General features: G+C 35.9%; 12 protein-coding genes, 2 non-coding genes and 5 pseudogenes across 15 annotated transcripts; 8 read left to right on the top strand and 11 right to left on the bottom strand.

Moving 5' to 3' along the window:
- Positions 1–12,080: 12,080 nt before the first annotated feature.
- On the top strand, positions 12,081–12,980 carry LOC116108673 (annotated as a pseudogene).
- A 9,748-nt stretch (positions 12,981–22,728) lies between these two features.
- LOC116108693 (nicotianamine synthase 3-like) lies at positions 22,729–23,380 on the top strand. Its single transcript, XM_031394931.1, has one exon. The coding sequence runs from the start codon at positions 22,801–22,803 to the stop codon at positions 23,230–23,232; it is 432 nt and encodes a 143-aa protein (XP_031250791.1). The 5' UTR covers positions 22,729–22,800; the 3' UTR covers positions 23,233–23,380.
- Positions 23,381–44,074: 20,694 nt separating this feature from the next.
- LOC116108744 (nicotianamine synthase 3-like) lies at positions 44,075–44,997 on the top strand. The gene has a single exon (XM_031394986.1). The coding sequence runs from the start codon at positions 44,075–44,077 to the stop codon at positions 44,927–44,929; it is 855 nt and encodes a 284-aa protein (XP_031250846.1). The 3' UTR covers positions 44,930–44,997.
- A 4,358-nt stretch (positions 44,998–49,355) lies between these two features.
- Positions 49,356–49,425, bottom strand: LOC116110090. The gene has a single exon (XR_004124835.1). It is a non-coding gene; the product is annotated as a small nucleolar RNA Z105 (small nucleolar RNA).
- A 101-nt stretch (positions 49,426–49,526) lies between these two features.
- Positions 49,527–49,613, bottom strand: LOC116110104. The gene has a single exon (XR_004124838.1). It is a non-coding gene; the product is annotated as a small nucleolar RNA SNOR75 (small nucleolar RNA).
- A 16,569-nt stretch (positions 49,614–66,182) lies between these two features.
- On the bottom strand, positions 66,183–67,353 carry LOC116109206 (probable xyloglucan endotransglucosylase/hydrolase protein 12). Its single transcript, XM_031395440.1, has 3 exons — positions 67,276–67,353; positions 67,049–67,182; positions 66,183–66,642 (listed from the first exon to the last, which is right to left on the bottom strand). The coding sequence occupies exons 1-3, from the start codon at positions 67,327–67,329 to the stop codon at positions 66,204–66,206; spliced, it is 627 nt and encodes a 208-aa protein (XP_031251300.1). The 5' UTR covers positions 67,330–67,353; the 3' UTR covers positions 66,183–66,203.
- A 2,931-nt stretch (positions 67,354–70,284) lies between these two features.
- LOC116109096 lies at positions 70,285–76,039 on the bottom strand (annotated as a pseudogene).
- A 2,096-nt stretch (positions 76,040–78,135) lies between these two features.
- Positions 78,136–79,258, bottom strand: LOC116108774 (probable xyloglucan endotransglucosylase/hydrolase protein 23). Its single transcript, XM_031395011.1, has 3 exons — positions 78,931–79,258; positions 78,652–78,845; positions 78,136–78,562 (listed from the first exon to the last, which is right to left on the bottom strand). The coding sequence occupies exons 1-3, from the start codon at positions 79,186–79,188 to the stop codon at positions 78,157–78,159; spliced, it is 858 nt and encodes a 285-aa protein (XP_031250871.1). The 5' UTR covers positions 79,189–79,258; the 3' UTR covers positions 78,136–78,156.
- A 4,685-nt stretch (positions 79,259–83,943) lies between these two features.
- On the bottom strand, positions 83,944–84,982 carry LOC116108782 (annotated as a pseudogene).
- An 8,131-nt stretch (positions 84,983–93,113) lies between these two features.
- LOC116109304 (probable xyloglucan endotransglucosylase/hydrolase protein 23) lies at positions 93,114–94,799 on the bottom strand. The gene is made up of 3 exons (XM_031395546.1): positions 94,180–94,799; positions 93,794–93,987; positions 93,114–93,653 (listed from the first exon to the last, which is right to left on the bottom strand). Exons 1-3 carry the CDS (start codon positions 94,621–94,623, stop codon positions 93,263–93,265), a joined length of 1,029 nt encoding a protein of 342 aa, XP_031251406.1. The 5' UTR covers positions 94,624–94,799; the 3' UTR covers positions 93,114–93,262.
- An 11,872-nt stretch (positions 94,800–106,671) lies between these two features.
- On the bottom strand, positions 106,672–107,737 carry LOC116109090 (annotated as a pseudogene).
- Positions 107,738–109,764: 2,027 nt separating this feature from the next.
- LOC116108845 (xyloglucan endotransglucosylase/hydrolase protein 24-like) lies at positions 109,765–119,205 on the top strand. Of its 2 annotated transcripts, XM_031395091.1 has the most exons (4): positions 109,765–109,810; positions 117,971–118,173; positions 118,249–118,442; positions 118,741–119,205. In XM_031395091.1, the coding sequence occupies exons 1-4, from the start codon at positions 109,765–109,767 to the stop codon at positions 119,141–119,143; spliced, it is 846 nt and encodes a 281-aa protein (XP_031250951.1). In that variant the 3' UTR covers positions 119,144–119,205. The 2 variants fall into 2 exon arrangements, with proteins under 2 accessions (XP_031250951.1, XP_031250942.1); XM_031395082.1 differs by lacking the exon at positions 109,765–109,810 and having other exon boundaries at positions 117,898–118,173.
- Positions 111,338–112,696, bottom strand: LOC116108825 (probable xyloglucan endotransglucosylase/hydrolase protein 23). Its single transcript, XM_031395061.1, has 3 exons — positions 112,354–112,696; positions 112,070–112,263; positions 111,338–111,974 (listed from the first exon to the last, which is right to left on the bottom strand). The coding sequence occupies exons 1-3, from the start codon at positions 112,654–112,656 to the stop codon at positions 111,575–111,577; spliced, it is 897 nt and encodes a 298-aa protein (XP_031250921.1). The 5' UTR covers positions 112,657–112,696; the 3' UTR covers positions 111,338–111,574.
- On the bottom strand, positions 113,642–115,450 carry LOC116108860 (NAC domain-containing protein 2-like). Its single transcript, XM_031395099.1, has 3 exons — positions 115,126–115,450; positions 114,419–114,705; positions 113,642–114,328 (listed from the first exon to the last, which is right to left on the bottom strand). The coding sequence occupies exons 1-3, from the start codon at positions 115,448–115,450 to the stop codon at positions 113,678–113,680; spliced, it is 1,263 nt and encodes a 420-aa protein (XP_031250959.1). The 3' UTR covers positions 113,642–113,677.
- A 253-nt stretch (positions 119,206–119,458) lies between the features above and the next one.
- Positions 119,459–120,693, bottom strand: LOC116108835 (probable xyloglucan endotransglucosylase/hydrolase protein 23). The gene is made up of 3 exons (XM_031395071.1): positions 120,344–120,693; positions 120,065–120,258; positions 119,459–119,956 (listed from the first exon to the last, which is right to left on the bottom strand). The coding sequence occupies exons 1-3, from the start codon at positions 120,626–120,628 to the stop codon at positions 119,551–119,553; spliced, it is 885 nt and encodes a 294-aa protein (XP_031250931.1). The 5' UTR covers positions 120,629–120,693; the 3' UTR covers positions 119,459–119,550.
- Positions 120,694–122,665: 1,972 nt separating this feature from the next.
- LOC116109216 (probable xyloglucan endotransglucosylase/hydrolase protein 23) lies at positions 122,666–124,036 on the top strand. Its single transcript, XM_031395448.1, has 3 exons — positions 122,666–123,000; positions 123,086–123,279; positions 123,388–124,036. The coding sequence occupies exons 1-3, from the start codon at positions 122,743–122,745 to the stop codon at positions 123,788–123,790; spliced, it is 855 nt and encodes a 284-aa protein (XP_031251308.1). The 5' UTR covers positions 122,666–122,742; the 3' UTR covers positions 123,791–124,036.
- A 1,160-nt stretch (positions 124,037–125,196) lies between these two features.
- On the top strand, positions 125,197–131,298 carry LOC116109077 (annotated as a pseudogene).
- Positions 131,299–135,863: 4,565 nt separating this feature from the next.
- LOC116109637 (probable xyloglucan endotransglucosylase/hydrolase protein 23) lies at positions 135,864–137,078 on the top strand. Its single transcript, XM_031395865.1, has 3 exons — positions 135,864–136,157; positions 136,241–136,434; positions 136,523–137,078. Exons 1-3 carry the CDS (start codon positions 135,900–135,902, stop codon positions 136,926–136,928), a joined length of 858 nt encoding a protein of 285 aa, XP_031251725.1. The 5' UTR covers positions 135,864–135,899; the 3' UTR covers positions 136,929–137,078.
- A 1,494-nt stretch (positions 137,079–138,572) lies between these two features.
- LOC116109065 (xyloglucan endotransglucosylase/hydrolase protein 22-like) lies at positions 138,573–139,106 on the top strand. Its single transcript, XM_031395327.1, has 2 exons — positions 138,573–138,640; positions 138,836–139,106. Exons 1-2 carry the CDS (start codon positions 138,573–138,575, stop codon positions 139,104–139,106), a joined length of 339 nt encoding a protein of 112 aa, XP_031251187.1.
- The last annotated feature ends 5,073 nt before the right edge of the window (positions 139,107–144,179 follow it).

Below are 144,179 nucleotides of genomic sequence, written 5' to 3'. Positions count from 1 at the left end.
AAAATGTTAAGCATTGCTTCAAGTTTATGTTGGTTGACTGAATTTAGCTTAAGGTTTGTTGAGTGGTTCAACCACCGTTTTCATTATTTTGGCATGCTTAGAAACATTTTATGTGATTAGGTAAAGTCTTGATAATGTTGGTGGACTCTAGAACCTAGTTGAGAAGTGCTTGAGGCGAAATTCTAGGAATAGACATTATTGAGGAAGTGATTTAGGCAGTTTTTCGAAACGTTTGAGCATTTCCAGCCGACCATAGATTTTATCCCTGGTTACCCATTTGAGCCTTATGAAATCATCATTGTCATATCTTTCTTGTGCAACCAATAATGCCCAAACCTTTTACCCTAAACACGTCTACAACCTTTAAGAGAATTCTAAGCCTAATGCAAACACAAAGAGCTTGGAGAGTTGTGTGAATGAACTAAAAGAGTAGTTTGGGGGTTGTGAAAAGGGCAAGAAGAATAAGAAGTGTAATTAACCTCAAATTGGTTATTGTTGTTTATAAAAACAAAAAAACAAAAAAAAAAAGTTTGAGAATTGCATGGTAGTAGCAAAAATGAGAAGTGCACATGCTTGTGGGTTATTAAATGTTGATATCTTAAGTGGTGGTTGAGGAAGCAAGTGGAAGTTGATTTAAGTCTTGGTGTTTGCTTAAAGGAAACCGAGTTCTCTTGCTTAGTTTATCCTTTCCTTTTCTTTGAAGCCCACTAACCGAGCCTAACGTTACAAGCCTGTAAAGACTTTTTGATCTTTAGTGATGTCTAATCCTCATTAGTAAAGAGTAGTTCGATACTTAGGCTTATGGAGTCTGTCGCCATGTGATAAACTTTGCATTTCTACATAAAAAAATCTAAGAAGTCGGAATGTGGACTGAAGTGGGGATCACCTACTTTGGGGACCAATAGAGAAAGATAGTCGATGCAGCTTATAACTTCTTGGAGTGTTCAGCATTTTTCAGTAATAATTTTTCAACAATTATTGAGATTTGTATAAATTCTAGGCAGTTCTTATGTTGAGTTTGAGTCTAATTTTTGTCTTATCATTTTTAGTTTTGTTGTTTTGTGTTTTGTGTTTTTGGTTGTTTGTTATTTTCTTTCTTTGTGTTTTGTATCTAATGCTTGAGGACGAGCATGTCTTTAGTTTGGGGGTATTTGATAATCCGAGGATTGTACTATTTTATTTAGGCTTTTTGGCCGGATTTTAGATACTTCGTAGTTCGTTTATGCCTGAATTGCTACTTAATTCTATATATTTCATGTTTCAGTCCGAAACATGCATTTTTAGCAAATAATGAGTGAATTGGAGTTTCTGAACCTAGAAGCAAGCGAATCTCAGAATTTGGGAAAGTTCTGAAGCAGAGTTGAAGCACTATGAAGTTTTTTTCCCATCGGAAAGCATTGAAGATCGAAGATTCAAGCAAGGAAGCAAGCAGAGGGCAATTTTGTAAATTCAGAATTTTCCAGAAAGGTTTGCCATGGCGAAAGAAGCTAGGCACGAGATTCACTTTAGTTCGTCGCCGTGGCGAAGTCTCCGAAATTTTGTTTTCTCCAAAACGTACAGTTTTATTTTATGAAAGGTTTTAGGTTTTTGGGGGAACTATATAAGAAAAACCTTGCCATTTTTGTTGGGGTTCGTCTAGTTTTCGTTTGGTTTAAAGTAGCTTTTACATTTGGAGAGAAGATTTGAGCTTTAATCTTGTGGATTCTTCAACTAGGGGAGATCTCTACTCTTTTCTCTTTATTTCAATATGTTGACTACTGTGTTTACTGTTTGTGTTAATTTAGTTATGAACTAACGCATTTTGGGTTAGGCTTTTGATGTAATTCGGATTTCTATGGATTAATCAATTGATTATTGTTGCTTTTATATTCTATTGCATAGATTGTGTGATTATTCAATTTTTATTGATTTTACTTGTTGAACATGATGACATTGAGAAATGAATCATGTTGAACTTCTTGGATAATCACCATTGTTATTTTGAATGCTAGAGATAGACTTGAGAAACAATGAAATCAATCTAGGATTCCATTAGCCTAATGAATTTGGATTTGTTAATCTTCAATTTGTTGGATGCAGAAGATTAATAGGGAAAAGTAGGAATTCATAGCCTGAGAAGGTATGTTTTACAACTTAGGGAATTCGGTTTACAATCCGTGCATGTGAGTGTAAAAGTAGCATAATCCACAGAATTACTCCATAGAGTCCGAATGAAGTCAAACCGTAACCGTTTGCTTATATTGATATTACTCTTGTGTTAAATCTTGCTTTCATAATTTAATTGTTTTTACACTTAGTAAATTTTGCTTTCAGTTAAGTTTAATCTCTCCCATAAATCCAAACAATTTTCGGTTTCTCCAACTTGAAAACAAATAGGAAATTCAGTGCTTAGCAACCAATCCTCGTTGGAATGATACTCACTCATCACTTTATTACTTTGTGCGACTAGTGCACTTGCTATATTTGCATGTTGTAGTTACAACGCTTCAGTATGATCTATGGGGGACCCGACATTGTATAGAGCTCCAAGCGCTCTCACGAGCAATATGTGTGGGAGGGCAGGACAGACTTGGTTCCCTGAGTAATGAACTATGAGCAAAAGCCACTGAAGAGGCCCAGGCAAGAAAGCGAGGTGATAGGATTCACCAAGGAAGAGTGTGAATAATCTCCTCGCCACAACCATGATGCGATTGTAATCACAACAAGGATCGACAATGCCTGAGTGCTTAGGATAATCGTCAACAATGGCAACACAGTGAACATCGTTTTCTTGCAAGCCTTTCGAAAAATGAGGTTCGTAAAACAAGACCTGAGGGCATGTTCGTTGCCGATATACGGATTCACCGAGGATAGCTTAGTCCCCAAGGGAAGAATCAACTTGCCCATAAATCTTGAGGAAGAGCCTCAGATAAGGACGGTGATGACAAAGTTCTTAGTGGTTAACTACCCGACCACCTATAATATCATTATTGGGAGGCCGATCCTGGATGACCTAAGCACAATCACCTCAGTGCGTTGCCAAGCAATGAGATTCTCAACTCCAGACGGGGTTACAACAATCAAAAGTTATAGGAAAGATTCTTGGGAGTGTTATAATCGAGCTATTCATGCTGCACAAAAATTATAGTTCCTGAGAACCATAGTCATTGTTAAGTCTGAGCCAAAGCCTGGACCTCTGGAAAACACCATAGATCATTGCATCCACAAAGAAGAGCCTGTAGCAGGGCCAACAGAAGAGCTGCAAGAAGTACTTGTCAGCGAGAAAGACCTAACTCGCGTGCTAAAAATTGAGAGCAATCTAAGCGACGAGTTGACAAATAGTCTAGTGGGGTTTCAGCCCCTAGGTAATGTGCCACAGATTGAACGTTGACTCATGGGCTCGACCAATAAGACAGAAGAGAAGATCTATGTATGTTGAGTGATCCAGAGCGCTTAAGGATGAAGTTGATAAGCTCTTATACATCAATTTCATTCGAGAAATAAAGTACCCAAACTAGCTCGCTAACCCGGTCTTGATGAAGAAGTCGAATGGCAAGTGACGGACTTATGTTGACTTCACTGACCTAAACAAGGTTAGTCCTAAAGACAGCTTTCCACAACCCTAGATCGATCAGTTAGTAGATACAACAGTAGGGAACATACTATTAAGCTTCATGGATGCATACTCAAGATACAACCAAATCCCGATTTACCAGCCCGATGAAGAACACACCTCTTTTATTACTGACCAGAATATCTATTGTTACAAAGTTATACTGTTCAGCCAAAAGAACTTTGGAGTGACCTATCAATGTTTGGCGAATCAAATGTTCACCGAATAATTGGAAAAATAATGGAGGTGCATATTGACGACATGCTCATCAAGTCAAAGGTCGTCGAAAGCCACCTCGAGCACCTGGAGGAAATGTTCGGTATCCTTAGAAAGTATCGAATAAGATTAAACTCTCTGAAGTATGCTTTCGAGGTAAGCTCAGGAAAGTTTCTAGGCTTTCTTGTAAATCAACGAGGTGTTGAAGCTAACCTAGACAAGATTGAAGCTCTCTTGAACATGAAGAGCCCAGCTAATATAAAGCAGCTTCAAAGTTTGATAGGGTGTGTGGCCGCACTAAGTATGTTTTGTTTCCGAAGCTACAGATAGATGCCTCCCTTTCTTTGAAACCCAGAATAGCAACAAGGGTTTCAAGTGGATGGAAGAGTGCGAGAAAGCTCCAGGAGTTGAAGAGGAACTTGGGGCAACCTCTTTTGCTGTCAAAGCCCATCTTAGGCAAGCCTCTATTGCTATATTTATTAGTATCTAAGTTCGCGATCAGTGCGGTTTTGGTATGTGAAGAAGGAGGAGTGTAATAACCAATCTATTATGTGAGCAAGTGGTTGCTTGACGCTAAGACAAAGTATCCAAAGATGGAAAAGCTCGCTTATGCACTCATCATAGCCACTCGAAAGTTGTAGCCCTATTTTCAGGCCCACACCATACATGTGCTAATAAAATTTTTCACTAAAAAAGATAATGCAGAAGCCTGAGGCATCGAGTAAGTTAATCTAGTGGACTATGGAAATGAGTCAGCACGACATCAAATATATCCCAAAGACCGCGATCAAGGAACAGGCTTTGGCTGATTTCATCTTAGAATTCTCATACTAGCCCGAGGGAGAGATAAGCCCGCTAGAAGCAAACACCTCAATAGAAAACAAGCCAGTAGAGCCAAAGCTTGACAGTCTATGGCAGTGGACCTTGTACGTGGATGGGTCCTTGAATAAGAAGGGTGCGAGAGCCGAGCTCTTGCTCGAAAGTCTTGAAGGAAACCCAATTCGAGCTACAATCAGATTTGGGTTCGTCACCTCGAACAATGAGGTAAAGTATGAAGCCATGCTTACGGGGATTTGCCTCACCAAAGAAATTGGTGCAGAGTCAATTAAAATATATAGTGACTTTCAACTTGTGGTCCACCAAATCTCTGGAAAGTATCAAGCAAAAGAGGACAAAATGGCGTCCTATCTCCAAAAGATAAAATCTGAACTTGAGCAATTTAAGACTTATGTAGTTCTACAGATCCTCAAGGAGAAGAATTTAGTGGCCGATGCTTTAGCTCTCTTGGCTTCAGCAATGAGCAAACAAGTGACTGATTTCATTCCTGTTAAATTTCTTCCAAGTCCAAGCATCCTCGCATTGTAAGAATCAGTTTTGGTGACAGGGCAAAGGTACAGTTGGATGGATTTAATAACCACGTACTTGTGAGACGAAACAGTGCCTGAGGGAAGAAACGAAGCCAAAATCCTTCGAGCAAAATTAGCTCCGTATACGCTTATCAACAATAGGTTGTATAAGCAAGGTTATAATTCCCCACTCTTACAATGTGTTGATCACGAAGTGCGGAGTATATCTTGAAGGAAATCCATGAGGGTATCTATGGAAATCACGCCGGGGGTAAATCCTTGGCGTATAAAGTACTTCGTTGGGGATACTATTGTTCAACAGTCATCGACAATACAGCCAATTTTGTACAAAAGTGTGACAAATGTTAGAGGTTGGTAGATATTCCACAAGCTCCACCCTAATAGTTAATCACTTTGACAAGTCTGTGGCCATTCGCGATTTGGGGGATTGATCTGATAGGCCTATTGCCTCAAGGAAAAAGGGGCGTCAAGTTCGCAGTGGTCACAGTTGATTACTTCACCAAGTGGATAGAAGTTGAGCCTTTAGCCACCATCACTTTGAACAAGCTGAAGGATTTCGTCTACAAGAACATTATTTGTAGATTCGGAATCCCCCACACTATCATAACTGACAATGGAAAAACAGTTCGATTGCGAAGACTTCCAATCGTTCTGTGAAAGGCTCTACATCAAGAAAAGCTTCTCCGTTGTCTACCGGCCGCAAGCCAACGGTCAAGTAGAAGTTGTTAATAAAGTAATCAAGTACACCATCAAGAAGAAGCTCGACTCTCTCAAAGGAAGATGGGCAAACAAACTACCTAAGGCCTTATGGTCATATAAAACGACTACCAGAAGCTCAATAAGAGAGAACCCGTTCTCGCTTTCTTATGTATGCGAGGCAATGACCCTGATAGAAGTGGGGATTAGTTCATTTCGAAGAGAGATCTTTGATGAAGAAACAAACAAAGATCTTTTTTGTCCAAGCCTGGATCTAATCGAAGTACACTGGGCTAAGTCTCAACTAAGGGTTGTTTCATATCAATAGCGAGCCAAAAGGTACTTCAACTCCAAGATCAAGAGTCGAGACTTCAAGGTGGGTGACTTAGTTCTCAGAAAGTTGTCTCAAGCACACAAAACCCAAACTTAAGGGCACTTGGGCCCAATGGGAAGGTCTTTTTAGGATCTCTGAAAAGTTCACACTAGGAACTTTCCACCTAAAACACCTCAATGGTGAAGCTATACTACGAGCATAAAATGCCAAGCATTTGCAAAGGTACTACCAATAAGCAGCTTAGATTTTAATTCTGTTTTATCTATTTTCTCCTAACCAATGTAAGGTCTCTTATGGCCAAATTTCATTTAACAATAAAGAAGTATTATTTATAACTTCTGTCTTTATTTATTATTATTTATTTGTTGTTTCAAAATCACGACCTAAGCGATCACATCCAAAAAAACTCAAAGTCAAGAGTTCGAAAAAAGGCAACTTAGCTTTGTAAGCCATGCCTATATTCAACTCATCAAGGGAGAAATTCCTCGAATCAATGAAGTTAAAACTCAAGTAACACATGTCAAAAGAAAATCAATCATAAATCGGTGACCAAAACTCAAGACGGACAACTGGTCCAAACTTGACGTTGTCACACGAAATATTTTCTTATTTATTTGAAAAGTTCCTAAAGAAGCAAGCTTCACATAACTTGGAGCGAATCTGAATACTTTATGCTAAGTTTGATCAAAACAATTAAAGTGACTCTACAGAAATAAAAGTATTGCTTGACAAAATTGGGAAAAACCAAATTTCCATTAAGTAAAAAGTTTAGTTACAAGCTAAACTAATAATAAAAATAAATAAATAAAAAGAGCCAAAAAGAGAGTCTAAACAGCAGGGGCAGGAGCATTGTTGGCGGCAAGAGTTTGAGTAGCATCCTTAGGAGTAGGAGTCGGGACGCCTTTGGGAGGCTCGGCCAAGGGAAGGTGATCGACATTAGTTGGGAGCGAGGCTAAGGGGTCAAGTCTTCAACCTCTTGTTTGACCTCAGCCTCCTCCTCTTATTCGTTGCCTTCTTTCTTTTCCCCACTCGCGGACTCGAAGCTGTCTAAATAAACGAACTCCAAGCCCTGTGCTTCAGCTTTCATCCTCTCGATCTCCTTTTGATAAACCGCATGAAGAAATGAGAAGTCAAACGAAGGATGAGCTTCCCACAACTGTTGGACAAGGTAGACCGAGGTGTCCCAGGCATGGCTTTTGACTTACCTCAGCTCCTATACATCGACTTTAAGCCTGGCGGCCACTGACTTAGCCTCTTTGTGATCTTCCCTCTCTTGGAAGACTTGGCCCGAAGCCTTCACATACTTGGCCTCCTAATTCGAGATAGTCTTTTGAGTCATGGCAAGCTTGGAATTCAGCTTATTGTTGGCACCCCACTACTATGCCAGACTTTCTCGGCATTAGACAAGTCCACCTCAACCTTTGTTCAAGTGGCCTCGCTCACCATGAGTTTGTCAATAAACTCTCTCTCATTGACTTCAAAGGCCTTAGAGTGCTCTCTCAACTGCTCAAGCTCGACTTGCTATGACTCTCTCTCCTTCTCTGCCATGTCGGCCCTTACCAAGGCATTCCTCCTTCAGCTTCTTCGCTTCTTACCACCCCACATGATTACCCTCCAAGGTGAGATAGCTCTCATCAAGGAGGAGTTTGGTCACCAGCAAGCCTAAAAAGGAAGAAGCAATTAGATAAAAGTAAAGGAGAAAACTTTTGAATGAAGTGAGAAAGGCAAACTACTAATTAATAGCTTGGTGACATAGCTGTAGGCGCGAGCAAGTTGCTCGTGATGAGGGGTGGTCCTGAGCATCTCGTAGGTCCGCGGCAAAGTGACCTCCCTAGCCACCAAGGCTCTAATGCCAATGTGCTGTGGGAGCCCATCAATCAATGCATCAAGTGCGACCTACCTGAGTTGCCTTGTCTGTCTTCCCCTTGCCACGCCATAGAGGTGAGCTTGAACTACTTCCAATAGGGATGACAACCTCACCCGTTGGAATGGATTTCTTATTGGTCATGCTCTTGGACTAGGTATCCTTCGGGCCACTAGCTTGCCCGACAGCCTTTTTACCTGAGCCACCCTGCTGCTCAATAACCTTTTGTTTTCCCGAGCCTTCTTGTAGCTTGGTCAAATTCTCCTTGCCCAAGCCCTCTTGCTGTTGGGACATCTTTTTCTTCCCCAAACCTCTAGCTTGTTCGTGGGTTTTCTTCACCGAGCCCTTGGGGGATTAGGGGCATTCTTCTAGTCAATTGCCTTGGAGGGCGTCATGGGCTTCTTTGCACTTGGGCCCTCCCCAAGTTAACCGCCACTTCACTTAAGGCCCAGTCGCAAGCTGCCTTGCCCAGCCCCCTCGACAGTATCCACAAGCTGCTTCTTCATTGGGATAATCGATGGCTTTTTGGTAGCCCCGCAGGCTGGTGCGTTCTTCTTTAAGCCTTTTGGTTTTTCGACCCACATGTCTACAAAGAAAAAACAAGTTGTTAGTGACCTAACAAGACAAGATTATAAATAGCTAGCCATCAAACACTTACTTTTCTAAAAAAAATGGTGCAAAACTTCACTGAGTCGGTGTAGAAGCGATACACTTTCAACTCGGAGAGTGTGATGAGCTCGGTAACGTCACGCTCACTTCTGAGGAAATCGCTAAAACGTTGAAGCCTCTTCAAGAAGGAAGTTCTGCTCGACGTTTACTACAAAACAAAAAGAATGTAGGGTTAGTTCGCTTGACAGACTAGGAAACCCTCTTTATTCACACAAGGATCGGAGTCTTACGAGCTTCTGAGGCAAAATTGCTGGTCTCCCCGGCCTCATAGAAAAAATATTGGGGGTCCCAATTCGAAATCTTCTTTGGGACTTTAGCCAAATTGTTAAAGTGTACTTTCCTCGCCTTTGAGAGGTAGTACGTTTGGTCTTGACTCTTCTTTACCCTATACAAGTGGACGACCTCTTTTATAGATAGCTCGCCCAAATCAACTATCATGTATGCTATGTACATGCCTACAATAATTATGTACAAGTTCCCCATCAATTAAAGGGGAGTAATGCCAAACCGATTCAAAACATTGGCAATGAATAAATGAAGGGGAACAGACATCCCACACCTCAAGAGGGTATCTGAAATCGCCGCCTAACCTATAGGGGAATTTTTCTAAGAGAAGTCTCCCGAAGCCCTCAATGGAAGTTAAGTCGCATAAACGTTTTTTATGCTCTCAATATCCTTGGCCCCAATCGAGGAACTTGGTTCCTTCCTAGGCATGTGAACTAGAGACTTCCTTGGTGGAGGAGTCTCCATAGAAGCATGGTCCAAAGAGCCCGCAACATCACTATCCGAGCTCCTTACTGTGAGGTCCTCAGAAACCTCTGGGAAAACTTCCCCACGAACAGACGACATCACCGAGGAGTCAAAAAGTCAGTATATGCTTTGGCTGCTAGACGAAGACATGATGGAAGCTTGCCTCTAGGTACTTGAAACATAAGTGACCAAGTGTCAGGGCTCGAAATTTCAATGACCTATCCACACTTTGCTTTCAGTTCAAGCACCCAAGGTAACTTGCATCAATCAATAGATATAAGCGAGCTACCAAGATTCCCGCGACCACATCCTTAAACCCTCCCAAAACCCAAACCAATGGGTATACTCAAAAAAGCCTAAAAAGCTAATGTGGCCATGACAATGGCCACCCTCAATAGCAAAGAATGTTTAAAATGAGTAAAAGAGAAGAAAAGAGTCTTACCGAAGTGTAAAAGTGGTGGGAATTCATCGCAAAATCGCCATGAAGTTGAGAAAGCAACGACAAAGCAAATGCAAAGAAATTCTGAATATTTTTGCAAGTATGTGAGTTTCTAATGAAGGATGTCTACTTTTATAATGGTGCGCATGAGAGACGAGGAGGCGGGATTCGACTATAACCATCGATCTACAGCAAATCTCAGCCCTCCATACATCAAGCAATCCTAGCCACTCAACGTGGCCACGTGTCGATCATCCATGAAGGTGATCAACCATCAAAATTCTACAATCATAACCTTCATCGCACATCTCCTCGACTTCACGCATGGACAACTGTAATCGCCCACGCGCGATGAGAAGTAATTGAAAAAGTCGGCTGCATTTAACGTAACACGACTACGTGAAAATTACTTGCATGCCTTTCATTTCAAATTCCCAATTTATTGCGAATGTCACAACCAAAAAAAAAAAAGGCTAGGTCTTGTTCACATCGACTGAAATTAAGTCCAGCTCATGAAGCTCGGCCAAGCCTACATTTAACATACAACTTGTGAAGCTCAAGCTTAATATCAAATCGGGCAATTAGTCTTCAAAACTCGAAACGAGCATCGAATACTAGGGAGCAGATGTTGTGTGTGATTTTTCCATTAAGCTCGGAGAAGTCAAAATTTTGCGAGGTTGTAGTTCAACCCAGAATTAGTTCAACTCAACACTTATCTGACCTAACATAAGGTCATCGAGATATAGCTCGACCCACATAAGTTAGTTATGACCAATCTCAACAGCTATTCAAGCAAATCACAGATAACCTCAGATTCTAAATATTTCAGAAGATATCAGATTAACAGCAATAATGGAGCGATCTTAGAGCTCAATCGCAAGAATATCAGAGTTGCATTTCAATATTAATTGTAATTCCTTTAATTTCGCTATTTCTTTTGTAAAAACTTGTATATAAACCCTTTCTAACGATGGAAGAAGGGTTAGCAAATTATTCTAGACTTTAAATTATTTTCTTATAAGCTCTCTAAGCAAATAAGAAAAACAATGGATGTAGGCTGAAGATCTAAACTTGCCGAACCACTTTAAAAACCTTTCGTGTTCTTTACTTGCTTTACATTTACTTTATTCTGCATATTTTTGTATCACATTGCCGATTATCTTTAATCATACACACATTCGTTTCAGTTCCACTAAGGTCAATCGGATCGCTCTAGTTGGTGTAATTCTTGCATCAACATTAAGTAACATAAATAAAAATATCATATGTCAAACTTAAGCGAAAACGAAGGAAACCTAATTTAATGCAATGAAATAATATGGGTAAAAGAATTGCTTAGATGTTCTCTCACAAACTCGAAGTCCAAATTAATTAAGAACATTGTGGACAGAATTCTTGTTATATACATCAAGAAATCAGTCAGCATGCACAACCAAAAAAAAATTCTTTTCATTTTTCTAGTTTGTATATAAAAAGACTCTATACATAATTTATTCGTCTAACATTTTTTTTCTTGTAAGGTTATTGTCCAAGAATATTCATAAGACACAATGGATTCACATGGAAAATTTTCAGGCATGCACCATGCCTTAAAGACCTTGACTCCAAAACTTCATTTGTTTTTCAGCTTTAACTAGTGTGAACATAAAAAATTTCTGGGATCTATTAGCTTACTAATATCAATAGAACACGTGATTGTGAAAAGAAAACGTGAAGTGTCCAAACTGGCTGCTTTTGTCGGCTTACCAAATTTGGCTTAAACAAATATTAACTCTTGGGTTTCCTCACATATTTGTAACAAATATTCTTCTTGGTCGTATAAACTAATATAAAATTTCAAGATTCATTAATTTTATTTCACTCAAAATCGACTGGCATGGAACATGCCTGATCTATTGACCATAAACACATTTTCAGGTGATTTAACATCGTTGTCATGCGTTAATTGAGAGTTGAAATATCACGAAATTTCAAGATTTTAGCCTCTATAAAAAGTTGTACATGGCAAAGGCTTTCCACCAGACAAACAAAAAACTTAAAAGTAACTCACTCTCCAAAATCAGATACAGCATAATGGCGGCTTCCCTCCAAAACCCTAACGCTGAAAGCCAAATTCCAGCTGATCTCCTTACAGCTCGCACTATTGAAATCCATGCCAGCATTTTGAAACTCGAATCTCTGAAGCCTTCAAAGCAAGTTAATAGTCTCTTCACTAATCTTGTGAAACTATGTACCCTCCCATAATCCATAGACATTAAATCCTTATCCCCAGAAGTTCAAAAAATGCGCCAAAGTCTCATAATTCTATATGGCCGGGCTGAAGGCTTATTGGAGCTAGAGTTTGTAACATTTATAACCAAACTCCCCCAACCTCTAAACAATCTCAATCTCTTTCCTTATTATGGAAATTATGTAAAGTTAGCCAGTCTAGAATACACAATACTCTCTGAGAATGGATTGATGCAACCAAAGAAGGTACCGTTGTGGGTTCAGGTCCAATGCCTGTAATGTCTCTAATAATGGCTTCACATCACATGAAATCCACACACTTTGATAACTTTGACATTGATGGGAAGGTCAATCATATGGCTCGTAAAATTGTTTCAGATACCGAGTTTGAAAAGAGGATGAAATTTCATACTTTTGACATACTGGAAGTGAAGGAGAAGCTAGGAGAATATGATTGCATATTCTTGGCAGCTCTTGTTGGAATGAGTAAAGAAGAGAAAATGAAGATTCTTGGGCATATTAGGAAGTACATGAGGATGGAGGAGTTTTGCTAGTGAGAAGTGCAAATGGAGCAAGAGCATTTTTGTACCCAGTTGTTAAGGAGAATGAATTGATGGAGTTTGAAGTTCTCTCCATATTCCATCCAACAAATGATGTGATCAACTCAGTTGTTCTCGATCGCAAGCCAATCTTTTAAACAAGAGAAGCATAATGTGCTTTTCTTAAGATTGATCACCAGCTTGAATGGTTGTGTATGTTTTTATTTTTCCTTCCATTAAAATAAAGTGTTCTCTGATCGAAGTTGTAATATTACTGTGTTTCCATATAAGGTATTTTCTGTGCCTCTTTCTTTTTTATTCTGAGATCTATATAATATGATGCCACTTAAATAATGCAAGCTAATTATTTTATCACTAAAGATTTGGTCACCTCCAAAAGATTTTGTTTCCACTTTTCATTCCTTCGCCAGTATTAGAAATTCTTGCCTATAATTTAACATATGGGATTAAAGGTAAAGATAGCAAATTCTAGATAAATACAAAATAAAAATCGAAGTGCCGTGTAAAAATCCTTACTAGAATAAATGTTAATATCAGAGTCGACCATTTTTTACTATGGGTTATAAGAAAGACCATTTTTACATAAAATTCCGTTTAGCCCAGTCTTCGGTTATAAAAACCACAACTTTTACCAAAAGTCCAAGAGAAACAGGAAGAATATGAGTTCAATTTGAGGGGAAAGATACTTGGCTACAAAAAAGCATATAAAATGACAAACCAAATGATTGCTTGGCAAAATATAACATAATTTCATGTTAAGAAAATATTAAATAGTTCCGTTACTTTACCTTAAATATTTATTATAACAAAAAAATAACAAGACATGTGATAAATGTTGTTGGACTGAAGAACAAAACTGCACCGTTTAAGAATAAGTGATACGGCAGTGTTTTTTGTATGTTAGAATGTTGCTTTAGGCAGCTCAGCTAAGACACTTATCGTGTCTTTCTTCTTTATAACAAATATGGGTATAAAGTGTACAGTATCTGTAAAACTTTACTAATTAAAAAAAAAAAAATCAGATACAAAATTTTCTTCGTTCTTTCTCCTCTGTTTTTCTTCTACTCTCTACTGTTGATTCATATAGTTTCACATGGTATCAGAGCCTTGATTAACGTCAATGGCTGATAACTTTGATCCTTCTATGTTCTTCAACTCTGGAAAAGTTTTGAACAGCTCCAGCTCAACTAATTCTGTTCCTTCAGCTTTTTCGTCTGGTTTACAAGTCGTGAACCCTAAACTTACCCGCGACAACTATCGATTCTAGAGGTCGTAGATTCTTTTCGCTGTTGGAGCTCACGAGTTGGAAGACTACTTAATTGGTAATATACATTGTCCTTCTCCAATAATTGTTACTAAACAGACTGTTACTGAGTCAATTCATGGTTCTAAAGATAAAGAAAGTGAAATTAAGGAAGAAATAAATCCAGCCTATGTGAGTTGGAAACGTATAGACAAGTTCTTAGTGACCTGGTTATTAGCTTCAATTTCTGAGAGCATGTTCGATTATGTATCAAAATGTCGCTATTCACATGAAATTTGGTCTGCTCTTGAGCATGAATTTGAGATTGACTCTAGAGCTAGAGCACTTCACTTAAAAAATTTGTTGCAAACAACTCAGAAGAAAGACCTTAGTATTGATAGTTATGTTAAGAAAATGAAAGAAATAGCCTCAAGTCTGTCTGCAAGTGGACAGATTGTATCGGATGAAGATCTTCTTCAGTATGTTCTTGATGGACTTGGTCCAGAATATGATGCAGCAGTTGTTAATCTCACTTCAAGAATTGAGTCTAAATCAGACTCTATGAGTTTACAAGAAGCAAAGTTTCTGTTGCAAAAGTATGAGGTTAGGCTAGAAAAGTTCAACACGTTGGAATTCTCTAACAGTTCAGCGAATATAGCAACTACTAGTCAGCAGACTAACCTCTCTAGAAAACATGAAAATACTGGTCCCTCACTCAATCTGATGCAACATCAACATCAGACTCATCACTCTGCTTATCCAGTACCTATGAGTTTATCAACTCAGTCTGGATCTTCTAGCACCTATAATCAGATGCCTATATTTCCATATGAAGGTTCTTGGAACAATTATAGACCTGCTGTGCATACTAATTTTGGCAGAGGCAGAGGTAAGTTCAATAATAGAGGGAGACCAATTTGCCAAGTCTGTGGCAAACCGGGACATACTGCTATTCAGTGTTACCACCGATATGATTCATCCTACAGTGGGGGTTTTCATCTGGAAACCAGTTTCAGTCCAGTGGACCTGGTGTTGGAGGTTTTCAATCTTGAAGCCAGTTTCAGTCTGGTGGACCTAGTGTTGGAGGTTTTCAATCTAGAAACCAGTTTCAGTCTGGTGTTGGCGGTTTTCAAAATAGTTTTCGACCTAGTGAATCTGGTGAAGTTGCTGGTTTTCAGTCTAGAAACAATTATCAGTCTAGCATCTTTCATCCACCATCACAGGTTGCTAATGTCATGAATGGTTCTCAGTATAATCCCTCTGTCTCAGCTAGTGGTGTTAATCAAGTTGCAAGGACTTTCTCAGTTGATCAACCTGTTTATACCGGCTTACCAAGTCAACAGTCATCTGCTGGTTTTCAATTTGGCCCGCAAGCACATATAGCTATGCATCCACAACAGTGTTCAGATCTTTCCTTTGTAAATGCAAACACTCCTACTTATCCAGTCTGGTACATGGATTCAGGGGCTATTGATCACATTGCATCTGATCCAGCACACTTGAATGTTAGCAAGCCATATGAAGGGACAGATCAGTTGCAAGTGGGCAATGGTGAGTTGTTGCACATCTCTCACACTGGTACCTCTTCTTTACCCAACAAATTACATTCCAAATGTCTATATCTCAAGAATATTTTGTGTGTTCCAAAAATTACAAAAAAAATCTACTTAGTATTTCTAAATTTACAAAGGATAACAATGTAGTTGTGGAGTTTAATTCTCATTGCTGTGTTGTAAAGGACAAAGTTACCAGGGCAACACTGCTGCAAAGGGATCTTAAGGCAGGGCTTTATCAGCTGGTGATACCTCCAAATCTATCAGTTCAACCCTCTGTTCCCTTAGAAAACTCTTCCTTAAGGTCACCCTCTGGAAACCTAGTATTGTCTCACATTCATGATGCTAGTTCCTTAAGTTCATCATTAGATCCTGTTTTTAGGAATAAAGTTGGCAGTGACAAACTTAATAACAGTCAACCTGTCTGCTCTAGTGCTACTGAATCAGAGCAACAACAACATGTTCTTTCTTGTATTTCAGATTTTAGTAAACAACATATCTCTTCTTGTACTTCAGATTTTAGCAATAAAAACAGTGATATTACTGACTCTGATGTTTCCTTTATTAGTGATAATCAAAATGTCAATAGAGTTGATTGTGATGTTGACTGTTGTGCTTATAATGAATCTTCTATTTGTGTGGTTAATGATAATCAAGAATGTGCAAATTCTATCCATAAATGCATCAATCATGAAAAATCTATCTCTCATTGTGCATATCATACTGAACCAATGTCAACATGTGCTTTAACTGTGAATAATTGTTCAGATTCTATGATTTGGCATAAAAAGTTAGGACATCCACACATCAAAGCATATCAACATATAATGAGCTCTTTACTAAAGAAATCACATCTGAATTCTGTTGAGTTTTGTGATGCTTGTCAAATAGGAAAAATGCATCACACCACTTTTCCTAGATCAGTATTTCGAGTAGGTTCACCCCTTGAACTCATTCATAGTGATGTGTGGGGACCTGCCCCTATTCCTTCAACTGAAGGATTTAGATATTATGTTTCTTTCTTGGATCACTATAGTAGATTTACATGGCTCTTTCCACTTAGAACCAAGGCTGAAGTAAGATCTGTTTTCATTAAGTTTCATCACTTAGCCGAAAGACAATTTGACCATAAACTTAAATGCATTCAATCTAATCAAGGAGGTGAATATAAAAGCTTAATTCCTTACTTAACTAGTGAAGGTATTCAATTTAGACATTCATGTTCTTATGTGCATCAACAAAATGATCGAAGTGAGAGGAAACATCGACATATAGTAGAAACCGGCTTAACCTTATTAGCTCATGCATTTATGCCATTGCATTTTTGGTGGTTAGCCTTTGAAACTGCAGTGTATTTGATCAACAGAATGCCAATTGAAATTTTATAGTGGGTTTCACCCTATCAAGTGTTGTTTAAGTTTGTACTGTTGTATGATACTTTAAAAGTTTTTGGATGTGCTTGTTTCCCTTTTTTAAGAGTCTTCAACCAACATAAGTTTAGCTATCACTCTAAAAAATGTGTCTTTGTAGGATATAGTCTGGTTCACAAAGGGTACAAATGTCTCAATTCAGATGGCAAAATCTTTGTCACTCCAAGTGTTAAGTTCAATGAAAAAGAGTTCCCTTTTTCTTCTGGTTTTTCAAATATTAGTTCAACTACTTTACCATCAGTAGAGCCTTCTAATCCTACACCACAATTTTTTCCTTTTGTGTCAACAAATCACTCAAAAGTCCCATATCAATCAACTGAATCTGGTTCTACTAAATTTGCCCCTATAATGGCTAGCTCTTCTAACGATTCTCCTTCAGCTAGTATATGGAACAAAAACTGCATGCTTGTTGATAATCCTACACACCCCCACTCATCCAAATCCATTTCTTCACCTCACCAACAAATACATCCATCAAAATCATCACATCTGCCTGGAACTATTAAGATTGATTTTACAGCCTATTCAAGACCATTGTTGTCCTCTACATTAGCTTCTTTCACAACCAAATCCAATCAATTACCTTCACAAACCAGCACAACAATCTCTACCACTCCATCACCATATCCTACAATCAAATCCAGCCAGTTACCTACACAGACCAACACAATTTTTTTTAAAAATTCAGTACCAGATTTTGCAACCAGAACAGCACCCTTACCTACACCAACTACCATGATTACATCCTCTTCATAATCAATACCACAATTGCCAACAATCAGGCCTATACCAATTGCAACAACTGCACCATCATGCTCTCTTGAAGTTGATCTGACTCCTTCACAGTTTGTTAGCATTCCATCAGTCTTAAATACTTCCACCAATGTTCATCCAATGATTACAAGGTCTAAACTGGCCGAGATACACTCTTTCCCTGAAAAGTCATCAATTCAACCCTCCATCTAGCCTACACATCAAATTACAGGTTTAACTCAACCTAAAAATCACCATACAGCTCTTATACTTACTAGATCAGTTATACCAGAACCAAATTCAGTTCAAGAAGCCTTGAAGAATACTGAATGGAAAACTGCAATGCAGTGTGAATATGATGCTCTAATTTCAAATAACACATGGACACTTGTACCTTTTTCATCATAAATGAATGTTGTTGGAAACAAGTGGGTTTTTAGAGTAAAGTATAATGCTGATGGCTCTCTTCAAAAGTATAAAGCTCGGTTGGTAGCCAAGGGGTTTCAACAAACCCCGGGATTGGACTATTTTGATACCTTTAGTCCAGTTATTAAACCTTCAACAATTAGAATTATCCTCACTTTGGCTGTCACCTACAATTGGGATGTTCAAACAATTGATGTGAATAATGCTTTTCTCAATGGAACTCTAAATAAAGTTGTTTACATGGTGCAACCTCCTGGTTTTGAAGATACTATGAAACCATAGCATGTGTGCCGATTAAACAAAGCTTTATATGGGCTCAAACAGGCCCCTAGAGCCTGGTTTGATAGACTGAAACAAGCACTTCAGAACAAGGGATTCAGAAATTCTGTATCAGATTCAAGTTTATTCATTCTCAACCAAGATGCACACATCACTTATGTTTTGGTTTATGTTGATGATATCTTACTAACTGGATCTCATATGGCATATGTGAGTACCCTTGTGCAGGAACTTAATGATCAGTTTACATTGAAAACACTTGGCTCTTTAAAGTATTTTTTTTAGGCCTTGAAGTTACCAGGACAACCACTGAAATTCATCTAAGACAGACCAAGTATGCCAATGATTTGCTGCAAAAAACAAAGATGATGGAAGCCAATTCATGTGTCACTCCTATGACCACAGGATCAAAGCTGTTTCTAATGGATAGTGAACTATTTTTGGATCCCAATTTGTATAGGAGTACCGTGGGTGCTCTTCAATATCTCACTTTAACAAGACCTGATGTCAGCTTCATAGTGAACAAGTTAAGTCAATTTTGGTATCAGAGCCTTGATTAACGTCAATGGCTGATAGCTTCGATCCTTCTATGTTCTTCACTCTGGAAAAGTTTTGAACAGCTCACTCAACTAATTTGTTCCTTCAGCTTTTTCTCTGGTTTAAAGTCGTGAACCCTAAACTTACCCGCGACAACTATCGATTCTGAGGTCGTAGATTCTTTGCTGTTGGAGCTCACGAGTTGGAAGACTACTTAATTGGTAATTACTTGTCCTTCTCCAATAATTGTTACTAAAAGACTGTTACTGAGTCAATTCATGGTTCTAAAGAAAAGAAAGTGAAATAAGGAAGAAATAAATCCAGCCTATGTGAGTTGGAAACGTAAGACAAGTTCTTAGTGACCTGGTATTAGCTTCAATTTCTGAGAGCATGTTCGATTATGTATCAAAACCATTGTCGCTCCTTGCGACTCTAGAACTTCACTTAAAAAATTGTTGCAACAACTCAGAAGAAGACCTTAGTATTGATAGTTATGTTAAGAAATGAAGAAATAGCCTCAGTCTGTCTGCAAGTGGACAGATTGTATCGGATGAAGACTTCTTCAGTATGTTCTTGATGGACTTGGTCCAGAATTGATGCAGCATTGTAATCTCACTTCAAGAATGAGTCTAAATCAGACTCTGTGAGTTTACAAGAAGCAAAGTTTCTGTTGCAAAAGTATGAGGTTAGGCAGAAAAGTTCAACACGTTGGAATATTCTAACAGTTCAGCGAATATAGCAACTACTAGTCAGCAATAACCTCTCTGAAAACTGAAAATACTGGTCCCTCACTCAATCTGATGCACATCACATCAGACTCATCACTCTGCTTATCAGTACCTGTGAGTTACAACTCAGTCTGGATCTTCTAGCACCTATAATCAGATGCCTATATTTCCATATGAAGGTTCTTGGAACAATTATAGACCTCTGTGCATACTAATTTTGGCAGAGGCAGAGGTAAGTTCAATAATAGAGGGAACCAATTTGCCAAGTCTGGGCAAACCGGGACAACTGCTATTCAGTGTTACCACCGATATGATTCATCCTACAGTGGAGGTTTTCAATCTGGAGCTCAGTTTCAGTCTGGTGGACCTGGTGTTGGAGGTTTTCAATCGAAACCAGTTTCATCTGGTGTGGTGGTTTTTTAGAATAGTTTTCGACCTGGTGATTGGTGAAGTTGGGTTTTCAGTCTAGAAACAATTATCAGTCTGCTATTTCATCCACCATCACAGGTTGCTAATGTCATGAATGGTTCTCAGTATAATCCCTCTGTCTCACTGTGGTGTTAATCAAGTTGCAAGGACTTTCTCAGTTGATCAACCTGTTTATACCGGCTTACCAAGTCAACAGTCATCTGCTGGTTTTCAATTTGGCCCGCAAGCACATATAGTATGCATCCACAACAGTGTTCAGATCTTCCTTTGAAATGCAAACACTCCTACTATCCAGTCTGGTACATGGATTCGGGGCTATGATACATTGCATCTGATCCAGCACACTTGAATGTTAGCAAGCCTATGAAAGGACAGATAGTTGCAAGTGGGCAATGTGAGTTGTTGCACATCTCTCACACTGGTACCTCTTCTTTACCCAACAATTACATTCCAAATGTCTTATCTCAAATATTTTGTGTGTTCCAAAAATTACAAAAAATCTACTTAGTATTTCTAAATTTACAAAAGATAACAATGTAGTTGTGGAGTTTAATTCTCATTGCTGTGTTGTAAAGGACAAAGTTACCAGGGCAACACTCTGCAAAGGGATCTTAAGGCAGGGCTTTATCAGCTGGTGATACTCCAAATCTATCAGTTCAACCCTCTGCCTTAGAAAACTCTTCCTTAAGGTCACCCTCTAAACCTAGTATTGTCTCACATTCATGATGCTAGTTCTTAAGTTCATCATTAGATCCTGTTTTTAGGAATAAAGTTGGCAGTGACAAACTTAATAACAGTCCTGTCTGCTCTAGTGCTACTGAATCAGAGCAACACAACAATGTTCTTTCTTGTATTTAGATTTTATAAACAACATATCTCTTCTGTACTTAGATTTTAGCAATAAAAACAGTGATATTATGACTCTGATGTTTCCTTTATTAGTGATAATCAAATGTCAATAGAGTGATTGTGATGTGACTGTGTGCTATAATGAATCTTCTTTTGTGTGGTTAATGATAATCAAGAATGTGCAAATTCTATCCATAAATGCATCATCATGAAAAATCTATCTCTCATTGTGCATATCATACTGAACCATGTCAACATGTGCTTTAACTGTGAAAATTGTTTGATTCTATGATTTGGCATAAAAAGTTAGGACACACACATCAAAGCATATCAACATATATGAGCTCTTTACTAAAGAAATACATCTAATTCTATTGAGTTTTGTGACGCTTGTCAATAGGAAAAATGCATCACACCACTTTTCCTAGATCAGCATTTCGAGTAGGTTCACCCCCTTGAACCATTCAAATCAGATACAAAATTTTCTTCGTTCTTTCTCCTCTGTTTTTCTTCTACTCTCTACTGTTGTTCATATACTTCACAAATGTCATATACCCCAATTATTTTATTATGTGTTATAAATTAATTAATATAAGCTTCATGATATGTTATCTGTTTAATAATATTAACCTGTGAGATTCATAAGAATAATGTACTTTTTCGAATAAATGAAACAAACATTCGATATCGAATAAATTAATATTTCCGAGCTTATTTTAAAGATTGTGCGACTGCACTGTGCATCAACCGATATTGTTAGTACGTAATTGGGTAATCATGGCCATGGGGAACGAACGGGAGAAAAACATTTTTTAATTGTCAATGGGTTGAACTATTTTCCCACCCTAGGTTTTAGCTAAACTACAATATCATTATTTTGATTTGAAGTGTTAATCTCCAAATTAGGTTGTATACGAGCCGAGTCGAGCTGAACACCGTGGTGTTCGAAGCTCGGCTTGTGAAAATTTAGCGAGCTTGAGCTTGAGCTTGGGTTCATCGAGCTTTGAAAACTAGGCTTGAAGCTCAGCTCGAGATGATTTGCTAAGCTCGAGCTTGGCTCGTCTATTTCTTCCTCTTCCTCTTGAACTAAATTACAGTGTTAAAAATCAAAATCAAAAGTCGAGTTTTGTCTGTGCCATCAAAATTACAGTACACCCATCTACCAAAATACCCAACCAAATTTTCACATCAAAATTACATTTATAATTATAAATAAATCACACACAAACAGATCACATCCTCTCTCTTCCGTGATCAAAAGATGAACTCAAATCCACCATAAAATAATTTAACAAATCGAACCCATATTTGGACTTACTACTTTCAATTACTTCAACATGTGAAGCATTTTGTAGAAGAAAATGTGATAGAATTTGAGGTGGGTCTGACTCCTCACCCAATAAGGCCTTGTTGAATGGGAGGATTACCCCCTCTTATAACCCAATAGGCTTGAGCGTGCCTAGTCGATGTGGGACTCTAACACTCCCCCTCACTGTCAAGCCCATATGTTGGGTCATGCCTGTTATTGGAGGTAGTTGCTTGCTCTAACTCCTCACCCGCTGGTCAAGCGCTTAGCTCAACTGAACCTGGGCTCTGATACTATGTTAGAATTTGAGGTGGGTCTAACTTCTCAACCAATAAGGCCTTGTTGAATGGGAGGATTACCCCCTTTTATAACCCAATAGGCTTGAGCGTGCCTAGTCGATGTGAGACTCCAATACTTCCCGTCACGGTCAAGCCCATATCTTGGGTCATGCCTGTTGATGGAGGTAGCTGNTGGCAAATCTAGAATACACAGTCCTCTCTCAGAATGGAGTGGTGAAACCAAAGAAGGTAGCCTTTGTGGGTTCGGGTCCAATGCCTCTAACATCTCTTATAATGGCTTCACATCACATGAAATCCACACACTTTGATAACTTCGATATCGATGAGGCGGCCAATCATGTGGCTCGGAAAATTGTTTCTTCTGATGCCGAGTTTGAAATGAGGATGAAATTTCATACTTGTGACATAATGGAAGTGAAGGAGAAGCTAGGCGAATATGATTGCATATTCTTGGCAGCTCTTGTTGGAATGAGTAAAGAAGAGAAAGTGAAGATTCTTGGACATATTAGGAAGTACATGAAGGATGGAGGAGTTTTGCTGGTGAGAAGTGCAAATGGAGCAAGAGCATTTTTCTACCCAATTGTTGAGGAGAATGAATTGATGGAGTTTGAAGTTCTCTCCATATTCCATCCAACAAATGATGTGATCAACTCAGTCGTTCTCGTTCGCAAGCCAATCTTTTAAACAAGAGAAGGATAATTTGCTTTCTTTAATAAGATTGCCAGCTACAATATTGGCTTCGTGTGTTTTTATTTTCCTCCGATTAAAATAAATTGTTATCTGGTTTGTTTTGCTCTAAATTGTAAGTGTGCTTCCATGTAAGGTATTTTCTATAAGTTAACACATTGAATCTCTTTTAACAATGGAAGACTAAAATAGTCATTTACATATCTCAAATTACTTACCCCCAATTCAATCCCAAAATTTGACATTCACATAAATCATCTCCCCTCTTCTGCCGCCAGTGATTTGGAGTTGATTTCGGTCAATTTTGGTTCCGATCGATTTTCTCACCAAAATCTATCGAAATCATCATTTTATCATTTTCCAACCTTGATAGCCCTCGATTTGACTAATTTTTGATGAATCTAGCAACCCAACTCCACCACACGACAGCCATTTCCAGCCTTTTTGGCATGTACCCGACATTGTTGGCCTTCCCCGACACCACCATCTTCCTCCCCTCAGCCCTCTCACCAAAACCCCTATCATACCTTATCTGTTTACTCTGCCAATCGCCGGCCATCGATATCTTTTGGGCCGTGACTTCTCAAGCCTTTTCTTATCAATCTTGGCATTGGAAATCACCCATTTCACCACCCATCACTTCTCCAACATCTACTCTCCAAAACCTCCCACCAACCTAACCTTGTTAGCCTGTCGATTGTTGTTCACCTCTCCTAGTGATTTTTCATTTCAAAAGGCAAAAAAAATATATATATATATGAAATAATTTTTTTAATATATGCTTATATTATTAGAGGGCCCCAAAGTAACTCCTGTCTAGGGTTACAAATGTTCTAGAGACGGCCCTGTAAACTAGACTATATAAAACTGGAGGTACAAACTTGCTATTTTGTTAAACTTTGGGTGGGAATATATATAAAAAGTTTATAATAAATTTGGGCTTTTATGGCTTTTTTGGGGCCCTTTGGCTTAGACAAGAAATTATAAACCATTTTCATTTTTGTAAGATATTCAAAAAAAAAAAAATTATAAAAAATTTGGGGCCCCATTTTTTTGGGGCCCTGGGCAGGTGCCTCACCTGCCTACCCCTTAAGTCAGCCCTGGTCAAGAGTACTGCCCTTTTATCAGTACTACATTTCCAGAAATGTGACTGGGGCAAGTAGTGAAAAGTGAAAACAACGGCTCCGTTTGGTTCAAAATTTGGGGGTTTTGGGAAAAGTTTTTTGAAAAAAGTTAAAAAAAAGTTGAATTGGGCGGGTATTATGATGTAGGATTTATAAATTAATAAAATACCCTATATATTTATCTTTTTTACAAAATACCCCCTATAATAAAACATTAAAAGTTAACAAAAATACCCCTAACCCACCCTCAAACACCCCCAGTAGGCCACCACCACCGGAGGTGGCCGGAGTCGCCTTATGGGCGCATGACCGGCTGGATCTTGCCGGTCATGCGCCGATATGGCCTTTTCCGGCCAGATCCACAGTGGATCTGGCCGGCAAAGGCCAAATCTGGCCGTCAACCGCCAGCATCTGGCCGTATTTGCTCTCAATGACGGCCAACAAATGGTCGTCGTTGACCTAGATAGCCCACTAACGGCCAGATCAGGGGTAGTGCGCCATCCTACCAGATTCGGCCATTTTCCGGCGGTGGTGCGGGAATCTGGTAAATGTGGATTGTTGGGGTGTTTTGTATTTTAAAAAAAAAATTTAGGGGTATTTAATTAAATTAACAAATTTAAAGGGTTTAAAAAAAATTGAATAATATTGAAAATAGTATTCCCAAAAATGAGAGTTTTTGGGTATTTTACTGTTAACTTTTTTGGGAATACTAAAAGTAGTATTCCCAATCTTAAACCAAACGAAGCCACGTCTTTTGAAAGTGCCCAAATCTTTATGCTAAATAATATTTGCTGCAATATGCGTACTTGTTTATTTTCTGGAAGCTCCCCAACAAAATTACACTTCATAAATCGGCGCCTCTAAATATTAATGTTAGAAGCTTCAATGGTTTTATGTGCTTCATTACCATGCAATATTTAAGTGGCATATATCTTACTATAAACACTTAGATCCTAACCGGGCCGCTCGGGAGGATTTCCTGAACTCGCGGATATGTTATCCTCCGCGGACCAGGCTGTGGCTCGGTCCGGCTGATCGCCATAGCATGGCGGGGTGCACACGCGAAATGCCCTTTCCTTGTCGGCCATCTGGACTGATTTTACATAGCATTCGCGAGACGCGCTTGTGATCCGACCCTCCCCTATCCCGTTGGAGTGGGGAACTTCATCTTGAGATGATAAATGGAAGTGACTGCCCTGAAAGTTCTCAGTAGAGGTCACCCCAGGATTCCATTGAAGGCCGATGGACAGTCACGACCAAGAATTCTGTAACCCTAGTCACCTCGTCGTAGTCGCCAGCGTGATGGTAGTTGGATCGTTCCATTGGGGATCAGGTGTCCCTGTAAAAACCGTACAAAGGATCGAGGCTGGCTTCAGGTCGCCTCGACCAGGTTCATTCTATCGAAAGCGGACTTGAACAGAATGTTCACAGTGCTTCCGTTGCCACAAGCATTCTGTGCATTATGACACCTATCAGGGGGGTGATTACCAGGCATCCTCGTGAGGATGGTGCAGCGAGCTGCCTCTTTTTACAAAAGGTGATCGGTCCTCTTTTCGGGCTTTTTGAGGTCGCTGCGAAGTGTTCATTACCCTAATAGGTCGTGGCGAGCTTCGCGAGCATATCTTTCTGCGCTCCTCGCGTGTTTTGCGAGGTGCGGACCTCCGAAGATTATATTAACACTGTCGTACCCGCTGCGATCACGGCGCTTTTTTTCGCTCCCCTTGGTTTTCTTTTGGGGAATCGTCAATGTACTCCTTGAAGTGCCCTTCTTGATGAGCTCTTCGATAGAGCCTGTTAGAGCTCGGCATCATCGGTGAGATGCCCATTTTCCGATGATAACGGTAGTACTTTTTGTTGTTTCTAGCGTTAGCGGGGGTTTTCATTGGTTCAGGCTCACCGAGCAGGTAGCTTCCTCGGATTTGTCGAGGATCGCTAGATGGACACATTCAACGGAGTGTATTGGGTCCCGTCGCGGTCGCGACGGGGGACAGGAGCATAGGACTTTTTTGCTCGTAGCGGGGTTTCTCCCTTTTCGCTGACGTCAATGTCTCCCTTGCGATCAGTCGCCTATTGTCTCCCAGACCTGACATACTACTGGAAGTGCCGTGAGCGCGACGGCGGAGTGCCGCCAGTGAATTCTCTATTCGGAGATACTTTTCTGCCAGGTTATAGAATCTGGTGAGGGAAATATCGTCCTAGCGCTGTTCTTTCCACAGTTCGGTTTGCGGGCGAACTCCAGCTATTATAAGAGTTCGGATGGACTCTTCTGGTGCGTGAGCCACTTTGTTGAGCTCCCTGTGGAAGCGATCAATGTAAGACAGGGATTCGTTCTTTCTTGCCTTATATTGCTAAGGTAGCTCAACGGCATTGAAATTTCGGTTGGCTTGGAAATGCCGCAGGAACGTCGTGCTCATTGAGGCCACGAACTGATCGATCCCGCTGGGAGCGACCTTAACCACCGTTTGGCATGAGAAGTTAGTGTCACGGCCAAACAACGTCTTTCGCAAGGTCCGAAACCTGTGGAGCTCCATCAAGTCGTTTAACTCATATAAATGATCCTGCGGATCATAGTTTCCATCAAACGGCCGCATATCCGGCATTCTGAACCCTGGTGGAGTGGAGCAGCTAGCACTTCAGGAGAAAATGGGGATGTAGAGGCGACCTGTGCCTGTTCGTTTCCCTGCTCCCTTAACCTGTCCAGAGCTCGCTGCACTCCTCAATTCGTGGTAACGGAGCCTACTGGGTTGTTTTCACCCATGCGAGCCCGGCCTTCCCGGTTGCGTTCAGGGAGTTCGGAGGTCGGATCCCTCTCGCTCGGCTGGTATTCCCAGCGCGCTCGACACACGCTGACTAGAGGCGTGTGAAGGCGATGTATTGTGCGGGGCATTTTCACGACCCTCGCGGGGTAGGAACCGCCCGCGAGGTATGGAGGCCACCCGCATGAGAACGATCGGTATCGTTCTGCTGGTGGTGATAGGAATCACGCGACCAGCATTTTCGGTCGGGTTTGCTTGCGACGTGGCATGGGACAGATCGGGATCCACTTTTTCAGAGTCTCAGCTTTGCCGACACCCTGCTCGGGGCGCCTTTTGTATCGCTGGCCTTTGGGAGCGTAGGCTTACTTTTTGCACATTGCTTACCCTTGCGTTTACGCGCTGCAGTGCTCGCGCACGGGCTATCGCCTGCCGCGCTTTCGCGCGACCTGCAGGCGTTTTTGGCGGTTGTACTGCTCCGGCTGTCGCGGACAACATGCCTTGGTCCAGACGGTCCAACCTCTGGTTGACGTCTGGAGAGTATTGTCGAACCTCTCCAGGTAGCTTGGATAGCAGGGTCTAGTTGCGGAGCTGCTGGGGTATTCCCAACAGCATTTTGCGAAACTGGAGGTATGTTGGAAGGGGTGTCTCTGGGCTGGGGGGACTCCTTCGGCATGTGGTTCCCCTGCTCAGGTTCAGATTGGCGGGCCATTGTAGCTGTAAGACCAGTAGGTAAAGATTCTCCTGATGAAGGGTAGACGCTAAATCAGCCCCTCCTTCTAGCGCCAAACTGTTGATGCTCGTTTTCGGCACCAACCAATTGTCACGGGGATTATTATTTGATGAATTAACACACGTGTAATGGAAATATGGAGTGAATAAATGCAAAGAAGACTTTTAAAGTGGTTCGGATGCTAAGGTAGCAAATCCTACGTCCACTGATTTGTATTGTATAGTGTGGGGTCGGTCGCGAAGCGGACTGACGTACATAAGAGTTATGAAAAGTAAGTGTCTTTACAAGAGAGAGAGAGTGATTCTATGTAAAAAATGGCCGAATCCCCTAATGGAGGGGTCTTCTTCATTTTATATCAAATTGAAGCGTGTAATCATCATTAAATCCATGGGTTGGTGTGATTGTCAGGATATAATCTGGCTTTAAGTCCCATTTTCCTTTTTCCAAGCTGACTTCGCACGACTTGCTGCAGAGGAATGGACGCGTGTGAGCTCCATATTATTTTGCAGGTCTGACGTGTGCGTGTGCCCTGACGGGAGCAGGTCACCCTTAACGTGACTTTCCACGTCAGCCCTTATTTTCCTGGGCATAAAGTGGTGATACTATATTGGGTTGTTCTGGTGGCGGCTCATTTTCAGTTTGGATCTAGGATTTGGACTTGACTGTTATATTACACAATTTTCTGTTAGTTTAAAGGGTAGGAATTTGAGATTTATGAACCAGGGCTGCCATTTCGCTTTACCTTGGGTGGGAGCAGCGTAAGTTTGCTTTATATAATTTAATTTGGGGGGAAACAGCTTTTTTTCACTTAATGACATTTTCTCACCTGTAAACTTTTAAAATATCATTTTAATATCTAAATCTATATTCCGTTTCTGATTTTGGTATCAATGCGACTCTATACCACTACATTCTCTTTTCCCATCATTATTTACTAAACCTCTCAAACCATACTCTCGCTAACTCCGTCAATCATCGAAAATTGAGTGACTAGGGTTTACACAGTCGCCCCTCCTAAGTTAAATTTTGGTCGATTCTAACCACCAAAATTTAACTTTCTACTATCAAAAAATTGATCAGGCTTCCCTCCTTGAAAGCCCCAATAATTTAGATCGAGTTTACTTTATTTTCATCGTCAAAATATAAATTTAGATAATAAAATGATATTTTAAAATTTTATGGGTAAAAATATATCATTAACCATTATTTGGGAACTCCTCTCCTCAATTTGGTTACCAATAAGTCCAATAGAAACTGAAAGAATATAAGTTCAGTCTGCGGGGAAAAATACTAGGCTATCAAAAAGAATATAAAACGACAAACCAAATGATTGCTTGCCAATGACATAATTTCATTTTAAGAAAACATCATACAAGCTTGATGATATGTTATTGGTCCAATTTTATATAAGAATAATTAACTCTTTGGAACAAATGAAGCGAACTTTCGAAGTATAATAATAATTTTAAAGATTGTGTAGTTGGGTAGTCCATGGCAATCAAAGGGGAAAAAACAATTTTTAATTGTGAAGTAGGTCAAATTATATTCCCACCGAAGGTTTCTCTAAACTATAATATCATACCCTTGGTTTGGAAAACCTTCAGAGGACGTTTGACTCAAAAAATGTTAGATTACCGAAAAGTTATATTACCTTAAAAATTACTAAGAATCTTTAGAAAAATGTGTTTGGTTAATTAGTGAGTATGTTATATTAATATGTTTGGTTGGAAGAAATAAATTGGTGAGTATGTTATTTAAATTACTGATTGTCCTCTAAGGGTATGTTATATTAATATGTTTGGTTGGGCGGAATAAATTGGTGGATATGTTATTTAAATTACTGAGTGTCCTCTAATTAAATATTATTATTATATTTTTTTTAATTTGATTATTATTTGGATTATTATAGCCCCCCCTGCATTTAAAAACTTAGCAAAAACAACCTCATAATAAAAGTTTGAAAAATCAACAAAGCACCCTCACAACCCAGCCACTGCCAGCAACCATTGTAGGCCACTGGCAACAGGCAACCTACGGCGCATGAAAGGCAGGAAATGGCCTCCGTGTGCCGTATGGCCATTCCCGACTAGAGATCTAGCCGAAAATGGCAAAACGTGATAGATCTAGCCGTCGACGGCCAGATCGATGATGGATCTGGTCGTCAACGGCCAGATCGATGGCCGTTGACAGCTAGATTAGATCTAGTATTCAACGGCCAGATCTGGCACGATCTGGCCGGAAATGGCCATATCGACACACGACAGCCATTTTTGGCCTTCTGTGCACTGTTCCTGCTGCAGCGTTGGTTGCCGGTAGCAGGCAACAGCAGGTGGGTGGGGGTGGCGGCTTGGGTAGACTGCAATTTGTTTTGAATTCAAAGGTAATTTTGTCCAAAAAGTTAATTCATTGTAAAAGCTATATTCATGTAAATAAATTTAAAAATAAGGGCATTATTGTCCTTAAATTTTATTAATAAGGGATAGAATTGTAACAAAAAAAGATTACCTTGGTAATCTTAGAATACCTAAGAAAATTGAGGTAATCTAATTACCTCTCATATTACCAACAGTAACTACTATTGGTATTTGAAGATTACCGGAATCTTATATTACTTGACAACCAAACATGGTAATCAATTAATATAAGATGACATAACTCCAATAATCCCACATTACCCCCAACCAAACGCCCCCTTAAAGTTATTAGTCTCCAATCCATTCATTCAAACTGGGGTTAGACAGACAATATCAATTTACTCTTTTATATCATTATTAAAATAAAAAATACAGTTTCATAATACTCTTTAATCTTCCATTCATCTTGAATCACCAAATTGAATGTAATATCCTCATAGTTTTGAATTTGAATTATGGGTTGACTTTTTATTTTTTTTGAGTAGTAGATAAAAAAATTAATTTTTTTGTAGAGTTTGAAATGTTTAAGTGGGTCATGGGAATATCTTCTAAATTTTAAATATCGTTTGTTAATAAGAAGGATATTAAATAACCACTACTAGGTAGTCTAATGGTCAACTAGGACTCTTCAGTGTATTACTCAATATGTCTTAAGTTCGATCCACATGAGTTGTTAATAAGGATAATCACTGAGGGGATTTACCCAAGTATCAACTTCAGGATCTTGAAAGATTAATTAAGATATACGCAAATTAACTCGGACATCAAAAAAAAAAAAAAAAAAAAATTAAGGTTTAGGGATGGCCACTAAGAGGATTTACCCGGTTGTCAACTTCAAGGCTGCGCCTATGTTTTTGGTCGATGGAAGCAGAGGAATTTTCAATTATAAAGTTTCCTTGTCGGGTAAATTTTAGTCTTGATGTTTTGTCGATGTTATTTCTATTCCAAGAAGTAGCATTTTAAGTGGAGGAAGGATTCCTGAGTGAGTTAGCATTATGCTAATAGTGGAACGGTGTTTTCATGGTCAAGTAGGAGAGTAAGTTTAGATTTCTTGAGGTAAATAATTCTCACATACCGTACCTATTAAATATATTTTAATGTATTATTAAATAAATTGTTTAATTTGTATTGGACTGAAACTCACCATATATATTTCTGTATTGAAGGTAAATGTTATTTCACTCAAGAGTTATTTTAAACATTGGGCCCGTTTGGATCGGGTTTAAATTTTTTAACAATGATAATATGTGTTTAATTTAGCAGATTGCCGTATTTGGCATTTTTGTAAAAAAAAATTACAGGAAAAAAAGATGACAAATAGTGCTCAAAGGGGGGTAAATTGCCCAGAATATTTGTACCTCATGGGGGGCTGTTATTAAAACGTTATCGGGTAATCATAATTTCTGTCCAATCTTGCCCCTAAACAGTATATTATGCAGACGAAAATATCTTTGGCTTGGCTAATAATTACAAAACACCCAATTTGTAAAATGACAAAAACACCCCCACCAGCACAGTGCCAGATTTCGGGCACCACCGCAGGAATTTGGTCAGAATCTTCCGTTATGACTCAGAGTGGTCAAATCTGGCCATTTATTCAACAATCTGGCCTTTTCCAGCCAGATCCACCATGGATCTGGCCGGAAAAGGCCAGATCTAGCCGTCGACGGCCGAAAAAGGCTAGATATAGCCAAAGAGTTGGCCGTCGTTGACCGTCAATGACCGCCAAGAGTTGGCCGTCGTTAACCGTCAACGACGGCCATTTCTTTGGTCGTCGCTGATGGCCAGATCCACCATAGATCTGGCAGGAAAAAGCCAGATCGGTGAATAAACGACCATTTTCGGTCGTTTTTAGGCCGTTGTGACAGATTCTGGCCACCACTGACGGTGGTTGCCAGAATCTAACAACTATGGGTGGATGGGCTTGTTTTTGTTAATTTTTAAACTTTTCTTTTCTAAGGGTGTTTAATTAAGTTAATAAACTTAAGGGGTCTAAAAGTAATTAGAAAAATAGAATAGTATTTCCCAAAATACTTAAACAAAAAAGCAATAATTAAATAAATAAGTATTTTGGGAATATGATAAAGAATAAGGTTTCAAATAATAAAACAAACAAGCCCTTAATTATTTATATCTAATAATCATCTAAAAGGCATTTTAGTAAAAGGTATTTCAGGACATCTGTTATTATTATCAACCAAACACATTAATTATTAATACATCTCAATTGAACCAAGCATAATAATAATTTAAATCCGGTAATTTATAAGGTAATCTTTCTTTCTGGTAATCTTATTACTAAGATAAAAAAATATTATATGATCCAAACGCCCCTATTATATTACTAAAGTTTCCTAAATAAAATAAAAGTATTTGTGTTACTGTTTTGCTAAAAAATTAAATGGTTTTTGGCTCACTGTCTATAGTTCTGTACAGTTACTGTTCGGCTTAATTACTGTTACCGTTACTGTTTTGTTCAACTGAATTACTTTTATGAATTGATCTGTCCACTGTTCTAGCTAGGTCACCGGGAATATAGGTCGTTCTATACTTCTATGTGACGTGAGTTGTGTGTTTAGTGAGTCATTTGGTTTGTGGGATAATGGAAGAATTTTTTATTCAAGTACTAATCTCTGGGTAATTAGATATATTTTATTTCATTTTGTACTACTGTTGAATTTTTAGGGTTGTTACATTTAATTTTCCAAATTAATTAAAAAATAAACCAACAAAATACTCCAAAAAATAAAAATTGCATCCATTATGGATCAAAAATTGCATCCATTATGGATCAAAAATTGCATTGAGGTTCTCTCTCGAATTCGAAGTATCAAGAAATCAGTTAGCAAGCATACCGTAATAATTTAACAGAGACACGTGCATAGTATTCGTCTAACATTTTTCTTTCTCGAAAGTTTAATTATCATAAAAGAGTATTTTTAAGATACACAATGGATTCACATGGAAAATGTTCAGCCATGCTCCATGCCCGGAAGACCTTGAATTTTTACTTCAAAACTTCATTTCTTTTCCAGCTTTCTAGTGTGAACATGAAAAGGATCTATTAACTTAATAATTTAACAGAGACACGTGCATGGGTGTGAAAAGAATTAATACAACTATGAAGTGTCCAAGCTAACTGCTTTTCTTGGCTTACCAAACTTGGCTTAAACAAATATTAACAAACTTTAGGTACAGTGTCATAAACTAATGCAATAACTCCTTCTTGGTTATATAAAATATTATGTATTATCAAGAATCTTCAATTATTTTTCTCCTTTTCAAGATCGAATGCCATGGAACATGCCTGATCTATTGACCTTTGTTATGCCTGGAAAAATAGGGCTGACACAGAGCCCTGTCAGCACAAGTGGTCAGAGCTTAGGTAAGTCCAGGTGCAGCCAAGTCGCGCGCTGACGCAATAGGCGTGCTCTTGCCAGTGCAATAGGTGCGCGTCAGGCTAGTGAAAGGCTGGAGATGATCCACGTGTCCAATCCCTGCGAGAATCGAGTAAATCACTCAGGCAGGTGAATAACGGGGCGGAAGGAAGGATTTGGACGGAAATCTGACTCACTTCCTGATTTAGTAATCATTACCTCAATCCATCCCACTATAAATAGAGGGCTCATCTCCCATTTGTGGGATTAGTAAAATTTCTCTCTGTAATAGCATACTTATTTTCTCCTTGTAATCACTTGTAAGTCAGCTCGTGGAACGCGACCTGACCTCAATATATTAATACAATATCAGTAGACATAGGAGTCGCTTGTTTAAGCATCTGAACCACTTTAGACATCGTTCTCTATCATTTATCCATTCTTATACCCCCATTCGCGTGTGTTCTCTGGTCAGCTCAGCATTTCACACGTGCGTTTAGTTGGTGTCAAAATCACGCATCAACAGTTTGGCGCTAGAAGGAGTGGCTTGATTTAGTATTCGTCCTTCATCAGGAGAATCTCTAAATAGTCGGTCCTACAACAGCAAATGGCTCGCGGATTCGAATCTGAGCGAACCAATCATGGTGAGGGAGAAATCCCCCAGGCGCAAGAGGACACTTCTTCTGAAGTGCCCCCAGTCCTGCAAGATCTCATGGGGGATATCCCTTCAAGCTCATGGCCTGACCCAGCCGTCATGAGCTACCTGGAGAGGTTCAACAATACTCTCCAAACGGTCAACCGAAGGTTAGACCGTTTGGATCGGGTTGCACCACCCAAATCAAATGAGGCGATACACTGCCTAAAATGCCTGCAGGTCGCATGACTACGCGGAAAACGACGATAGCCCATGCCACGTGCACTACAGTATGCCAAAGGAAGGGAAATCAGGTGGTGAACAGCGGGCCTAAAGGACCCGAGGGACTAGCGAACACTGACCGCACCCAAGGTAGAATACCCGTGGCGCAAAGACTCAGTGACAGGTCACATCCCGAGCTGTCCAATGCCACATCGCGCGAGCACTCCCACAAAAGTACGAGGCGGGGCTATTCTCATCACCATCAGAATGAAGACCCTAATCGTCGTCGCGCGGGAAGTTCCTACTGTCCACGGGTCAGTTTGTACCACCGCAGAGGTCGGGAAGGTTCCCCGGACCATTCATCGTCATCACACGACTCTAGCCAGTGTATGTCAAGAGCGGTCGGAACTGCCGGCCGAGGCGAGGAGGAATCTGACCTCTAGACTTTCCTCAACCGCAATCACGAGGGTCGAACCCATATGGGGGAAAGCAATCCCCAGATAGCTCTACTGCCTTAGATTGAGGAGCTACAGCCAGCTCTGGATCAGCTAAAAGCTCAACAAAATGAGCAAGGGCAGGTCGCAGAAGCGTCTCCCTTTTCTTCGACTGTGTTAGCCGCCCCTCTCCCATCTACATTCAGAATGCCCGATATGCAGGCGTTGGATGAAAATTCTGATCCGTAGGATCATCTATACGAATTCAACGACTTGATGGAACTTCATCAAGTTTTTTATTTGGCAAAATGTCGATGCTTGGCAGTAACTCTTACATCTCATGCCAAGCGGTGGTTCAGGTCACTCCCAGCGGGATTAATCAGCTCGTGGAATCAGATGAGCTCGACATTCTTGAGGCACTTCCAAGCGAACAGGAAGTTTTCAATGCCTTGAGCTACCTTAGCAACATAAGGTAAGAAATGAATGAATCCCTCCAATCTTACATCGATAGGTTCCACAGAGGGCTCCATAAAGTAGTTCACACTCCCGAAGAGTTTGTTCAGACCCTCATCATAGCGGGAGTTCGTCTACAGACATATCTGTGGAAGGAGCTGCAATCAGAGGACGATGTTTCCCTCACTCGCTTTTACAACCTTATAGAGAAATACCTCCGTATTGAGAGCTCCGTGGCGGCGCTCCACCGCCACAACCCCAGCACTTCTGGCAATGCACCAAGTCAGGGGGAAAATAGAAGAGTTGATCGCAGATGGGCTAATGACGATCAACAAAAAAGAAAAAAACCTCAGTTCAAGCCCAAGAAGTCTTATGCTCCAGTTCCTGGTCGCAATCACGACAAGGCTCAATATACCCCTTTGAATACATCTGTTTTGGCCACTCTTGATTAATCAGAAGAGGCCGGTTTGCTCGGAGAGCCTGAGCCCATGAAAGGTCCCTCCTCATCCAGAAATAGGGCGTTTTGACGTCTACAGAATGTTGGTGGACAACGAAAGCGTTTTGAACATCCTGTTCCAGCCAGCTTTCAAGAGAATCAAATTGGATGAGGCCGACCTGAAGCCCGCCTCGATCCCTCTATATGGTTTTACAGGGGATCATCTGATCCCCAAAGGAACGATCTCACTTCCAGTCACGTTGGGTGACTCTGACGAGCTGACCAAAATAACTGAATCCTTAGTAGTGGATTGCCCATCCGCTTTCAATGGCATTTTAGGGTGACCTCTATTGAGGAACTTCAAAGCAGTCACTTCAATCTACCATCTCAAGATGAAGTTCCCCACCTCGACGGGGATAGGTGAAGTAAGCAGATCTTAGTGCGCATCTCACGACTGCGATGTGAAGGCAATGCAGATGGCGTGCAAGGGGAAAGGCATCTCGCGTGGCATTCCCAAACAAGTAATGACGATTAGTCAGATCGAACCATAGCCTAGTCCAACCGAGGATAATATGGATCCTCGTGTCCAGGAATGCCTTGCCAGTAGGCCAGTTGAGGATCTAATGGAAGTGTCAGTCGACCAGAGCGAGCCGGGTAGAGTGTTGAGGATTGAAAGCAATCTCAACCCCCAGCTCGCTAATGACCTGATCAGCTTCCTCAGAGAAAGTATTGATATGTTCACAAGGATGCATGTCGATATGGTTGGGATCAGCCTGGACGTCATTTGTTATGCCTTGAACATCGATAGTGAAGCCAAACCGGTCCGCCAAAAATCGAGGTAGATAACCTCCTTCAGAATGGGTTCATTAGAGAAGCGCTCTACCCGAGCTGGGTTACCAACCTAGTTCTAGTAAAAAAATCCAATGGCAAGTGGTGGATCTGTGTGGACTTCACTGACCTCAACAAAGCCTGCCCTAAGGATAGTTTTACCCTACCAAGGATTGACCAGCTTATGGATGCCACCTTCAGGCACGAGCTACTGAGTTTTATGGATGCATACTCGAGATAAAATCAAGTGGACTTCACTAACCTCAACAAAGCCTGCCCCAAGGACAGTTTTCCCCTACCAAGGATCGACCAGCTTGTGGATGCCACCTTCAGGCACGAGCTACTGAGTTTTATGGATGCATACTCGAGATAAAATCAAATTCTAATGTATGCGTCAGACGAAGAGCATACCTCCTTTGTAACAGATCGGGGACTGTATTGCTACACAGTTATGCCCTTCAACCTAAAGAATGTTGGTGCAACTTACCAACGGTTGGTTAACCGAATGTTTTCTGAGCAGATCGGGAAGTCTATGGAAGTCTATGTTGATGACATGCTAGTCAAGTCGCATGTGGCTTCAGATCACATAGCACATCTCGCTGAGATGTTCGACATCCTCCAGGAATACAGAATGAAGCTCAATCCTTTCAAATGCTCATTCGGAGTATCCTTAGAAAAATTCCTAGGGTACATGGTTAACCAGCGGGGAATAGAGATCAATCCCAAGAAAATCCAAGCTTTCCTCGATATGAAGAGCCCAGCCAACAAAAAGCAAGTCCAGAGCCTCAATGGGCGAATAGCGACACTAAGTCGTTTCATATCGAGGGCAACAGATCGCAGCTTGTCATTCTTCAAAATTCTCAGGGCCAATAAGAAGTTTGAGTGGACTTCTGAGTGTGAACAGGCATTTCAGAGCATTAAAGAGCACCTCGAAAGACCACCTCTTCTGTCCAAGCCTCTCCCGCGAGAGATCCTCCTCCTGTATCTATCCGTCTCTCAATACGCAGTCAGTGCAGCCTTAGTTCAGGAGGAGAGTTAGGTTCAGTGGCCAATGTATTATGCGAGCAAGCGTCTGTTAGATGCCGAGATACAGTATCCAGAAATAAAGAGATTAGCTTATGCCCTACTGATCGCTTCTCGAAAGTTGCGACCTTACTTCCACACCCATACAATTCATGTAATGACAAGTTACCTGCTCAAGCAGGTCCTCCAAAAACCAGAGGCATCAGGTAAATTGCTCAAATGGGACATGAAACTAAGTCAGTTCGATTTGCAATAAAAACCGAAAGTAACTATCAAAGGGCAGGTTGTTGCTGATTTCATTTTGGAATTCTCATATCATCCGACCAAGGAATCCAAGCAACAAGCCAGCGAAGTCAGCCAGGAAACTATTCAAAATCTATCGACCTGGAGCCTATACGTCAACGGATCATCGAACAAGAAAAAGGTCAGGGCAGGTCTTCTCTTCTTAAGTCTTGAGGGAACTCGTATTCATGGCATCCTCCGATTTAGGTTCAAACCGACCAATAATGAGGCTGAGTATGAAACTCTGCTCGCTGGGTTACGGTTGGCCAGAGAAATGGGATCAACCGCAATCAGCATCCACAACAACTCTGTGCCGGTTGTCAACCAGATTTTAGGGGAATACCAGGCCAAAGAAGAAAATATGATCAGCTATCTAAAGAAAGCTAAGGCCGCACTCAAGCCATTCAAGCACTTCAAGATCACACAGATTCTTAGAGATAGCAATTCTGTGGCAGATGCCTTGCCAAAGATAGTCTCATCACTAGACTCAGATGCACTGGAAAGTATTCCTATTTTGTTCATAGAGGCTCCTAGTGTCAGCTCGACCAAGCAGGCCGTGAATACAGTAGAATCAGTTTCCTGGATGATCTCTATCATTCAGTATCTCCAAGATGGGGTCTTTCCCAATGACAAGGTCGAAGCAAGGACCCTTCGAACAAGAGTTGTTTGTTACATACTAATAGGAGACCAGTTGTATAGGCGAAGGTTTAGCGCCCCCCTTCTCCGATATGTAACTAGCGAGGAAACATACTACATCATGTGAGAGATACATGAAGGGATCTGTGGTAATCACACAGCCGCACGATCTCTCAACAAAGTTGTTCGTCAAGGATATTAATAGCCCCTGATCTAGAAAGACACCTACAACTTTGTGAAAAAGTGTGACAAGTGTCAGCGGTTCGCGAACATACCGCGAGCTCCTTCCCACTAGCTAATAACCATGACCAACCCCTGGCCATTCTCCATGTGGGGAATCGATCTCATTGGTCCCATGCCAATTGGTAAAGGGGGAGTCAAGTATGCGGTGGTCGCGGTAAACTACTTCACCAAGTGGGTCGAAGTAGAGCCATTAGCTGCGATCACCATCAAAAAGCTCAAGGACTTCGTCTTCAAATACATTGTGTGCCACTATGGGATTCCTCATACCCTCATATCTGATAATGGGAAGCAGTTCGATAACGAAGAATTCAAGTAGTTTTACGACGAGTTGGGTATACACAAAAAGTTTGCCTTAGTCGCAAGGCCGCAAGCAAATGGTCAAGTTGAAGCTGTCAACAAAACCATCAAGCACACTCTAAAGGCCAAACTCGACGCAGCCAAGGGAAATTGGTCCGACGACCTTCCTGAAGTCCTATGGGCATATAAGACAACTCTGAGAACTTCTACCTTAGAAACCCTTTTTTCGCTAGCATATGGCTGTGCAGCGATGATCCCTGTGAAGGTAGGAACTGGTTCACTTCGAAGGGACCTATTCAATGAAACCGATAATGAAGCGTTCATGCGCGCAAGTCTAGATCTAGTTGAAGAACATCGCAGCAAGGCTCAGCTAAGAATAGCAACCTATCAGCAACGCGCGAAAAGGTTCTTTGACTCTAAGGTCAGGAGAAGAGACTTCTGGGTCGGCGACCTCGTTTTAAAGGAAGTCTTTCTCGGTACTAGAGAACCAAGTGCGGGAGTTTTGGTACCGAACTGGGAGGGTCCATACCGCATCACCAAAGTGATAAGACCGGGGACTTATCATCTCAAAATGCTGAATGGTTCCGAAGTATTGTAAGCTTGGAATGCTGAGCATCTCCGACCATATTATCAGTAATTCCAAACTCAATTGTCTCCTTGTAAAGATTTTACTTTTCTCAATCTTTGTAAATAGAAAATGTACAATTCTGTTCTTTTGTAATCATTTTCCCATGTATACAATTCTGTAAACTTGTACCAATGTTATTATAAACAGTAAGAATACGAAAATTGTAAGTATTCATGAAAGATTGTAAAAAGCAACGTCTTTATTCATAATAAAAAAGGGAAAGTACATGGGCAAATAAGGAAAAAACTACAGAAGGAGATTACTAATCCTCGTCCCTAGGCTAGTTGTTGACTGCCTGTTCGGGTGTGGGCTCCTCTGGAACGAACTCTGGATGATCCGCTTCCAAGTCGGGTCCTTGAGCCGCTTCCTCAGCCTCGGCCCACGCCATGGAAGCAAGTTCGTTCTGATAGTCGTCAGGGAGGTTGGATAGGTCCATCTCAGGGTTTTTCAGCTAAAGGGCAAAGATGGACTGCATCGTCCATTCTGCAGCCCTACTCTCGATCTTTGCCTCCTATTGCTTTATCTCCGCAATCAGTAAAGTGATGCGACCTCGAGTAAAGTGGAGCTCGGCCTCAAGCGCTGATCGCTGCTTCTCAGTAGTCTCCCACAGATCGCCCATTTCCCTCTCTGCTCGTAAGGCCTACTCGGAGGCTGTTTATAGCGCCTGGTCTTTCTCGCCAACCTCCCTGATAAGTCTGACCACGGTCCTCTATAGCTACTTCACCTCCTCACTGTGCTTCTTTAGCTCGAACTTCTGAAATTCCACCGCGCAAAGTGCAGCATCCCTTTCGGACAGATGATGCCCTGCCTGAATGACAGACAAGTCTCTGTCTGCTCGCGTGGCCTCTAGTTCCTGCTTGGGCTGTGTATTCTTTGCCCTCATTCGACCAGTCCCTCAGCAGCCCCCAGCTAGACCTTCTGCAAGGAAAGGTGCATGGAGAGCAGGGCCTGCATAACGAAGAGAATAAAGTTAGTCCTTTATATTACAAAAACAATTGTCCTCGCTGAGGGCAGCTCGTTTACCTTGCTCAGGTGCTGGAAAGACGTGGTCATCAGGTCCATAGTGCCGGAGGCTACGAACTACTCAAAAGCCTCCGCAAACCTACATTCCAGCAAAGCAAAGACTACAGACTGTAGATAGTCTGGTAGCTGACCTGTTGACTCCAGCACGGGGCAAGTAAAGTTCCCCCTACCGACTCCTTTCCCGACCTCCTCCTGGGGACTGTGGTCGCCTGTTGTCTTGCCTGCGGACCTTCGGGAGTGATGGAGATGCTGGTCATGCCCCCAGGTGGCCCTCCCGAGCAGACAACTTGGAAAGGTTGCAACCTCTAGGGCTGAACTCCTAAACCCTCCGGTTCGGACTCCGACTCCTTAGTCCAAATTTGCCTCTTCTTTTTAGGCCTCTAGGCCATGGTTTTTTGCTTCGGGCAAGTAGTCGAAGGCTGGGAAGCGCCCACAAGTCAGGCCTGATTGGCTGTCGACATCCCTCCGACAGGCAAACCGCTGGGAGCTGCTCCAGCTGGTCCGGTGACACCCCTTCGGGGAAACGAAAATTGTCGTGGTTGCGGTGATTTGGGCGCTTTGGGAGGCATGATCACTGCACGTGAACATCGTTAGTAAACAGTTCCCTGTATGCAAAATCAAAAAGGCTAAAGTCAACAAGCTTACTCGGTATGGTCTCTGGGGTCGCTTCTGAGTTAAAGAAATCGTACTTCCACAAATTTGCGGTTGTCAAGAGCAATCTTGCATCATGACTCTCTTTGGGCAGAAAGCCGAAGGTAGTGATCCTATCCGGATCCTCGAGGAGCTCTAACCTGGTCGTTTTGTTAACTGCGAAGAAACAAAGAGTTCGTTAGCAAAGAACGAAAGAAAGCTCACGAACTCAAAAGAAATGAGAACCTACTTGGATCTTGAAAATGGCAAATGCCATCATGACCAAAGAAAAAGAATTTCGTCTCGTATGCCCTTACATTGCTCAGGTAACTGTGTATTCCCGCTTCAATGGTAGTTCGCCTGGAAAGGTAGTAGGAATCCATGTCCTTACTCTTTTTCAGGATGTACGAGCAACCGAGCTCTAGTGCGGTTAGCTTGCCCAGTTTGTTTTCACGGCACGCGATGTACATGGCCACGGCTATCATGTACGAGTTCGGTGTGAGCTGCAAAGGTACGACCCCGAAATGGTCGAGGAGCGACCTGACAAAGGGGTGGAAAGGGATCAACCCCACACCCTTAAAAATGTCCTCGAAGATCGCAGCCAGCCCTCGTGGCAGATTCTGAGCTGTGTGTGTCCTGTCTCGAAAGACCTTCACGCTGATAGCGTATTGGTCTACCACCCTTTGAAGTTCTTCGTCTGTAAGTATCGACAGGATCTCTCGAGAGGGACCCATAGGAGCATCCTTCACAGGCGAGCTGGTCCTTTCCTCGGCTTTGGTTGTTGGGGGGTCCATTCTACTGCAGTATGCAAAAGCGACATGTAAGGAATCACTCAGTCTTCGTACACAGTTTCGTACGATGATGTGGAGGAAAAAGAAAATACTTCCTTCCTTAAACCCTAGAAAAACCCTAACATAATACTTTTAGAGCCACCATTAATGGCTCAATCCTAAAGAGAATGTTTCATCTCCGATCAACTTTCGACAGACTGTCATTGCACGGCAACTATTGAAAACAAGAAAAAAATAGTAAAGGTGGCAGAAGGATCATCCTTACCTCTTGAAATGAGAAGATTAGTCTTCCTGCTCCAGATATCAAGTGTGCACCAATCTGGTAGACAAAGAATCAAAGCTCACGAGAATCTCTTGCTCTCTCTCTCTGAGAAGATGAATACTATGACATTGCCTGAAGTGAACTTGGGATTTTATAGGGAAGGAAATGACGTTTTGGTTTCCTGAAGTCAAACAACGTTTGGGCGGAAAATACATCTCACCATTGAGACCACGTGTCATAGATCAGCAGAGAAGAGTGACCGTCACGCTTCAAGAAACCAAATCGTCGTTCTCTTCCATTGAAACACTCAAGAGACGACACATTTTCCCTCCTCCATATTAAATGCACTCACATCTGCATTTAATGCTCTAATAGGGAATGTCATTTCAGCATGACTTGCATTTAATGTGCATGGCTGGCACTTATTGCGTACAGGACACGTCTGTCAGAACAAACGATATTTCATTAAACGCATCAGCTATGAAAGTGCAACGGATAACATTTGAAGAGGTCATTACGAACAATACTCTTTGGCTCATATCTCACCGCGAGGCAACGTGACTCTTCGGCTTGGATGTATATTGGTCGCGAGGCCTTACGATCTCTTACGCAAAAAATTTCGCAAAGTGCAATCAGGTCGTAAACCTCGTCAGAATATCAAAGTCCATCGTGGCACTGGATATGGTCTAATACAGGTCGCTGACCCTTAAAGTAAAAGCCATTTCAGGTCGCCTGCATGAAAAAGTTTCTTCGACCTCTTTGCATCCAGGTCGGGTCAACCAGTGTTCAAACGCATCAAATTAAGGCATAATATGTAGTTTCCAAGGTTCGATTCTCAAACCTTAAAAACTAGGGGACTTCTATTATGCCTGGAAAAGCAGGGCTAACGCAGAGCCCTATCAGCACAAGTGGTCAGAGCTTAGGTAAGTCCAGGTGTGGTTCAAGTGCAGCCATGTCGCGCGCTGACGCAAGAGGCATGCTCCTGCCAGTGCAGTAGGTGCACGTCAGGCTGGTGAAAGGCTGGAGGTGATCCACGTGTCCAATCCCTGTGAGAATTGAGTAAATCACTCGGGCAGGTGAATAACGGGGCGCAAGGAAGGATTTGGACAGAAATCTAACCCACTTCCTGATTTAGTAATCATTACCTCAATCCATCCCACTATAAATAGAGGGCTCCTCTCCCGTTTGTGGGATTAGTAAAATTTCTCTCTGTAATAGCATACTTATTTTCTTCTTGTAAGTCAACTCGTGAAACGCGACCTGACCTCAATATATTAATACAATATCAGTGGACGTAGGAGTCGCTTGTTTAAGCATCCAAACCACTTTAAACATCGTTCTCCATCATTTATTCATTCTCATACCCCCATTCACGTGTATTCTCTAGGTCAGCTCAGCATTTCACACGTACGTTTAGTTGGTGTCAAAATCACACATCAACAACCTTAAACATTTTCAGGATATTTAACATCATCGTCATGCGTTAACCAGAGTTAAAATATCAGGAACTTTCAGGATTTTAGCCTATATAAATAGTTGTATAAGGCCAGGGCTTTCCAAAAGACCAACACAAAACTCAAGTAATAAACTCACTGTCCAACCTCAGATACAGCACAATGGCTTCCCTCCAAAACCGCAACTCTGAAAGCCAAATTCCGGCTGAGCTCCTTACAGCCCGCATTATGCAAATCCATGCCAGCATTTCGAAACTTGAGTCTCTGAAGCCTTCAAAGCAAGTCAATAGCCTCTTCACTCAACTTGTGAAACTATGTACCCTCAATTCATCCATAGACGTTAAAGCCTTGTCCCCAGAAGTTCAAAAAATGCGCCAAAGTCTCACACTTCTATGTGGCCGAGCTGAAGGTTTATTGGAGCTAGAGTTTGCATCATTCATAACCAAAATCCCCCAACCTCTAAACAATCTCAATCTCTTTCCTTATTATGGAAATTATGTGAAGCTAGCACACCTAGAATGCACAATCCTCTCTCAGAATGGAGTGGTGCAACCAAAGAAGGTAGCCTTTGTGGCTTCGGGTCCAATGCCTCTAACATCTCTTATAATGGCTTCACATCACATGAAATCCACACACTTTGATAACTTTGATATGGATGAGGCGGCCAATCATGTGGCTCGGAAAATTGTGTCTTCTGATGCCGAGTTTGAAAAGAGGATGAAATTTCATACTTGTGACATAATGGAAGTGAAGGAGAAGCTAGGAGAATATGATTGCATATTCTTGGCAGCTCTTGTTGGAATGAGTAAAGAAGAGAAAGTGAAGATTCTTGGACATATTAGGAAGTACATGAAGGATGGAGGAGTTTTGCTAGTGAGAAGTGCAAATGGAGCAAGAGCATTTTTGTACCCAGTTGTTGAGGAGAATGAATTGATGGAGTTTGAAGTTCTCTCCATATTCCATCCAACAAATGATGTGATCAACTCAGTCGTTCTCGTTCGCAAGCCAATCTTTTAAACAAGAGAAGGATAATTTGCTTTCTTTAATAAGATTGCCAGCTACAATATTGGCTTCGTGTGTTTTTATTTTCCTCCTATTAAAATAAAGTGTTATCTGGTTTGTTTTGCTCTAGTTGTAATGTAAATGTGCTTCCATGTAAGATATTTTCTGTAACCCTTCTTCTTTAATTCCGAGTGTTTGTAATATGATATGATGCCACTTAAATATTGCATGGTAATGAAGCACATAAACCATTGAAGCTTCTAACATTAATATTTAAGAGGCGCCGATTTATGAACTGTAATTTTGGGGAGGTGTGAATTTGTATTAAAAACTAAGAGAAATCAAGAAAGAGGAATTCGATGAAAATTGCTTCTGGTATTGATTGAGAGTAACTAATTACAGAGCGGGAACAATTCTCCGTTTTATACACCTTTCTTTTAACAGCTAACTGTAACAAACTATTTAACAGTTTTTTTCTTATAAACAAAACGACATCATTTCTTATAAGCAAAACGACATCATTTTGTCTAATTATAGTCTGCTCCTATTACTTGACACTTTTACATTTTTATTTCTTTTTGAGTTGTCAACAGGCGGGAACTTCCAAGAAAATAAACAAGTACGAATATTGCAGCAAATATTATTTTAGCATTAAAGATTTGGACACTTTTAAAAGACTTTGTTTTTACTTTTCACTGCTTCCCAGTCACATTTCTGGAAAAGTAATACTGATAAAAGGGCAGGACTCTTGTCTTGACTAGACATGGCAAAACCGGGGATCGGGCGGGTGCGGGTTGGGTCTAAATGGGTGTGGGTCTTATGGGTACGAGCCCAAAACAGGTCAATTTAAACGAGTCCAATATTTTGAACCCGTACCCTACGTTATGCGGGTACGGGTGGACCTGCGGGTGCCTATACTGTTCACTCTAGTTTTAGATTTTTATAGTTACACCCCCAAATCTTCCTAAAATCTTGATTCTTGAGCAAAATTTGTCTTTCTCAAGTCCAAACAAAAATACTCTTACACCCAATATAGTTTTAGTTAAGAAAAAACATATTCAAATTTCTATAATCATTCAAATTATCATCAGAACGAATAAGGAGAATCGGATTAAACCAAATAAAAATCTCTAATCCCCAATTTTAGATGTAAATTGAATTATTTAACATGAAAGAAAATAACTGAAATTTTAAATAATTAATTTTGATGAACTCGGCTAACACAAGATTTAGATAAATCAATATGATCTCTTTTCTTTTTCCCCACAATTTAGAATCATTTTCCCTAGTTTTCTAAGCTGCCAATCACGAATCAAAACCATACACACAAACAAGCCCAATTTAAAAAAAAAAAGAAAAACAAAAAGTCCCTTACATTATTTTCTCCCTTAAGTTTTCTCACCAACCAAACAAAAACCCATAACCTAACAAGGATTGTGTGTGTGCACCACACGATATAAATAGTAGTTGGGTAGTCCATGGCAATCAAAGGGGAAAAACAACAATATTTAATTGTGAAGTAGGTCAAATTAACATTCCCACTGAAGGTTTCTCTAAACTACAATATCATACCCTTGGTTTGAAAAACCATCAAAGTTATTAGTCTCCAATCCATTCATTCAAACTGGGGTTCAACAGAGTTTGAACATCAAAATGTGAATTTACTCTTATATATCATTATTAAAATAACAAATACAACTTCAAAATAGCCTTTAATCTCCCATTCATCTTGAATCACCAAAATTAATGTAATATCCTCTAATTTAAATTAATTGTTTAACTTGTATTGGACTGAAACTCACAATATGTATTTCTGTATTGAAGGTAAATGTTATTTCACTCAAGAGTTATTTTCAACATTATATTACTGAAGTTACCTAAATAATATAAAATTATTTGTGTTACTGTTTTGTTCATAAATTAAATGTTTTTTTAATGGTTTTTGGCTCATTAATTGTCCATATTTATGTACAGTTACTGTTAGCTTAATTACTGTTACCGTTACTGTCATGTTCAACTGAATTATTTTTATGAATGAGTAATACTACACCTGTTAGTGTATGCCCTAGGAACCAATCGTGTCATCGGTTTCGAGACATTATGTTTTGTATATATATGTGAATGTATATAGTTTGTATTTACATTTTATCTTATCAATAAAAGAAAGTGTTCTTATTTCACATGTGGTTTATTGCTTCATTTATATATATGTATTACATGCGAAATGTCTGGATGATACAAATCTTTAGAAGATCAAAATCATCAAAGTATTCCCTACATAGGTAATATTACTTGGGCAATAATATTACATAGTAGGCACGTTGAATGCCTCCGTAGAATATCATGTGATGGTATTGGTGTGGGTGATTATAAAAGTTATATCACTAGGGCATTAGCATGGATACGCGGTTAGTGAACTGTTTATCGAATATGGCCATTTATGATGAATCACATGGACATTTAAAATGTAGTCAATGATTTATCATAAGATCGTACTAGGGTATTTTTAATCCTTAGACCTGAGATATCACGGTTGGATTCTGCATAAACGCATATGGTTCATATGGTGTATAAACATGAGGCTAATCATGCCATGTGTTAATAAGCCGATTTGGCCATGTGTTGTTTATGTGTGAGGACAAGTGATAGTCAAGATGGGATCCGTTGACTTGGTATAGATTGATATCAAGTTCCTAGACAAATGTCAAGATACATTGGAAAAGGGAAATCTCCGGCCGGGGTATATAAAATGTTACATGAAAGGTTGTTTCATGGTGACACGTTCCATATGTATTGTATTAAAATTAAGATAAGGATTTTGACATACCATGAATCCATTCTTAATTGGGATTAGACAACGGAAGGATTTGATTATACAACATGTATGATTGTAAAAGGTTCGTTGGAGTATATCTTCATTGTGACTTAGGGGTTATGGAGCATTGCTAGATGCCTACCATAATCAGTGGGAGTTTTGTTCATAAAGAGTTATGACAAAACATATCGAAATAGTCTGTGATATTGGGCCCACGGCTAGGCCACAGTGAACCTAAGAGGTCACACATAAAAACTAAGGAGAATGAAGAAATAGCCAAAGAGAGTTGATTATCCAAGGTTGGCTAGCACCTACCAAAGGTAATAAAGTTATTTATATTAATCATTTTCTTTATATTAAATTGGATTTTACAAGGGGTTGTAATTGTAAACAATTTAAGGGTTAAATTGTTATGTAAACAATTTAAGAGTTAAATTGTTAATTGTGATTAAATGTTAATCCAATGTTATAATTTAAAGAAGTTTAACAACTTCATAACAATTATGGAATTGTTTAAGGAAGTCCAAAACAATTATTGAATTGTTTACAAGGATTCCTATATAAAGAAAATGATATATGAATTTTTGTGTAGAGAAAAATCTCTAAGAACCCTAAATTTTCCTCTTGGTCAAATCTCTTCTTCCCTTGGTGTGGATACTCTTTTGCTTAGTTTCTCTTGAAATTAAGAGTCTCCAAGGTTGCTAAGGACTTAAGGTAACATGTTCTACCTTACTTATTTCAATTTGATTGAAATTTTTTTTTAAACTATGACTATACTTGTTATAGCATGATATGCTTGATTCTTCATGAATCCATCTTTCAACACCAACAACCTTTTATCACAAACTTTCTCTTACAATTCTGATGTGATAGCTCGCAATTAATTAGTGGGACCCATGTGAGACTCATTGTGAACTGACCAATTGTGAACTGTCACGCCAAGGTTATGAGAGAAAGTTTGTGAGAGAGTGTTATTAGTATAGTATTATTCTTTATGAATTGACCGATTGATCGGTCCGCTGTTCTAGCCAAGTCACCAGGAATATAGGTGGTAATAGGAGTGAAATTCAAGTCGAGCAACTTGCGAGCAACTCAGGGTTAGCTCGAAAATAGCTCAAGCTCGATCAGCTCAACTACAGTGTCGAGCCAAGTTTGAACACGTTACTACTCGGCTCGACAAGCTCGCGAGCTTAAGAGAGCTCAATGGTATATGTGATGCTTTTGACAGTAATAGGGGGCAACATGTAATTTTTTAGTTTTAAAATTGAAAATCCACCCATATTCAAAAGATATATAAAAATCAATTTGGGAATTTTGAAAATTGAAAAAAAAACCCTAAAACTAAAACCTCCCTGTCTATCTACTCTGCCAATTTGCCAGTATTCATTATCGATTGTATTATTAATTAGTTGGAAGATGCAGATTTGCTTATTATATCAATCATCTCAAAATTTTCTTTCAATAAAAGTTCTGTTCAATCACAATTTAGTTTATTTAAGTGTAATCTTCAGATACACCATTCACCATCAACCAGCACGATAGTTCACAATGTTAATACAACAAGGTTAAATTTTAGATTAAGCAAAACTAATTTTTTGGCTAGAAGTGTAACAATTTAGCAGGCATTCTGAATGAGTAGGAGGTAATTGTTTCAGCATATAAAAATAAGACAGTAAACAAATCATCATCATGCCCAAATAAATTGTGAACACCCAAATTAATAGATTTATTTATGTTTCGTAAAAAATAAAAATTAAAAAAACTTTTAAGAGGGAAAATAATGATGAGGGCATGAAGTTCTCTCAGACAAATGCCTCGATTTGTCGTCACGATTTAGAGAATGGAAAAAATCGGACTCGTCATCATTTTTGTTCATCACCGAGAAACCTTCCTCCTTCATCATTATATCATTATGTTGTCATCATCATTGATGAGCCAGAAAAAAAAAAAAATAAGGAAAATAAAAAATTAAGACTCTGCCAAAAGAAACCCATTAGGTACCTCATACCTGAAAGGTATTTGTAGGTGAGAGATGAACCAGTGCCGCTACTGATAAGGTTGTAAAGGCCGCTGAGCTTAGTTTTAGGTTTAGGGTTTTTGATCTTTATATTACCCACAATATGTCTTTAATTTACGACTATACCATCTAATATTCCCAAGTTTCAGTGGGCCTAGGCCTTTCTTTATATTACCTACAATATGGTTTCTAAAAAACAAAAGATTAATAAAAAATTTATAATTGGAAAAATTATGTAGAAGATGGATGAATATAACAACAATCTAAAGAGATTAGAGATTAAATTAACAATTATCAGCATAAATATTTTCTAAATTGATAAATACTATTTTTCAGAAATAATTATAAAAACAATTTTACAAGAGTTTAATTTCAGAAATAATTATAACATTTGCACAACTTCATGTATAGATATTATACACATGGCTTATTAGACAAAAGTGATGACCATTGACCATTAAGCTTGAAAGCTCGATTAACCGAGTTTGAATATCCCTTTAAGGTATCGAGTTCAAAATCGATACTGTAGCATTCAAGTTGAGCTCGAGTAGTCAGATACTCGACTCGATTTCATCCTTAGATGATGCCATGTGACATTATTTGTGTGTTTAATTGTTATAATGAAATATTCTCTAAATGAATTTGCAAAAGATTATTTAATTTTTAAATACTCATGAAATATTAATTTATTTGCAATGTATAATTAATTTGTATCTAATGTTCTTATAATAAAGATTCTAAAATATTTACTGATTATTCTAAATTATTTGTACTAATGTGTGGTATGTGTGGATTTATTTGTTGAGTGTCGTCTCTAACATTTTTGCAGAGTGAGTTTTTTGTTATGAGATTTTTGGATTTGGAGTATATCAATGGAGCTTCTTTTGGAGAATTCTTGGATTGATTACTTGGAATATGAGAATTTGCCAGGTTAATAGTAGTTTTTTTTTTGAAGAACTTTTTATTCAAGTACTAATCTCTGGGTAATTAGATATATTTTATTTCAGTTTGTTCTACTGTCGAATTTCTGGGGTTGTTGCATTTAATTTTCCAACAAACGACTCAAAAAAAGAGATTGAAAATTAACAAATTAATAAAATAAATAAATAAATTATTTAAGCCATCTTTAATACAACAGAGTTTTTACTTTTAGAAACAATTTCTTGAATAATATTATATGTATAAACTTTTTCATACAAAATGATGTAATACAAAAAGAATAAATGCATTTGTACAATAAATCAACTCAAATTTATATATGGAATGCTTCCCTACTTTCGTCCTATTTTACACTATTGATGCGTGATTTTGACACCAACTAAACGCACGTGTGAAATGCTAAGCTGATCCAGAGAACACACGCGAATGGGGGTATGAGAATGGATAAAAGATGGAGAACGATGTCTAAAGTGGTTCGAATGCTTGAACAAGCGACTCCTACGTCCACTGATGTTGTATTAATATATTGAGGTCAAGCACGTTCAGCGAGCTAACTTACAAGTGATTACAAAGAGAAAATAAGTATACTATTACAGAGAGAAATTAGCTAATCCCACAAACGGGAGAGGAGCCCTCTATTTATAGTGGGATGGATTAAGGTAATGATTACTAAATCAGGAAGTGGGTCAGATTTCCATCCAAATCCTTCCTTGCGCCCCGTTATTCACCTGCCTGAGTGATTTACTCGATTCTCGCAGGGATTGGACACGTGGATTACCTCCAGCCTGACGCACACCTACTACACTGGCAGGAGCATGCCTCTTGCGTCAGCGCGTGACATGGATGCACCTGAATGGCACCCGGACTTACCTAAGCTCTAACCACTTGCGCTGACAGGGCTCTGCGTCAGCCCTACTTTTCCAAGCATAACAGAAGTCCCCTAGTTTTTAAGGTTTGAGAATCGAACCTTGGAAACTACATGTCATGCCTTGATTTGATGCGTTTGAACACTGGTTGATCTAACCTGGATGCCAAGAGGTCGAAGAAACATTTTCATGCAGGCGACCTAAAATGGCCTTTACTTTAAGGGTCAGCGACCTATATTAGACCATATCCACTATCCAGTGCCACGACGATTGCTTCGATCTTTGCCCGAGGTTTACGACCTAATTGCACTGCGAAATTTTTTGCGAAAGGCAACAGATCGCTTCGTGACCGATATACGTCCAAGTCGATGAGTCACGTCGCTTCGCAGTTGACACGAGACAAGATCAAGGGGTCGCATCACTTCACAATGAGATATAAGTCAAAGAGTGTTGTACGTAACGACCTCTTCAGATGTTATCCGTTGCACTTTCATAGCTAATGCATTTAATGAAATATCTTTTGCTCTGACAGACGTGTCCTTTGTGCAATAAGTGTGAGCCATGCGCATTAAATGCGAGCCATGCTAAAATGACATTCCCTATTAGAGCATTAAATGAGGATGTGAGCACATTTAATGTGGAAGAGGGAAAACGTGCCATCGCTTGAGTGTTTCAACGGAAGAGAACGATGATTTGGTTTCTCAAAGCGTGTCGGTCACTCTTCTCCGCTAATCTATGAAACGTGGTCTCGATCAATGGTGAGATGCGTTTTCCGCCCAAACATCGTTTGACTTCGAGAAACCAAAGCGTCATTTCCTTCCCTATAAAATCCCAAGTTCACTCAGGCAATGTCACAGTATTCATCTTCTCAGAGAGAGAGCAAGAGATTTCTGTGAGTTTTGATTCTTTGTCTATCAGATTGGTGCACGCTTGATATCTGGAGCAGGAGGACTAATCTTCTCATTTCAAGAGGTAAGGATGATCCTTCTGCCACCTTTACTATTTTTTCTTGTTTTCAATAGTTGCCATGCGATGACAATCTATCGGAAGTTGATCGGAGATGAAATATTGTCTTTGGGGTTAAGCCATTGATGGTGGCTCTAAAAGTATTCTGTTAGGGTTTTTCTAGGGTTTAAGGGAGGAAGTATTTTCTTTTTCCTCCACGTCATCATACGAAACTGTGTACGAAGACTGAGTGATTCCCTGCATGTTGTTTTTCTTTTCAGACCGCAAAAGAATAGACTCCCCAACGACCAGGACTGGGGAGGGTCCCCCTCAAGAGATAATGTCGATAATTACTGCCGATGAGATCCAGAAGGTGGTAAACCAATACGCTTTTGACGTAGAGGTCTTCCGAGATAAGGTACACACAGCTCGGAGTCCGCCACGAGGGATGGTTGTGATCTCTGAGAACATATTCAATAATGGGGGGCTGATCCCCTTCCACCCTTTTGTTAGGTCAATCCTCGATCATTTCGAGATCGTACCATTGCAGCTCATGCCAAATGCGTACATGATAGTTGTGGCTATGTACATTGCGTGCGGTGAGAACGGACTGGGCGAGCTAACCGCGCTAGAGCTTGGTTGCTCGTACATTCTTAAAAAGAGTAAGGACAAGGATTCTTACTATCTTTCCAAGCGACCTACCATTGAAGCGGGAATACACAGTTACCTGAGCAACGTAAGGGGCATACGAGACGAAATTCTTTTTCTTTTGCCATGATGGCATTTGCCATTTTCAGGAGCCAAGTAGGTCCTCATTTCTTTTGAGTTTGCGAACTTTCTTTCGTTCTTTGCTAACGAACTCTTTGTTTCTTCGCAGTTAACAAAACGACCAGGTTAGAGCTCCTCGAGGATCCGGACAGGATCGCTACCTTTGGCATTCTACCCGAAGAGAGTCACGATGCAAGATTGCTCGTGACAACAGAAAACTTGGTGAAGTACAGTTTCTTCAACTCAGAAGCGACCCTAGAGACCACACCAAGTAAGCTTGTTGACCTTAGCCTTTTTTATTTCGCATGCAGCGAACTGTTTACTAATGATGTTCACGTGCAGCGACCATGCCTCCCAAGGCGCCCAAATCACCGTAACCACAGCAATTTTCCTTTCCCCGAAAAGGTGCCACAAGACCCGCTGGAGTGGCTCCCAACGGTCCCCCCGTCGGAGGGACCTCAGTAGCTGATTTGGCCCGACCTACAGGCACTCCCCAGCCTTCGACTGCTCGCCCAAAGTAGAAAACCACAACCCAAAGCCCTAAGAAAATGAGGCAAATTCAGATCGAGGAATCGAAGTCCGAATAGGAGGGTTTGGGCGTTCAGCCTAAGAGGTTACAGCTTTACCAAGCTGTCCGCTCGGGGAGGCCATCTAGGGGTGCGACCGGCAACTCCATTGCTCCCGAGGGTCTGCAGGCAAGATAACAGGCCATTGCAATCCCCAGGAAGAGGTCGGGAAAGGAGCCAGTAGATGGAACTATACCTGCTGTAGGCACAGACACCCCCGTGCTAAAGTCAACGAGTCAGCTACCAGACCATCTATAGCCGGTAGTCTTTGTTTTGCTAGAATACGGGCTTGCAGAGGCTTTTGAGCAGTTCGTGGCCTCCGGCACCATGGACCTGATGACCACATCCTTCCAACACCTAAGCAAGGTAAACGAGCTGCCCTCGGTGAGGACAATTGTTTTTGTAATATAAAGGACTAACTTTATTCTCTTCGTTATGTAGGCACTGCTCTCCATGCACCTTTCCCCGCAGAAGGTCCAACTGGGGCCTGTTGAGAGACTGGTCGAGATGAAGGCAGAGAATGCATAGCTTAAGCGGGAACTAGAGGCCGCGCCAGCAGACAGAGACTCGTCCATCATTCAGGCGGAGTAGCATCTGTCCGAAAGGGATGTCACACTTCGCGCGATGGACTTTCAGAAGTCCGAGCTAGAGAAGCGCAGCGAGGAGGTGAAAGAGCTCTAGAGGACCATGGCCAGACTTACCAGAGAGGCTGGCAAGAAAGACCAGGCACTGCAAACGCTCCGAGCGGGCCTTACAAGTAGAGAGGGAAATTGGCAATCTGTGGGAGACTACTGAGAAGTAGCGATCAGCGCTTGAGGCTGAGCTCCACTTTACTCGAGGTCGCGTCACTTCGCTGACTACAGAAATGCAGTAACATGAGGCAAAGATCGAGAGTAGGGCTGCAGAATGGACGATTGAGTCCATCTTTGCCCTCTGGCCGAAGAACCCTGAGATGAACTTGTCCAACCTCCTTGATGACTATCGGAATGAACTAGCTTCCATGGCGTGGGCCGAGGCTAAGGAAGTGACTCGGGGACCCGACCTGGAAGAGGATCATCTGGAGTTCATTCCAGAGGAGCCCGCACCTGAACAGGCGGTCGGCAACCAGCCTGGGGACGAGGATCAGTGATCTCCTTCTGTAGTCTTTTCCCTATTTGCCCATGTACTTTCCCTTTTTTATTATGAATAAAGACGTCGCTTTTCACAATCTTTCATAAGTACTTACAATTTTTGTATTCTTACATATGAGATCGCGTTCTAACTATTTACAATAACATTGGTACAAGTTTATGTGAACAGAATTGTATACATGGGAAAATGATTACAAAAGAATAGAATTGCACATTTGCTATTTACAAAGATTAAGAAAAGTAAAATCTTTACAAGGAAATAATTGAGTTCAGAATTACTGATAATATGGTCAGAGATGTTCAGCATTCCAAGCTCGCGGTACTTTAGATCCATTCAGCCTTTTAAGATGATAAATCCCCGATCTTATCACTTTGGCGATACGGTATGGGTCATCCTAGTTCGGCCCCAAAACTCCCGCACTTGGTTCTCTAGTACCGAGAAGGACTTCCTTTAAAACGAGGTCGCCGACCCGAAAGTCTCCTTCATGACTACCGAGAAGAACCTTTTCGTGCTTTGCTGATAGGCTATTATTCTTAGCTAAGCCTTGTTGCGATTTTCTTTAACTAGATCTAGACTTGTGCACATAAGCGCTTCATTGTCGGCCTCACTAAACAGGTCCCTTCGAAGTGAATGATAAGAGCTTGAAAATACACATTTAGTTAGTAGTTTTTGGTGATTAATTGTGGGAAATTAGGCTTAATTTGGTAAAGTTGCTTAATATTTTCATAATTGCCTTTTACAAGATCACGAGTGTTTTTGAGTGTTTTTCAGGTTACTAATGCTTAAATGTTATGCTCGGATGAAGAATCATGTTGGCAACGGAATGAGTGATGAGTAGAAACAAACGGATCAAGAATCGGAGTTGAATTGAAGAAGTTATGGAAGTTGAAATAAAGAGAAGATTCTAGATTACGTTCCAGCCAGAGCATGTCTTGGTATTTTGAGAATATCTTAAGCTGTAGAAATCTAATTAATACGATTCTTAGACTGTTGGAAAGCTGATTCAAAGGGCTACATTTCATATGTTTACAACTTTTCAAATTCCATCGTTATCAAGTTCAAAAATCATCATCTCTGAAGAACAGTGGAATGATACGGGAAGAAGGGCAGCAGCTATTGTGCCGTGGCACATTTTTTCCAGTAGCTACTATGCCACAACACAATGCCACAGCACAATCATGGAAGTTACTAACTTGTTATCCATTTTTAGGTAGGAGAATAGGGTTAAGGGTTCTAAATCAAATATAATTAAGGAAAAACAAAACCCTAACCCTTATGGGATATAAATAGAGGTCTTTTAGCATTATTTTGGGGATTCTTTGGTGAGAAGAAGAGGAGAAAAATCTGCAGAGAAGAGAAGTAACAGAAGTGCTGGAGCTTTGATTCACAATATAGAGAAGTTTTCCTTATTCTTTTCTTGTAAACTCATGATGAATGTTTTAACAAAGATGATTGTTTCTTTCATGTTTATTATGAACTAAATTTATTCTCTGGGGCTAAGATGTAGCCCAATCTCTTGATTAGGTATTGATCTTTGATTGTTAATTTTTATTAAGAATTCTTCCTAAGTTTTACTATTATTCCTAATGCTTTTGATTCTTAAGGGCCCAAGAATTAAATGAACTAATGGACTAGGTTGAGATTGAGAGATGATACTTAGTTGGTCTATGGTAGTAAAGCCATAGGTTGAGCGAACGCTAGAGATAGGTTACCGCGACTTGTGAGGTTTTAATAAACTCCATAGGGCGTAATGATCTCCAATTGCTTAAATCTGATTAGAGATGATTCGGGTTAGTAATTAGGGGTTAATTTGATAATTGTTCGAGAGAAAGTTATTGGAAATTTAGGGAGTTTGACCTGTAGGAAGAGCTTAACAAAATTAGCATAAGAGATCGATACATATGAATAAGAGTTAGTGTGAAATTTATGCCCTAGATCTAGTCATCTTGTTTTTACCCAAAGGTTTATTTTAATTGTTCTCCTTTTAATTTCAGTTGTTAATTTTATTTTATTTAGGTTTTCCTTGATAAAATTTGGATTGATCAAATAGTAATAGGATAGTTTAATTGGTAATTGATAATAGTAATTCTCTTGGGTTCGATATCCGTATTTATACACTTTATTACTTGCACGATTTCGTACACTTGCGAAAATCTACAACAGTGAACCGGTCCCTACCTCCACAAGGATCATCGCTTCACAGCCATATGCTAGCAAAAAAGGGGTTTCTGAGGTAGAGATTCTCGGAGTTGTCCTGTATGCCCACAGGACTTTAGGAAAGTCGTCGGCCCAATTTCCCTTGGCTGCGCCAAGTTTGGTCTTTAGAGTATGCTTGATGGTTTTGTTGACAGCTTCAACTGGACCATTTGCTTGCGGGCTTGCAACTGAGGCAAACGTTTTGTGGATACCCAGCTCGTCACAAAATTGTTTGAAATCCTCGTTATCGAACTGCTTTCCATTATCAAATATGAGGGTATAAAGAATCACATAGCGGCACACAATGTTTTTGAAGACTAAGTCCTTGAGCTTTTTGGTGGTGATCGCGGCTAATGGCTCTGCTTCGACCCACTTGGTGAAGTAGTCTACCACGACCACCGCATACTTGACTCCCCCTTTACCAATTGGCATGGGACTAATGAGATCGATTCCCCACATGGAGAATGGCCAGGGGCTAGTCATGGTTATCAGCTGGTGGGAAGGAGCTCACGGTATGTTCACGAACAGCTGGCACTTGTCACACTTTTTGACAAAGTTGTAGGTGTCTTCCTAGATCAAGGGCCAGTAATATTCTTGACGAACAACTTTTTTGGTGAGAGATCATGCGGTCGTGTGATTACCGTAGATCCCTTCATGTATCTCTCGCATGATGTAGTCTGTTTCTTCACCGGTTACACATCGGAGAATGGGGGGTGCTAAATCCTCACCTATACAATTGCTCTCCTATTAGCGTGTAACAAGCAGCTCTTGTTCGCAAGGTCCTTGCTTCGACCTTGTCGTTGGGCAAGATCCCATCTCAGAGATACTGAATGATATGAGTCATCCAAGATACTGATTCTACTGTATTCATGGCCTTTTCGGTCGAGCTGACACTGGAAGCGTCTATGAACCGAACAGGAATACTTTCCAGTGCATCTGAATCTAGCGATGAGACTATCTTTGTCAAGGCATCTGCCACAGAATTGCTATCTCTAAAAATCGATGTGATCGTGAAGTGCTTAAACGGCTCGAGTGCGGTCTTAGCTTTCTTTAGATAGCTGATCACATTTTCTTCCTTGGCCTGGTATTCCCCCAAAATCTGGTTGACAACCAGCATGGAGTCGTTGTGGATGCTGATCACAGTTGATCCCATTTCTTTGGCCAATCGCAACCCAGCAAGCAGAGCTTCATACTCTGCCTCATTATTGGTCGCTTTGAACCCAAACCGAAGGATGCCATGAATACGAGTACCCTTGGGACTTAAGAGGAAAAGACCTGCTCCGACCTCTTCCTGTTCGATGATCCGTCGACGTATAGGCTCCAGGTCGACAAATTCTGAATAGTTTTCTAGTTGACTTCGCTGGCTTATTGCTCAGATTCCTTAGTCGGATGATATGAGAATTCCAAAATGAAATCAGCAACAGCCTACCCTTTGACCGTTGCTTTCGGTATATATTGTAGATCGAACTGATTTAGTTCCATGGCCCGTTTGAGCAATTTACCCGATGCCTCTGGTTTCTAGAGGACCTACTTAAGTGGGTAACTTGTCATTATATGGATTGTATGGGCGTGGAAGCAAGGTCGCAACTTTCAGGAAGCGATCAGCAAGGCATAAGCTAATCAATCCATTTTCAGATACCGTATCTCGACATCTAATAGACACTTGCTTGCGTAATACACTAGCCACTGAACCTTGCTCCTGTCCCAAACTAATGTTGCACTAACCGCGTATTGAGAGACGGATAGATACGGAGGAGGATCTCTCGCAGGAGAGGCTTGGATAGAAGAGGTGGCCTTCCGAGGTGCTATTTAATGCTCTGAATTGCCTGTTCACACTTGGAAGTCCACTCAAACTTCTTATTGGCCCTGAGAATGCTAAAGAATGGAAAGCAACGATCTGTTGCCCTCGATATGAAGCGACTAAGCGCCGTTATTCGCCCATTGAGACTTTGAACCTGTTTTTGATTGATCGGGCTTTTTATGTCAAGGAGAGCTTGGATTTTCTCGGGGTTGATCTCTATTCCCCGCTGGTTAACCATGTACCCTAGGAATTTTCCTGAGGATACCCCGAATGAGCATTCGAAAGGATTGAGCTTCATTTTGTATTTTCGGAGGATGTCGAACATCTCAACAAGTTGTATTGTGTGATCTGAAGCCACATGCGACTTGACTAGCATGTCATTAACATAGACTTCCATCGACTTCTCGATCTACTTAGAAAACATTCGGTTAATCAACCGCTGGTAAGTTGCACTAGCATCTTTAGGCCGAATGGCATAACTCTGTAGCCATACAGCCCCCAATCTGTTACAAAGGAGGTATGCTCTTCGTCTGACGCATACATCAGAATTTGATTGTATCTCGAGTATGCGTCCATAAAACTCAGCAGCTCGTGCCCGTAGGTGGCATCCACGAACTGGTCGATCCTTGATAAGGGAAAATTGTCCTTAGGGCAAGCTTTGTTGAGGTCGGTGAAGTCCACACAAGTCTGCCACTTGCCATTGGGCTTCTTTACTAGAACTGGGTTGGCAACCCAACTCGGGTAGAGCACCTCTCGGATGGACTCATTCTCAAGGAGGTTATCTACCTCGATTTTCAAGGCAGCATACCGCTTTGGATCTATCGCCCTTCTTTTTTGATAGACCGACTTGGCTTGACTATCGATGTTCAAGGGATAGCAAATGATGTCCGGGCTGATCCCGACCATATCGGTATGTATCCATGCGAACACATCAATACTTTCTCTAAGGAATCTGGTCAAGTCGTTAGCGAGCTAGGGGTTGAGGTTGCTTCCAATCCTCAACACTCTGCTCAGCTCACTCTGGTCGACTGACACTTCCATTAGATCCTCAACTGGCCCACTAGTAAGGCATTCCTGGATACGAGGATCCATATTACCCTCGGCTGGTCCAGGCTGTGGTTCGATCCAACTGATCGTCATTGCCTGTTTGGGAATGCCACGCGAGATGTCTTTCCCCTTGCACGCCATCTGCACTGCCTTTACATAGCAGTCACGAGATGCGCGCTGAGACCCGCTTACTTCCCCTATCCCCATTGAGGTGGAGAACTTCATGTTGAGATGGTAGATCGAAATGACTGCTTTGAAGTTCCTCAGTAAAGGTAGCCCTAGAATGCCATTGAAAGCGGACGGGCAATCCACTACTAAGAATTCAGTTATTTTGGTCACCTCATCAGACACCCAGCGTGACAGGAAGCAAGATCGTTCCTTTGGGGATCAGATGATCCCCTGCAAAACCATATAAGGGGATTGAGGCGGGCTTCAGGTTGGCCTCATCCAATTTCATTCTCTCGAAAGCTGACTGGAACAGGATGTTCACATCGCTTCCGTTGTCCACCAACATTCTATGGACGTCAAAGCGCCCTATTTGGGGCGTGACGACAAGAGCATCATCATGGAGATGATGCAATCGAACTGCGTTTTTTTTAGAGAAGGTGATTTCCTCCTCCCTGCGAACCTTTAGTGGTCGCTGCGTCATGTTCATCACACGGACAGGGTCATGATGGGCTACGCGAGCATATCTTTCTTGGGCACCTCGCGAGTTTCCTCCGAGGTGTGGTCCTCCAAAGATTATCCCTATGCTACAAACACCTTCACGACGCTTCTTACTCGGTTCCTCTTGATTTTCCCCTCTTATGGGAGCAGAGTCATCAATATACTCTTTGAAATACCCTTGCTTGATAAGATTTTCGACTGCCTGCTTGAGGGCTCAGCACTCATCGATGTGATGCCCATTGTCCTGATGATAACGGCAGTATTTTTTGCTGTTTCTAGATGAGGAGGGACCTTTAATGGGCTCAGGCTCTCCGAGCAGACCGGCCTCTTCTGATTTATCAAGAATGGCCGAAACGGATGCATTCAAAGGGGTATATTGAGTCTTGTTGTGATCGCAATGAGGAACTAGAGCATAAGACTTCTTGGGCTCGAACTGATGTTTCTTTCCTTTTTGTTGATCGTCATTAGCCCATCTGCGATCAACTCTCCTATTTTCCCCCTGACCTAGCGCATTGCCAAAAGTGTCGGGGTCGTGGCGGTGGAGCGCAGCCATGGAGTTCTCAATACGAAAGTATTTCTCCGTAAGGTCGTAAAAGCGAGTGAGAGAAACGTCATCCTCTGATTGCAACTCCTTCCACAGGTCTATCTGTGGACAAACTCCCGCTATGATGAGAGTTCGAACAGACTCTTCGGGAGTGTAAGCTACTTTATGGAGCTCTCTGTGGAATCTATCGATGTAAGATTGGAGGGATTCATCCCTCTCTTGCCTTATGTTGCTGAGATAACTCAAAGGCATTGAGAACTTCCTGTTTGCTTGGAAGTGTCTCAAGAATGTCGAGCTCATATGATTCCACAAGCTGATTGATCCCGCCGGGAGCGACCTAAACCACCGCTTGGCATGAGACGTAAGAGTCACTGCCAAGTATCAACATTTTGCCAAATTAGAAACTTGATGAAGTTCCATCAGGTCGTTGAATTCATATAAATGATCTTGCGGATCAGCATTTCCATCGAACGCCTGTATATCGGGTATTTTGAATCTGGACGGGAGAGGGGTGACTAACACAACAGGAGAAAAGGGAGACGCTTCTGCGACTTGCCCTAGCTTATTTTGCTGAGCTTTTAGCTGATCCAGAGCTCATTGTAGCTCCTCAATCTGAGGCAACGGAGCCATCTGGGGATTGCTTTCCCCCATGCGGGTTCAACCCTCGCAATTACGGTTAAGGAAAGTTTGGAGGTCAGATTCCTCCTCGCCTCAGCTAGCAGTTCTAGAAGCTCTCGACACATGCTGGCTAGAGCCATGTGATGGCGATGAATGGTCCGGGGAACCTTCCCGACCTTTGCTGTTGTACGAAATGACCCATGGACGGTAGGAACTTGTCGCGCGATGACGATCAAGGTCATCATTCTAGCGGTGATGGAAATCGCCCTGCCTCGCACTTTTGTGGGAGTTCTCGCGCGATGTGGCATGGGACAGCTCGAGATGTGACCTATCACTGAGTCTTTGCACCACGGGTATTCTACCTAGGGTGTGGTCAGTGTTTGTTGGTCCCTCGGGTCCTCTACGCCCGCTATTCGCCACTTGATTTCCCTTTCTTTGATGCGCTACAATGTGTGCGGCACGGGCTATCGTCATTTTCTGCACGTTCATGCGACCTATAGGCGTTTTTTATTTATTTGGGTGGTGCAACCCGATCCAAACAGTCCAACCTTTGGTTGACCATTTGGAGAGTATTGTTGAACCTCTCCAGGTAGCTGATGACGATTGGGTCAAGCCATGAGCTTGAAGGAATATTCCCCACGAGATTTTGCGGGACTAGGGGCACTTCAGAAGAAGTGTCCTCTTGCGCCTAAGGGATTTCTCCCTCACCACAGTTGGTTCGCTCAGATTCAAATCAGCGAGCCATTTACTGTTGTAGGACTGACTAGTTAGAGATTCTTCTGATGAAGGACAAATACAAAATCAAGTCCTCCTTCTAGCGCCAAACTGTTGATGCGTGATTTTGACACCAACTAAATGCACGTGTGAAATGATGAGCTGACCCAGAGAACACACGCGAATGGGGGTATGAGAATGGATAAAAGATGGAGAACGATGTTTAAAGTGGTTCGAATGCTTGAACAAGCGAGTCCTACGTCCACTGATGTTGTATTAATATATTGAGGTCAAGCACGTTCAGCGAGCTGACTTATAAGTGATTACAAAGAGAAAATAAGTATGATATTACAGAGAGAAATTAGCTAATCCCACAAACGGGAGAGGAGCCCTCTATTTATAGTGGGATGGATTGAGGTAATGATTACTAAATCAGGAAGTGTGTCAGATTTCCGTCCAAATCCTTCCTTGCGCCTTGTTATTCACCTGCTCGAGTAATTTACTCGATTCTCATAGGGATTGGACACGTGGATCACCTCCAGCCTTTCACCAGCCTGACGCGTACCTACTGCACTAGCAAGACCACACCTCGTGCGTCAGCACGCAACGTGGCTACACCTGAACGGCACCTGGACTTACCTAAGCTCTGACCACTTGCGCTGACAAGGCTCTGTGTCAGCCCTACTTTTCCAGGTATAACATACACAAAATAAATAAAAACAAAAAAAAACCTTCCCAGCGTCAACTCTAGTTTATTGTATAAAAACGGCAACCATACCTTCTCTTTTATAACAAAAACATTTATGATAAAAACTGTTGAATATTTTTGTCAAACTTATGTTGTATGTGGGCACATTGAAGTCAGACATATGCATGTTGCATTTCATCTCGCATTTTACTTCGTGTGTGTGTACATTTTTCTTTTGTGCTAGCATCGCATGTCTGACTTACTTTACACAAATTGCATTTTTTACTTAACAACTAAGATATTTTTATTGCATCTTTTGTGCTGTCATTTGGACCACTTACAAGTTTCCCAATACCCTTTAGTGGTCTAGGGAAAATCAGAATTTTTTCCTTTTTGATTGTAGTCCCAAAATTTTGGTTGTGGTCCCAAAAGATAGATGGAATCTTTCCCATATTAGGGAGAGACACAAAGGGAAAGGGAGGGGCATCCAGAACTAAGAGATAAGAAGATAGCACTATAGTACAAGATACAGAAAGAGAAGTCGACAGCGGCAGGGGAGACACTAGAATAAGAGATCGACAGTAGGGGCCGCTCTTTTCTCAATTAGACCAATATATGTCAACCCTTGTTTGCTGACTTGCCAAGAATTGGGGAGCACAAAATTGGCCTTTATCATTCTTTCTCATATGTAAAGCCAACCTTTGATATTGTATTTGTTTGTACTATGATTCTTTTTGCACATGTGACGTCTGTCTTATATTATCTTGCCCATCGAGTTTTATCTCTTTCATGGTTTTTGTGTGAGTTTTCTCTTTATAGGTGTCTGCCTCTCCTCTTATGGTCCTGCAAAATTGGTGAGCTTTTGTTTGTGGTCCCAACAAAAGATAAAAGAGATTGTTTGCTACTTGTCTTAAAGAGATTGGTCAAGCAAGGATTATTTAAACCCTTCTTCTTCTTCCTTGCATCTTTGAACCTGGTTTTTCATTGTTTAGTTCTCTGAAATTTTAGAGAGTATTTCAATCAGGTTCCCTTCTTTGTTTATGGGCTTTTGTCCATTCTTTGATGATCATATCTTAGCTTGTTAATGAGTATTTATTTGGAACATAATTCCTTTACTGTGAGCTAAAAGGAAGTTCATCTTCTTCCTCGTTTGTTTTCTTTTTGAACCTGCATATCATTTTTGTTTGTGCTCTGAAATTTTCAGAGAGTTTATTCCTTGACAGGTTTCATGTGTGGTTTAATGCTTAAATCATTTTGTTCATCTTTGTTTATTGTTTGTTGCTGCTGGAACTTGGTTCCTATGCTAAGAGCTTGAAAGGAGTTCAAATCATGGAAGTTGGAGGTGTTCTTCGGCGAGTGAAGCTTGGGTGGAGCTCAAGCGTTGTCCGAGAGTGTTCCTAGTGTGGAGTGATCCTAAAAGCGACAAAGCATTAGAGATTCAAAGGGTGGTGTTTAGTGTAATGTAGAACAGAAAGTTCTCTTTGTTGTAGCTAAAATCAACTCTAAGTGATATCTTGTAATGTTTGTTGTTATAGTGGATTAGTTTCGATCTGGATGAAGTCCCATGGATGTAGGCTACGAGTGGTTTTAGCCGAACCATGTATATGCTTGTGTGCTTTATCTTTACTACTTGTGGTTGTTGATTCATGCTTAACTTGATAACCATTAATTAACTTGATAAAATCTTCCGCTACACTTTAAAAATGGGTATCTAACATTGAATAGAGTTCACCAACTCTAACAAAAACAACCAAGTCATCCCGACAAATAACGGCATGGAGAGAGAAGCCACGCACTGCTAAGGCTAGATTTAGGTCAGCCTATGCTAGCAAAACTGCATTACCTGAGCCTGATCACAATAGGCAATCAATGGAACTCTATTAAATCTTCCTTTTTCTTCAAAAGAACAAAGACTTCAATATTTAAAATATAAGCTAAAGAACAGGGTCGTCTCAAGAACATTTGTGACCCTAGACAAGAGTTACTTTGGAGCTCTTTTAATAATATAAGTATATATTAAAAAATTATTTCAAATTTATTTTTCTTACCTTTTGAGATGCAAAATCACTAATTAAATTTTTATATTCAAGTTTAGAAACCAAATTTTTTTTCAATTGATAATATAGCCCAATTACCAAATCTTTCTTATGAGGGCGAGAGGTGGACGGCCGACTACCGGGATCAGGTAAGTGAGGGGTTTTGGGGAGGGGCCTGAGGGGACGAAGATGTTGGTGTCGGGGAAGATCAACGACAGTGGATACGTGCCGAAACTGTAGCACGCAGTGAAGAATGAAAATGGGCTGCGAAAATCAACAAAAATCGACCAAATTGGGGGTTGTCAAGGCTGTGAAAACGTTTCGGAAATGATTAAGTGATGAATCCGATCAATTTTGGTGAGAAAATTGACCGGAATCATCACTTCAATGCCAACAGTGACACTATGGCGGTGTAGAAGGGTGGAGATGCAATGTTTTCATCATTTTAGGGATCGAATGGGTGTTTTGAAATTTTAGACATTTAAATAACTAGTTTAGTTAATTTATGGGTGTGAATGGAAAATATGAAACATGGTTTTTTTGTAAATTTTTGTAAAAAAAAAGTATAATGAATTTGGGCTTTTCTGGCTTTTTGGGGGCCCTTTGGACCAATTTTGATAAAAAATTATAAACTTTTTTAGACCCAATAGTATTTCTGTAAATCTATTTAAAATAATTTTGGAGGCCCTAGGCAGCTGCCTTACCTGCCTGCCCCTTGGGCCGGCCCTGCTGAAGAACACTAAAATTTAGACGTGCATTTCTCATATTATTATACCAAACACATCGCAAAAATCATTTAACATAAAAAGGATCTTTCCCGGCCCCATTACAACTTTATTGAAGATATCGCAGATGGCGGAAAGAACTGAAAAATTGAATGTCAACAAATAAACAAACGAGACAAAATCAAGTATAACAGACGATCATCTCCCTTAGAACAATTCCTTCTTGATATTGCATTCTTTAGGGAGACCGTGGGGAAATCGTTTATAATCTGTGCAATAATTGTATATCATGTAGTTTTTCTGCACCCATTTAATCTGTCCTCTCCCTGCAAACCCGAGCTTTTCCCAGTACCAGACGCCTTTAGCATGCCAATTTGAAAATGGAATATTAACATTATCATTATTTGAATCGCAAGAAGAATATTGTCCATAAGTCCAAATACAAGCATTGTCGTCATTGAAATTTGTGTAGGAAGCAGTGAAGGGTGCCTGGCTCCAATCTGTCTTCACAAGTCCTCCTCTTGTCGCCCAGTCATCGGCATTCCAAAGGGTTGAGTAAATTCTCATTGGCTGGTGCTTAGGGAACGGAATGCCATAAGACTCCATGTTCTCGAATTCTCTAATGGGAATGTCATCTACATAGAAGCTGAAACAAAAGGAATCAGAGGGGTTAGACTCCAATATTAATATTGGATACATATAAGAAATTCTTAAAGTGCTTATGTCCTGAAGTTTTTAATATACAGATTAGTGATTAGTCATTGACTTTTGATTTCGCAATTGGTGAATGTAGCGACTAGTCGTTCACCTTTGATTCGTATGTTAAAAACCTTCTTGAAGGTTTTAATATATGGATCAAAGGTTAGTGACTAGTCATTGACTTTTGATTTTGCAGTTTGTGAATGTAGCGATCAGTCATTCACTTTTGATTCGTATGTTAAAAACCTTCAGAACGTTGACATTAAAAATTGACTTTATATCTTAGTACTTACACAATCCGTTCAGGGTTCCAAAGAATGGAGTAGGTGTGAAAATCTTCAGTGGGATCAAACCATAGGTAGAATTGTTGCTCTCTGTTGCCTTTGCCTTGGCAAAACACATTTGTGTGAAGAATGTAAGGTTCACCAGTTACGTTTCCCAAGAATTCAAAGTCTATCTCATCCCAGTTTGCTCCTTTTGAGGATAGCTGCAAAATAATAGAAGAATCCCATTGCTCATTATTAATGAAACTGAAATTGAAATTGAGAAAGGTTACTATAATAAAATACAGAATACATACATAGTAAGCAGTGACCGTTCCCGCAGAATTTCCAGGGACAAGCTTAATCTGCATATCAATCTTTCCGAAAAGATATTCATTCTTGGATTGGAAGCCTGAGCCAGACTCTTTATCAAGATTCAGAGTAAGAACTTGGCCATAGTTGAGGAACTTAGCTTTGTTGTATCCCCATACGATATCAAAATCTTGGTGGAAGTTGCCGGCGGATGAAACCATCAAAAGGCTAGCTAGTATTGATATAAGCAGCCCGGCTGGCTACACTTGAAGGAGGAGATGCCATTGCTAATATTTGATATATTATGTTAAGTAAAAGATGCTCAGAATCTTCCGATGGAATGAATTTGTTTGAAGATATGAGGAATTTATAAAGAAAGAAGAATGTTAGAGAGAAGATGACAGGTTGTAAGGCTTGTTAGCTGGTAAGCAAAAGCGATGATGAGTTCTAAACATGTCAGTGAATAAGCTAGTGGGCTACCATGAACAAAAATTATTAACACAGCCAGGCAAAGCTGCCGTCCCAATAGGCTCTGCCAGATACGAATTTTCACACGGTTTTGGAGAGAAAAGTATACACATGGTTTACTCTTGCCTTTGTAATGAGTATAATTCATTTGACCTGAAGAATGGACTGTTTCATAAGTCCAAGGTCATCTGCTTTTATTTATTATTCTTTTTATTTTTTTAATGAATTTTTCCGATACCTAACTAGACTTGTTTTTCTTTTTTATTTGTGTTTCCCTCAAAATGAACTTTAACATACCAAAAAAAGAATTAAATCAAAAGAAATCAAAATTTTTAACCAATTTGTCGTACTTTGATCGTGAAAAACTGAACTTGTTAGGTAGGTTTGTAGTCAGCGAGGAGCTGTTGAAGGCCGGACAAAAAGTTTTGAATTTATGGAGAAATATATTATTTCATCTCTAAATTTTTTTTTTTTTTTTTTTTTTTTTTAATCCTCTTCATTCCCTCAACTTGACTCTTTAGCCCACAATGCAACTTTTTAAATCTATTTTGTACTTTTGGGTTAAGTGTATACTGCCTAAAAACTTAAGCTGACTTATATTTTAGTTTAAAAGATCTTATGCAACTTGGGTTAAATATTTATATTATCCAGTTGAAATGTTAAAGAAAAAATATATTATATATCACTAAGTATAATGTTTTTACAACCAAAGAATTTGAGTATGTCTTTAGACAAAAAGTGTTGGGGGAATAATTAGATGTAACTAAAATTATATGTAGATGAGCTTAGAGATCCTGAGAAAGAAGTGATGGAGTTTCTTACTATTTTCTTGCGTTTTCTCTCAATAATTTTAGCCAATATATAATTACCTTTAATTGCCCCCTTTTTTTTCATAAAGCCACAATTATATTTAAAAGATTGAGGTAATTATGTAGGGTTATTAATCCTCTAATTACACCAAAATATTATTCGGGTGAAATCTAGGCTTCATTTGGTTCAAGATGGAATACTACTCTTAGTATTCCCAAAAAGTTAAACAGTAAAATATCCAAAACTCTCATTTTTTGGATTATTTTCAATATTATTAATTTTTTTAAACCCTCTAAATTTGTTAATTAATTAAATACCCCTAAATATTTTTTTTAAATTACAAAAAAAACACCAACAATCCACATTTACCAGATTCCGGCCACCACCGCCGGAAAATGGCGGAATCTGGTAGGATGGCGCACTACGGCTGAATTGGCGGGTAGTGCGCCGATCAGCCTTTTCCGGCCAGATCCACGGTGGATCTGGCCAGAAAAGGCCAGATCTAAGGCCAAAGTCTGCGCGTTGACGGCCAGATCTTTGGCATAACAGTCGGTCACGATGGCCAAAAACGGTCGTCGTTGACCATCAACGACGACCATTTGTTGGCCGTCGTTGAGAGCAAATATGGCCAGATCTGGCCATAGATCTGGCCTTTGCCGGCCAGATCCACGTGGATCTGGTTGGAAAAGGCCATATGCGGCGCATGCCGGCAAGATCCAACCGGTACTGAGCCCATAAGGTGACTCCGGCCACCTTCGGTGGTGGTGGTGGCGGCTGGGGGGGTTTGAGGGGGGGTTAGGGGTGTTTTTGTTAACTTTAATGTTTTATTATAGGGGGTATTTTGTAAAAAAACAAACATAAGGGGTATTTATAATTTATAAATACATCGTAATACGCCCAATTCAACTTTTTTTTAACTTTTTTCAAAAAACGTCTCCCAAAACCCTCAAATTTTGAACCAAACGAAGCCCTAGTTCTAAAAATAGTTTATAAAGCATGTCTTTATTTATACTACTTTGTTTGCATTCTTGTTACTGAAAATTGATATCATTTGAGTTTTCTTGCCGAGTAAACGACTTTTCCTCACCAAGGTTTGCCTTTTCCCACTCAAAAAATTTCAAATACAACTTTTTTATCTAAAGTTAATATTTTGTTACTACCTCAAACTCATTACGACCAATACCGGTGGCTAAAATTCTCTCTATTGGAAAAGTGCATAAGGCAAACCGTAGGTTGGAAAATGTTGTTTACTCTTTTCTGCCGAGTGTTTGTAGTTGTTCGAAAAGAATCAATTTACAGTTTTTGTATTTCTTAAACTTGTTTGAACAAATAACATTTTGCTAGGTAGCTCAATTTTTTCCCCCCTTTCTATTTCTTAATTAATTTCCTTGTGCTCAAAAAAAAAAAAAAAAAAAAAAAAGGAACCCTCTAGTTGGCTTCATCACAATGTGATGATCACTATTTCCATCAATTAATTTTGCTATATGAAAAAAGGATTATGCATATGCACCTTTAATAAATACAGGATAAAAAATTCAGTTTTGGACATCAAAGTGTAATAGTCAACAAATAAAAGAGATTACAATGTAGAAAATGATTTTACACAGTTACATTTAAGAAAGCCAAAACAATAATTGAAATTTTTGGAACAAAATCAATATATGTATATAAAAAATAAAAAAACTTTGTGGAACTTGGACACCCCAAGTCCATGAATAGCTGCCCTGCCCTTAAAACTAGTCCTCCTTGATATTGCATTCTTGAGGAGGACCGTAGGGAAATCGCTTGTAATCTGTGCAATAATTGTAAATCAGTAGTTTTTCTGCACCATTTCATCTGTCCTCGCCTGCGAACCCGAGCTTTTCCCAGTACCACGCACCCTTAGCATGCCAATTTGAGAATGGGATATTAACATTATCATTATGAATCGCAAGAAGAATATTGTCCATAACTCCAAACACAAGAGATTGTCGTCATTGAAATTTGTGTAGGAAGCAGTGAAGGGTGCCTGACTCCAATCTGTCTTCACAAGTCTCTCGTGCGCCCAGTCATCGGCATTCCAAAGGGTGATGTAAATTCTCATGGGGTGGTGTTAGGGAAGGGAATGCCATAAGACTCATGTTCTCAATTCTCTAATGGGAATGTCATCTACATAGAAGCTGAAGCACAAGGAATCGAGGGATTAGACTCCCATATTAATGTCCAATATATATGAAAATTTTCAGGTATGGATATCCTGAGTTTTTAAAATGCAGACCTAAAGTTAATGACCGTCGATGGCTTTTAATTTTGCAAATTGTGAAGGTATAATGACCAGTCCTTCACCTTTGACCCACAAATTGAAAACTTTCAGGACGACCATACTAAAGATTGACTGTATATGTAAGTACTTACACAATGCGTTCAGGGTTCCAAAGGATGGAGTAGGTTTGAAAATCTTCGGTGGGTCAAACCAGAGATAGAATTGTTGCTCTCTATTGCCTTTGCCTTGGCAGAACACATGTGTGAAGAATGTAAGGTTCACCAGTTACGTTTCCCAAGAATTCAAAGTCTATCTCATCCCAATTCGCCCTTTTGAGGACAGCTGTAAATTAACACATGCAAAACAATAGAAGAATCACCATTAGTGAATGAATTAATAATAAACTTGAAAATGAGAAGGTGACTATCATAAAATACGGAAGACATACATAGTAAGCTGTGACCGTGCCAGCGGAATTTCCAGGGACAAGTTTGATTGCATATCAATCTTTCCGAAAGATATTCATTCTTGGATTGGAAGCCTGAGCCAGACTCTTTGTCAAGATTCAGAGTGAGCATCTGGCCATAGTAAGCACCTTAGCTTTGTTGTATCCCCATACAATATCAAACTCTGGTGGAAGTTCCCGGCGGATGAGGCTATCAAAGGCTAGCTAGTATTGATATAAGCAGTCCGCAGCTGCTATACTTGAAGGAGGAGACGCCATTGATAAAATTCGAAATATTATGTTTAGAATGCTTTGATGGAATGAAATTGTTTGGAGGAATGAGAATAATTATATAGGAAGATGACACGTTGTAAGGCTCGTTAGGTGAGCCAAAAGGCGTTGAGTTATAAACATACATTGTTAAAGCTATAGTGGGCTACCATGAACATGTAATTCATTTGTTTTTAATTTATATTTCGGGTTCTATGTTAAGAATACTTTTTTTTCATAATCAAAGTCAACTATTTTCATTTTTGTTCTTGTTAATTTGTTTTAATTTATATTTTCAGGTTTGTATGTAAGAGTACTTTTTTTTTTTTTTTTTAGAGAAAAAAAAAAACCAACTACACCAGATAAATTTTACTAAGAAGGAATAAAAAATATTCAACCATCTCGATTATATATTAGACTTAAATATTATTTTAAGTCTTTATCATTAACATAAGTTTCTAAATCAAGGTTTATTTAACATAATACAAGTTCTACGAAAAAAAAAAAAAAAGGATGTAGATGAATTATATTCCTTAAGTAAAATAGCATGTTTATTTTACATAGTTAAAATTTTCTTAAGTGTTCAAAAAGATTGAGAGATATATTGTTGTAAAAAAAATTAATTACGCATAACTGAATGAACTTTGCACCCAAATATCATCTTATAACCAAAAACCCCAACAACAACAGCCCCTTGGTCAAAACGAGAACTCATGTTGGGTTCGCCATAGAACAATGGGCGTAGCCCACCCAAACAGTCGGTCTGTTTGGAACAAAACTTCGCCCAAGTTTAACCTAGCCCACCATATATGGACCACCTTAAGTGTAAACCAACTTTTCTTCTATTTTAGAGGAAAAACATCTAGAAACCCCTATCAAAGAATTGGGCCAGCCCAGAAAGTTTCTAATTATGAATAAGAAGAGAAAAAAAATGATAGATTAAGAGTTTAAGGATCTGTTTGAGAGTTTTTTTTCACTGGTTTTGGGAGGTTTTTAATTAGACTAATTTTAAAGTTTTTAAAAATCCCCACTTGCCAGATTTTTAATTGACTGGTTTAAAAACCCTCAAAAACCAGTGTAGTGTATTTTTGAGGGGTTTATAAAACACTTCAAATCGGAGTGTTTTGACTGGTTTAAAACTTTTATCCCAAAAAAACCCGATTCCACTCCCTTTGCTGCACACAAATCTGTCGCTGCTGTTCACTTCTCTCTAGCACACAAATCTCTTGCTGTTGCACACGAAGTGAGTGAATGGTTTTAATTTGCTGCACACAAATCCCTTTGCTGCACACAACTCATTTGAGTTTAATTAGATTTGGCATCAACCTTCCTGTCTTTCTGTTCTCTGTGAATACAAGAGATAACAAGCCAAGAATTTTGGCCGCCACTTTTGCAACTGCAAGACCAGTAGCCCTCTAATATCTGTAAAAGTGGGGAGAAGATGGTACAGTTAGCATTAATGGTGCACTCTTCTTCTTGTTAATAAACTGGGAAATTAAAAGATTAACTTGTTGAGAGGATCTTTACATGTGCTGAGTAACATTAAAACTGTCTTGTCTTTGTTTAGATTAACTACTGAAATGGTGGAAGTGAAAGTTAATTTATGTGGCCTGAAAGATAAATAATTCAAATACTAATATTTTATAATACAAGTTGCACATTCTCCCATTCCCATTAAATACATTATCATTCACAAGTATTTGCGCATGCTAATTTGTTTGTGATAGGGAGTTTGGTTAAACATGGTTTACGAGATCTGATGCAGATTTTAAGAGAGAGATTAACTCGTTTTCAATGACGGAAAAAGAGAGAATTATATATATATATATTAATCCAGAAACTTGAGCATACAATTGAAAAGAGTCGCACCATTTTCAACGCCTCTCGAGCAAACCACAACTTTGTAATGACACTTTTTTCACAAGATTAAGTAGCTAAAAACATGCAAGTCAAATTTATAACTTTAAAGTTAATTAAGCAAAAGAGAGAGTGTTTTAATTTTATAGGCATTTATGTAAATTTATCATTTAAAAAAATTGTCAGAACCGTTAGAAAATAAACTCTCAAACACAGGTTGGGTGTTTTAAAAACTGCTACTAAAAACCCCTCAAAACCGCTACGGTGGTTTACCCTCAAAACCGTTACGATGGTTTACTCTCATAACTGTTACCCTAAAACTCTCAAGCAGACCCTAAAGGAATATAAGAAGCTAGAGTAAGGTTTAATGAAGGATAAAAACCTTAATACATGTATATAAATAAGTGATTTATCTTATTGGGTTTGATGGGTTTTATTTATCATAGACTATGAATAAAATTGAACGAGTATTTTCAAAATTATAGCTTCAATGTGATAACTGAGAGAAAAACAAAGATTTGATCTGAGTTGGAGACAGTGAAGACGAAGTTATTATAGACTTTCATTAATATGGCATTAATGAGAAGATTGTTTTAGATATTAGAGTAATTAAGTAGATATTAGAGTCTTCACCTGCTCACTATTTGCATTAAATAATGGCAAGTTGGCATAATACCATCTTAGAGCATCTCCAATAGTATTTTTTATTTTAAAGAGCATATTTCACATAAAAAAAAAAAAAGAATATCTTCATTAATTTGTAAATATAAAAAATTGAACTCTACAAAATACATAACTTCGGTACAAAAATAAAAGAATCCATTTTTTTTAACGATTTAATTTGTTTAGATCTAATTACGGCTTGAACTAGCGGTTAGGGTTTGAGAAGATATCCGGCCAAAATGACAATATGACCATTCTACTCTTCCTTTTAACTAGCTTTTGACCATCTTGCTCTTCTTCATAACAAAAATTACTAATATATTTGTGTTTTGAGTGGTAAAGTAGTATTTTAAAAATTTAAGGGTGGAAAAGTGTCTTTAAGTCATTTTTGGGGTGGGAAAAAGCCGCTAACTCTTTGAATAATAATGGAAGTTGAAGAGTTACTCAAACAATTTTCTATTTACATGTTATGTAATGTTAAAAGGATATTAATTAAGATTCCAACTCTTATTTTTTTTCCTTTTGTTTAATTTATTTGTTGTGTTATAATAGAGCACTTAAGCAGTGTAAACAGTGCCGATTTTCAATCCAAATTGAGCGCCATTTTATTGTGTTGTTGTATAGACTTTTCTAATGAAATTTCTTGGGTAGGATTCTGACTCACCCATAGAGGGTATTTTTCCATAGTGATTAATTTAACATGAAGAAAAAAGTTTAATGATTAATAATATAGATGGGCTATTTTAATACCATATAATAACTCAATCAAAATACAATTATCTTCAATAACAAAAATGTTTGTCACGTTTAAATTTTTTAGCTTGATTTATATCCATCTTAAATATGTCATTTATTCATCAAACTGCATTGTTTTGCAAGCTGTTATAAGTTTTCGATGAAACCTGTAATATGATTCTAGGAAAATAACTTACTCCAGTTCAAGAAAATCTTTTTCCCAACCCAAAAAAATTCATAAAAGTCTTATAATATGAATGAAGACTTAATTCAAACAGTAAAATTCTTAAGCAACCAAATTTTTTTTTTTTTTTTTTGGGGGTCTTTTTCTTCTCTTATTCGAGTTTTAATATGTTTATTGTGAAACTTCCTTCAAATGCAATAACCCTAAAAGGATCAGAAGAAAAATAGAGAAAAAAATTATGAAATACCTCAATATTTTACAAAATTATTTATACTACACTTGCCATCTGAGTTGGCAATCCATGTAGAAACAAATCTAATCCATCAATTGTTTTAGAAACAAACACAAATACATATGATCTTGACCGTTGAATCATCTTCTTCTTCTTCAATGGAAAGAGAGAGAGACTCTAAGTCTTATTCTGCTTCAGTCCTCAATTTGCAGAGAATAGGAAGAGTGCAGAGATATTCTGCTGAAACACAACGCTGTGGTTCGCGTTATGTGAATTAACAAACCAAAACGCTGTCGTTCCTTCTTATGAAAACTAACGGACTTGGAACTTGGAATACCTTTAACTCAATTTCTTCTTCTTTCTTTTTTGACATCGTAAGCTGCTGTTATCTTCAACATTTACTATATTGTTGAACATAACACTTTGCATGAATGTAGAGTAAACGGCTTTTTCTCACCCAAGTAATGGCGTAACGACACTTTCTCACCCCCAACGTTTCAAAATACAACTTTAACACCCACAACAAATTTCTGTTAATAAATTTCATTGTGAAGAAGGGTAGAATGGTCAAAAATTCGTTAAAAGAAAAGGCAGAATGGTCAATTAATATTTTATATTAAAAAAATCAAAATTTTTAAATTCAAGTGTAGGTAATTTTAGCGCTAAATGGTTGCCACGTGTTTTTTTTCCCCCTCATCCTTCTTCTCTCACTCTCTTCTATTTCTTTCCTCGAACAGAAGCCAAAACGGCCAGTCCTCCCTCACGTCTCCTCTCTTCACTAAGCCTCCTACTACCTCCCCTCCGTTGCTCCGCCCACCTGCAATTTCCTCGCTCCACTTCCCCACCACCTTCCCTCCCCGCATCTCTCGCATAGCAGCACCAACCCACCCACTTCACTTCTCACCGCACACCACACCCCTCATTTGCTCTTCAAAACCCACCCACACACCGTCCACCCCTGCTCGCCGATTACCACCTGCAGCGTCGTGATTGTTATTTTGTATTTCGGGTGATTGTTGTTCTGTATTTTCGGATTTTCTTGTTGTGACTTGTTTTTTTATGTTGATGGAGTAGTCTGGAGTTTGTATTGAAGTGTGGGTGTTGTTTGATTGTTTATTTGGAGTGTTCTTGTGTTTGTTCTGGCCGCATTTTCCCTACCAGTCACCACCGTTCACTGCCCAACCCAGCCTGCACACCACCTATTCGTTAAAAATCCCCACCCAACTTTCCCCCGCCGATTAGGTCGGATGGTGAGAAAACTGAAGACTTTTGTTTTAGAGGGGGATTTTGATGAGAAATGTTTTTGGGGAGGCTTTCTTTGGTGACAAAAAAAATGTTACTGGAAATGTTATTCTTGAGTAAGTACACACTGTACACTGAGAAGAAAATGATTGATAAAAAAAAATGAGAAGAACTTATATGAGAAAAAGAGAAGAAAATGCAAATGAAAGGGAGAAGAAAGAGAAGGGGAGAAGAGATAGAAGAAAGAAAAAGAAATAAAGGAAAAGATAAGAAGAAAAAATTTTATTCTTAATTTATATTATATAAAGGCATATTAGTAATTTCATATTTAAAAAGTGGGCATATTAATAATTGATAATAACATAAAAATAGTTTAAGTTAAATGATAAAAGGTATTTTTATATAAATATTACTGTAATTAGTAGAAATTATTAACAAAGTATAAGTTATATATCATTTAAATAATAAAATTGTATTTTTGAATCATTTTTGGGTGGGAAAGAGTTAATAAAATTGTATTTTGAATCATTTTGGATAAAAAAGTATCAATAGACTATTATTTGGGTTGGAAAAAGTGTTTACTCATGAATATAATATATAAGAATGCAAATCAATTCAATTATATTAAATCATAAAATTATCAGTAAAGTCCCGTGTTGCTTTATAGTTTATACCACGTTAAAAATAGAAAATATTCATGTTATTAATAGATTTATTAAATGTTGATAATATAATGGAAATAAATTAATTGCATATTTTTTATGGCGACAAAAATTATTAAGAACATTATTTACCTGTTTTGGGTGGGAAAATGTTAATAAAATTGTATTTTGAATCATTTTTGGTGGGAAAGTATCAGTAGAGTATTTTTTGGGTGGGAAAAAATGTTTACTCATGAATATAACATATAAGAATGCAAATCAATTCAATTATATTAAATCATAAAATTATCTGTAAAGTCCTGTGTTGCTTTATACCATATTAAAAATAGAAAATATTCATATTATTAATAGATTTATTAAATGTTGATAATATAATGGGAATAAACTAATTGCATATTTTCAATGACGACAAAAATTATTAAGAACATATTATTTACCTGTTTTTGTTTTTCCTTTTTCCGTAAAGAAAATGAATATATCTTCAATTGTTAACTCATATAAATATTATAGGTTAGTAATTTTGTTCAATTATTATGTATCTCGTTAATGAATTATAGGTAATTAATTAAATCCTGTTATTGCTCATGATAAGTTGTTGAAAATGTTTTTTTTTTTTTTTAAATTGGTTTTTTATTTAAAAAAATATTAATAAGAAATTCTCTTGCTATAATTTATGGGTGGTTGTAAGTGATTAATTTGAGCATTTTAAAATTGATTATGAATATAAATACAAAAATAAGTGATTTCTTTTACTGGGTTTTATGAGTTTTATTATGGATTTTATTAGAGTAATAATAGGTTCGAAATCCAATCTCACACTTTTTTTTTCTTACCTCTGGATACAGTGATAAGATTGTTTTAGATAGTGACTGATGGGATTTGGTTTGACATATTTGTAGAGTTGTTAACCCGTTGACAATTTCTACAAAAATAATGGCAAGTTGAAGAATAGATTCTGCATATATCACATCTTAATGCTCTGTTTATAGAAATAGAAGAATTTGGGGATTGCCATGACAAAGAATTAAAGAATTGAACTCTACAAAATACATGACAAAGAATTAATTTGTCTAGCTCTAAGAGGTTTTGCTGCATTCTGCAGGGAGGCCCTGGGGAAATCTCTTGGTGTCACTGCAATAATTGTATATCATGTAGTTCTTCTGAACCCACTTCAATCTCTCTTGACTTGTTGTATCAAGTTCTTGGGAGAGCCAGGCACCATTGCTAGACGAAGAAGAAGGTGAGTTTGAAGTGCAAGAAGATTTTCCATTAGACCAAACACAAGCATCAGCTTTGAAGTTTCTGTAGGAAGCAGTGAAAGGAGCTTGAGTCCAATCGGTCTTCACGAGACCACCTCTAGTAGCCCAGTCATCAGCATTCCAGAGTGAAGAATATATTTTCATTGGCTGATTTTTTGGGAATGGAACACCCATTGACTCTGAGTTCTTGAACTCTCTTATAGGAGTGCCATCCACAGAGAAGCTGAAATTACAAACAAAAAGATTAAGAAAAACAAATACAAAATATATTAAATTTTAAGTTGGAGTGAAGAAATTAAATAGAATACTCACACAATGCGCTGGGGATTCCAGAGAATGGAATAGGTGTGAAAATCAGCAGTTGGGTCGAACCAGAGATAGAATTGTTGCTCTCTGTTACCCTTTCCTTGACTGAACACATTGGTGTGAAGAATGTAAGGATCACCACTCAAATTTCCCAAGAACTCGAAGTCTATCTCATCCCATGTAGACCCTTTTGAGGACAACTGCAAATTTAAGATAATATTTAGTAACATAAACTTATATATATATATATATAAGAGAAATATTTATTATAGGTTAGGAACTTACATAATAAGCAGTGACAGTGCCAGCAGAGTTTCCAGCGACAAGCTTGAGCTGCATATCAATCTTGCCAAACAAATACTCATTCCTGGACTGGAAGCCAGAGCCAGAGGCTTTATCAAGAGACAGAGTAAGAAGCTCTCCATTGTTGATCATCTTACCACGGCCATCTCCCCAAGTAATATCGAAATTTTCATTCAAGCTACCGGCAGAAGCAACCATTAAAGAACCAAGAAGAAGAAGCAATTGCAGCATTGAAGCCATAGAAAGATTTGAGTGAATTGAGCAAATAATGAAACTGAGTGAAGTGTTAAGTGAATGGATGAATATGTGTTGAGCGTCATGGCTCATATTTATACTGAGACTTAGCTTGTGAAAGTAAGAAAAGGAAACTCCTGGGAAGGTCCAATCGGCTTAGCTGTGGACAGTTGGCTTGAAGTAATGATAAAAAAATAAGAGCTGTCTATATCGCACTAGCGAACACGATTCAAGCAAATTGCATGAGATTTTTTTCTTATTATTATAGTTGTCATGCAAGTTGCAGTCACCAGCTAAGTCTTTACTCTTTAGATTTTCCAACCACCACCATTAAAGACAGTATGAGACAAAAGCCTGTATTCAAGATTTGGAGCAGCCGATGAGGAAGCATCCTGACCGAATTTTATACCACATTTTTGATGAGAAATTAATTTTATTTTTAGTATAAAATGTTTTCCCTCCCTATATATATAATGGGTGTTGTATATATTGGATTTAATGTTTCATCAAATTTCAAGAATGATGTTTCCTATTGAAAGATCAATGAGGAGATATTGCTACTTCATGATACGACATTAATTTATGGATATGATATTTTAATAACATTTAATAATATATCAGTAGTATTAAATTTTTAAAAAAATTCTCAAGTTTTGGTACTTGCTTTTTTTTTAATTTTTTTTAATTAAATCTGACTCCTGTTAACCCCTGTTAGTAAATTCGCGTTTTATACGCGAATTATACGCCCAACCGTATAATTCGCGTATAAAACACGAATTCCCGTATTCTATAAGCACAGTCGAATTATACGTGAATTATATGCCTTAGCCGTATAATTCGCGTATAATTTCCGTATAATTCAGTCGTATTTTTAAAAATAAAATTTTATTATTTAGTGAGCCAAAACGACGTCGTTTTAGGTGAAATTTGATCAAAACGACGTCGTTTTATGCTTAGTCTTTTAAGCGCGATATCAGTCTCTTTTTGGCGCCTTTTCTGCCCTTTTCTGCGCCCGCTTCTTTCTCTTTCTTTCTTTTGGCCTCCTTTCTTTCTTTTGGCGCCCTCTTCTTTCTTCTCTTTTTTTGTTCCCTCTTTCTCTTTTCTTCTCTTTTTTGGCGTCTCTACCTCTCTTCCTCTTCAACTATTCTTCAACAAACACCACTTTTTGTCTTATCTTCTTCTTCTTCAACTTAAAAAACAAATAAAATTATTTGTTTTATTTAATAATTGATCACTTCTATAATATTTGTAATAATAAACTAAAATATTATAATTAAAAAAATATAAATCATACACCTATAAAGAAAAATAGAGAATAATTAATTCAATGATCATAAAAAATACTAAAATCAGGATTAATATTACCGTATTTTTCAAAACGTATTATTGACAATATACCGTATTAAACCCGTATATATCCGTATCATATTTTTTCCGTATCCGAATTTTAAGGCCGAATTTTTATAAACGTATTTTTCACCGTTTGCCGTATCATTCCCGTAAAATTCCCATACCGTTTTTTTACCGTACCCGTATTTACTAACTATGCTGTTAACTAGTATAGTAAACATTAAATGATAAAATTTTACATGTTTTTTATATGAAAAAATTTGATTGAATATTTTCCTGTTTAATTCTCTAAGAGGATTACTGATTTATTGTTAGATTTCATTTCACGAACCTGCTTCTACCATTAGGATGAAAAATTAAGAAGAAATCCAAAGTCTAATGGCAGCCTTCAGTTTTACCTACCATACTTTACCACTGCGTCAAGAAAGGAAAATGTTGATCTAGTTTGCCAAACACAGCAGTCAAACTTTTAGCTCACCTATTTAATTTCCTTCCAATATCTATCTTCTTCATTTTAATTCTAACCAAATTTTTGGTCAGTTGATAAATTACAATGGTTAGGCCTAGTTTTGGGTTGTTGTAATTTAAAAAAATAATTATTTATTTTTGCATTTTAAATGATTATGAATAATATATTTATAAATAAATTTCAAAAGTAGTTCAGAGTTGCTACAATCAAAAGTAGTTAATAAGTATCAATAATCATATTATCCTAATAATTAAATTTTTTTATTCTTTTTAATATAATTATTTAATAGTTTAACAAAAAAAACTTTGAAAAATTAAAAAAGAAATTGAAAATTTATCGACAGTGACAGTGGCAACTGCTGTCAATAACAAAAAATCCAAGAGCCCAACCTATATCCTTGTATTAAGTGAGCCAACTTGTTTACAAAAAAACAAAAAAAAGTTTTCAAATCCTTGAACAAGGCATTACGTACACATATATATGCCTATGTTTGCTTCCTGCTTGTTTCTTTATGCATCGAATCGAATATTTTATCTTTTTAATGGTAATGGAAGATCCAATAACCATTTGCTGGCACTCAATAAGGCAAGCTGTAAAAGTGTTATCATAATATAATTAAAAACATAGATTATCGATCATAATGAGTTATTAGAAATTAATGATCAAACTTTACTTCAGTTTTACCCCTTGAACATGAACGAAATTAATAGAGACAACAACAGGAATAAAATATAATAGTAAAACAAATTAAACAGTTAACAAAGAAAATAATACGTGCGATTTACCCTGGTTCACCCAAAGTAGGCTACGTCCAGCTAAGTCAATATTATTGCAATATACCTCACCTCTCTCGTTTACAATGAATGAATTGCTCTCACACACATAACAAGAGAAAAGTATGATTATATATTAGGTTTAAGAGATTAAACCTAGTTTTATAAGGATTCCTATTCCCAAGCCCAACCCAAAAAGAAATTAGTAACTTAAAAGAAATTCTACAGCGGTTATACATGGAAAAGCCCAAAACCGCCTACAGGACCCCCGAGTGCGTCTACGTTGCCCATTAATACTGAAGTAATCGACAACTCCAACAGAACGAAGGTTTGCCAACTCACCCCCCACTAGCAATTTCACAAGTTTAAGAAACACAACTCCTTGTGTTGATATAAGCTTTAATGATTCCCCCTTTAGTCGCTTCCACTAGAACTTGACCAACTCTTTTGTAGAATTCTAAATTAATTATTTCTAGTTCTTATAAGAATTGTTGAATTCTTCATATATGTAAAGAGTGTATAAGAATTGAAAAGGAAAAATTGCCGTTTCTTTTAAGTAATCACATTTTAGAAAAACAAAAAGTCTAGACGTAAGATTTTAGAGATTTTTAATGTAAATGCTCATTTGATAATCTTTTTTGTATTGTTTAGTTAGATTTTGAAAACAACATATGCATAATATGAACAACCCCTGGGTAGCCGAATAGTTGGACAAAGACTCTTGAGTGTATCACTCAAGAGATCATGAGTTTAAATCATCTCAGTTGCTATCTGGGATAGTTATTAGAGAGTATATCTGATCGTTAACTTCGAAGACCCAGAAGATTAGTCGAAATGCGTAAAAATTAGCCTAGAACACACCCAGCCACTAAAAAACAAAAGCAAATAAAACAAATAAAAAAAAAGACATACACATAATATTGAATAACATTAAGAAGCCTAAAATTTAAAAGCTTCTCCCGCCAGCTTTTTTTAAGTTTTAAAACATCAAAATTATTTTACCCCTTTAAAATTTTTAGAAATTTCACTTGATCATTCTTATGTTAATTTTTTTAGGTAATTCAAACTATAAACCTTTTTTTTTTTTTTTATGTTTTCTTTAAGTAAACAATTAAAAATTTCATAAATAAATTCTTCTTGAATAAGGCGAATGAAATTGACTCTATATGTCTTATGATTAAAGGATGAGAAAAATGCTCCACTGAGTTGGGACCCGATCCACCTCTAGATGGGGCAAAATAAAGATATTATTGTTGGAATCTCACACCGACTAGGCATGCTTAAGCCTGTTGGTTTATAAGAGAAGGTAATCCTCCCATTCAACAAGGCCTTATTGGGTGAGGAGTCGGACCCATCTCAAATTCTATCATGGTATTAGGGCCCAGGTTCAGTTGAGCTGAGTATTTGACCAGCGGATGAGGAGTTAGAGCCAACAACTACCTCCAGTAACAGGCATGACTTAACATATAGGCTTGACTGTGAAGGGGAGTGTTGGAGTCTCGCACCGACTAAACATGTTCAAGCCTACTGGTTTATAAGAGAGTGTAATTCTCCCATTCAATAAGACCTTATTGGGTGATGAGTCAGGCCCATCTCAAATTCTATCAATTATTTTTGGGAATAAGGTGAACTGAAATGAGCTTAGTACTCTCACCCTGCTCCCTATTATAATAATATAATATAAACACCTTTTATTTTGTAATACATTATATAAAGGGGTGGTCATGGGGACTCTTACTCGGTTAATAGTTCTAGGGTTTCGGAGGATTAGTTGAGATATACACAAGTTGATTAGATACCCTAGTGATAAAAAAATAATAAAAAATAAAAAATTGTGTACAAAGAAGAGCTTAACTAAAGAAATGAGTATAATTCAGTCTTTATATTTTCCATTTTTGCAATCATTTGTTCAAAGTTGTTGGTTTTGATATGTAACACAATACGATGATGATGGTTTATATTTAATTTAATATAATATGTTACAGGTGATTTTTAATTAGAATATATACTAGGTATAAGATGTTAATTTTATTATCTTAATAATCGATTTAATTAATATTATGGGGGACATGGAGTAAGTATGGTAAATGTATTATTTGTACAAGGATTGCCATCCCTACTTAGAATAATATGCATGAAAACACCAATTTGTATAAAACCTCAAATTAATTTTATTCACGAAAAGAGCTAACCTTAATTTATTATGAGCGTATATAGCATGCATTTAATTATTACATAAAAAAATGATTCACATATTGTTTCGCTACACAAAATTACACAAAATGAAGAACTGCAACATAAAAAAATTGAATTACACAAAATGAAAGAGCTATAAACAATATTTAACGATGTCATACACATCAATATTTCACTCCATCTAAGATAAGTTATTGACTGCACATTCTGCAGGAAGGCCTTGGGGGAATCGTTTTGTGTCCTTGCAGTAATCATAAATCATGTAATTCTTCTGACCCAGTTGAGTCTCTCTTGGTTTGTGTTATCGAGTTCCTCCGGAGCCAAGAGTTGCCATTATCCGAATGAGTTGCAAGAGAAGATCCAGAACTGGAAGACCGACGCATGCATTAATGGCGTTGTAGTTTCTGTAAGAAGCTGTGAAGGAGCTTGTGACCAGTCAGTTTGATGAGCCGCCTCTCGGCGCCCAGTCATCGGCGTCCACAGACTTGAGTAGATTCTCATCGGGTGGCTCTTGAGATAAGGTACACCAACTGACTCAGAGTTCTTGAACTCTCTAATGGGCGTGCATAACAATAGAAGCTGAAAAAGATAATGAACAAGTTAAGAATGAACAGTTCCTGGTCAAAGAAGAAACGTGATCAAGATTGAATATGAGTGGAAACTTACAATACGTTGAGGATTCCAGAGAATTGTATAGGTGTGAAAATCAGCGGTCGGGTCAAACCAGAGATGGAACGTGCTCTCGTCACCTTTGCCTTGGCTAAATACATTAGTGTGAAGAGTGTAAGGATCACCGCTTAAATTCCCAGGAATTCAAGTCTATTTCATCCCAAGCTGAGCCTTCTGATTTAACTGCAACACAAAAATGTCTAGGCGTCAGGATGATGATGGTAGCCCTTTAATCAACTGAAACAATTACTGTATTATTATAAAAGCAACTTACGTAGTAGGCAGTAACAGTGCCTGCAGAATTTCCAGGGACAAGCTTGAGGTGCATATCGATCTTTCCGAATAGATACGCATTCTGGATTGCAAACCTGAGCCTGAGGCTTTGTCCAGGGAAAGAGTGAGAAGTTCACCGTGTGTTGAGAATTTGCCCACGACATCTCCCCAAGATATCAAAATTCTGGTAGAAATTAGCAGAAGCAAGCATGAAATAGCAAAAACCATAAAAATGATTGCATTTTGCTAGATAAGAAGCCATGGATTGAGCTAAAGCCTTGATATTTTGTTGGAACTGATGAATATGCAAACGGTTTATATAGCAGGAAAAGTGGTAAAATTAATTAAACAATTGACCAAAGAAGGGAAACTTAATTGCGTGTATGAAGGATCCTGGTGGGTCTTGAAGTTGATGAGAGAAAAACATGAGACGGTGAATAGCTGGCTCTCGCTGTGTGATCATCATAAACTACAAAAATTATTAATTGATTAACAAATATAAATTAAATGGACCATTTAATGATGGTTTGTCACCAAACGCGTAATATATATTAACCAAATGAAATGAAAGAAGGAGCGAGCCGCCTCATTGTCAAGGTTATATTCACCAAACGAATTCGAAAACTTGAGAACAAGAGTTGTTCGTTTAGACTGACTGCTCATAGAGATTCTGGTTCTTTCCCACCACAGTAAGAGATATTTGGTTTTGTTTACAGAGTTCACAGCTTACGGGGGACCGAAAATCACCATCAACGTTCTAGAATTTGAAAGAGTGGCACTCAATCATTATTCATGAAAGTGCATGGCTCTTCCTCTGAGTTTGTATTTATAAGAATTGTGGTCACTGAAGTTTGGCCTAAGATAATTAGGTCCAATAAATCTACAAGTAACACTTTGATCCTAGTCAGTAGAAACAACTTATTGAAGCATTTGTACAAAAAGTTTAATTTAATATTTTTGTGTTTTAGACCTTTAATAACATTTTTTAACAGTTCAAAATTATAAAGACCAAGTATACTTGGTGATTTTTTTCATAAAAATTTAAGTACTCTCGATTATTAATTTCTTTTTCTATGTGTACGTATGTTTAATTTAATGTTAAAAAATTGGCATAATAGGTTTTTTTTTCTTTTTAATTCTGCTAATATTTAATGTCATCTACAATTCTACATAAAACAAGATTAGGGGTATTTTAGACATTTAATAAAAAAATTAAACAGTTGAAAGTGAAGGACCTAAGTGTTAGTTTGAGATTTTACTCAATCTAACTAATATAGATGAAAAGTCAAGGAAAAGTTTTAGATAAAGTTTAGCTTTGATTAAAGTTAATTATTTAATTAATTTAAAACAGACACAATAGCTTTCTACTTCAAATCGTTATCATACTAAAATATATTAGAAAGAATATAGAAAGAAGGGGGTTAAATATCCACTTACTTCCCATCAGATGATACCACGTGTCAAGTTAAATGACTGAAAAACCCTTGATAAAGTCTACAAAATATAGACATCAGTCGTTTGAACTTTAATTGAGTAGTTGTTCACATTCAATGCCAATTGCCAAACAATACATAACAAAAGGACAAATAAATAAATCAAAATATCCACCAAAATTATAATTTTTTTTTAGTGAAGAATCAAAATTTCAAGAATTCGTCAATCATGATCCTCATATATCGGCCACCAACTCCACAATTTGTAATATTTTAATTTCTATGGTGAATTTTTAATTTTTAAATCAAAATTTTAAAATTTTACCAACAAGAACCTAAGATTCTTAAGGATATAATTTTGTTTTGTTTCTTTGGTAGGTAAAGAAAATTGAGATTGTGAAGTAAGCGTGATGGACCGATGTATAGCTATAGTGGGGTGATATGCATGAATCAAATCTTGGAAGTATCATCACTATATGACTCATGATAAGGTTGGTGTTTGTTGGTTATCTGGGTTCTACAATCATATAAAATATACGAGCAATAATATATTTACAATTGAATCATATAAACAGACAAAATTACACAAAATTTATATAAAATATATTTTGTCTTTTGTTTTATCTATTTATATGATTCAATTATAGACAAAACATTATTAAAATAAAATATGCTACTTTGAATATTATTGTAGCTTCCTACTTATAGATTCCATCCAGCAACTATTATTTTCTAAAGTAGTAGTGCTACAATTATCGAAAGGTATGTACCGAATTTGTACACTGAATGACGTGGCGAAATCTTGACCATGATTCATTATAAGTTAATATAATCAACAGTCAGGATTTATCACGTCCTCAGTGCACAAATTCGAAACTCTATCATTCTTTCTAAAGTGTACAAATATTTTTGAAAGATAAAAGATAAAGATATTAATTTTAGCACAAAACCTACATTAGCAGGGATAGACAAGAAGAGCTTCGTAATACACTTGTTAATGCATCAATGGGTTAGGTGATTAAGCACCGATCTACCTAAACAGATCTCCCATAATATTCACATATCCGCTAGTCTATAAAGAAATTGTTGGCCCCCATAAAGATAACATATCATCAAAAACATCTCCTAAAATTGTTTTAAGAAAAAAAAGTTTCTCATAAAAGTATGTAAAAACCTCATAAATAATAATATATTTTCTTTTTTGCGTTGTCGGACCAGCTTAAGTGCATCTCAACTAATCCCTGAGACCTAGAACTATTGGTTGGGGGGAGAGGTTCCAGTGGCTACCCCTATTAATAACGATGAATGATTCTAACTCATTATCTTTAAGTAATACATTCAAAATTCCTACGCAGGAGTAGTTTATAATAATAAACGATACTATCTGCAAAACAAATTTTAATAAATTAAGATCTCTGACTAACTCTTGTGTTAATTTAAAATGACTTGGTTTAGATATGCTATTTCTTTCTTTCAATAAAGTCTCTCCGGGATCTCTTTACTTCATAGACTTGCTCAACAAATTTATTAGTACTAGTATTAGTCAATACATTAAACACAAATATAAGGTAATGCTTTTGCTTAATCCATGAATTAAAGAAAAACCATCATGTTTTGATGAAATTAAAAATAAATAAGGACTCTAAGAGACAGGGCATGGTATTTTAAATAGGACCAAAACAGAGCACTTGCAGAAAAATAAATGAAAATATCTTTTGGAATCAGAAAGTTGTAACCATTATTTGCTTTGTAATATATGTGAATTTCTCAATATTCTTTTTCAGAAAAAAAAAAAAAAAGTGTCAAGCAATTAAACCACAGAAATGACTTCTCACATAAAAAATTAATTAATCTTAATACTTTAAATTACCTACTAATTTAGCTGGGATAGGATCTCAATAAATGTCAGAAGAAAATATAATCAAATCTTAAACACAAAGGTTGAAATATTTTCTCAAGTAAACAGAGATGATTATAGCTATTAGCTAGTTGGTATAATGGATTAATTTCTTGAAGTATCTGAAGAACTCAGTTGCAATTGATTTTTGCATTTATGGCTGCCAGAAAGCACTTTCAAATCTCATTAGGTGCCCTTAGAAAATTTTCAAGTAAACTTTCTAACCCACCTCTTAGCGAAGATTTTTGTTTTCTCTTTTTATAATGCATCATTTCCCTGAAAAAATAGGAAAAAACTTACTTAGTGGTGAGCTCGGGTAGCGGGTAGAAACGAAACCGGGGTAAGAAACAGAACCTACCCAGAAACTGCACTGTGCAGGTAGGTTCGGTTTCAATTTTTGGAACCGTACTGTGCGGTTCCGGTTCCGGTTCTTGCATGTGCAGGAATCGGAATCGGAACCGGAACCTGTAAAAAGGGTACCCTGTTGGAACCTGTAGGGGGTACCCAGTTTAGAACCTGTTTTGGAACCTGTTTGGAAACGTTTTGGCACTGTTTTGGAACCTATTTGGAACCTGCTTGGAACCTGTTTGGAACCGCTTTGGAAACTATTTGGAATCTGCTTTGGAACCTGTTTGGAACCTGTTTTGGAACGCTGTTAGAACCTGTTAGAACCTATTTTGGAACCTGGACTATAATGAATATTGTGAAATGTAAATAATGGGGGAGTTTATTATAACATATAAAAAAATTTAAAATAGAAAAAGTTAAATTTTAGAATAAACTAATTAAATAAATATATGAATACAATTATAATACATAAAATTATACCATATTAAAGCTTTAATAATATTATAAACATTAATATTAAAGTTTTGATCAATTAAGTGAATAATTGAAATATGATCCAATTAAAAGTGTTTTACATTTTTACGTTATTAAAGAATATTTTTGAATAAAATAGTATATTGATTGAGTATAATATTTAGTATTTACTTCAATATCAAGTTCTAAGTACATTATAATAAATTGTAATTAATTAATTATATTATAATTGATAAACATTAATAATTTAATACTAGTAAATATCATACTTAATCAATTATACATTACATTATAGTTAAATGATATTATATTAATTATATTTTATAACATTACTTAATTGATTTATAGTATGATTAATTATAGCATTATATTAATTGTTACTACTAATAATTAACTTATAGTTAAACATAATAATAGTTAATTAATTGACTTAAATTAGAAATTAATAATTAGCATTACGTTAGATTTATAGTATAATTATAATCAATTACAACATTTTATTATAAACATTAGTATAAACTAATTAAATGATTAAAAATTAATAATTATAATATTACATAAAAATTTATAGTAGATTACTTAATAGTAATCACTATAACATTACATTTAGTATGAAGATAATTAATTATAACATTACATAATTAAATAATTATTAATTGATTATGTCATTATATTATAAATATTAGTAATTACTAATTTACTATATAACATTGCATAATACATATTAAATGATAAGAAATTAATTAATCATAACATACCTTAAACATTTCATTATAACATTAATATAATTATTAGTAGATCATATAATTAATATAACATTGCATATTATAATGATTACTTAATTGATTGAATGATATTATGTTTTAAACATTAGTAATTACTAATTTATTACATAAACATTAGTACAATACTAATAAATGATAAGAATTTAATTAATTATAACATTACCTTATAAACATTTCATTATAAACATTAATTAAACATTACATTATAGTTAAATAATTACTCAATTAAATTATAATATATTATATTAATTATATTATGATCACTTACTAATTATAGCATTACATAGTAAATGATTAATAATACTTAATTAATTATGAATTTATAAATACAATTATAAACATTAGTAATTTACTATTATTACATTACTTAATTAAACGATTAAAAATTAATAATTATAACCTTACCTATTATTATTATATAATTGCTAATCAATTAAAAATTCCATTATAAACATTAGATATAATCAAAGATTTGAAATTTAAAATTATATATTAAATAAAGATTTAAGTATGATTACTTAATTTATATAACATTACATATCTATTATAGTATGATCATATAATAATATAACATTACATAAAAATGATTACTTAATTGATTATAAGTTATGATATATGTTTAAACATTAGTAATTACTAATTACTTCATAACATTAGCACAATACTTAATTAAATGATAAGAAATTAATTAATTATAACATTACCTTATAAACATTAATTAAGCATTACATTATAGTTAAATAATTACTAATTAAATTAAATATATTATATACATTATATTTATGATCACATTATTTAATTATAGCATTACATAGTTAAATGATTACATAATACATAATTAGTTATGAATTTATAACATTACATTATAAAACATGTAATTTACTAATTTACTATATTATACATACTTAATTAAACGATTAAAAATTTAATTAATTATAATATTAAATTAAAGATTATAGTATGATTACTTAATTCATTATAACATTACATTATACTATTATAGTATGATAATATAATTAATTAACATTACATAATTAAATGATACTTAATTGATTATAGTTATGATATTATGTTTAACATTAGTAATTACTAATTTACTTCATAAACATTGACACAATACTTAATTAAATGATAAGAAATTTAATTAATTATACATTACCTTATAAACATTAATTAAGCACATTATCGTATAAAAATGCTCAATTAAATTAATTAATATTATTATATTATATTTTATGACACTACTAATTATAGCATTACTAGTTAAATGATTAAATACTAAATAATAGTTATGAATTTATAACATTACATATAAACATTAATTTACTGATTACTATATTATTACATTACTTAATAAACGATTAAAAATTTAATTAATTATAATATTACCTTATATATTTAATATGATTACTTAATCAATTATAACATTCCAATAACATTATTATTAATAAAATGATTGAAATTTAATTAATTATAATATTAATTAGGATTATAGGAGATACTTAATTCATTAAACATTACATTATACTATATAATATGATCATTATTAATATAACATTACTAAATTAAATGATTACTGATTGATTTGAGTTATGATTATGTTTAAACATTAGTAATTCTAATTTACTACATAAACATTAGCACACATTTAATTAAATGATAAGAAATTTAATTATAACATTACTTTAAACATTAATTAAGCATTATATTATAGTTAAATAATTACTCAATTAATTATAATATTATTATATACATATATATTATGATCATTACTTAATTATAGCATTACATAGTTAAATGATTACATAATTAATAATTAGTATGAGTTTATAAACATTACATTATAAACATTAGTAATTATTAATTTACTATATTTACATTACTTAATTAAACAATTAAAATTTAATTATAAACATTACCTTATATATTTATAATAGATTACTTAATCAATTATAACATCCATTAAACATAGTATATATCAAATGATTTGAAATTTAATTAATTATATATAAATTATAGATTTATAGTAGTACTTAATTCATTATAACATTACATTATACTATTATAGTATGATCATTAATTAAATAACATACATAATTAAATGATTACTTAATTGATTATGAGTTATGATATTATGTTTTAAACATTAGTAATTACTAATTACTTCATCAACATTGCACAACTTAATTAAATTATAGAAATTTAATTAATATAACATACCTTATAACATTTCATTATAATATTAATTAATTATTACATATAGTTAAATAATTACTCAATTAATTATAACATTATATATTACCTATATTGATCCTTACTTAATATATAGCATTATATAATAAATGATTACATAATTACTTAATTAGTGAATTTATAACATTACATTTAAACATAGTAAACTATACTATTATATACTTATTAACGATTAAAAATTTATATTATAACATTACTTTATATATTTGTAAATGATACTTAATCAATTATAATGTTCCATTATAAACATTAGTAATAATAAATGATTTGAAATTTAATTAATATAATATTAAATTATAGATATAGTATGATACTTAATCATTATAACATTACATTATACTATATAGTATAATCATAATTAATAACATTACATAATAAATGTACTTAATTGATTATGACATTATATTTAAACATTAGTAATTTACTAATTTACACAATACTTAATCAATATTAAAACATTATATTATAAATTTATGGTATGATTATTTAATTAATTATAACATCTTTATAAACAATATTACAATACTTAATTAAATGATTAACAATTCAGTGTTGCTTAGAGATTACAGGTTATGAGTTACATTGGACACAAATGAATGAATAATTAAAATTCGTTAGGGTGTATTGTAAACTTATAAGTGTTTTTGTTATTTTTTAACAATAGGGGGGTATTGATTTTTTATAGGATACCCTGGAAATTAAAGGAAACTGCATTTTAGGTTCCGGTTCCTTGAATTGAAGAACCTGCATTGTGCGGTTCCGGTTCCGGTTCCTTTTTTTGGGAACCTGTACTGTGCGGTTTCGATTCCTCCGGAAAATGCAGGGTACCCGGAACCGCTCACCCCTACTTACTTCAAGTAATAGAATGAGATTGAGACGTTATCATTATATTTCATCATATTAACCTAACGAAACTTGTCGATTAATCTGAATTGATTTATAATATGTATAAAATCCACCTAAACTAGATTGAAAATGTTTTAAAATTCTTCAAAATATACAAAACTGCTAAGAACTCAATTAACACAACAAATTAGATAGCTATTTAACTAAATATTTTTTCTAGAAATATTAAACATATTTGGTATAAAACATCCTGCAGTAAAACAAAAGCAGCTGTAGTTTCTTATAAAACTTTATGTATCGAATAGTTTAAAACGTTAATTAACTGAGCATTCTTTGGGAAGGCCCTGGGGGAATCGCTTTGTGTCAGCGCAGTAATTGTAAATCATGTGGTTGTTTTGAACCCATTTGAGTTTTTGGTGGCCGGCGGAATCCAACGCTTGAGTGAACCAATTACTTCTAGGAGGCGAGCTTGAACTGCAAGAAGATTTTCCGTAGGACCAAACACAAGCCTCCGCATTGAAGTTCCTGTAAGAGGCCGTGAAAGGAGCCTGGCTCCAGTCTGTCTTGATAAGTCCGCCTCTTGTAGCCCAGTCGTCCGCGTTCCAGAGACTCGACTGTATCCTCATCGGTTGGTTTTTCAGAAACGGAACGCCAATGCTCTCCAGGTTTTTGAACTCTCTAATTGGAGTGCCGTCGACAGAGAAACTGAAATGCGGCAAAGTAAAACAATAGAAAAAGTCAGTAAAATTTATCCCTTTATTCTTTTATTGAAGTATCATTTGCATAATGAAATTTATGTCACGTCAGTTTGTATAGAATTAAACTATGGAAGTTAATTAATTTACATGATGCGTCGGGGATTCCAGAGGACGGAATAGGTGTGAAAATCGTGAGTGGGATCGAACCAGAGGTGAAACTGTTGCTCTCTGTCACCTTTGCCTTGGCTATAAACGTTGGTGTGAACAGTGTAAGGTTCACCGCTCAGGTTTCCTAAGAATTCAAAGTCTATTTCATCCCATGCTGCTCCTTTTGAGCGTAACTGAAACAACAAGTATTAGCAAAAACATATGCATGAATTACACGTATCCTGAAACAACAAGTATTAGCAAAAACATATGCATGAATTACACGTATCCTGAAACAACAAGTGTTAGCAAAAACATACGCATGAATTACACGTATCCTGAAACAAACAAAATTACCAACAAAATTCTGAAAGAGATGAACTTACATAGTAAGCAGTGACAGTGCCAGCAGAATTTCCAACGACAAGCTTGATCTGCATATCAATCTTGCCGAATAAATACTCATTCCTGGACTGAAATCCTGAGCCAGAATAATAGTCCAGGGACAGAGTAAGAAGCTCATCGTTGTTGAGTATTTTACCACGACCATCTCCCCATGTGATTTCAAAATCCCGGTTAAAATTCCCGGCAGAAACAACCATTAAAGATCCAAGCAAAACTATTAAAGAAAGAGATCCCATTTTTGTTTCTTTTAAAAGTGAAGATTTCTGGTGTCTCAACTGTGCATGCATGGAAGGAATATATAGGACTATGTGAAGAGGGAATGGACAAAAAGGAAGTGAATAAGAGAGGTGATTTTGGAAGGTTTCTTGCCGTTTCAGACTGGGTGAATTAGAGCAAAGTTGGAAACAGCTGGCTAGCTGTTGCATAAATTAATAGGAAAAGGATAGATATCAGATACGGCTCTGACTCTCCTTTGGTGCAATTTCTTTGCAGATATTGGAAGGTCCCCAAATGGGTTCGGTGCCTGCCTGCGCCTGCCGCCTTTGCCCCTTTAAAAGTTGCGAAGTTTATCCACAACCCGTACCAGCACCAGGCACCGAAGGCTCCAGCCAACCTGCACAAAATCTAGGCGTCCAGAGAATTATAATTAACAGTGATAAGGTCGGCTAGCCGTTTGTCATATTCGTTGACAGGATCAGGTCAAGCACCCTGCGCTCCATTGCATCTAGGGTGGAAAAGTTTTTACTCATTACATCAGCAATAAATGTATTATCCTCAATCTTTTACTATGGTAGAAAGATGGTTATCCAAAAAAATTTCACTTTATTGTGATGACCGTATTTGTTGGTAAACAAGTTATATTTCTGTTAGTAAGTAGACAGAATTTCTCAATTATATTTTTCAAGAAAAAAAAAAAAAAAGTGTCAAGCAATTAATACCACAGAAATGACTTCTCACATAAAAAATTAATTAATCTTAATTACTTTAAATTACCTACTAATTTAGCTGGGATAGGATCTCTAATAAAGTAAGAAGAATATAATCAAATCTTAAACACAAAGGTTTGAAATATTTTCTCAAGTAAACAGAAGATGATTATGCTATTAGCTAGTTGTGATAATGGATTAATTTCTTTGAAAGTATCTGAAGAACTCAGTTGCAATTGATTTTTGCTTTATGGCTGCCAGAAAGCACTTTCAATCTCATTAGGTGCCCTTAGAAAATTTTCAAGTAAACTTTAACCCACACTCTAGCGAAGATTTTTTGTTTTTCTTTTTATTTTAATGCATCATTTCCCTGAAAAAATAGGAAAAATACTTACTTCTAGGGTGAGCTCGGGTAGCGGGTAGAACCGAAACCGGGGGTAAGAACCAGAACCTACCACCAGAACCTGCACTGGCAGGTAGGTTTCGGTTTCCATTTTGGAACCGCTACTGTGCGGTTCCGGTTCCGGTTCTTGCATGTGCAGGAATCGGAATCGGACAGACCTGTAAAAAGGGTACCCTGTTGGAACCTGTAGGGGGTACCCAGTTTAGAACCTGTTTTGGAACTGTTTGGAAACTGTTTTGGAACCTGTTTTGGAACCTATTTGGAACCTGCTTTGGAACCTGTTTGGAACCTGCTTTGGAACCTATTTGGATCTGCTTTGGAACCTGTTTGGAACCTGTTTTGGAACCTGTTTTTAGAACCTGTTTAGAACCTATTTTGGAACCTGGACTATAATAAATATTTGTGAAATGTAAATAATGGGGGAGTTTCTATTATTTTAATATAAAAAAATTTAAAATAGAAAAAGTTAAATTTTTAGAAAACCTAATTAAATAAATATATGAATACAATTATACTTATTACATATAAATTATACCATATTAAAAGCTTTAATATATTAAAACATTAATTAAAGTTTTGATCAATTAAGTGAATAATTGAAATTATGATCCAATTAAAAGTGTTTTACATTTTTAACGTTATTAAAAGAATTATTTTTGAATAAAATAGATATTTGATTGAGTAATAATATATTTAGTTATTTACTTCATTATCAAGTTCTAAGTACATCTATAATAAATAATTAATTAATTATATAGTAAATTGATAAACATTAATAAATTTATACTAGTTAAATATCATACTTATCAATTTAACATTAATTATAGTTAAATGATTACTTAATTAATTATAATTTATAACATTACTTAATTGATTTATAGTATGATTATTATAGATTATATTAATTGATTACTACTTAATTAATTAATTATAAGTTATAACATAAATTAAATAGTTAATTAATTGACTTATATTAGAAATTTAATTAATTAGCATTACGTTATAGATTATAGTATAATTACTTAATCAATTACAACATTATTTAAAACATAGTATAAACTTAATTAAATGATTAAAAATTTAATTAATTATAATATTACATTAAAAATTATAGTATGATTACTTAATAGTTATTCACTATAACATACATTATAGTATGATTAGATAATTAATTATAACATTACATAATTAAATAATTACTTAATTGATTATGTCATTATATTATAAATATTAGTAATATAATACTATATAAAATTAGCATATACATAATTAAATGATAAGAAATTAATTATCATAACATTACCTTTTAAACATTTCATTATAACCTTACATATACTATTATAGTATGATCATATAATTAATATAACATTGCATAATTAAATGATTACTTAATTGATTATGAGTTATGATATTATGTTTAAACATTAGTAATTACTAATTTATTACATAAACATTAGTACAATACTTAATTAAATGATAAGAAATTTAATTAATTATAACATTACCTATTAAACATTTCATTATAAACATTAATAACATTACATTATAGTTAATATATACTCAATTAAATTATAATATTATTATATTATATATATATATGATCACTTACTTAATTATAGCATTACATGTTAAATGATTACATAATACTTAATTAATTATGAATATAATATTACATTTATAACATTAGTAATTTACTATATTATTACATTACTTAATTAAACGATTAAAAATTTAATTAATTATAACATTACCTTATATATTATAATATAATGCTTAATCAATTATAACATTCCATTATAAACATTAGTATATTAATCAAATGATTTGAAATTTAATAATTTAATATTAAATTAAAGATTTATGTATGATACTTAATTCATTATAACATTACATTATACTATTATAGTATGATCATAATATATAACAACATAATTAATGATTACTTAATTGATTATAGTTATGATTATATGTTTAAACATTAGTAATTACTAATTACTTCATAAACATTAGCACAATACTTAATTAATGATAAGAAATTTATTAATAAACATTACCTTATAAAATTAATAAGCATTACATATAGTTAAATAATTACTCAATTAATTATAATTTATTATATTACATTATATATTATGATCACTTATTTAATTATAGCATTACATAGTTAAATGATTACTAATTACATAATTAGTTATGAATTTATAACATTACATTATAAACATTAGTAATATATTACTATTATACATACTTATTAAACGATTAAAAATTAATTAATTATAATATTAAATTAAAGATTTATAGTATGATTACTAATTCATTATAACTTACATTATACTATATAGTATGATCTATAATTAATATAACATTACAATTTAAATGATTACTTAATTGATTATAAGTTATGATATTATGTTAAACATTAGTAATTACAATTTACTTCATAAACATTAGCACAATACTTAATTAAATGTAAGAAATTTAATTAATATAACATTACCTTATAAACATTAATTAAGCATTACATTATAGTTAATAATTGCTCAATTAAATATAAATTATTATATTATATATATATTATGATCACTTACTTAATTATAGATTACATAGTAAATGATTACATAATTACATAATTAGTTATGAATTATAACATACCTTATAAACATTAGTATTTACTGATTTACTATATTTACTTACTTAATTAAACGATTAAAAATTTAATTAATTATAATATTACCTTATATTTATATATGATTACTTAATCAATTAAACATTCCATTATAACATTATTATATTAACAAATGATTTGAAATAATATTAATATTAAATTATGGATTTATAGTATGATTACTTAATCATTTATAACATTACATTATACTATTATAATATGATCATATAATAATATAAATTACATAATTAAATGATTACTTGATTGATTATGAGTTATGATATTATGTTTTAAACATTAGTAATTACTAATTCTACATAAACATTAGCACACTATTAATTAAATGATAAGAATTTAATTATTATAACATTACTTTAAAACATTAATTAAGCATTTATTATAGTTAATAATACTCAATTAAATATAATATTATATATTACATTATATATTATGATCACTACTTAATATAGCATTACATAGTTAAATGATTACTATTATATAATTAGTTATGAGTTTATAACATACATTATAAACATTAGTAATTATTAATTTACTATATTATTACATTACTTAATAAACAATTAAAAATTTAATTATTATAACATTACCTTATATATTAATATTACTTAATCAATATAACATTCCATTATAAACATTAGTATATTAATCAAATGATTTGAAATTTATTAATTTAATATAATTATAGATTTATAGTATGATACTTAATTCATTATAACATTACATTATACTATTATAGTATGATCATATAATTAATAAATATAATTAAATGATTACTTAATTGATTAGAGTTATGATATTATGTTTAAACATTAGTAATTACTAATTTACTCATCAACATTAGCACAATACTTAATTAAATTATAAGAAATTTAATTAATTATAACATACTTATAAAATTTCATTATAAATATTAATTAATATACTTAGTTAAATAATTACTCAATTAATTATAACATTATTATATTACTTTATATTGATCATTACTAATTATAGCATTAGATAATTAAATGATTACATAATTACTTAATTATGATGAATTTATAACATTACATTATAAACATTAGTATTTACTATACTATTATATTACTAATTAAACGATTAAAAATTTAATTAATTATAACATTACTTTATATATTGTAATATGATTACTTAATCAATTATAATGTTCCATTAAACATTAGTATTAATTAAATGATTGAAATTTAATTAATTATAATATTAAATTATAGATTTATAGTTGATTATAATTCATTATAACATTACATTATAATTATAGTATAATCAATAATTAATATAACATTACATAATAAATGATTACTTAATTGATTATGACATTATATTATAAACATTAGTATTACTAATTTACACAATACTTAATCCAATTATTATAACATTATATTATAAATTTATGGTATGATTATTTAATTAATTATAACATTTTTATAAACAATATTACAATACTTAATAAATGATTAACAATTCAAGTGTTGCTTAGAGATTACAGGTTATGAGTTACATTGGACACAAATGAATGAATAATTAAAATTCGTTAGGGTGTATTTGTAAACTTATAGGGTTTTTGTTATTTTTTAAACTAATAGGGGGGTAATGAATTAAGAACTCAAAATTTCAAGAATTCGTCAATCATGATCCTCTTATATTCGGCCACCAAACTCCACAATTTGTAATAATTTTGATTTTCTATGTTGAATTTTTAATTTTTAAATCAAAATTTTAAAATTTTTCCAACAAGAACCTAAGATTCTTAAGCATATAATTTTGTTTTGTTTTCTTTGGTAGGTAAAGAAAATTGAGAATTGTGAAGTAAGCGTAGATGGACCGATGCTATAGCTATAGTTGGGTTGATATGCATGAATCAAATTTCTTGGAAGTATCATCACTATATGCAATTATGATTAAGGTTGGTGTTTGTTGGTTCATCTGGGTTCTACAATCATATAAAATATACGAGCAATACTATATTTACAATTGAATCATATAAACAGACAAAATTACACAAAATTTATATAAAATAATTATTTTGTCTTTTGTTTTTTATCTATTTATATGATTCAATTATAGACAAAACATTATTAAAAATAAAATATGCTACTTTATGAATATTGTTATAGCTTTCCTACTTATAGATTCCATCCAGCAACTATTATTTTCTAAAGTAGTAGTGCTACAATTATCGAAAGGTATGTACCGAATTTGTACACTGAATGACGTGGCGAAATCTTGACCATTGATTCATTATAAGTTAATATTAATCAACAGTCAGGATTTTATCACGTCATTCAGTGCACAAATTCGATAACTCTATCATTTTCCTTTCTAAAGTAGTACAAATATTTTTGAAAGATAAAAGATAAAGATATTAATTTTAGCACAAAACCCTACATTTAGCAGGGATAGACAAGAAGAGCTTCGTAATACACTTGTTAATGCATCAATGGGTTAGGTGATTAAGCACCGATATCACCTAAACAGATCTCCCATAATATTCACATATCCGCTAGTCTATAAAGAAATTGTTGGCCCCCATAAAGATAACATAATCATCAAAAACATCTCCTAGAATTGTTTTAAAGAAAAAAAGTTTCTCATAAAAGTATGTAAAAACCTCATAAATAATAAATATATTTTCTTTTTTGCGTTGTCCGGACCAGCTTAAGTGCATCTCAACTAATCCCCTGAGACCTAAGAACTATTGGTTGGGTGAGAGTTCCAGTGGCTACCCCTATTAATAACTGATGAATGATTCTAACTCATTATCTCTTAAGTAATACATTCAAAAATTCCTACGCAGGAGTAGTTTATAATTAATAAACGATACTATCTGCAAAACAAATTTTTAATAAATTAAATGATCCTTGACTAACTCTTGTGTTAATTTAAAATGACTTGGTTTAGATATGCTATTTTCTTTCTTTCAATAAAGTCTCTCCGGGATCTCTTTACTTCATAGACTTGCTCAACAAATTTATTAGTACTAGTATTAGTCAATACATTAAACACAAATAATAAGGTAATGCTTTTGCTTAATCCATGAATTAAATAGAAAAACCCATTCATGTTTTTGATGAAATTAAAAAATAAATAAGGACTTTCTAAGAGACAGGGCATGGTATTTTAAATAGTGACCAAAACAGAGCACTTGCAGAAAAATAAATGAAAATATCTTTTGGAATCAGAAAGTTGATAACCATTATTTTGCTTTGTAATATATGTGAATTTCTCAATTATATTTTTCAAGAAAAAAAAAAAAAAAAAGTGTCAAGCAATTAATACCACAGAAATGACTTCTCACATAAAAAATTAATTAATCTTAATTACTTTAAATTACCTACTAATTTAGCTGGGATAGGATCTTAATAAAGTAAGAAAATATAATCAAATCTTAAACACAAAGGTTTGAAATATTTCTCAAGTAAACAGAAGATGATTATGCTATTAGCTAGTTGTGATAATGGATTAATTTCTTTGAAAGTATCTGAAGAACTCAGTTGCAATTGATTTTTGTTTATGGCTGCCAGAAAGCACTTTCAATCTCATTAGGTGCCCTTAGAAAATTTTCAAGTAAACTTTAACCCACCTCTAGCGAAGATTTTTTGTTTTCTCTTTTATATAATGCATCATTTCCCTGAAAAAATAGGAAAAATACTTACTTCTAGGGGTGAGCTCGGGTAGCGGGTAGAACCGAAACCGGGGGTAAGAACCAGAACCTACCAGACCAGAACTGCACTGGGCAGGTAGGTTTCGGTTTCCATTTTGGAACCGCTACTGTGCGGTTCCGGTTCCGGTTCTTGCATGTGCAGGAATCGGAATCGGACGAACCTGTAAAAAGGGTACCCTGTTGGAACCTGTAGGGGGTACCCAGTTTAGAACCTGTTTTGGAACTGTTTGGAAACTGTTTTGGAACCTGTTTTGGAACCTATTTGGAACCTGCTTTGGAACCTGTTTGGAACCTGCTTTGGAACCTATTTGGAATCTGCTTTGGAACCTGTTTGGAACTGTTTTGGAACCTTTTTTAGAACCTGTTTAGAACCTATTTTGGAACCTGGACTATAATGAAATATTTGTGAAATGTAAATAATGGGGGAGTTTCTATTATTTTAATATAAAAAAATTTAAAATAGAAAAAGTTAAATTTTTGAGAAAACCTAATTAAATAAATATATGAATACAATTATACTTATTACATATAAATTATACCATATTAAAAGCTTTATATATATTAAACATTAATTAAAGTTTTGATCAATTAAGTGAATAATTGAAATTATGATCCAATTAAAAGTGTTTTACATTTTTAACGTTATTAAAAGAATTATTTTTGAATAAAATAGATATTTGATTGAGTAATAATATATTTAGTTATTTACTTCCATTATCAAGTTCTAAGTACATCTATAATAAATTAGTAATTAATAATTATATATAAATTGATAAACATTAATAAATTTATACTAGTTAAATATCATACTTATCAATTTAACATTAATTATAGTTAAATGATTACTTAATTAATTATAATTTATAACATTACTTAATTGATTTATAGTATGATTATTATAGATTATATTAATTGATTACTACTTAATTAATTAATTATAAGTTATAACATAATTAAATAGTTAATTAATTGACTTATATTAGAAATTTAATTAATTAGCATTACGTTATAGATTATAGTATAATTACTTAATCAATTACAACATTATTTAAAACATAGTATAAACTTAATTAAATGATTAAAAATTTAATTAATTATAATATTACATTAAAAATTATAGTATGATTACTTAATAGTTTATTCACTATAACATACATTATAGTATGATTAGATAATTAATTATAACATTACATAATTAAATAATTACTTAATTGATTATGTCATTATATTATAAATATTAGTAATATATAATACTATATAAACATTAGCATATACATAATTAAATGATAAGAAATTAATTATCATAACATTACCTTTTAAACATTTCATTATAACCTACATATACTATTATAGTATGATCATATAATTAATATAACATTGCATAATTAAATGATTACTTAATTGATTATGAGTTATGATATTATGTTTAAACATTAGTAATTACTAATTTATTACATAAACATTAGTACAATACTTAATTAAATGATAAGAAATTTAATTAATTATAACATTACCTATAAACATTTCATTATAAACATTAATAACATTACATTATAGTTAATATATACTCAATTAAATTATAATATTATTATATTATATATATATATGATCACTTACTTAATTATAGCATTACATGTTAAATGATTACATAATACTTAATTAATTATGAATATAATATTACATTTAAACATTAGTAATTTACTATATTATACATTACTTAATTAAACGATTAAAAATTTAATTAATTATAACATTACCTTATATATTATAATATAATGCTTAATCAATTATAACATTCCATTATAAACATTAGTATATTAATCAAATGATTTGAAATTTAATAATTTAATATTAAATTAAAGATTTTATGTATGATACTTAATTCATTATAACATTACATTATACTATTATAGTATGATCATAATAATATAACAACATAATTAATGATTACTTAATTGATTATAGTTATGATTAGTATGTTTAAACATTAGTAATTACTAATTACTTCATAAACATTAGCACAATACTTAATTAATGAAAGAAATTTATTAATTAAACATTACCTTATAAAAATTAATAAGCATAATAATATAGTTAAATAATTACTCAATAATTATAATTTATTATATTACATTATATATTATGATCACTTATTTAATTATAGCATTACATAGTTAAATGATTACTAATTACATAATTAGTTATGAATTTATAACATTACATTATAAACATTAGTAATATATTACTTATTATACATATTATTAAACGATTAAAAATTAATTAATTATAATATTAAATTAAAGATTTATAGTATGATTACTAATTCATTATAACTTACATTATACTATATAGTATGATCTATAATTAATTAACATTACAATTTAAATGATTACTTAATGATTATAGTTATGATATTATGGTTAAACTTAGTAATTACATTTACTTCATAAACATTAGCACAATACTTAATTAAATGATAAGAAATTTAATTAATATAACATTACCTTATAAACATTAATTAAGCATTACATTATAGTTAATAATTGCTCAATTAAATATAAATTATTATATTATATATATATTATGATCACTTACTTAATTATAATTACATAGTAAATGATTACATAATTACATAATTAGTTATGAATTAAACATACATTATAAACATTAGTAATTTACTGATTTACTATATTTACTTACTTAATTAAACGATTAAAAATTTAATTAATTATAATATTACCTTATATTTATATATGATTACTTAATCAATTAAACATTCCATTATAAACATTATTATATTAACAAATGATTTGAAAATAATATTTAATATTAAATTAGGATTATAGTATGATTCTTAATCATTTATAACATTACATTATACTATTATAATATGATCATATAATAATATAAAATACATAATTAAATGATTACTTGATTGATTATGAGTTATGATATTATGTTTTAAACATTAGTAATTAATAATTCTACATAAACATTAGCACACTATTAATTAAATGATAAGAAATTTAATTATTATAACATTACTTTAAACATTAATTAAGATTTATTATAGTTAATAATACTCAATTAAATATATATTATATATTACATTATATATTTGATCACTACTTAAATAGCATTACATAGTTAAATGATTACTAATTATATATTAGTTATGAGTTTATAACATACATTATAAACATTAGTAATTATTAATTTACTATATTATTACATTACTTAATAAACAATTAAAAATTTAATTATTATAACATTACCTTATTATATTAATATGTACTTAATCAATATAACATCCATTATAAACATTAGTATATTAATCAAATGATTTGAAATTTAATTAATTTAATATAATTATAGATTTATAGTATGATACTTAATTCATTATAACATTACATTATACTATTATAGTATGATCATATAATTAATAAAATATAATTAAATGATTACTTAATTGATTAGAGTTATGATATTATGTTTAAACATTAGTAATTACTAATTTACTCATCAACATTAGCACAAAACTTAATTAAATTATAAGAAATTTAATTAATTATAACATACTTATAAACATTTCATTATAAAATTAATTAATATACTTAGTTAAATAATTACTCAATTAATTATAACATTATTATATTACATATTATATTGATCAATTACTAATTATAGCATTAATAATTAAATGATTACATAATTACTTAATTATAGAATTTATAACATTACATTATAAACATTAGTATTTACTATACTATTATATTACTAATTAAACGATTAAAAATTTAATTAATTATAACATTACTTTATATATTGTAATAGATTACTTAATCAATTATAATGTTCCATTATAAACATTAGTATTAATTAAATGATTTGAAATTTAATTAATTATAATATTAAATTATAGATTTATAGTTTGATTATAATTCATTATAACATTACATTTATAATTATAGTATAATCAATAATTAATATAACATTACATAATAAATGATTACTTAATTGATTATGACATTATATTATAAACATTAGTATTACTAATTTACACAATACTTAATCCAATTATTATAACATTATATTATAAATTTATGGTATGATTATTTAATTAATTATAACATCTATTTATAAACAATATTACATACTTAATAAATGATTAACAATTCAAGTGTTGCTTAGAGATTACAGGTTTAGAGTTACATTGGACACAAATGAATGAATAATTAAAATTCGTTAGGGGTGTATTGTAAACTTATAAGGGTTTTTGTTATTTTTTAAACTAATAGGGGGGTAATTGATTTTTTATAGGATACCCTGGAAATTAACCGGAACCTGCATTTTAGGTTCCGGTTCCTTGAATTGAAGAACCTGCATTGTGCGGTTCCGGTTCCGGTTCCTTTTTTGGGAACCTGTTCTGTGCGGTTTCGATTCCTCGGAAAATGCAGGGTACCCGGAACCGCTCACCCCTACTACTTCAAGTAATAGAATGAGATTGAGACGTTATCATTATATTCATCATATTAACCTAACGAAACTTGTCGATTAATCTGAATTGATTTAATATGTATAAAATCCACCTAAACTAGATTGAAAATGTTTTAAAATTCTTCAAAATATACAAAAATGCTAAGAACTCAATTAACACAACAAATTAGTAGTATTTAACTAAATATTTTTCTAGAAATATTAAAACATATTGGTATAAAACATCCTGCAGTAAAACAAAAGCAGCTGTAGTTTCTTATAAAACTTTATGTATCGAATAGTTTAAAACGTTAATAATGAGCATTCTTTGGGAAGGCCCTGGGGGAATCGCTTTGTGTCAGCGCAGTAATTGTAAATCATGTGGTTGTTTGAACCCATTTGAGTTTTTGGTGGCCGGCGGAGTCCAACGCTTGAGTGAACCAATTACTCTAGGAGGCGAGCTTGAACTGCAAGAAGATTTTCCGGAGGACCAAACACAAGCCTCCGCATTGAAGTTCCTGGAAGAGGCCGTGAAAGGAGCCTGGCTCCAGTCTGTCTTGATAAGTCCGCCTCGTAGCCCAGTCTCCGCGTTCCAGAGACTGGACTGTATCTCACGGTTGGTTTTTTCAGAAACGGAACGCCAATGTCTCCAGGTTTTTGAACTCTCAATTGGAGTGGCCATCGACAAGAGAAACTGAATGCGGTAAAGTAAAACAATAGAAAAAGTCAGTAAAATTTATCCCTTTATCTTTTATTGAAGTATCATTTGCATAATGAAATTTATGTCACGTCAGTTTTGATAGAATTAAACTATGGAGTTAATTATTTACATGATGGTTGGGGATTCCAGAGGACGGAATAGGTGTGAAAATCGTAGTGGGATCGAACCAGAGGTGAAACTGTTGCTCTCTGTCACCTTTGCTTGGCTATAACGGTTGGTGAACGTGTAAGGTTCACCGCTCAGGTTTCCTAAGAATTCAAAGTCTATTTCATCCCATGCTGCCCCATCTGAGCGTAACTGAAACAACAAGTATTAGCAAAAACATATGCATGAATTACACGTACTGAAACAACAAGTGTTAGCAAAAACATACGCATGAATACACGTATCCTGAAACAAACAAAATTACCAACAAAATTCTGAAAGAGATGAACTTACATAGTAAGCAGTGACAGTGCCAGCAGAATTTCCAACGACAAGCTTGATTGCATATCAATCTTGCCAAATAAATACTCATTCTGGACTGAATTGAGCCAGAATAATAGTCCAGGGACGAGTAAGAAGCTCATCGTTGTTGAGTATTTTACCACGACCATCTCCCCATGTGATTTCAAAATCCCGGTTAAAATTCCCGGCAGAAACAACCATTAAAGATCCAGCAAACTATTAAAGAAGGGATCCCATTTTGTTCTTTTAAAAGTGAAGTTTTCTGGTGTCTCAACTGTGCATGCATGGAAGGAATATATAGGACTATGTGAAGAGGGAATGGACAAAAAGGAAGTGAAAAGAGAGGTGATTTTGGAAGGTTTCTTGCCGTTTCAGACGGGTGAATTAGAGCAAAGTTGGAAACAGCTGGCTAGCTGTTGCATAAATTAATAGGAAAAGGATAGATATCAGATACGGCTCTGACTCTCCTTGGTGCAATTTCTTTGCAGATATGGAAGGTCCCCAAATGGGTTCGGTGCTGCCTGCGCCTGCCGCCTTTGCCCTTTAAAAGTTGCGAAGTTTATCCACAACCCGTACCAGCACCAGGCACGAAGGCTCCAGGCAGCCTGCACAAAATTAGGCGTCCAGAGAATTATAATTAACAGTGATAAGGTCGGCTAGCCGTTGTCATATTCGTTGACAGGATCAGGTCAAGCACCCTGCGCTCCATTGCATCTAGGTGGAAAAGTTTTTACTCATACATCAGCAATAAATGTATTATCCCAATCTTTTACTAGGTAGAAAGATGGTTATCCAAAAAAATTCACTTTATGTGATGACCGTATTTGTTGGTAAACAAGAATTTTGTTAGTAAGTAGACAAATTCTCTTAAATAATATTTGATAAAAACAGATTACATATCCACTTGTTTTTATGTACTTTAATTTGATGGTTTTCATTTGGGAAGGAATTGAGAAAAAAAAAAAACAGTGTTAAAAATAAATATATTTATATAAACAAAACCATATAGAACAAAGTGGTAACACATATATCATACTGTTGATATGTCCATTTAAACACGGATTTGCATCCTCTTAATTTGTATTTGAGGAAACTTTTTTGTAGTAAAGTCACATGAAGAAATTGTTGCTTGCTGAAGTTAGAAGTGTAGCTTTTTTGGCTTTTGGGTTCGATAGATACGTATTTAAATGGTCTTACATGCACAAATTTAACACTTTGTAACATATTACCCGTGAGCCTTATTTTCACCATCATCGTCAAATAGCAAACATGTGAATTAATTAATTTAACAAAAGTTTTAAGAAATCATATTACGTCAATTCAATGTGTGTCGAGAAGCAAAATCATAGGGAAAGTCGATAGAAATAGATTATTGTGCTTTTCTAGTGTATAAAATTCATATATTTTACGATTTCACTCAAAATATAGAGAAATAGTAAAAAACAAATTATGTAAATTATGGTAGTTCTTGGTGCAGTTATACTTTATATATAAACTCTTTTGTTTAAACAAGATTTTAAATTAGAAATAAATTCAAAGAAATTACATATCAAACATGCAAGGTGAGGGATGTATGCCACGTAGCCACAGTACTATAACATATGGGTCCAAATTGAACCCACTTAAACTTTGAAAAAGAAAAAGTTTTATATTTTATAGTATTTACAATTTTAACCTCACTTAAATTTTATTGAACACACCCAAACTTTGAAAATAAAACAATACTTTATATTTTACAATATTTATAATTTTGACACTACTTAAATTTATATTGACCCTACAAAATTTTATTATAAATTTATCAACTTAAATGTTTTGAGCTTACTCACTAAAAAAAGTTGTCATATCCATTTGTAGAAAATAATTGGTATCAATTATTTGTGTATGTAGTAGTACTCATTCTAGGTGATATATTTGATAAGTGTTCATGCGGTACCTTTTTATCTTTTGGATGTCAAGCAGGGCGAATTCAGCCCCTTTGGGCCTACCTCATATTTAAAAAAAAAAAATTATTAATATATAGAGTTATAGACCACAAAAAAAAATTGATATTAATATATATACTCAGACTCATCCTCATATTTTAAAAAAATGAGAATTATTATACATATATCTAAGTCCATAAAAAGCTTGTTATTAATATATATATTTTAAGCTTACATCATATTAAAAGTTTAAAACTCTCCCTACTATTTTTCTCCGCGGTTCCATCTGCTTTTTATGATTTTATGTCTAAAATTTTTTACTCTCTCATTTGCTCATTCTCTTTCTCATGTTATTCGCTCTTAAAATTTTTGAAGACTGAAATTGTTAAATCTTTTACTACTCGATCAAGGTACTATAATTAGCTTCGTTTTCTATTTTATCAGTTTTTTGTATGTGTATTGTTCATTTCAATTTACTTTATTTTAGGGTTGAATCTTTTTTTTTTTTTTTTTTTTGAGGATTTTTTATTCTAATTTGAGGGAAAAAAACATTGACCTTGTGGGTTTATTTTGTGTTTTATGTCTAAAAATAAACTTGTTTTTCCAAATTAAAGTCTTAACTATATTTTAAAGGACGCTATTTTTCATCTTTCACCTACCACTTTCTTATATTTTAAACGTTACCGCTCAGGTGTTCAAAATTATTAAATAAATTTGAGTTACTATCTATGTTTATACTAAGAAAATTCCCCATTTTTTTATTAATTCATATTAAAAGTTAAAGCAACGTTGACTTGATTTAAGTTTTGGTTAACTTTGGCTTTAACTAGGTCTGATCAAAGTCATGAAAATTTATATTAATCTTTGGAAGCCAAAAACAAAAATATTAAAAGAAGGTTTTGCTCAAGGTTTATTCAACACAGTTACTCAAAATTTTGTTTCTCATAAATTTATTCAAGTAGGAAAATATTATGTTATTGCATTCTTTTCTCTCAGGTTCTTGATATTATGTTTTTTTTTTTTTTTTTATTTACTTAAGGTTTGATGATTTTTTAAAGTTTTTACTAGTTGTTTAATAAATAATGGTGGAGCCGCAGAGGCCCCCTTGGGCAAAAATCCTGGATCTGTCACTAATGCCAAGTATTGACAAGCAGTTTAGAATTTAAATTTTTAATAAATTTTCTTTTAGATAAATGATGATACTAAATAATTTTAATTGGTATGTCATTGGTTTAAAACATTTAATTTTTCTTGATATATTAGGTCTACATAATCTATACTAGTTTTTTTGTTCCGTGAAAGAAGATTTAGAGTAATAATAATATAAATAAATGAACAAAAGAGAGGGAAAATGAGAGAAGAAGAAAGGTAGGAGGACTCTAGATCCATTAAATACCATTTTAAAGCCCACAGAAAATTGGCCCATAAAACTTGGATTTGGACCTTTAACTTGACATGCTCAATTGTTGACCTTGATAGGTGATGTCGAGAATTAAACCTAATATGGAGCATGCATATTTTTGAGTTTATTTTTATTTAAACCTTTTAATATTACATTAATTCTGCAAGGAAGCTTCTCCCCTGAATTAGATATGGATAATGATTCAAACTTTTAAAATAAAGAGATAAATATTTCAAGGTTTTTATAAATTTAGAGATATTCATCATGTGGAGTCTTTATTAACTCTTAGATAAACATCAAAACTTAAGGCAATGATATCTTTATTTGTACCTTTCTCCACATTAAAATTATCCCACTACCTGCATATTATCATCTTAAGGCAATGAATATTGTATTCGAATACTATATATATATATATATATATATATATGGTAACAAAGGTGAAACCTGATTTTATTTTGTATCCAAAACTATAAAAATCTGAAAATTTTGTCCTATATAACATCTTCTTAGAACAACTTTTAAAACCATTACATATAATTCCACCTTTACAAGCAAAAATTTATATTTCTAAATAATTTATTTAGATACATCAAAGTTGCAAAAATAATGCTTAAATAAAAAAAAAAAAAAAAATTATATGTATCCAAAAGTGAATTTCTGAAGCGAATATCAAACCTTGCATGGCTTGAAGACGAAGTTCAAATCCTCCTATTTCTTGGCTGTAACTTTGCATTCCTGAGGGAGGCCCTGAGGAAACCGCCTGGTGTCAGTGCAGTAATTGTAAACCATGTAGTTTTTCTGCACCCATTTGAGCGTGTTTTGGCTTGCAGAATCAAGGTCCTGAGAGAACCATGGATTCCCGGTGGAGTTTGAACTGCAAGACGATGCTCCATTAGCCCAAACACAAGCATTCTTGGCATTGAAGTTCCTGAAGGAAGCTGTAAATGGTGCCTGTGACCAGTCTGTCTTCACCAATCCCCCTCTTGTCGCCCAGTCATCAGCATTCCAGAGACTGCAGTACATTCTCATTGGCTGGTTCTTCGGGTACGGAACTCCCATTGATTGCAGGTTCTTGAAGTCCCTAATCGGTCTGCCATCAACATAGAAGCTGAAAGAAAGGAAACATAACAGAATTAGCATAAGTGCTTAAACCAAATTTCAGTAATAGTTGGATAAATTAGATATGGTTTTAGGAAAACTTACACAATGTGGCCTGGATTCCAGAGAATTGAATAGGTGTGAAAATCAGCAGTGGGATCAAACCAGAGGTAGAATTGCTGCTCTCTGTCACCTTTGCCTTGAGTGTAAACGTTAGTATGAACGATGTAAGGATCACCACTCAAATTTCCAAGGAATTCAAAGTCTATCTCATCCCAAAATGACCCTGGTGATTTCAGCTGAAAAATACAAAATCCATGTATTAGAATCAAGCATCATAGTATAAAATTAAATTGGAACAAGAACTATAAATTTAGAAAAGAACTTACATAGTATGCAGTAACAGTGCCAGCAGAGTTGTTTGGGACAAACTTCAGCTGCATATCAATCTTTCCATAGAGAAACTCATTCTTGGATTGGAAGCCAGAGCCGGATGCTTTATCAAGAGAAAGAGTAAGAAGCTCACCGTTGTTGAGAATCTTTGCACGGCCATCTCCCCAAGTGACATCAACATCCTGGTAAAAATTACCGAATGCAACAAGAAAAGAGCTAGCAGCCAAAAGAGAGAACATAAAAAAGGGCACTGAAACATATGGATAGAAGGAAGAAGAAGCAGAATAATAGCAAGCCATTGACTTTAGCAAAATTTGTGTTTTTACTTGGATTTGGCACTCAGAAGTCAGAATATGTTGACACACTAAAAATTTGTTGATTTCGTGGCAATTTATAGGGCCAGTTAATATTATAATATATAGTTGGTTGGTGAAACAAAAGGAGAACTGAACAGCTGGAATGCATAAACAATTGTGGAATTGTGCTCATTTTTAAAATGGAGATCCTTGTCATAATTTCAGCCAGTCAAATACTTGGATGCATTATTTTACAGGGAAATAGCATAGTTGCTTCCTAGGTTATGTCTACCTACCCCAGAGTTAGGCTATCTCAAGCGTGTGTTTTATCCCCTGACCAATGATATGCTGCCATCTGGACAATGAAAAATTGGTTCTGGTATGTTCTAGTGCATACACACGGTTTTGCCAGAGCAGCAAGCAAATGGGTTTATATTTATACTATTGTCTAGGACTTCCCTTCTTCAGGATTCTGGAAAGATGTCTGCATTTCCATGGAATGAAAGCTGCAATTTATATGAATTTCAAGAAGAATTAGCAGCTGCTAGAAGCATAAATTAGACTAGTTGGGTCCAGTTTTTGCCCCATCTAAGTAATAGCAAGCGGGCAACTTCTAATCATGAGAAATTGGACAAAATTGTTTCAGGGTCCCCCAAGTGAATGATGAGAAGAATCAAATGAAGTGAACTGGGAAGTATTCACACTAGAAAGGCTCAAGGAAAAAATTGGATCATTTTTTGATTATTAAACTTGGGCAGATTGATTTAAACAACCATTGCCAATTTAATCAATTTTTATTTTTCTTGATCTACAATTCCAGTCAACACATAAGAATATATCAAGCCTGCAAAATCAATATTAACAAAATAAGATTGTTAATTTAATTGTTAAAACAAGAATTAATAAACCTGAAACTCTCTAAAAACAGTATCTAACAAAACAAGATGGTTTGTGAATTGTTAACATAAGAAAATCCTAAACTGTCTTCTGAAAACGATATCTAACAATTCACTCAAACGATAATCTAGAGATGCCTTTTCTGCTTTTTGAGCTTCTTATCATCATTGAAGGATGGAGAAATGACAGAGCTCGAAGCCCCTCGATCATCACTGAATGGAGGAATGACAGAGTTCGGAGCCCCCCTAAAGCTGGAAACCATCTGTTCAATAGTATTATTTCCTTGATCGAGTGGTGGAATATTCAAAAGGTCATCTGAGTGATAGTCATTGAACTGCTCGTACTTTATGTTATCCGCCGAAGAAAATGGTTCTGCAGGAAACATTAGATTAAGATTCTGATGATGACCAGGAATCATATGGTGAATCATTGGATTCTGCGCAAGCTGAGAGTATAAAGATTGAGAGCCTCCGATAAAGCCGCTTTGACAGCCATGAAGAAATGGAGAATTATCAAAATGATACAACCCCATTGGATTTGCCTGGTTGAAAGGATTAAAAATTTGTTCAAAGGAGTCAAGGCCTTCAGGCATATTGAAACATTCTTGAGGCAGCATCTTGGGTTCTTCTACTATTGGCATTTGCCCGCGATCCTGAAACTGAGGAGGAACTTCATTTTCAGGCTCTTGATCCTGGACTCGACCGTCTCTTGGACGACCTGGACCTTTGGAATTCTTGTCAACCTTCTTGTATAGCCTACACAAAACCCAGTCATCCAGCTGCAGGAAACACGAACTCAACATTAACATTAAAAAAAAAAGTTCTGCATTGAATTAGAGAGAAAGAAAAGAGAGAAAATTTTAATTTACGCGCATATCATTTTGAAATTCTGGCCTTTTTCTCTTGGGAGGATTCTCCACTCTGAATTCATGCATAATCCAGTCAGTTTTGTTACCCTTTGGAGGCTTTCCCTTGTAGAAGACTAAGGCCTTCCGGGATCCAACTTGAACTCCATTATGATTGACAGGTCTATCAGCTCCAGTAGCCTTCCAGTATCCATCTCCAGCAGATCGATTAGGCCTTTCCCCATTCTTGTACTTTCTATCTCTTGGAGTAAAGAAATACCATTCGTTGTCTCCATGGGCAGTGTAATTCTCTGAACATAAATGAAAAGAACACATCAATCAAAGAAAACCCCCTCTTCCGCCCAATTCATAAATCTGTGCTCAGGCTCTAAATTATAATTTTTTTTTTCAAATTGAGAGTTAAAACCTTGGCAACCGAAACTTGAAAAATGAGAATTTAAAGCACAACTACACTAGATCCAACTTTTGTATACAAGGAAAAGAGCTTTTTTTTTTTTTTGTTTAAAACCAAACGCAACAAATGGGAAAGATACAAACTTTAACTCAAGAAGTAAAGCACTTTCTTCAACATACAAGAAACTCAAAAACTAAAGCACTTTAATGTCAAGAACTAATCTACAAAGATGAATCACTCTCACTCCATAAACAATTAAAAAAAAAAAAAAAAATCAAAACTAATAATCAAGAAACTAAAGAACTCTCTTTCAAACCTGCTAGGTACTGAGGATTTCTCTTATAAAGCTCAACTTCCTGGATCCGATTGGGCGGCAAACGCTCGTTCAGTATCTTCTTCCTCAAGTAATTCACCACCAGCTCATGGTCATAAGGCTTGAAACGATAACCCGGCGGAAAGAACTCAAAATAAGCATTCCCATGCATCGCATGAAGTTCACTATGCATATCATAAGGCTCAGCTGAACCACCACCATAATAATTACTCCTTCTATTATTAGGGTTTTGACCACTAGGGTTTTGACCATCAGGGTTTAAGATAATCTCCCCATCGCTCACTTGCTTCTCCTCCTCATTCTCCATGGAAAAGTTCTTTTCGAGCATGAAAAGCAGAAAATTAATTTACATAAGCTGCCAAGAAAATAAACTATGAAATATTTTCCAGGAGATTTTGTTTGTTGTGATGCGATATCTTGTTGCTTTTATATACGAATTTTATTTTAACTGTCGCCATCAAAAGCCGAACATTTTTCTAAGTGATATATTCGCCCTTTAAAATTTTGTACGGAAGCTTTATCTTCTTGCCATGTCAGCATCTAGGTCAACGTGGTATTAGATGATGTAGCCAATCACATGACAGCATTTAATTTGATTGGCATGATAGATTTGGTGGGTCCACTTGTGGAACCGGAGGCTAAAATAACGGATTTTTTAAATTTCTAATAGAAAAATTAAAAAAAAAAAATTATATTTTCTAGTGGAACCTGACTCTATCCTGTATTAAATTCTCGACCAACATCTGGCAGAAACCTTGATCCATATCCCCAGGGGTGGGTAACTTCGACCCAATCCTATACTAATTTGTACTTTTAACATAATGAGCGGAAGCTAATATAAAATATTAGATTTTTAAATTAAGATGGTGTGAATAGAATCATCTGATAAAATTTTATTAGATAGATTATAAATTAATTAATAATATATCCTTTACAGCTAATCGCTTCTTTGTTTATGATAAGTTGTTGAAGTAATTAATGAAGATTAACCAAGTCATTGTAGAGTAATTACTGTTTTAACCTTGACATCTTTATTCTTCCAAATGTTAAGTTGGGAACATTTAGAAGGCTATGACGGTGCAGTTAGTATTTTAAAAAAGCACAAGTCCAACAAGTATTGGACCTGGTTTGGGCCCATAGTGTTGTCTTAACACTAACCCATTAGGCCCGATAAATTTCAAAATAGGCCCGCCACATCTTTTGTAAGGATTTGTTTGTATTCTATGAAAGTTCTTTAACTAATTTTGAGTAGATTAATTTTTTCTGTGTGTTTAAATCAAGATTTTAGGAGAAATTAAATTATATATATAAGCAATCTGATTTAATGGATTTTATTATTAAAGAATCCTAAAATTATACAAAGTTTGTGTATAATTTTATTTGCATTGTCATGCGACCCAATGAATACAAAAAGCCAACCTAATAAATGAAGATGAATTTGTCAGATATTAAAATAATAAAGTGAAACTATCCATTTTGGTCATCACGCAAGCATTATACACCTTTACGAATTTACCTTTTTTGGGTTGTATGGAAATATGCTTCACCTAAATGCATCTCTTTAGTTAAACGTTTTTAACTTTACATAAACATCGTTCACTCAAAACGTGTCTATTTAACTAATCCTAAACACAAGAGATCATCTAAATGCATCTCCTTAATTTGATGTTTTTTAACTTTGTACAAAATTTGTTCACTCGAAACATATCTTATTTAGCTAAACCTTATATTATTCATTCCTCCTAAAATAAATAACACAAATAGTTTCTACCATGAAGATGACCTCATATTATTCATTCCTCCCCTATTTAATTTTATCAAGCACATATAGTTGGAAAATGGCAGCATAGAGATGCTANCAATGAATACAAAAAGCCAACCTAATAAATGAAGATGAATTTGTCAGATATTAAAATAATAAAGTGAAACTATCCATTTTGGTCATCACGCAAGCATTATACACCTTTACGAATTTACCTTTTTTGGGTTGTATGGAAATATGCTTCACCTAAATGCATCTCTTTAGTTAAACGTTTTTAACTTTACATAAACATCGTTAACTCAAAACGTGTCTATTTAACTAATCCTAAACACAAGAGATCATCTAAATGCATCTCCTTAATTTGATGTTTTTTAACTTTGTACAAAATTTGTTCACTCGAAACATATCTTATTTAGCTAAACCTTATATTATTCATTCCTCCTAAAATAAATAACACAAATAGTTTCTACCATGAAGATGACCTCATATTATTCATTCCTCCCCTATTTAATTTTATCAAGCACATATAGTTGGAAAATGGCAGCATAGAGATGCTAAAACTAGCAGTTATGAGTTTGTAAATAAGCATAACCTCTATTCAACTCTGTGGTCTATCACTTCTCTAATCTCTTTGGCCGCTTGTGGGCAGGTAAATATGCAGGCACACACACACAAAGTGGAGGCGGCGCAAGGTCGATCGATCCGCAGCTTTGGTAAAAAAGCTGTCATCACCCCAAACACCAACGTGTAAATAAGCCACCACCAGGGCTGTCACTTGTGTGACATGCGCACTTCACAATCCCTAGTCACCACCTTTCTTTGCCATCTGTTCTCTCAACTTACGCTTACTCCACCTTCATCCCTCTCTAATCTCTTTGTTTACTTTTTCCTCTTACTCTTTTGCCTTTCCAAATGGCACCCTTTTGTTCATCTTTTCTTCTAATAAATCCATCTCTGAAGCTCACAAATTCCACACTCAGTTTCAGATATCAATGGCCGCGCCACCAGTGTTGATAACATGTGTTATGTTTTGCAGCTCTTTCATGGTGCTTAATATTGTGTTAGCAAATAACTTTTATCAAGATTTTGACATTGTTTTTGGAGATGGCGGTGCCAAGATCCTCAACAATGGCCATCTTCTTACTCTTTCTCTCGACAAAGCCTCTGGCTCAGGCTTTCAATCCAAGAATGAGTATCTATTTGGCAAGATAGATATGCAACTCAAACTTGTCGCTGGAAACTCTGCCGGCACTGTCACTTCCTACTATGTAAGCTAACTTAGCTGCATGTTTCTTGTGCACTTTTCATTCTTTTTGATACAAAATTTTCACCCATTTGTGCAGTTATCTTCTCAAGGATCAACTTGGGATGAGATAGATTTTGAGTTCTTGGGAAATTTAAGTGGCAATCCTTACATTCTTCATACAAATATAATAACTCAAGGCAAAGGTGACAGAGAGCAACAATTCTATCCCTGGTTTGACCCTACTGCAGATTTTCACACCTATTCAATTCTTTGGAGCCCCCATGCAATCATGTAATCACGTCTTCATGGAATACTCAGACAAGTTCTGAAACGCCCAAGTTTACTGTCAAGATATTATTGAATTTTACTTTTTACCTACCTTAAGTAATGGTATTTTTAATTCGTTTTCAATGATAAAATCATGGATTCAAATCGAAAGGAAAAGTGTTTTAAACCTCACTATTTAAGACGGATGAAAGATAAATTCATGATATCTTGAAAATAGAGCTGGATGTTACAAGTTAAAATGAGTAGAAGATTCAAAGTTCTTGTATTATAATTCTAATCATTTTTAATTTACATTTTCTAGCTTTTATGTTGATAACATACCCATCAGAGTGTTCAAAAACCTGGAGAAAATCACTGTACCGTACCCAAAAAACCAGCCCATGAGGATCCACTCAAGTCTCTGGAATGCAGATGACTGGGCAACAAGAGGTGGTCTCGTCAAAACAGATTGGACTCAGGCTCCTTTCACAGCTTCTTTCAGGAACTTCAATGACGCCCAAGGTTGTATATGGCGTTCCGGGTCAAATTCTCATTGCACTTCAAAGACTTCCCCGTCATGGTTCAATTTAGAGCAGCTTGATTCAACGAGCCTGGAGAAACTCAAGTGGGTTCAAAAGAACTACATGGTTTACAATTATTGTACAGACAAAAAGCGTTTCCCAAGAGGCTTCTCTCCTGAGTGTGCTGCCACTGGCGCGCCATAAAGAGATGGAATGCACGAGATTTTGTGCAAAAATTTAATACTTTATTATTACTTTTCTTGCTTTTGTTTTTGTTTGATAGCTCTGTGCACTTTCAGTTGCACTAAATTTGAGGGGATAGAAGATTAGACGATAGTCACACGGAGCATATCATTATCCACTCGGGCCAAAATAGTGGGTAATTATATTCTTTTTTATTTGGCTATATACATCACACAAGCTTGGAGTACAGGAAAGTAAATTGAACATGATGCTTATATTAATATTACATGGTGTTAGTTGGGCCAATTTGCCTTTTACAGTAACAAAGATACAAAATAGATGGCAAAGAATGAAAAAATGGTAGAATTGAGCTAGGTTTGTAGATGATTACTACCAAATAATGAAAGAATTGATGTAATGAGTTGTCTCTAAGAGGTACTGCTACATTCTACAGGAAGGCCCTGGGGAAATCTCTTGGTGTCACTGCAATAATTGTAAATCATGTAGTTCTTCTGAAACCATTTCAGTCTCTCTTGACTTGTTATATCAAGTTCTTCAGAGAGCCAGGCACCATTGCTGGATGTGGAAGAAGGTGAGTTTGAATTGCAAGAAGATGCACCATTAGACCAAACACAAGCATCAGCATTGAAGTTTCTGTAGGAAGCAGTGAAAGGAGCTTGAGTCCAATCTGTCTTCACAAGTCCACCTCTAGTAGCCCAGTCATCAGCATTCCAGAGAGAAGAGTATATTCTCATTGGCTGACTCTTTGGGAATGGAACACCACTTGACTCTGAGTTCTTGAACTCTCTTATGGGAGTACCATCCACAGAGAAGCTGAAATTAGAAACAAAAGATTGGTAAGTCTAAACAGATCCAGAACAACAACTGAGCAAGATTGAGATTTAAGTTAAAGGGAAGAAATTAATTAGATAGAATACTCACACAATGCGCTGGGGATTCCAGAGAATGGAATAGGTGTGAAAATCAGCAGTTGGGTCAAACCAGAGATAGAACTGTTGTTCTCTATTACCCTTTCCTTGGCTGAACACATTGGTATGAAGAATGTAAGGATCACCACTCAAATTTCCCAAGAATTCGAAGTCTATCTCATCCCATGTAGACCCTTTTGAGGACAACTGCAAATTTCACATAACATTTAAGTAACATGAATTTACAAAGAAATTAAACTAAATATCCAGTCAAAACAGTTGAGGAACTTACATAGTAAGCAGTGACAGTGCCAGCAGAGTTTCCAGGGACAAGTTTGAGCTGCATATCAATCTTGCCAAAAAGATACTCATTCCTGGATTGGAAGCCGGAGCCAGAGGCTTTATCAAGATTCAGAGTAAGAAGCTCTCCATTGTTGAGAATCTTGGCACGGCCATCTCCCCAAGTGATGTCAAAATCCTGGTTGAAGTTACCAGCAGAAGCAACAGCAAAAGAGAGAACCGAAAGGCCAACCATCACCATTGATGGAATAGCTGAAGAAGAAACTGAACAAGCCATAAAGAATCTTTGAATATGAATGATTTTTAGCAGCTATAATGGAGAAAGATTTTGAAGTAAAGAGAAGTAGAACTGAGTGATAAGAGGTGTGAGCTTGGCGGATATTTTTATACTACAAATTTGAGCAGTGGAAAAGCTTAGGAAACTTCACTTGATTAAGCTGTGTACAGTTGGCTGAGGAACAATGGAAAGTTATGAGGCTACACGGACAAAATTTATCAGACGCGGTTTTCTAAACTTTATAAAGAAAGTGGCGACAGGGTGTGGGCCACTGCTCTAGTTCCCCTCAATGAAACGCTGTCGTTTGGATTTAACGTAAGTACGTTACCCACCGGCCACCACCGCCACAGAAAAACCAAAAAGAGTAAGGCGATTAAAAAAATAAAAATGGAAATTCCCAGAGTAAACGACGTATTCCCACCTAGGTTTAGCGAAATTATAAGGTGGTATCCTTAATTATCTTTATTTTGATTTCACCCTTAAACCAACACCATTAATGATTATTAGAGATAGTCGAAAACGGTAAATGAGATCAATAAGTGAAGGTATAGGTTTTGTAAGGAAGGTTGTGGGGAATCCAACAGTAGTCTCAGAAGTGATTTTGGATTTCAGAATTTGTCTAAAAAAATAAAAAACCGTCGGTTTAGATGTTGCTAACATGAGCTCTTTTTGCTAACATGAGCTAGTCTTTTGCCAAAAAAAGTGTTAATGCACTAAGGGTGTTCAAAAGAACCGATTGGAACCGAAACTGACGGGTATCTAGGGTTTGATTCTGGTTCCTATCCGGAACCAGTCGTCAACAGGTAGGTTCCGGTTCCAAATTTTTGGAACCATTATTGTGCGTTTTCGGTTCTGGTTCTTATAGTTAGGAACTGGAACTGGAAACCGAGACTAATATAAAATAAAATTAAAGAGTAGGGGGTTAATAAAAACTTTTGTAGAAAAAGTAATGTGAATACTTTTATATTTATATTTCATTACATTTAAAGTAAGTTGGTTTGACTTTTGAGAATCTATCTTTACAAAGTAATGGAGTTTGTAGTTTTGAATTTATAACTTGTAATTTTATTTTTGTTAACAAGTTCCAGATTGGGAGGGGAGGGGGTGGTATTTGTATGTTTTTAAGGGTTTTTTTTGCTATTTTAAAAACTTTTGGGGGGTCATAAATTTTATAGGGTATCCAAAACCAAAATCGGAGCCGTTGTTACAGGTTCCGATTCTAGATACCTAGGAACTGGAACCGTTAGTTTTAGTTTCGGTTTCAATTTTAAGGAATCGTTAGTTTCAGTTCTGGTTCTTTTAAAATATACAGGGTACCTAAAACTGAACACTCCTATAATAAACTTTAGTGTGCTAACTTACATCGTGTTACAATGGAAAATTGAAAATTTGTCAAACTAAAAGAAATGATGTTACTTTAAGAATGAAAATCTATAAGAAATCAATTAAGAGTATCAATCTAAAATTTCGCTTAACTTTAGGTGGAAATATGTGGTTTGCTTATTCCCAAATAATATAATAGGCTAGTAACAACTAACAATCATTAAATTATGTTCAAAGGTTTGACCAATAACATTATGATCCGAATAGACAAAGTACAACACCTGCTCAAAGGCTAGTGAGAAGTAAAAACCGTTAAATTGTGTTCAAAGTTTCACTTAGATGATAAGAATTAGATTACAATGTATGGGTATTCCACTTGTCTTATACTGTCATTAATGAGCTTGTTGAAAATCTAAGAGTCAGCTGGTGATGGCAACACCCAACGGGCAACAGCCAGTAAATCTATTTCTTTCCAGTTTCCTCTACAAATACAACCCAAACCGCGTGTTATTCACTATTATTATAATATATCCTGGCTGTGGCTGTCTTCTTTTGTTAGTGATTGCGACACCTCCAGCTTTTCTTTTTAACGCTTTTTCATGTTAACAACTGTCCCCAGCTTAGCTGATTCTTCCTTCCTATCACTTTCCTCTTCGCTTCTTCATACACAGGCCTAGCCTCACTATAAATACAAACCATTGTTATTCTCAACTCATCGCTTCACTTTCACTAATCACAATTCAAACTTCACTTAGTTTCATAGATTGTTCTTCGCTTCAATCAGAGATTCTATGGCTTCAATGTTGCATTTGTTTCTTCTTCTTGGTTCTTTGATGGTTGCTTCTGCTGGTAACTTCAACCAAGATTTTGACATCACTTGGGGAGATGGCCGTGCAAAGATTCTCAACAACGGGGAGCTTCTTACTCTGAATCTTGATAAAGCCTCTGGCTCTGGCTTCCAATCCAGGAATGAATATTTATTTGGGAATATTGATATGCAGCTCAAACTTGTCCCGGGAAACTCTGCTGGCACTGTCACTGCTTACTATGTAAGTTCCTAAACTGTATTGATTAGATTTTCAGCTTAATTTCTTTGTCAGTGATCATGTTACTAAAATGAGTGTATTTTTGCAGTTATCCTCAAAAGGGTCTACATGGGATGAGATAGACTTCGAATTCTTGGGAAATTTGAGTGGTGATCCTTACATTCTTCATACCAATGTGTTCAGCCAAGGAAAGGGTAACAGAGAACAACAATTCTATCTCTGGTTTGACCCAACTGCTGATTTTCACACCTATTCCATTCTCTGGAATCCCCAGCGCATTGTGTGAGTATTCTATTTAATTAATTTCTTCCCTCTAACATAAATCTCAATCTTGCTTAGTTGTTGTTCTGGATCTGTTTAGACTCACCAATCTTTTGTTTCTAATTTCAGCTTCTCTGTGGATGGTACTCCCATAAGAGAGTTCAAGAACTCAGAGTCAAGTGGTGTTCCATTCCCAAAGAATCAGCCAATGAGAATATACTCTTCTCTCTGGAATGCTGATGACTGGGCTACCAGAGGTGGACTTGTGAAGACAGATTGGACTCAAGCTCCTTTCACTGCTTCCTACAGAAACTTTAAAGCAGATGCTTGTGTTTGGTCTAATGGTGCATCTTCTTGCTCTTCAAACTCTCCGTCTACATCCAGCAATGGTGCCTGGTTCAATCAAGAACTTGACACCACAAGTCAAGAGAGATTGAAATGGGTTCAGAAAAACTACATGATATACAATTATTGCAGTGACACTAAGAGATTTCCCCAGGGCCTCCCTACAGAATGCAGCTCCACCTCTTAGAGACTAGTTAAATTTGTGAAACCGAAATATAACATCAATTCTTTTATTGTTTATTGTAGTTATTAATTCGTTATGCTATTGCTAGATTCAGATTCTTTCATTCTTTGCCATCTTAGTTATCACCAAGGTTGGTAATTTCTCATTGTAATCCAACAGTTATATTCTTTAATGGACCTTTATTTCATAATTATTTATGCCCATGGATGGAATCTTTACTGGGCTTCCTTGGGCCAAGACCAACTGTTAGTGGATCTCTGTATTATTATTATTATTACAAAATATCCATTTTAAAATATAAATGCTAGAAAACTGATCTCTGTTAGTGGATCTCTGTATTAGATGAGATTTCGCCTGAAAACTGATTGCTAGAAAAATTAATGGATTCTAAAGATGTCATAGCACCAATGGTTTTAGGAATTCTTCGAATAAGAAATTTATACGACAAATTCAATATTTACAGTGCTTCAAGATTTGACAAATCAATAGGAATCTCCTTAGAGAAATTATTTTTGGAAAGATCTACTAGTTCTTACCAAGTGAAGAATATTGCTATATTCTGACATCTCTCCTTTTGTCACAAGGTTTGCATCCTCCATAAAAAGTTCACCCTTTGAGAGACTACCATGATGAAAACAATCGCCTATAGAATAGTTGTCACCATGACACTAAAATTATTAACACATGTTGGTATTGTTCCAGAGAGATTGTTATACACAAGGTCTAAGATTTGCAGAGAAGAGAATTGACAAAGTTCCATCAGTAAACAACCATAAAACCTACGTGAACGATGATTGAGAATTATCATTCTTGAAAATATTTCTTTGATCTAAGCTGAAACTTCAAACTCATTTTGACTTATGTCCATTTTTTTTTTTTTTTTTTTTTTTTTTGTGACTTATGTCAAGTACCTTTAAATCTGTGAAAGTTTTAAATGATTTTGGGAACAACAAAATTTTAAATTTGTTGTTCCCAAAATCAAGGATCTCCAATGATCTCAAATGCTTCCAACAATAAGATAATTCTCCAAATAAAAAATTTATCTTTTAAGATCGAAAAATCTTAACATCCTCATCTAATAAGAAAATATTTGAAAAATGGATCTTGAGAAATTATTATTGGAAAGATTGAGATCTATGAGGTCAGAGGATATAACAGGCGGCGAGCTTGACGAATTATTGGAATTCAGGTGATTAGAAATGATTAATAACGTTAATTAATAATTAGATATTATCTGTTTTAAACCCAATTTGCATGAATTTGCTTTCCAATTTTACGAAGGTTGTCTTTCACCTAAAATGTATTTATTGTGTCTACTTAATTAAAAGGATTCAAGGCTTATAAACCGTAGGCCAACTTCATTAACCGACATAATTACAAGTGGAATAAAAAATAATATACTAGATATAATGAATGCAGCCAGTGTTAATCCTTTCTGAATTTCTCTAACACCAAATATTTTTCTAGATTGATTTGGTTTAAACGGAGTATCAACATCGATCTTGCATTCCAAACTCCACAAACAGTATTGCATGGTTCTCCGTAGAATTCGAATTCTCTTCTACTTCTACTTTCTCTTGTGGCTTTAAGTATAGTATAGTTACGTGGTTGAGACTTGTTCTTCTATTCAAAACGTTTAATTTGCTTGGTAATAAAATTAAGTTAGAAGGATTCAAGCCCTCTTGCAAGATGTTGATTCTACAAATTTATAAATTTCATAGATCGCTTTATCTCGTAGGAAGAAATTAAGCTTCATTAAACTTAGACTTAATCTCTATCAGCTTTGATGCCAACTCAAACTCGTACATAACGTAAGTTCTTAACGTTTTCTAAAATGGTTTTTAACACTAAAACTTTCGGTGAACAAGTTTATTTTTTGTAATAATAAATACGATTTGAATCTATATCTAAATCGTAAACAGCCATTTCCGAGACCTTTTTCTTTTTGACAAGTCTCCATTTCTTGCAGCTTTTCAATTTTTCTGAAAACGCATTCACAAAACAAAAAACGATTTTAATATTTTGAAAGAACAAAAATGGTCTTCTCTCAAATGCACACGGAAAAAACGCGTTAACAGAATTAATATCGGGTCCCAAAGATTAATTACCCAACTCTTGTTTTACCAGCTTTAACTTACGTTACAGGTTTCTACTTTTCAGCTTTTGGTTTGACGGTGCAGTTGGTCCAATTGAACCACTTCTTTTTGATGGTGCTGGTGGCCCAGTTGAAGATGGTACTGGTTCTATAATGTCGGAGGGAGCTTGTGATGAAGTCAACCGCCCAATGTCGCTTCAACTTTTTTGCATAAATTTTGCAAAGCCAGCGTGTCTAATCAGTTTTTACTCTTATACAAAATAACAATTTCACCTTCCTCTTGTCACCTTTAACAGCCTAGTAGTTTTATATAAATACAATCCATGATTCTCAACACCTTCATCACTAACACAATTCAAACTTTACTCAGTTTCAATCTATCAAAGCTTCCATGGCTTGGATGTTGCAATTGTTTCTTCTACTAGGTTCCTTGATAGTTGCCTCTGCTGGTAGCTTGGACGAAAATTTTGAGATTACTTGGGGAGATGGCCGTGCTAAAATGCTTAACAATGGACAGCTTTTGACTTTGTCTCTTGACAAAGCCTCTGGCTCTGGCTTCCAGTCCAAGAATGAATATTTATTTTGCAAGCTTGATATGCAGCTGAAGCTTGTCCCTGGAAACTCAGCGGGCACTGTCACTGCTTACTATGTAAGTTACTATATTATATTCTCTTACTCAAATTTTTTTTTTTGCTTTTTTGGTGATAAAATGTGTTCATGTTACTGAATTTAATGTGTAAATTTGCAGTTGTCCTCAGAAGGGTCTACATGGGATGAGATAGACTTCGAGTTCTTGGGAAATTTGAGTGGTGATCCTTACATTCTTCACACTAATGTGTACAGCCAAGGGAAGGGTAACAGAGAACAACAATTCTATCTCTGGTTTGACCCAACTGCTTCTTCTCTCTCGCTCCTCTGAACTGAATCTCTCATCACTGTCTGTTTCGCGTTTTCATTCTCTCAACTCTCATCTCCTCTGTTCCGTGTTCACAGTCGCCGATCGCAGTCATTCATCGTCGTCGGCTCGTCATCTCCTCTCTCTGTAGTCGTCGGTTGTGCAAGCTCGTCATCTCCTGTCTCTCTCCGTCGCAAGCTCGTCATCTCCTGTCTCTCTCCGTCGCAAGCTCGTCATCTCCTGCTCTCTCCGTCTCAAGACTCCATCATTAAGGGTATTTACTAGACACTAGACAGTAGACTGTAGTATGTACTTGTGTAAAATGTTCAATTTTTTGAGTTTTGAGCCACTAGATCTCTATGTATCATTTCTGGTTATGGTGTAGTTAACTAGACAGTGTTCTCGTTTTCTGTTTTATAATTGTGGTGATAGTGGCATTCTGCTACCAGGGGGTCTAGGCTTTGAAATCTCAAGATGAAAAGGCATGGACACTTAGTTGTTATATTATCTATAATGGATTATGGATGATCGATGGAGGATGTTTGTTTTGAGATTTGAGAGAGTCATTTCTTGAGTTGTATCATTCATTGTTGTTATATATTATATTTGCTATACTATTATTGTTATTATACGGTGGAATAAAGAGATTTATTTGTTATTATCATTTATATTTTTTCTCCTCTGTTTTCTTGAATTTATAATCTTATTGAACTTATGCGTTCTGAGAACTTCTATTATCATTGTCAAACACAAATCATTGTTTCAATCTGAATTCTGACAGTTTAAAATCAAAAGAAGGTTTATGGGGATCGGATAGCAAATAACGATTCATTGTTTTCCTCTTCCATGCTATCTGTTTCCATGCAACTTCATTATTGGTTTATAGGATACTTAATAATAGAGACGGTGGTAATAAGTGCTGCCCTGTGCCTCATTTGTTTGCTGGTTTTCCAAGTGCCTTTTTCTGTGTATACATCCTGGTGTTTTCTTTCCCTCTTCTTTTCCAATGTGCTTTTTCATTGATCATAATGTTTGTCTAGCAGCAACATCCAGAATGCTTTCTAGAGGCTAAAGCTAGTCAAGTTATGTACATCTCTTTTATTGTTGGCTACGGAATGGGAAGGTCAAATTCTAAGAGGTTCAATAGTTTTTTTGTTTCCTAATAGATATTGGTCATCAATTTTGTGTTGTACATGTCTTTATCGGTCTGAGTGGTTTTTGTTCATAAAACCTTCGTAATTTACTTTACAAATTATTCAAACTGGAGACTTCAACTTCTGACATGGCCTGCCTTTTTTTTCTTTTTTTTAAGTAATGGTTGGATTACATTATTTTTGTGGTGATAGAAGTTTTTGTATAACATTAAAATTAGTAAAACCATCAGAGGCTTGTTAGATTTGTCGTGTTCCACTTGCTAAATTGTTGGGGTTTATATGCCATTTTGCAGGTTGAGATCTGTTTGACATCCAACATCAGAAGTTCAGGACTGAGACATTTCTTCAATAGATATTCATCATTTTGGTTAGACTCGTCTCTGCTTGTTTCAACATTAGAGATGAAGTCAGGTTGAAATAAACAAGTTTTTGTGTTCACTAACCTGAAAACAAGCCTCTAGAACTTTTTGTTTTGTAGATATTGTGTAGGTTTCTATCTCGTACACCAGTGTTTGGTGATTGGAGTTGGAAGTTTTGTTAAGCTAAAGCTAGTCATAGTTATGTAAAATCTTTCATTTTCGGTTACTTATGGAATTACATTCTCAAGAATAAATCTCTAAGGCCTTTATCCTATGCTTGTTTCTAATTCCACTGTTGCCTCGAAGCTCACTTCGACCAAAAAATGCGAATCTTTGATATGCACTCGAACTTGCTATATGGAAATGAGTTTGAAGGTAATAGGTTAACTAATATTTCTATATTTTATTATTTACATTTATTAATATTTTAATTGATCATTGTTTTGTAGATGATGAGGTAAATGATGATTCGGATGATGCTTGATGTGCCATTGCTAATCTCGAGATTGTGGAATCAAGAGACTCTATCATGCCCACTGTGGATGAACATTTGCTGTCCTAAGAAGTTTTTTTGTTGAATATTGGATTATGTATTTGTTTATTTTAGTTGTTATTTATTTTATTGATTTATTTGTTTGTTTATGTGTAATTGTGTATTAGTGATTTGTTATTATTTATTTTGGTTGGTATTTGTAGTCTTGTATTATATGTTATTGTTTGTTATGTGTTATTTGTTTATTTTGTTCCTATTGTTTATATTCTTAATTGAATTGAATTTAGTAGTTTATTTAGGGGTGTAAGTAAAAAATTAAACTGCAAGAATTTGGGGGTGTAATTGCCATAATTGAAACTATTAGGTGAAACGTAAAACAAAAATCTGGAGAAGAAAAAACGTCCACCCGCGGTCCCCCCTCCCCGTATAGGGTAGGGCACGGGTCCAATATTTTGGACCCGTATATCTCAACCCGTATAGGGCCCGTACCCTTTTGACCCGGTCTGTACCCGCCCACCCCCCGTTTTGCCAGGTCTAGTGAGGGGTGGTATTTGTAGTTTTTAGGGTTTTTTTTGCTATTTTAAAAACTTTTGGGGGTCATAAATTTTTATGGGGTACCCAAACCAAACCGAAGCCGTTTGTACAGGTTCCGTTCTGGTACTAGGAATTAACCGTCAGTTCGGTTTCGTTTCAATTTTAAGGAACCGTCAGTTTCAATTCTGGTTCCTTAAAAATGCAGGACACCAAAATCGAAACACCCTATAATGACTTTAGTGTGCTAACTACATCGTGTTACAGGGAAAATTGAAAATTTGTAACTAAAAGAAATGAGTTACTTAAAAATGAAAATCTAAAATAAATCAATTAAGAGTATCAATCTAAATTCGCTAAACTTTAGGTGGAAATATGTGGTTTGCTATTCCGAATAATAATGCTATAACAACTAACAATCATTAAATTGTTCAAAGGTTTGACCAATACATTATGATCCGAATAGACAAAGTAAACACCTGTCAAAGGCTGGTAAGAGTAAAACCGTTAAATTGTGTTCAAATTTCACTTGATGTAAGAATTAGATTACAATGTATGGGTATTCCACTTGTCTTATACTGTCATTAATGAGCGTTGAAAATCTAAGAGTCAGCTGGTGATGGCAACACCCAACGGGCAACAGCCAGTAAATCTATTCTTTCCAGTTTCCTCTACATACAACCCAAACCGCGGTTATTCACTATTATTTAATATATCCTGGCTGTGGCTGTCTTCTTTTGTTTGATTGCGACACCTCCAGCTTTTCTTTTAACGCTTTCATGTCAACAACTGTCCCCAGCTTAGCTGATTCTTCCTTCCTGCACTTCCTCTTCGCTTCTTCATACACAGGCCAGCCTCACTATAAAACAAACCATTGTTATTCTCAACTCTCGCTTCACTTTCACTAATCACAATTCAAACTTCACTTAGTTTCATAGATTGTTCTTCGCTTCAATCAGAGATTCTATGGCTTCAATGTTGCATTTGTTTCTCTTCTTGGTTCTTTGATGGTGTCTTCGCTGGTAACTTCAACCAAGATTTTGACATCACTTGGGGAGATGGCCGTGCAAAGATTCTCAACAACGGGAGCTTCTTACTCTGAATCTTGATAAAGCCTCGCTCTGGCTTCCACCAGGAATGATATTTTTTGGGAATATTGATATGCAGCTCAAACGTCCCGGGAAACTCTGCTGGCACTGTCACTGCTTATTGTAAGTTCCTACTGTATTGATTAGATTTTCAGTTAATTCTTTTTCATTGTCATGTACATAAATGATGTATTTTTGCAGTTTATCTCAAAAGGGTCTACATGGGATGAGATAGACTTCGAATTCTTGGGAAATTTGAGTGGTGATCCTTACATTCTTCATACCAATGTTTTCAGCCAAGGAAGGGTAACAGAGAACAACAATTCTATCTCTGGTTTGACCCAACTGCTGATTTTCACACCTATTCCATTCTCTGGAATCCCCAGCGCATTGTGTGAGTTATTCTATTAATTAATTTCTCCCTCTCACTTAATCTCAATCTTGCTTATGTGTTGTTCTGGATCTGTTTAACTCACCAATCTTTGTTTCTAATTTCAGCTTCTCTGTGGATGGTACTCCCATAAGAGAGTTCAAGAACTCAGAGTCAAGTGGTGTTCCATTCCCAAGAAGCCAATGAGAATATACTCTTCTCTCTGGAATGCTGATGACTGGGCTACCAGAGGTGACTTGTGAAGACAGATTGGACTCAAGCTCCTTTCACTGCTTCCTACAGAAACTTTAAAGCAGATGCTTGTGTTTGTTCTATGGTCATCTCTTGCTCTTCAACTCTCCTTCTACTCCAGCAATGGTGCCTGGTTCAATCAAGAACTTGACACCACAGTCAAGAGAGATTGAAATGGGTTCAGAAAAAACTACATGATATACAATTATTGCAGTGACACAAGAGATTTCCCCAGGGCCTCCCTACAGAAGCAGCTCCACCTCTTAGAGACTAGTTAAATTTGTGAAACCGAAATATACATCAATTCTTTTATTGTTTATTGTAGTTATTAATTCGTTCTGCTATTGCTAGATTCAGATTCTTTCATTCTTTGCCATCTTAGTTATCACACGGTTGGTAATTTCTCATTGTAATCCAACAGTTAATTTTTAATGACCTTATTTCTAATTATTTATGCCCATGGATGGAATCTTTACTGGGCTTCCTTGGGCCAACCAACTGTTAGTGGATCTCTGTATTATTATTATTATTACAAAATACCTTTTAAAATATAATGCTAGAAAACTGATCTCTGTTAGTGGATCTCTGTATTAGATGAGATTTCACCTGAAAACTGATTGCTAGAAATTAATGGATTCTAAAGATTTCATAGCAGAATTCTTCGAATAAGAAATTTATACGACAAATTCAATATTTACAATGCTTCAAGATTTGACACATCGATAGGAATCTTTTGGATTTAACGTAAGTACGTTACCCACCGGCCACCACCGCCACAGAAAAACCAAAAAGAGTAAGGCGATTAAAAAAATAAAAATGGATAAACGACGTATTCCCAACTAGGTTTAGCGAAATTATAAGTTGGTATCCTTGATCGTCTTTATTTTGATTTCATCTTTAAACTAACACCATTAATGATTGTTAGAGATAATAGAAAAGGGTAAGTAAAATTAACAAGTGAAAGTATAGGTTTTGTAAGGAAGGTTGTGGAGAATCCAACGGTAGTCTCAGAAATGATTTTGGATTTCGGAATTTGTCTAAAAAAATAAAAAACCCTTGGCTTAGATGTTGCTAACGTGAGCTCTTTTTTGCTAACATGAGTTAGTCTTTTGCCAAAAAAAGTGTTAATGCACTAGGGGTATTCAAAAGAATCGATTGGAACCGAAACCGACGGGTATCTAGAGTTTGGTTTCAATTCCTACCCAGAACCAGTCATCAACTGGTAGGTTCCGATTCCAAATTTTTGGAACCGTTATTGTGTGTTTTCGGTTCTAGTTTTTATAGTTAGGAACCAAAACTAGAAACCGAGACTAATATAAAACAAAATTAAAGAGTAGGGGGTTAATAAAACCTTTTATAGAAAAAGTAATGTGAATACATTTATATTTATATTTCATAATATTTAAAGTAAGTTGGTTTGGCTTTTGACAATCTATCTTTACAAAGTAATGGAGTTTGTAATTTTGAATTTATAACTTGTAATTTTATTTTTGTTAACAAGTTCCAGATTAGGTTTTTTTTTTTTTTTTTTTTTGTGGGGGGGGGGGGGGGGGGGGGGGGGGGGTGAGGGTAGACCTGGCAAAATGGGTTTAGACCCGCGGGTCGGTCCGTACCCGGGTAAAATATATAGGGCATGGGTTTAATATGTTGAACCCGTTTAAGTTACCCGTACCCGGCCCAACCCCTTTTTTGACGGGTTACACGGGTAAACCCGCGGGTACCCCTTTTTTGAAAAAAAAAACCCTAAGTCCCTGCCTAACCTATTAACGCCAGTACGCCACCCAACTGACCAACTCTAAAACAAACTCNATGATCACTTCCCTAATGAAAAATCAGTTGGAAAGAAAAAAGGAGATAACCCTAAGGGTGTGTTTGGTTCAGGAAATATTGGATTATTGAAATTTTATATTACCTAATGAAAAATTAATATTAAAAATTAATATAATAATAATAATATTTAATTAGAGGACAATTCAGTAATTTAAATAACATACCCACCAATTTATTCCTCCCAACCAAACATATTAATATAACATAGCCACTAATTAACTAAACACATTTTCCTAAAGATTCCCAGTAATCTTCAATGTAATCTAACTTTCTAATAATCCAACATTTCTAGTAATTCAACATTCCCTGAACCAAACACCCCTTGAAGATTATTGGGAATCTTTAAGAAAATGTGTTTGGTTAGTTGGTGGATATATTATATTAATATGTTTGGTTAGGGGGAATAAATTGGTGGGTATGTTATTTAAATTACTAAATTGCCCTCCTTTTTAAATATTAATATAATATTATTTTTATTATTAATTTTTAAATAATTTTTTTAACCCCCAATATTTCAGATTTAGCTAAAACACCCCACTTATATGAAACTTTAATTTATGACAAAATCACCCCACCCCTGCCGCCACCGCAAACCATTGTAGGAAGTCTCTGAAAGTCGTCGTGAGTAGCTCACCGTGACCACGAGGCTCTGATATGGCCGTTTCTGGCCATATTGATGGCAGAAAACGGCCATATCAAGCCAGATCTGGTCGAAAATGGCAAGATCCCTAGCCATTAGCGGTTAGATTTAGGCTAGATCTGGCCATTAATGGTTAGATCTCGCCTGATATGGCCAAAAACGGCTATATTGAAGCCTCCCGGAGCCTCCCAACGAATCTCGATCATTTTTAGGGACTTCGGTGACCTTCTGGCGGCGATCCTTGGTGGTTGGCCCGATGTCGGCGGTGGTGGTGTCTAATTTGTTTTAAATATAAGGACATTATTGTTCAAAAACTTAATTAAACAAAGGTAAAATTGAAATGGTATATTAATGTAAATTTATTTTAAAACATGGGCATTATTGTCCAAATTTTTTATTAATAAGGGATAGAATTGTAACAAAAATAAGATTACCAAGTAATTTTACAATATCTAAGAAAATAAAAGTAATTAGATTACCTCTAATATTACCAACAGTAACAATTATCGGTAATGCAAGATTACCAGAATCTTATATTACTTGACAACCAAACATAGTAATCAAGTAATATAGGATGACATAATCCTAGTAATCTTTCATTACCTCCAACGAAATGTCGCCTAAGGGGTTGGTAAGGCAGTCAATGAGGTTTACTATCTTCTTTGAGTTCTTGGGTTCAAACCTTGGGGTTTGCTTATCTGGTCCTTTAAGCTTAAAGGGTGTTTAATGAACCCCGGAGATTAGTTGAGGTGCATACAAACTAGCCCAGACACCTAGTTATAAAAAAAAAAAAAAAAAAAAGGAGATTTCAAATATAATTAAGTAATCTTATATTGCAATATAATTGTTTCTTATACTACCTGTAGCATAAAAATTTTAGGGTGCGTTTGACTTATTATTTTGGGTAGGATTTTGGGGATAGCATTGGATAGTTGGATAGGGGAGTATTATGAGATAAAATTTAAAAATTTATGAAAAAGCCCCTAAGGTTTGCTAATTTAATAAACACCCTAATATATTAAAATATTTTAAAATGACAAAAACACCCCTACCACCTACAATGCCAGATTCCGGCCACCACCATCGGAATCTAGTTGGAAAATTGGATAAACACACATATCGGTCGGATCTAGCGGGTATTCGATCGATATGACATTTTTCGGCCATATCCACCACGGATCTGGCAGGAAAAAGGCCAGATCTAAGGTTGGATGTGGCCTTCGACGGCCAGAAAAGGCCATCTTTGGCCATCATTGTCTATCAACGATGGCCAAGATTTGGCCTCGTTGACAGCCAGATCTGGCATTTTTCGGCCAGATCCACCGATCATCGGAAATGGCCAGTAATGGCCAGATTTGGCCTTTTCCGGCCAGATCCGCCACGGATCTGGTCGGAAAAGGCCAAATCTGGCCACTACTGGCCATTTCCGATGGTCGTGTGACTGTTGTGACAGATTTCGGCTACCACCGGCGATGATTGCCGAAATCTGACAAGTATTGGTAGATGGGGGTGTTTTTGTTAGTTTTTAAACTTTTTTCTGGGGGGTATTTATGAAATTAATAAACTTGTGAGGTCAAAAAGTAATTAAAAAATAGACTAATATTATGGGAATTACATGCCAAACAACATTTGAAGAATATGATTGTGAATATGGATAAAAACACTAAGCCAAACGTACCCTAAATATCCTCATTTCTATTTTTTTTTTAATGCTCCTCAGATTCTAATTTTTTTTTTTTTTTTTTTTTTGTTTGTAATTAATACAAATTATGCCCTCCCTCACTTAGAGAGAGGACATAATACAAAAAGGTCTACATTAAACAAAAAAAAGTCTTAAATATAACAAATATATCCCGTCATCTGACATATCAATCTTATAAAATACACAATTAATTTAAAATTAATGGATAGATCGAAAAATAAAATAAAACACGTGCCGTATTACTATTATTATTGGCAATAGAATATTATTTTCACCGCGTGAGACAGATATTTGGAGGGTGAGTGGTGAAGGTGGAGCTGGTGGAGTGACATAATGACATTAGATGATTTGACAGTTCAAGTGGGTTAGTTGAACCGCAAGTATTGGCTGTAACATATCTGGGAAAGCTTGTGATGAAGCGAACCCGCGAAATATCTCTTCACCTTCTTCCCATAATAAAAGCGAAGTGGCGTTGTACTCTCTCTTATCCTCATAAAACATACGTACTCACAACAATTTTTTTTTTTTTTTTACAATTATTTTCAAACTTACAACTGTCAACAGCTTAGTTGATTGAAGCTTCCAATAATCTTCCTTTTCTCCATTTCCAAAGCCTAGTTGTTTTACTATAAATACAATCCATAATTCTTAACACATGCATCCCTTCACTTTCAAACTTCACTCAGTTTTAATCAAAGCTTCTATGGCTTCAATGTTGCATTTCATTATTCTGCTCGGTTCTTTAATGGTTGCTTCTGCCGGTAGCTTGAACGAAAATTTTGATATTACTTGGGGAGATGGCCGTGGTAAGATGATCAACAATGGGAACCTTCTTACTTTGTCTCTTGACAAAGCCTCTGGCTCCGGCTTCCAGTCCAAGAATGAGTATCTATTTGGCAAGATTGATATGCAGGTCAAGCTTGTCGCTGGAAACTCTGCTGGCACTGTCACTGCTTATTATGTAAGTTCCTAAACCGTATAAAAATTTTCTCTTGTTTCTATATATCTAAGTTTATGTTACTAAATGTTATCTTAAATTTGCAGTTGTCCTCAAAAGGGTCTACATGGGATGAGATAGACTTCGAGTTCTTGGGAAATTTGAGTGGTGATCCTTACATTCTTCACACTAATGTGTTCAGTCAAGGAAAGGGTAACAGAGAGCAACAATTCTATCTCTGGTTCGACCCGACTGCTGATTTTCACACGTATTCCATTCTCTGGAATCCACAGCGCATTGTGTGAGTATTCTATTTAATTTCTTCACTCCAACTTAAAATTTAATATATTTTTATTTGTTTTTCTTAATCTTTTTGTTTGTGATTTCAGCTTCTTTGTCGATGGCACTCCTATAAGAGAGTTCAATAACTCAGAGTCAATGGGTGTTCCATTCCCAAAAAATCAGCCAATGAAAATATATTCTTCACTCTGGAATGCTGATGACTGGGCTACTAGAGGTGGACTTGTGAAGACTGATTGGACTCAAGCTCCTTTCACTGCTTCCTACAGAAACTTCAAAGCTGATGCTTGTATTTGGTCTAAGGGAAAATCTACTTGCAATTCAAAAGCACCTTCATCTTCATCCAGAAATGGTGCCTGGCTTACTCAAGAGCTTGACTCAACAAGTCAAGAAAGACTGAAGTGGGTTCAGAAGAACTACATGATATACGATTATTGCAGCGACACAAAGAGATTTCCCCAGGGCCTCCCTGCGGAATGCAGATCAACCAAATAAAATTAATTTTGTTCATAGTTTGTTTTAGTCATTGTGACTAGCAGAGTCCAATTCTTTCATTCTTTCAAATCTTAAATTCTTGTAATATAAGCAAATTGTAATTCTGTTTTGAGTTAAAGAGTTATGTACTAATTATGTTCACTTGTCCAAAAGAAGTCTTAAATCTTAAATCTTGTATAATGAATGATAAATATTTTTGCTTCTGGTATACTTAGTCGGTTGTCAAATATTTGACTCTCCAGGCTTACTTTTTTAAGAGGTTGACTTCCTTTATAGCATCTCTCAGGTTTAGTAAAAGCAAAGCGAAACCCATAAGTTTCTAAACATGACATTTACACACCTACGATTAACAGATGTTAGGGAAATCTAAACATTCAAAGGATAAAATGGGCTTTTCAAAGGGCATCATGTCAATCAAGCTATAACAGCTAGATCTGATCACGACTACGTGACTCCTTATTGGTTGCAGCCAGATTCAATGGCAGCATCTCAATCTAATCATAATCATAGTTTGATTTCATCGCAAAGTCACAATTATGGTTTAATGTAATAATGAGGCCGACAGACATTGCTGCATAATCTTGCCACGCTTTGTGATCTTTAAGGGGTGTATTAGTCTATATATTGGAAATTCTTCGTTAGTCACTTTTAATTTGAGAACGACCGTGCAACGTAGAGGTGTTATTGTAACTTGCGAGAACCTATGGATCTCATAAAACATAAACTACAAAACCCCAAACATAATATTTTAATACAGTTTAATATAGTAATATCATCCTTTCAGCTTTATAATACCGTTTTCTCCACGTAAGCTAGATTTTTTGACGGTGGGTGGGCTAGGTGGACCTAGCAATACCTGTGGTTGTAAAATGTCGGAGAAAGAAGAACCACTTCACCTTCACCTTCTCCGCTAAAATAAAGCAAAAGTAGCGTCTAACCCATTTATTATCCTGAAACAAAGATGCAACTTTTCTTTAACAAATTTTTTCAACACATTCATCAACTCACTTAACAGTTAAAGACTTCACTCAGTTTCATTATATGATCAGTTCAATCAAAGCTTCTATGACTACAAGAAAAAAAGACTTTACTTGACAGAAAATTTGACATAATTTCTTGATTGTTCTAAACATCGGTTAAGAAATTTAATCTTTGATAAATTCTTGACTGTTTTACAAAATTCTTGACAATTATTAACTATCAAAGATTTCATAATAAATAAATTGTATAAATTTTGTTCTTTAACTGTTATAATCTCAAAGTTTCCCACCTCAAAATTTTCACCAAGCCAAATTCTTCAGGCCATTAAGTCAAAGCTGCTTTAGGGTTATAAAATATTAAAATAACCCATTTCTTCCGTCCAAAATTCATGCGCCCAAAACCCATTTCTTCCGCCCAAAAACCAGAAAGTTTTCCCTCTCTTCTGCCCAGAATCTCTCTTTCTCGCCCTTCCACTGATCAAAATCCCATTCATCAATTGATCTTTTATTAAACGCACTCTTGATTGATCCAGTCGCGTGGTCGAAATAATAGCCAGATGAAGAAACCTTTCGCTGGTCGTGAACTTGATCTTGAGTATCGACATCCACGGCGTCGTTTTCTTGTCCTTCATCGACATTGTCCAGTTCGTCGATCTTGTCCTCGATGGAGGAACTGAAGCCCACGGAATCGGAGGCACCGTCATTTAGCAGAGGCTTGGGGCGGTCAAGGAGGTGTTACGGTTGAAAGAGACGCGTGTGGAGGGGAGAGACTGAGAGGAGGAGGAGCGCGGCGATAACGGCGCACACGTGTGACGGGGTCGGCGACGAGATCTGAGACTTCGTAACATTTCCGCCGTTAAAGATGCCGGAAGATGGTGACAGTGACGGACATGATTGATGCTGTTTTCTTTTTGTTTGTAATTTCAGTTTCTCTGTGGATGGCACTCCCGTAAGAGAGTTCAAGAACTCAGAGTCAATTGGTGTTCCATTCCCAAAGAATCAACCAATGAGAATATACTCTTCTCTTTGGAATGCTGATGACTGGTCTACTAGAGGTGGACTTGTGAAGACAGATTGGACTCAAGCTCCTTTCACTGCTTCCTACAGAAACTTTAAAGCTGATGCTTGTGTTTGGTCTAATGGTGCATTTTCTTGTACTTCAAACTCACCTTCTTCTTCATCCCTCTCAAGAGCTTGATACAACAAGTAAGGAGACTGAAATGGGTACAGAAAAACTACATGATACACAATTACTGAAGTGACACCAAGAGATTTCCCCAGGGCCTTCCTGCAGAATGCAGCTCCACCTCTTAGAGAAAAATTAAACCATCAACACACACACACACATATATATACATAAATTCTTTTGTTATTTGTTTTAGCCATTTGTATATTATTTCAATCTTAGTTATTGTAAAATGTTAACTGGATGAGAGTTTTTCAGATATATTTCAGTGTGTACAGTGTATAATATTTATACACAAACTCTCCATAACTTTCTCCTATACATAAGCTATTCAAAAATTAAAAACACTATCACAAACGTAACAAAGTTGTTGGCCAGAAATATCAGTTGTAATCTTCTTTGTTTGACTGGGCATTCTTGTTCCGAAATATCAGTTGCAATCTTCTCTGTTTTGACTAGGCACTCTTGTTCCCTTGGCTGTTGCTGTGTCCTTAGAAGCAGGTTCAATTTTACCTCCAGTACGCCCCCTCAACCGAATGGGCAGATCTTGAACATGAAGGTTGGTTTGCAGGAGATGAAAACGAATGGATGACAGTGGTTTAGTTAATAAATCTGCAAGCTGATTTTTTGTGGATAGAAATGAGACCTGAAGTTTTTTAGCTAAGACTTGATCCCGAATATAGTGAAAGTCTATTTCAATATGTTTGGTTCTGGCATGTAAGACTGGATTAGAGGACAAATACGTAACTCCAATATTATCGCACCATAATATTGGACTGGTCTCTAAGGGAAGCTGCAAATCATGAAGTATGGATTGAAGCCAATGTAGCTCTGCCGCTGTGTTGGAGAGAGATTTATATTCTGATTCAGTGCTGCTACGAGCAACAGTTTGTTGTTGTTTGCAGCTCCAACTGATAAGATTGGATCCATGAAAAATGCAGTAGGCCCCAATACTACGTCGGTCATCTTTGTCGCCAGCCCAATCGGCATCACTATACCCTTGAAGAGAATGATCTGAAGTACTTTGTAAACGAAGTCCATAGCCCACCGTAGATTTTAGATACCGAAGGATTCTCTTGACGGCTTGCCAATGAGTGTCTTTGGGTTGATGCATGAATTTGCTAACACGGTGGACTGCGAAAGCAATATCTGGACGAGTGAAACCCAAGTAATGTAAGGCGCTAACCATGCTTCGATAAAGTTAAGGGTCAGAAAAATCATGACCTTCAAACTTAGATAAACTGCAAGTGGTACTCATAGGAGTGGAACATGGCTTTGCTTCATGCATGTTAACCCGTTGTAGCAGGTCGGCCACATATTTTCGTTGTGTCAAAAAAAGATCAGGACCATCAAACAAAGCCTCTACACCAAGAAAATAGGATAGATTGCCTAAATCTTTGACGGGAAAAGTATCTCCAAGTTGCTGAAAAAATTTAGCAATCGCATCTGAAGAGGGCCCAGTGATGACTATATCATCAACGTATATGAGGATAAAAATAGAGAAGTCATTGGTATGAAGTGTGAATAGAGAGGTATCTGCCTTTGAACCAAAGAATCCCATTTGCTGTAGTGTTTCGGTCAGTCTGGAAAACCAAGCTCGGGGAGCCTGTTTAAGTCTGTATAAGCTCTTTTTTAAGCGGCATACATGATTAGGAAAATCAGGGTGAACATACCCTTGAGGTTATTGCATATAAACTTCTTCTTGCAGGCCATGGAGAAATGCATTTTGGATATCAATCTATCGAATGCTCCATTGCCGTGTAATAGCTAAAGATAATAACAACCTTATAGTCCTTGGCTTAACCACAGGGCTAAAGGTTTCCGTGAAGTCCACGCTGGGTTGCTAATGATAACCTTTCGCAACCAGTCGCGCTTTAAAGCGCTCAACACTGCCATCTGCATGTCTTTTAATTCGGAACACCCATTTATTTCCAACAAGATTATTACTTTGCGTAGGTGGGACAAGATCCCAAGTGTCATTTTTGACAAGAGCATTAAACTCGGTGTCCATGGCGTCACACCAGTTTTGATGTTTTGAGGCCTCTGAATAACAAGTTGGTTCTGCAAAAGAGGAGACATGAATAGTAAGTAAACATTGAGGGAGTGGGTATCGAGCTACACCAACATAAAGAGCTTTTGGCTTGAGAGATTGTGTTTGTGATCGGGTAAGTATGAGGCGTGGCATTGGAATATCATGTGAATGAGGAGGATTTGGTTGGTGAGATGGTCCAACAGCATCTTCTGAAGTTTGAGTGAGATCCCCTGCTGGTACGTGAGCAACACTCGAGGAGAACAAAGTGGACTGAATATCCAAAGGCACTTGATTTTGGAGATTGACGTTGTCAAGAGGCAGCTGGCCATTGGGACATATGTGTGGACCTACATGGTTAGTTGGAGGACTTAGGTGACACAAGGAGGGTGGTAAGGAAAAAATTTCTGGTGCAGGAGGATTAGATGTAGAGGACTCTTTTTGGTATGGAAACAAAGACTCATAAAAAATGACATGGCATGAGACATATATTTTTCCTGTGGCCAAATCAAGACATTTGTAGCCCTGGTGTGATGGACTATAACCAAGAAAAATACAAGTTTTAGATCAAAAATCAATTTTATGTTTGTTTTAAGCACACAAGTTAGGCCAACAAGCACATCCAAAAACATGCAAAAACAAATAGTTGGGTTTTTTATTATAAGTCATTTCAAAAGGGGATTCTTTGTTTAGTGCGTTGGAAGGAAGACGATTAATAATATAAGTGGCAGTTAAAAAGGCATCTTCCCAATAAGGTTTGGGAAAATTTGAGTGAGCTAGCAAAGCTAAGCCCATTTCAACAATTTGACGATGCCGACGTTCAACAGAACCCATTTGTTCATGCGTGTAAGGGCACGCTAAACGATGGTGAATTCCACAGGTGTTGTCAAGAGGCAACTGGCCATTGGGACATATGTGTGGACCTACATGGTTAGTTGGAGGACTCAGATGACACAAGGAGGGTGGTAAGGAAAAAATTTCTGGGGCAGGAGGATTAGATGTAGAGGACTCTTTTTGGTATGGAAACAAAGACTCATAAAAAATGACATGGCATGAGACATATATTTTTCCTGTGGCCAAATCAAGACATTTGTAGCCCTGGTTTGATGGACTATAACCAAGAAAAATACAAGTTTTAGATCAAAAATCAATTTTATGTTTGTTTTAAGCACGCAAGTTAGGCCAACAAGCACATCCAAAAACACGCAAAAACAAATAGTTGGGTTTTTTATTATAAGTCATTTCAAAAGGGGATTTTTTGTTTAGTGCATTGGAAGGAAGATGATTAATAATATAAGTGGCAGTTAAAAAGGCGTCTTCCCAATAAGGTTTGGGAAAATTTGAGTGAGCTAGCAAAGCTAAGCCTATTTCAACAATTTGACGATGCCGACGTTCAACAGAACCCATTTGTTCATGCGTGTAAGGGCACGCTAAACGATGGCGAATTCCACAGGTTTTGAAATAAGTATTTAAACGTCCATATTCAACCACCCACCCCCCCAAAATCAGTTTGAATGGCCTTAATTTGGAAATCAAAATGCCTTTCAACATATTTTTAAAATTGAATGAAAATAGTTTCAACGTCAGATTTTAGTTTTAAAGGAAATATCCAAAGAAATTTAGTAAAGGCATCCAAAAAACAAACATAATAACGGGATCCATAACTAGAAACAACTGAGCTGGGCCCCCAGACATCGGAGTAAATTAATTCAAGGGGTCTTGAAACAGAAGAAAGGGAAGTAGAAAAAGGTAAATTGTGGCTTTTAGCTATTGCACACTTAGGACAAATATTTTGTCTCTTATTGGGACCAACAGGTAAATTATTATTGCCAAGCACATGTCGAATAGTACCATAAGAGGCATGACCAAGACGATGATGCCATGCTGTAAACGAGATCCGAGCACCAACAAAGGCAGATGGAAAAAAAACGTTGAAGAGATGGAGAGAAGCAATAAAGGCCATTAAACATAGAGCCCTTATGAAGGACGTTCCCCGAGTAATCCTTAAGCAGAAAAAAAAAAAACTGTGAAACTCAAAATAAACATTATTATCTTGAGCAAATTTTTGAATAGAGAGTAGATTTTTGGTAATTTGGGGTACAACAAGAATTTTGTCAAGAATAAAAGACGAAGATGAGTTAGATAAAGATGCAGTTCCAATATGAGTTATTTTCAAACCTGTACCATCACCAATTTGAATTTGATTAGTGCTAGCAAAATCATCACTTTGGATATTCAGATTACTCATGTTGTTGGTCAGATGGTGCATCGCACCAGTGTCGGGATGCCATTCTTGTTCAGTCGAGTGCTGCTGAGATTGGTTGGAGGCAAGGTGTGCTTGAGGAGTTGGGTGAAGTGGGGGGGTTTGGAAATGTGGATCAAAGCGCTTCCAATAGCCCAGGTTTCTCACACAGTTGACACCACATACTAGTGTTGCCGCGACCACCTCCATGATTACCATAGGATGGATTACGCCCCCTGCCTCGAGGAGCTGAGAAGGTGCCACGACCCCGTCCTCCTGTAAAGTTTTGCTGTCAGGTGGCAACATTGGCCGAAGCCATGGGCAAGGATAGCATTTGATTATTATGCTCGATGCAAGCTTCACATGTCAGGAGCATTGAATAAAGTTCTTCCGATGTGAGAGAATTATCTCGGTGAGAAACCATGGAAACAAGAGAGTCATATTCGGGATCGAGCCCAGCAAGCAAATATGGAATAGTTTCGGCACACGTAAGAGCTTGACCAGTAATGGCCAATTCGTCCGTGAGACGTTTGATAGTCATGAAGTAATTAGTTGTAGATTGATTACCCTTCCGGAGGGTAGAGAGTTGAGTGCAAACATGTACTGTTATAGCACGGGACTGGGATGCAAAAGCAGAGTTAAGGGCCTTCCAAACTACAGCGGAGGAGCTGTAGTGAGCAACCTGGGCAAGTACTTCATCAGAAAGAGAAGAATTTATGCAGCTAAGAATAAGGTTATCCTAGGTTTCCCAAATATCATATGAGGGGTTGGGGGTGGTAGAGCCATCAGAGGCAATGATGGTTTTTGCAAGTTA

Source organism: Pistacia vera, unplaced genomic scaffold, assembly GCF_008641045.1.
Source record: "Pistacia vera cultivar Batoury unplaced genomic scaffold, PisVer_v2 Contig118, whole genome shotgun sequence".
In the NCBI taxonomy this organism is placed as follows: Eukaryota; Viridiplantae; Streptophyta; class Magnoliopsida; order Sapindales; family Anacardiaceae; genus Pistacia; species Pistacia vera.
The sequence above is the reverse complement of the archived record's forward strand: the minus strand, read 5'-3'. Positions and strand labels throughout refer to the sequence as shown.

Bases quoted from the DNA above. Each gene is read 5' to 3' on its own strand.
- LOC116108693 (XM_031394931.1), top strand. From the start codon at position 22,801: ATGCCTCTAACATCTCTTATAATGGCTTCACATCACATGAAATCCACA.
- LOC116108744 (XM_031394986.1), top strand. From the start codon at position 44,075: ATGGCTTCCCTCCAAAACCGCAACTCTGAAAGCCAAATTCCGGCTGAG.
- LOC116109206 (XM_031395440.1), bottom strand. From the start codon at position 67,329: ATGCAGATTAAGCTTGTCCCTGGAAATTCTGCGGGAACGGTCACTGCT. The intron at 67,183-67,275 runs GTATGTATTCTG...ATTATTTTGCAG, and splicing joins GAACGGTCACTGCTTACTAT to CTATCCTCAAAAGGAGCAAA. The intron at 66,643-67,048 runs GTTTGATCCCAC...CTTTTGTTTCAG, and splicing joins GAGCAACAATTCTACCTATG to CTTCTATGTAGATGACATTC.
- LOC116108774 (XM_031395011.1), bottom strand. From the start codon at position 79,188: ATGGCTTCAATGCTGCAATTGCTTCTTCTTCTTGGTTCTTTAATGGTT. The intron at 78,846-78,930 runs GTAAGTTCCTAA...TTAAATTTGCAG, and splicing joins GCACTGTCACTGCTTATTAT to TTGTCCTCAAAAGGGTCTAC. The intron at 78,563-78,651 runs GTGAGTATTCTA...TTGTAATTTCAG, and splicing joins TGGAATCCCCAGCGCATTGT to CTTCTCTGTGGATGGCACTC.
- LOC116109304 (XM_031395546.1), bottom strand. From the start codon at position 94,623: ATGCAACAGCTAGCCAGCTGTTTCCAACTTTGCTCTAATTCACCCAGT. The intron at 93,988-94,179 runs GTAAGTTCATCT...TTGTTGTTTCAG, and splicing joins GCACTGTCACTGCTTACTAT to TTACGCTCAAAAGGAGCAGC. The intron at 93,654-93,793 runs GTAAATTAATTA...GCCGCATTTCAG, and splicing joins TGGAATCCCCGACGCATCAT to TTTCTCTGTCGACGGCACTC.
- LOC116108825 (XM_031395061.1), bottom strand. From the start codon at position 112,656: ATGGCTTGCTATTATTCTGCTTCTTCTTCCTTCTATCCATATGTTTCA. The intron at 112,264-112,353 runs GTAAGTTCTTTT...TGTATTTTTCAG, and splicing joins GCACTGTTACTGCATACTAT to CTGAAATCACCAGGGTCATT. The intron at 111,975-112,069 runs GTAAGTTTTCCT...CCTTTCTTTCAG, and splicing joins TGGAATCCAGGCCACATTGT to CTTCTATGTTGATGGCAGAC.
- LOC116108860 (XM_031395099.1), bottom strand. From the start codon at position 115,450: ATGGAGAATGAGGAGGAGAAGCAAGTGAGCGATGGGGAGATTATCTTA. The intron at 114,706-115,125 runs GTTTGAAAGAGA...ATTTATGTTCAG, and splicing joins AAATCCTCAGTACCTAGCAG to AGAATTACACTGCCCATGGA. The intron at 114,329-114,418 runs GTAAATTAAAAT...TGTTTCCTGCAG, and splicing joins AATTTCAAAATGATATGCGC to CTGGATGACTGGGTTTTGTG.
- LOC116108845 (XM_031395082.1), top strand. From the start codon at position 117,898: ATGGCCGCGCCACCAGTGTTGATAACATGTGTTATGTTTTGCAGCTCT. The intron at 118,174-118,248 runs GTAAGCTAACTT...CCATTTGTGCAG, and splicing joins GCACTGTCACTTCCTACTAT to TTATCTTCTCAAGGATCAAC. The intron at 118,443-118,740 runs GTAATCACGTCT...TACATTTTCTAG, and splicing joins TGGAGCCCCCATGCAATCAT to CTTTTATGTTGATAACATAC.
- LOC116108835 (XM_031395071.1), bottom strand. From the start codon at position 120,628: ATGGCTTGTTCAGTTTCTTCTTCAGCTATTCCATCAATGGTGATGGTT. The intron at 120,259-120,343 runs GTAAGTTCCTCA...TGAAATTTGCAG, and splicing joins GCACTGTCACTGCTTACTAT to TTGTCCTCAAAAGGGTCTAC. The intron at 119,957-120,064 runs GTGAGTATTCTA...TTCTAATTTCAG, and splicing joins TGGAATCCCCAGCGCATTGT to CTTCTCTGTGGATGGTACTC.
- LOC116109216 (XM_031395448.1), top strand. From the start codon at position 122,743: ATGGCTTCAATGTTGCATTTGTTTCTTCTTCTTGGTTCTTTGATGGTT. The intron at 123,001-123,085 runs GTAAGTTCCTAA...GTATTTTTGCAG, and splicing joins GCACTGTCACTGCTTACTAT to TTATCCTCAAAAGGGTCTAC. The intron at 123,280-123,387 runs GTGAGTATTCTA...TTCTAATTTCAG, and splicing joins TGGAATCCCCAGCGCATTGT to CTTCTCTGTGGATGGTACTC.
- LOC116109637 (XM_031395865.1), top strand. From the start codon at position 135,900: ATGGCTTCAATGTTGCATTTCATTATTCTGCTCGGTTCTTTAATGGTT. The intron at 136,158-136,240 runs GTAAGTTCCTAA...TTAAATTTGCAG, and splicing joins GCACTGTCACTGCTTATTAT to TTGTCCTCAAAAGGGTCTAC. The intron at 136,435-136,522 runs GTGAGTATTCTA...TTGTGATTTCAG, and splicing joins TGGAATCCACAGCGCATTGT to CTTCTTTGTCGATGGCACTC.
- LOC116109065 (XM_031395327.1), top strand. From the start codon at position 138,573: ATGGAGGAACTGAAGCCCACGGAATCGGAGGCACCGTCATTTAGCAGA. The intron at 138,641-138,835 runs GTGTTACGGTTG...TTGTAATTTCAG, and splicing joins GGCTTGGGGCGGTCAAGGAG to TTTCTCTGTGGATGGCACTC.